The following is a 144,179-nucleotide window of genomic DNA, read 5'->3' as shown; positions in this document are numbered from 1 at the left end:
GTGGCCCAACAATTTTGTCTCTTTCGACGAGTTACCTGCACTGGAAAGGTTGCTTTGCCTGGATGCTTCTCGAGAGCGCATGTATTTGGCGTGATGTAGCTAAAAGTTGCTGTATTGGGGTGGGTGGAGACCAGCAGGGGACGTAAAGTTTTGAACGCGGCATCGTAGGCTGGAGACATAGGCGAGAGGTTCAGGCTTTCAGCGCTAAGCTGCGTTAAAAGTGCTGTGATACTTGCGAAATTGCGTATGAAGCAGCAAAAGCATGAGCTCAAGGCTATAAAATTGCGAACTTCGTTTAAGGAGGTCGGTTTGGTGCAGTGAGTGACAGTGCGAATTTTGCCAGGGTAAGGAAGAACGCCGTTCTTGGAGATGACATGACCAAATATTATCAGCATCATAGCACCAAAGGAACACTTTCAAGTCGAGTAGTAACCCAGCTTTAGTAACACACGTGATTACGTGCCGAAGGCGCTGTAGATAGGAAGGGAAAAGACGACATTGTCATCCAAGTAACATAGACACGGTTCCTATTTGAGCCCGTTTAGAATATTATCTATCATTCTCTTGAATGTGGCTGGGGCAATTTTTACCCAGAGCGGCATCACATTGGGTTCATACGATACGTGTGGGGTGAAGAAGGCGGTTTTCGGCCGGTCAGTGGCAGCCATCGGAACTTGCCAGTAGCCGGTGTGTAAGGGAAGGGAAGAAATATACTGCGCTTCCTGCAAGCAGTCTAGTGCATCATCGATTCGGGGTAGAGGAAAAACACCCTTGCGAGTGATCTAGTTGAGACGGCGGTAGTCTACGCAGGCTCCGATGGAGCCGCCTTTTTTTCGTCAGCAGGACAACAGAAAAGACAGAAGGGCAGTGAGAGGGCTGTATGATGCCGCTCTGAAGCATGTCGTCGACATTGCCACTGAGGACACAGCTCTCAGTGGGCGAGACGCGGTACGGCACAAGGGGGCAATGTGTACCGAAGTCACTTTCCCTCTCTTCTTTGAGCTGCTTGAACTGCTGCTGGTCGGTCCCATTACAATAGTAATTCTCTTTCGGGCAACCATCATGCCACAATACCTCACTGATAAAATGTGTGGAAATATAAACGAGTGTAAAATCCATGGAGCCATTGAGTTAAAAGAATGCAGAGTACCGGTAAATGAAGAATACTATCCATCACATGTCATGCAGTACTCTAATTACTTTCATTATATCTTTACACAGAACACAGACTCCTGTCCTAAATTGCTGAAATACATTGACCACCGCCACAGAGCTCAAAGCCTATCAGGTCTGCAAGCGGTGAAATCGATAGGGTATATATAGAACAGCGTCAACTTGTATATACGTTACACTGTCATTATATACAGAAAAGTCATCATGAATGCTAACATTGCTACTTCCGCTCGCGTTCTTTCCCGGGTTCTCTCATCCCGCGTTGTTTCGAGTGTGGTCGTTAAGAGGCCCTGGATGGTCAAGATACTTCCGCTGAGAAGAAATGCCATACAGGTACAACATGGAAGCTGGCTGAGCGAAGGACAAAACGCAAAATGGTAAAACCATTGTGTGTCTGAAATGATTGCCTAAAGAAGCTTAAAGGGAGACTGAAGCACTTTTTTTGAAAATCAGGCTGGCAGTGGCGTCCTATAGTTTTTCATGCTTTATACTGGAATATTGCATCCAAATAAGGCAAAAACAAGTGCGAATTGCCTTTTTTAGCAGAAATATGCGGCCTGTGCCGCGGGGCACACCATGCGGCGCGCTGCCGCCCGTGATTGGTCAAGAGAGGTCGTGACGTCACTTTGAGGACTGGAGAAGCTGCCGATGCGGATCCGGCGCTGCGTTGAGTGCAGATCGCAGCTTTCCGTGGTGTTGTAAAAGTGAATAGGGCGACTATTTTTTCCTTGACCTCCAAAGAAAGGGATACTACAGTTTGTTCATTACACGTATCACCTGAAACCAAAAAACACGGAAGCAAAAAATTCTACGCCTAGCACAAGCATACGCCAGCGTTAAACACTCATATGCAGTCCATGCGTAAAAAGTGCCAGCACAACCTCGGCTCGTATTCTCGGAAAGGAAGGGGTGCGAACAATGCTCAAGTGAATTACCACCACCGGACGCCTCCTGGCTCGCCCGAAAGAGCGTCATCCTAAAGAAAAGGCCCAAAGTGCTGTGTAGAAAAAATCCTCCTCTCAGTACCCGGCGTTGTAGGTTGGGCCAAGAAAGTATTTCAAGGAAGCGATGAAGCAGCACAAAGTTGATGTCAAAATAAGCGAAGCGTAGTGACCAAGCACTGCGAGGCATGTGACTACAGGATAGTGACGCAATCATTGTGCGGTGGAAACCAAGCCAAATACGCACACAAGGCTGCTGCTTCAGTCGTGGCGCGTTCAGCAGATGCCAGAAAATATTAACCGCTCCCTCGGAAACGTTCGCCCTTCCTAGATTTGCAGTTTAGGTTCAGTGTAGTAGTGGCCAAATATACGTGTGTTTAAAATGGCCAGGGTTCAGGCTAGTGGGTAGTCAACATGATGATCCATAGCGTACAAAATTGAAGGGACATAACACAAGCGCTTGTGTTGTCCCTTCAATTTTGTGCGCTATGGATCCTCGTGTGTTTAAAAGCCAAGCTAGCTGCAACTCATCCGCTGCCACAACTTGATGAAGTTACCGAATAAGGTTGCGAAATATGGTGTTTTTATGCAAAATCTTCGTTGGCTGTATTTCTTTCTTACATTTGCACCCAAAATCAGAACGTCGAACGCTGTCGAACATTTTCATTTTAATCGCTTAACTACGATTGAACGAGGTGCCGCATATGAAGAGCTTCGATGCTTGTTTGCTTTGCTTTATTGTGATGTGCTTTGCTTTGCTTGCTTGCTTGCTTGCTTGCTTTCTTGCTTGGACACGTCTTACCGAGTATAAAATCACTAACCGAGCCTTGCTGAGCACGCCTCAGGTGGTCTGGACGCACTTAAGCTGAGGAGAGCGACACATGTTTGAGCCTCTATAATGTTTCTGCAGGAGCTAAGTAAGCATGTTTCTACTTTTAGAAAAGGCGCTTCTTCGGAATGGTGACACGCCTCTCATGCGGGAGAAAATCTAAGGCACTGTGTCATGGTTCAGCCGCGCCTTTTCGACAGAAATCTCCAGAGATCTTATCAGAGACAAGCTCTGCACGTAGCCGCTCTTACGAAAGTGCTTCGAGCAGAGTACGCTTGCTTTGGTTGGCTTGAATTCTTCATCACAGCAGCGAGCGCTTGCGCTGTGAGCGTATGATCTTGCGGAAAACAGTGAAAGACAACACAGTCGTGGCCGTAGTTGTTCGTGTACACGAACGCGGAGTAGTACCTCGTGTTGAATCTGATTCTCAATGTCGGCTGACACGCTTTGTACGTCACAACGCATGCTGCATGAGAAACAACGCGTGCTGAAAGCCCGCCCGGGCGCGCCAAAGTTCTCCGGCTCCTCAACGCGATGTCACGTTGGCAGACATAGACGAGGTTTCTCTCTCCGCTGTTCTCCTCTCCTGCGCTCGCGCGGGCCGCGGGTGATTTAAACATCATGCTTTCAATTGGTGATTGCGCCACTGTTTTAGCCAAAATCGAAAAAATAATTTCACAGACGTGATCAGCTATGACACTACTTCTAAACCCTAAATAATTAGCTGATTCGAAAACCGCCTCAGTAGCCCTTTAAGAATTGATTATCAAGGAAGGCAGTGGTAAAAAGAGCGGAGATTGTCGCAAGCATCACGCGTTCTTGCCATCTCCGCCCATGTAGAAACGAGCACGTGACGGTGTTTTTGAAGCAACGCGAGCTGATTTTACATGAGCGCTGTTTATAAAGATTGCACTGCAGTTGACGATAGGATGTGAGAAATGAGGACGAAAATTTTTGTTTGCTTCATATATTACACACCTGCATCAACTTGGTAGCATTACTGTAGCGGGATACGATGCACGATCAGTGGGCGAGGAGTAAAATAGACAAAATAAAAAGAGAAAACAGCGGCGAAAACACGAAGTGAATAATCACTGAATGTGCAGAAAGTCCACTTTGATATAATTAAAATGGTTGTCGGGTGCAAAACAATTCATTTGTAGGATGATCGTGGTAGCAGGCTGCAAGACTGGCGCGTGATGACTCATAGGTACTGGTATTTTTCATGGCAGCTGCCCCATTGTCACGAGATCGTGGGCAGCACGATGTTTGGTTGGCACCGAAATTATAATTAATCGCGCCAACGTGCCCACCACTGCACTCTCCGTAAGTTTGCAGGGGGAGGAGCGACAAACTTCTCCACCCCGCGTGGAAAAAATGAGGTTCGACTGCTGACCGGCGATAGGGGCCGCGCCTGATTAGCCGTTGACCGGAGCCATAAGGCGTAGGCAAGTTTGTTAACAAACCCCTCTACTTCGGTAAAGAACAAATACGAAAGGTTACAAAAACAAAGCCCAACAAAATAGCGGCAGTACACAGATAACAAACACAATGAGAATACAATCAACTATTAACAACAAGAGGAAAACAGAAGGGCGAGAACTATACGACAATGTTATAATAACAAAGCAATACTATACAGAAAGTTTCGGACAAGAAGAGCGATAGGACAAAGAAAAGAGTAAAGCGAGTGGGGAGAAATGGTGGCTTAGCTTCGAGGTGGCAAGGTCCGGTCGCAGGGAGCGTAGGGCTGCGGAGGCGTGCGGGGCTAATGGGTGGTTGCGGATACGGGCGAACTTGGGCCACGTGTCTTCGGGGCCGCCGTCTCCGCGCTCTACGTGTCAGAGACCCGCCTAGACTTGCTTGCCGACCACTTCCCTGGCTGACCTCACACATGTTTGCACGCACCGAAATCTCCAAGCCAACAGCCCGGCTCACGGTTTCCCCGCTGGCGTGTTCTCGTGGCAAACCAACAAACAAAAACTCAAGGCACAGCGAACCAACTATTTACAGATGTCGAAAAGGGGGGAAATGAAACATGAAGAAACTGAGAAGGAAACCTAGAGAAAGCTACGGTGCTAAGGAGGAGCGAGGCTAACTTGCTTGCCAAGGTCGGGAAGGCTGGCGGTTCATTCAACTGACTGCTTCCTGTCCCACGCAAGCGCTCGCTACCCGGCGATAGTACTAGGATGGGGCGATCTGGCCTTGACCCTCCAGCGTCACAAGCGGTCAGCTGCCCCTGCGAAGGGTGCAAAATCGTCGCCGCCGCATTGCGACATGGCTACGAACCACCGGCGCCGTGGCCACCACCTCGCCCGCAAAAGGAAAAGAAATGTAAAGCATGCACGAACTTTGTGAAACCCATACTTGACAGCGAGGTTGTCCTGTGTGCTCAGTGGGTGGTAGGTATATAAGTCAGAAGAAAGCGCTGATAAAGGCTTTAGCCTTACTTGACCCATTGAGCGAAAACTCGTCTGAATGTGTGTTGACACTCTATGGTTGAAAAAGAAAGAGGTTGTCCGCATGCAACACGAAAGGCGCGGCTAAAATAATGATTGGTCGCGCGCGGTTACTCGAGTAGAGCAACCTGGATCGCACAAGTCCCTCCGGTGGCAGCACCTGCCAGCCCAGGGCAATTGCTCACCGCTTAACTGCTGCACTACAGTGTCAGCAGAGGTATGAGGACTTCCAGGCATCTATGAATTTTAAGCAGGTGAAGGCTAATTCTGTATATATGGGCATTAATCCATTAGCTATGTCGGAGCGTGGGCTGCGGTACAGCAGCGACTGCCCTAACGTTGTTAGCACACGTAAGCAGTCTGAAGTGTCTTAGGTGCAAACATAGCCGTCTCGTTGTCTCTGGTCGAGCATCACAATGGGCATACCAGCAGCAGCTCGACAGGATGGGGCAAAAGCGAGTTCAAGACAAAGAATTCCGGTGGCTGCGGGACAGCGGGTTTTTTCACGCTCAGCGCGCATCCAGGAGCAGCTGTAATCGATGCACGGTGACTGCAGTCATAAACTGGTCAGGTGGGCTTATGTCTTTTAGCTCTTCCGACTTCTTTATGTAGGCAGACTAAGTATAAAGGTAATCCTTTCGGCCTTAACCCACTCCAATAAACTCATCCGCCAGAACGCAGTTTTCAAAAACTGAGATTTCAATGAATGGGGAAATATTTTACATAGGTACTTTGACCAACAACCAATAAACCTTGTAAATGGGGTAATACAGTCATTAACATGTTTGTAGAGTCGATATAGATACTTTGTGAAGAAATTAATGCTGTATTCATGGCATCATTTCAAGAAAAAATGGCTGTGGCTCAAATTGGTTAAGCCCGGAAATTGCGAAAGCAATACAGGTGGCTACGCCCTCGCTCAGGTGACAGTCGTGCTGTTGTGGTGGTTGTGGTGAAACTTGTATACCTTGGTGCTGCTGTGGTGATCACTTGGCTATTCTATGTACAACTAGTAGTGAAGCTATAATTACTGTGGCTCCGAGGGTGTACTTGGTTGGTGGTGAGGTTAATGCAGAGTGTAGAACTGCTGCTCCTGCACCGGCTGCAATGGCATGCTTGGTACTCATGGTAAGTGGCCTGGCAAGATCCAAGGTAGATTTACTGCTTAATCGAGGGTTTCTTCCTACCATGGCCATCAATGCTGAACCCATTGTAGGAGCAGGAATAGTGTCTAGTTGATTCAGTTGTTTCTTTGCAACCGGGTTGTTCCTTGAAGGCACAGAGTTTCGTGACTATATAGACGTGTTCGGCTTGAGTTGAGCCTAATCTCTTCGGCGTAACGCCACAATTGCGCTCCTAGCGGAGAGCGCAGGAGTTAGGCGCCGGTGAAGGCACCGCCGTTTCCTCCGACGGCGCGAGATGGTCGCCCAGCTCTTCGGCGTGACGTCACAACATCTGTAGCGCTCCTAACAGAGAGCGTACGAGTTAGGCGCCGGTGAAGGCACCGCCGCTTCCTCCGACGGCGCGAGGTGGTCGCCCAGCTCGTCGGTGTGACGTCACGCAAGACGTCACACGGGGTTCATCTAAAGGTCATTGATGGCACCGCCGCGTCGCGGCAAAGGCTTGAAAGTGCGAGTAGTATTGCTTGTGCAATAAAAGCAGCTTTCAGATCAGTTATAAAGCCATATCCTCTTTTTGTTCAGCCGTTAACGCCTGACCAATATTTCCTCCAACACCACCAATTCATCTTTCCGCGTATCGATTCACAGGAAGATTGAAATTCCCATTTCTGGCATGGCTTGTATACAAACAGGTAGACCAAATACACATAGAAGTAGGAGGTATTTCGTCATTAAAATAGTTTTAATTACGACATGCACTTTGTAGTCGTGTAAAGATGCAAACGGTGCAACTTCACATGCAGCGAAGATGTTATTGCTAGAACTATATGAGCAGGAGAGTGCGTGGTTGCCATTTATATCTTAGTCTACCTTAGATATCTATATCTTAGTATACCTTAGATTTATATCTTAGTCAGTGCTGATAAAAATATTTTGTTGTTACCCTCCATGACTCACTGAAGTCAAAAGATATCTGCGACAATGGAAAAAAATTAATCGAAGAAGAATGCGTGGAAACCGCCACCTTGCCCCTGCCAAAGCAAAAAAAAAAAAACTTTAGCAACCTTTGTGCTGGCAACGTACACCTGCTGACAACAAATATAATCTCAAAGTATATGAGGGTAAATCATATAAGGGCATTATTTTCGAGAGAAATAGCACTAAATGAAGAATATTAAGGCTGTAATAACACGGGATAAACACAGTTTGAATAAAAGTAATATTTTTTTGTTAAACGTAAGTCGTTGTCGCAGATCATATCAAAGTACGTTGATGTTGAATACTTGTCACCTTTTTATCACTAATGTACACCAAAGTTTCAGAGCACTATGGTGCTTTCAGGAGGCAAAAAAATATGAGGTTTAAGAGGGAGGCTTGTGGCAGAGTAGATGTAATATTTTAGTATGCTTACTATAATTGCTTAAAAGCCATTTGCTGCTGTATTAATGACAGGCAAGTTCTAACGTACTAAACATCTCTATTACCTTTCTTGTTTTAGAATACAGAGAGAAAAGTGTCCAAGACCTTCATAATACCTATAAATGTGCCAGCTGCAATGCTGTGAATCTGAAGATCATATTGCAACGGATATTCACAGAAGACGATGAGAAGGAAGTGCCTGACTGGTGTGCGCGCGCTATTGTTCGGTGCCTCCTGTGTTGTTCGCTCTGCGCTCCGGTCGCCCTTGCTTGTGACTAGCCTTTCGGGCAACGTAACATCTTTGGTGGAGGTGCGGGGTATCGATCCCCGTACCACGGAGCTCCGAAGCGGTCGTCAAACCGGTGCTACTACCATCATGGCCCCACCCAGCGAGTCGCCGACCACTTCTGCTGCTCCTTTCGTGGTCATGGCTTCGTCCCGTGACCCCGGTACATTTTCGGGAAACGACGGCACCGATGTCGACGACTGGTTAAGCCTTTACGAAAGAGTAAGCGCATATAACCGGTGGGATCAAACGTTAATGCTTGCTAACGTAATTTTCTATCTGAATGGAACGGCGAGGGTGTGGTTTGAAACCAACGAAGAAGAACTTACCAGTTGGGATATATTCAAAGAGAAATTGCGAGCACTCTTCGGAAGACCTGACGATAGGCAGATCACTGCGAAAAAACAGCTTGCTTCTCGTGCGCAGTCGTCGACGGAAAGTTACGTGGCCTATATACAGGACGTATTGGCACTTTGCCACAAAGTCGATGCCACCATGAGCGAGTCCGACAAGGTGGGCCACGTGCTGAAAGGCATTGCTGACGAAGGCTTTTCATCTGCTCGTTTGCAAAGACTGCACAACTGTTGACAGCATTATCAAGGAATGTCGTCGCTTCGAACAAGTCAAAAGCCGTCGCATTTCTCAGCAGTTTTCCCGACTTCCAAACACAGCCGCTACATCTTCTTGCCAGGACCAACGACTTCAAACTCAAGTGCCCTCAGAGTCTCCTCCTGTCACCGACACTGTGACAAGAATTGTTCGCCGTGAACTCGAAGCCCTAGCCCCTGTGGTAACATCATCGACCACACCTAATGACACACTGCCTTCCGTGTCGCTTATTCAGGCTGTCGTGCGGCAAGAACTCGCCCATCTCAACCTCCCTCCGGCTTTGTGCGCAACCGGAAACTCGTCCCCACAGCCACCACCTCCAGTCCCTTTCCGTCCCACCTATTATTCACCACGGCGTTACCGCGATCCGAATGAGTGGCGCACGCCAGACGACCGCCCAATCTGTTTTCAATGATCTCGGGTCGGCCACATTGCCCGCCACTGCCGCAGCCCCTGGTCGTCACCCCCGCGAGACACCTCCTACTACCGTCCAAACTACACACGCCGCTTTTCACCCTGCCGCCCATCCGAGACGTCTGAGGCCGCCGATCAACCTCCACGACAGTCCTCCCGTTCACCTTCGCCGCTGGCCCGCCGCTCACGCTCACCGCAGTCGCCTCGTGTTTCGACTGCTGCGTCCTACTGCCCCTCTCATCGGGAAAACTAAGTGATGCAGCTCCCGGAGGTGACGCTGCATCAACGACCCGGACCTCAAACCCTCTACTGACGACTCGACCCAATCTGCTAGACGTTACAGTTGACGGTGTTCCTGTGCAAGCCCTTATTGACACCGGTGCCCATATTTCCGTGATGAGTGCTGCCCTCCGCCGTCGCCTACGCAAAGTCCTTACGCCTGCAACGTCCTGTGTGCGCGTCGCGGATGGTGCCATGCCTGCTGTCGAGGGACTGTGCACCGCTCGCGTGACAATCGGTGACCACTGTACGCCGGTTCAGTTCACCGTCCTTACCACATGCGCCCATGACCTCATTCTCGGTTTAGACTTTTTGTCGGATCATTCTGCCCTCATTGACTGCTCGCAGGGTGTCCTTCACCTTGAGCTTCCCCAACTCAATCCTGACCCCATCGACTCGTCGCTCCGGTTGACCTGCCCCGACTATGCCCACCTGCCCCCTCAAGCCTTATCTTTCGTTTCCCTCACACCTTCTCGCCCTGTTCCCGATGGTGACTACATAGTTGCGCCAGTCCTTGACCTCGCACTGACCCGCAGTGTTGTCCTGCCCCATACCATCGCCACCGTCACAGCCAACAACCTGTCTCTACCTTTCTTGAACTTCGGCTTCTCCTCACAGCTGCTTCCAGCCGGCATGTGCGTCGCTACGTTGTCCCCACTCGCCCAGTGCCATGTGGCTCCATTAGATGCCTCTCCTAATCGCGACCCACCAGACCCACCGCGGTCCACTCCGCTGTCCTCGGACGCATTCACGACCATGATGCCCACCGATCTCCGCCCCGCCCAAACTTCTCAGCTTCGTGACCTTCTCCAGTCGTTCTCCGACATTTTTGACGTCTACAACACCTCACTGGGCCAAACTCTCGCTGTGACGCACCGCATTGACACCGGCGATGCCCCTCCCATTCGCCGCAGGCCCTACCGTGTCTCCCACGCCGAGCGCAAGGTCATAAACAACGAGGTCTCAAAAATGCTTTCCAAGAACATAATCGAACCATCCCACAGTCCCTGGGCCTCTCCAGTGGTACTAGTGAAGAAAAAGGACGGCTCATGGCGGTTTTGCATAGATTATCGACATCTCAATAAGATCACTAAAAAATACGTCTACCCCCTGCCGCGTATTGACGACGCCCTTGACTGCCTACACGGAGCCAAATTCTTCTCCTCCATAGATCTTCGTTCCGGCTACTGGCAAATTGCCGTCGATGAGAAGGACCGTGAGAAAACCGCTTTTGTGACCCCTGATGGGCTATATCAGTTCAAAGTAATGCCTTTTGGCCTATGCAACGCGCCAGCCACATTTGAGCGCATGATGGACGCCCTTTTGCAGGGATTTAAGTGGACCACTTGTCTGTGTTATCTGGACGACGTCGTTGTATTTTCGCCTACATTTTCATCCCACCTAGAAGACCTTTCCCAGATTCTTTCCCTCTTTCGTCGTGCCGGCCTACAGCTTAACTCCTCGAAGTGCCGTTTCGCGAGACGTCAGATCACTATTTTGGGCCATATCGTTGATTTCCAGGGGGTTCACCCTGATCCCGATAAGATCCGGGCCGTGAAAGACTTTCCCCTTCCCCGATCTTGCAACGACGTCCGAAGCTTCTTGGGGCTCTGCTCGTACTTCCGTCGATTCATCCAGGGCTTCGCCGACCTCGCCCGTCCCCTTACCGACCTATTGAAGAAAGACGCCACCTTCGTCTGGGGACCTGACCAAGAACGAGCCTTCTCCACTTTGATCGCCAAGCTGACCACCACACCAGTTTTGGCGCACTTTGATGTTGCGGCCCCCACCGAAGTCCGTACTGACGCCAGTGGCTACGGCATCGGCGCTGTGCTCTCTCAGCGACAATCCGGTCAGGAGCGTGTCATCGCCTACGCCAGCCGCCTTCTTTCTGCGCCCGAGCGCAATTACTCCATAACAGAACGTGAGTGCTTAGCCCTTGTCTGGGCAGTTGGCAAATTCCGTCCTTATTTATACGGCCGCCCTTTTACGGTTAAAACCGACCACCATGCGCTATGCTGGCTCTCCTCTCTGAAGGACCCTACAGGGCGGCTTGGGAGATGGGCATTGCGTCTGCAAGAGTATGATTACACCGTGACTTACAAGTCTGGCAGGTTACACCAAGATGCCGACTGCCTCTCACGTTACCCCATTGGCCAGTGTGACTTGTTTGGCACTGCCACCGAAGCCGACCTGTTTTCTATCTCTGTCCTTGCCCACATGGGCGAAGAACAGCGCCGCGATGACGATTTGAGATCAATTATCGACCGCCTCAATTCCACCCCGTCTGATCCCTCGATGCGGCGCTTTGTGCTCTCTGACGGAATCTTGTATCGCCGCAGCCTCAATCCGGATGGCCCCAACCTTCTACTCGTTGTCCCCAAGCACCTTCGTCCTGCTATCCTTCTTGAACTCCATGATCTCCCCACTGCTGGCCACTTGGGTGTATCGCGTACATACGACCGTGCGCGACGTCGCTTCTTTTGGCCCGGCCTGTTCCGCTCCGTACGCCGCTATGTTGCAGCCTGCGATGAGTGTCAGCGCCGGAAACGCCCTGCTACTCTCCCAGCTGGCACACTTCAACCTATTGATGTGCCCCCAGAACCTTTTCATCGCGTCGGCTTGGATCTTCTGGGTCCGTTTCCAGAGTCCACCTCCGGCAACAGATGGGTTGCAGTTGCCACGGACTACGCCACCCGTTATGCGATCACGCGGGCACTGCCAACCAGTACAGCTACAGATGTTGCGGACTTTTTGCTATACGACCTCATATTGCCCCATGGTGCTCCCCGCCAGCTTCTTACCGACCGCGGCCGCTGCTTTCTGTCCAAGGTTGTCTACGACATTCTTCAATCCTGCTCTACTAAGCACAAGCTCACCACCGCCTATCACCCGCAGACAAACGGACTTACTGAGCGTCTCAACCGCACTCTGACCGATATGCTCGCTATGTACGTTTCCCCCGACCACCGCGACTGGGACCTCGCTCTCCCGCATGTTACCTTCGCATACAACTCCTCCCGCCATGATACAGCCGGTTACTCCCCTTTTTACCTTTTATACGGCCGCGAGCCCCAATTGCCTTTGGACACGCTGCTGCCTACTCCTGCTGCTCCGTCCTCTGAATACGCCCAAGACGCCATTGCCCGTGCTGACTACGCCCGTCAACTTGCACGCTCCCGACTTCTCGCCTCGCAGGCCTCCCAGCAGGAGTTCTACAACCGCCGTCACCGCACAGTCTCTTTCTCTCCTGGCTCCCTCGTCTTGCTTTGGTCCCCATCTCGCCGCGTCGGCCTCTCCGAAAAACTTCTGTCCCGTTATGTTGGCCCGTACCGTGTCCTGCGCCAGGTAACTGCTGTCACTTACGAGATCGCTCCAGCCTTCCAGCCCGCTTCCTCCCGCCACCTTCAACGTGATATCGTCCACGTCTCTCGCCTGAAACCCTACCTCTCGCCCTGCCGCTCGACGTCATCCAGTACACCGTGACGGTGTTTTTCCGGACGGGGGGCCATGCAACGGATATTCACAGAAGACGATGAGAAGGAAGTGCCTGACTGGTGTGCGCGCGCTATTGTTCGGTGCCTCCTGTGTTGTTCGCTCTGCGCTCCGGTCGCCCTTGCTTGTGACTAGCCTTTCGGGCAACGTAACAATATAAAACAAGCTCTCAAAGACTGAATACAGCCTTGAATGTCGGTCCTTAAAGACAGCGGCAGTGAGCTGAGGACAATAAGTTTGTAAGCATCTAGGAACACTTTAAGTTTGGGAGCAATCATTCTACAGCATGAGACGTAGAGTATTAAGCACGATTCGGTATGGTGTGTAACAGAACACTAATAATATCAGTGTTGTGTTAAATCACCTTGACCCGTGTCTTGCAAGAAAGCCCAACAAAAAATCTCTGCCTCTCCCGTAACCGAGAGTAGAGTAAGCATGAAATGTTTACGGGCCTAATGTCATCTCGGTGGACACCCGAACCGCACCGTAAAGGAAGCGAGGAACGCTACCACCCGTTCGGCGCGATGCCTTGCCCTTTGAACGCAGCGCTTATCCCCCGGGCCCCTGTGCACCTGCGCAGCTTTGCTTCGATGCGCGAAGCCCCTAAGAGATCACGTACGACAACGAAGTGTACGTGGCATTTGTGTGCTTTTTGCCGCGTTATTAGAAATCGGAAATTATAATTCCGTGCATTATCAAACGCACAGCGCGACTGATATCTTGATAAACACTGAGAAGGCACTGGCAGCAGTTATTTTTTGTGACTCGATTGGAGACCAACCGTTGCTTGCATGCCGGTCGCGTAGGAGGGCTTAGAGTCTCGTTAAATCTCGTTAAGTCTCGTACGGTGCCCGGATGTTCTCGTTTCAGAGCCCGGATGACTGGATTTCAGTGCCCGGATGACTCGATTTTAGTGCCCGGATGACTGGATTTCAGTGCCCGGATGACTCGATTTCAGTGCCCGGATGACTGGATTTCAGTGCCCGGATGACTGGAATTCAGTTCCCGGATGACTGGAATTCAGTGCCCGGATGACTGGAATTCAGTGCCCGGATGACTGGATTTCAGTGCCCGGATGAGGGGATTTCAGTGCCCGGATGATGGCTCTCGGTCTCGGCGTGACGTCACCACACTGCCGACAACGGGGGCTAAAAGCATTTCATGCTTAATACATCACCAAAGCATGTCCCTCAGTCCCTGTAAATTTCGCGGTCTATTTTAACGATGCGCAGGAGATAGTGACAAAAATGCACGTAATGATAGTATTCGGCCAAAATGAACTCCATCGTCCGCTGTTCGAAAAGATTTATGAATAAACAGGTTCGAGCTGTGAAGCATAAAAGGGTGGAACTTATTAGAATGACGGAATTCTTGCAATGTACGTGGAACTGTGCCACTATTTTGAATCAGCCATTATACCATTAAACATTCTGGCAAAAAAAATTGAAGGGAAGTCCAAATGTTCCAAAATTCAATTACAATGTGAATATCCTTCACTGTTCGATTCACCCCGCACTTTTACGGTTATTTTAACTCTAATTTCGTAAACAGTGATAAATTACGAAATATTATTTTCGAGAAATGCAGGCACTTTTTTGGACAGAAGTGCCACAGATCTGCAGCCGCTGACCTACATCAATCGCTGTGTCACCAGAACCACCTATTGGTCTGGGAATGGCGTCTCAATCTCGAGCACCAAAGGCTCGAAGCGTTAGCTCTGCCTGCTTTGGGTTTGGGGCGGGGAGGACCTCACGCGACGAGTCAAAAGTTTGACGAATGCTTCCGCCACAAACTTCGAGGCATATGCTGCTACTCTGTTAAGGCATCAGCAGCCGACCTTTGTTTTTGGATTTTACTGCAAGCTCGATGCTGCAGGCTGCCGTAGTGTTGCTTTACGTATCAAGCTAAAGCATTGGAACACCATTCTTGGGACAGTCTGAAACGGCCGCCTCTTTCTATCAGGAATGGACTCGGTGATACACAGTTACAGCGCCGCGGGTGGTAAATTGTTTGCTGACGCTCGCACATACTGGGCATTTCTATCCCGCATAGGACGTTAATGCGTTACACCAATGGCTTGACGGCCATCAGAACTCGTAGCGGTGAATTCGACCAACAAGCGCCAAACGAGCCATTAGTGCATCATGCCACGACGCACGCTAGACTGGCTGCAATGCGCAAGGGAAGAAACCGACGGTGGCACCAGAGTCTTGTCACGAACGGAGAAGGGGCTTCGAGAGGACAGAGCAAATTATGAAGAAGCTACCCGTGCATGCGTTGGTTTGCGGCGATCGCTTTTCACGCACATAATTTTCTCTTGTTAGAACAATAACCTACATATTTGAAGAGAAATACAGAGGCAAACTCATCTGAGTTAACGTCTGATGATCTGGCATAGCGTGGTTTGCATGCTGTCTCTCACAGCCTAGTTTCGCTTTCGCGTTTTTTGGTAGGAACAGTATATATGCCCTGCACAGGCATCGAAGTTTAGACACAAGCTGGATTCATTCCTCGGGGAACACTGCATTTGCTCTGGCATATACAGCGCTTTGCCTTCATGAAGGAGAGAAGGCTTGAAAGACTGTGCCCTGGTCGCATTGTAGCTCTTCGTCCGCTTTGTGGGCTGTCATACTGCGTTTTTTCTAGCAGTGCGATGCTCTGTGTCCCTCTGATAGCAACATTTGTTGTCACTTTGCCAATAAAGAGGTGTTTGGCCACCTTACATTCCTTCAAGAAAAGATTTAGTAAGTTTGGGTACTGTATGAGCAATAAACCAAACCACCATACTGTCATTTTTCAGACCGATGCATTTGTTATTGGTATAACTGTGACATGTTTTAAGACTTCAAAAGAGTTTATTGCTTTACTGCTGCTTAATTATTATTCTTCCTCTATTCTTCTTTCTAGGTCTTATGACAGGAATGAAACTTGGCCACTATGAGTGATGTAAAACTTATATCTTTTAAATGCTGGTTTTGTCAAGAAGTGCATGTTGTTAATTTACCGTCTCTGCGTTACTGTGTGAATTTATTTAAAAGTATACCATTCGCAACCAAATGTTTGATATAGGCACGCCCGTATGAATTACTAGTCCCAGGATTTATTTAAAGCCGCAGGCACAGCTGAATACTTCCCCGACGTATGCCAATGGACAAAGTGGCTTACCTCTCCATTCTCATTGGATATCCAACCGTACCTATCGCAGAAGGAGCGAACGGGAAGGTTTCTGCACGGTTTCCTGGGCGAACTCTACCAGAAGCTACACGTCATTCCGCGGTGCACCGTCAGCGGGGCCCGCCGACGGCTGCACTGGAGTGAGAAAAACTGCCTCGCCTTCGCCTCCTACCTGCTCGTAGCAATGACGGTAGGAGATGACGACCGGCAAGTGGAGCTCTGGGATGTGTCCTGTGCTCTCGGGGGGCTCCTCGCTTCGTGCTGCTCCATGATGCTGCCCGCATCCGAAGCGCACAGTGGCACCATGGTCAGTGCGACCAGAAGGTCTTTGCGATTATTATCCCAACTATCTTTACTATTATTCCAGGGCTTAGTGAGAAACACCTGCGTGACATAACATAGCGAGGGGTTAGTTATATCTAGCAATTATTTATTTTTTCCCCGTATAGGCAGGTATGCCAGTGGACCATCGGGAGACTAATCTCCCATCTTAGAACTTACCTAAGCAAGAACGGTATTCCTAATTCCAGCGTGATTCCTTGCTTGTTTTCTTTGCACGGTAGCGCAAAACATGCTACATATTTCCATTTCTGCCCTAAACATCGCCTATAGCGGAGGTCTGAAGCAGTCCTCACTAGGCTGGCCGCATTGGGCACAACTTAAGTTTCCCTAATGCTAGTCGCCTAATGACGGAGAGGAGATACTAGAGTCCAAGGTAAAAGGCAAAAAGCCAATAGAACTACCGGAGAATAATTCAGCAAGAAATAAAACCAATACGCATATTTGAAAACCACCGACGAAAACCAGCACTCGCCGGCTTAAACTTCCTTTGTTTTTTACAGAAGTGTTTTTGCGTGTTTTTTTCTTGTGTATATTTATATTTTTAGGTTGGAAGAGAACAAACAAGAAGCGATTAATCTGGAACAAAGTTTAAAATCCTCAGGACCAGCGGGCCACAAAGAAAAGCCCGGCTGGTCATGTGTTTTAACCCCTGCTATAGTGCTATTGATCATATTAGTTTTTTTGTTTGGCATCGCCAGTACATGCTTTGGACTCGTTCTTTACGTCAAGTGCATGTAGCGCTCTGTCATGTACAGATTCATCACCTGGGAAAATCATATGGCATCAGGGGCAACAGTGTTTGTAACACTAAGTAATGTACACAGCTAGTGCAGGAACGTAACTCAATAATATAAAACATGGTACAAAAAGCAAACATTTTTGGTTCTCTTTTACATAAAGTAAAGAAAACTTCAAACGCGCATGGCGAATTTCGCTGATTTCCCTAATTAGAGCTGCGCACATGAAACGCGCGCGAGTCAAGAAAATTTAGAGGTGATTGCACAGCTCAGGCTCATTTACAAGAGGCATGAGGTGGAACGTTAGGTGTAGCTAAGTGTAGCTGAGCGCGAATGGAATTAGGCCATTCTAGTTTTTGGTCGTAGGAGGAGAATGAGGATCCCAACTTAGAAATTCCTTCTTGAAGAGAGCAGAAACGCTGCCCTGGTGCTACTTTTCTCCAACTCTGGGCGCCCAGGCCCCATCGAATTCAAACTGCTGATAACGACAGCTTGTGAAATTCATCATATTTTAGACTACTGGACTTTAAGTAAGCAGGGCATCAACTGACGCAGTTAATCTGACTGCTGGAGTGGTTACAGACATTCTCTTTGAAATTTAAACTAGGCCTCCCAAACTCACAGCTTAAAACCGCTACTGTCCTCTACCATTGGTAATAAGGGCAGTAAGTCACCGCTGAAATGCCCAGTGGTCAGTGTCATCACAAACGCTGTTTCTTTCGCAGATGCAGTGCATCTACGAGACGCTACTGAGAGCAGGGAAGAGCATCTACCATGCGGCCCCTTTCTTCTTTGATGCGCTAAGAGCGCACTTTATGTTCAGGCTCCGTTACGAGCAAGGCGTGCCACAAGATGAGCAGAAGATGCTCCTGGAGCTCACAGAGCTAATGGGTGGGTGGCTGGGAGGCTAGTGGCTCTGTTTTCAAAGCTGCTATGTATAGTATGCGCACTGTCATACTTACACTGAGATGGGTCGGCTTCTGAAGAAGGCTGAGTGGGCGCGAGCGAAGCCGAGCACGCGCTATCCATCTTTATTTTCCTCTTTCTCGGGAACGCCGATCTCAGCGCCGGCACTTTATAGCGTCGCCGGGCGCTATACAGCCATGTGCGACCATTGTGCGACCCCAGTGACCACAGTGCAACCATGTGCAAGCATAGTGTGACCATGTGCTACCACAGTGCGATCATTGTGCGAAGAAAGCACAACCCTTGTTCAACCATGTGCAACCAATGTGCGACCATATGCGACTGCAGTGTGACCATGTGCAAACATAGTGTGACCATATGTGACAACTGTGCAAACATGTGTGAATCTAGTGTGACCAGAGTGCAACCATGAGCGAGCATAGAGCGAACATGTGCAACCATGTGCAACCACTGTGCGACCATGTGAGAACATAGTGCAGTGATGTGCAACCACAGGCCAACCATTTGCATGCAGTGGTAACATAGTGCAACTATCTGTGAATATTGTGTGACAATGTGCGAGCGAACATGTGCAACCATTGTGCAACCATGTGCAACCACTGTGCGACCATGTGCGAACATAGTGCAACGATGTGCGACCACAGGCCAACCATTTGCGTGCAATGGTAACATAGTGCAACTATCTGTGAATATTGTGTGACAATGTGCGACCACAGTGTGACCATGGGCGAGCATAGTGCGACCATGTGTGAGCACAGTGCGACCATGTGTGAATCTAGTGCGAGCATAGTGCAACCATGTGCATAGTGCGACCATGTGTGAGCACAGTGCGACCATGAGTGAATCTAGTGCGAGCATAGTGCAACCACAGTGCGACCATTGTGCGACCATGTGCGAACATATTTCAACCATGTGCGACCACAGGGCAACAACTTCTGCACAATGGTCACACATAGTGTAACTATGCGCTCACATATAGTGTAACTATGTGTAAGAATTGTGCTACCATGGACGAACATGTGCAAACATAGTACGACCATAGTGCAACCTTGTGTGAAAATAATGTGACCCTGTGCGACCACAGTGCAACTATGTGCGAACAGAGTGTGACCAGGAACGACCACAGTGCAACCATGTTCGAACCTTGTGTGACCATAGAGCAACCTTGTGTGACCATCATCATCATCATCAGCCTGACTACACCCACTGCAGGGCAAAGGCCTCTCCCATGTCTCTCCAATTAACCCAGTCCTTTGTCAGTTGCCGCCACTGTATCCCCGAAGACTTCTTAATCTCATCCGCCCACCTAACTTTCTGCCGTCCCCTGCTACGTTTGCTTTCTCTTGGAATCCACTCCGTTACCCTTAAGGACCAGCGGTTATCTTGCCTTCGCATTACATGCCCTGCCCAAGCCCATTTCTTCCTCTTGATTTCAACTAAGATGTCATTAACCCGCGTTTGTTCCCTCACCCACTCCTCCCTCTTCTGATCTCTGAACGTTACACCTATCATTTTCCTTTCCATAGCTCGCTGCGTTGTTCTTAACTTAAGCTGAACCCTCTTTGTTAGCCTCCACGTTTCTGCCCCATAGGTGAGTACCGGTAGGATACAGCTGTTGTATACTTTTCTCTTGAGGGATATTGGTAAGCTACCATTCATGATCTGAGAGAACCTGCCATATGCGCTCCACCCCATTCTTATTCTTCTAGTTATTTCCCTCTCATGATCCGGATCTGCGGTCACTACCTGTCCTAAGTAGACATATTCTCTTATTACTTCCAGCACCTCGCTACCAATTGCGAACTGCTGTTCCCTTGCTAGGCTGTTGAACATAACTTCGGTTTTCTGCATGTTAATTATTAGCCCCACCGCTCTGCTCTGCCTGTCGAACTGATTGATCATGCTTTGCAGTTCTTGTCCTGAGTGGCTTAGCAATGTTTTGTTTCTACCCCCCCCCCCCTTTAACTCTCTTTGTGTGTTCCCGTCACACCTGTCTCCACTTAGGCCATTCCCAGATGCAGTGCGTCGTTCTGCGAAAGTGGTCTTCAGGCACGCGCTCCCGTGCAACCTCCTAACAGGTGGAAACGATTCAACTCCTGGATTCCTGGTACCACCACTTCTGCCTAGCTGCCACGACGTGTCTTCCGGAGTTCCCCTTAAACGTCACCCAAGGCACCCAAGTATTGACCCTGCGACTTTGTGTGTGCATCTGTCAGGGTAACAATGACTCAAACGCCAGCTGCCCCCTGCGGAGACGAGCGTCTGCCAAGCGCCTGCCATTCAACCGGTCCTAGCTCTTTTGTCAACCGCGGGGTGACGCCGCGGCAGGTGTTCGCCTGCCAAGCGCCTGCCATTCAACCGGTCCTAGCTCTTTTGTCAACCGCGGGGTGACGCCGCGGCAGGTGTTCGCCTTTGGGGCATTTCCTTGAACAAAGATATGGAATCCGCCTGGCCGGAAACGACTAGCCCGTCAACACGCTCTTCTGGACATTTCCAAGTATCCAGGGGCCTCAGCCGAGGAAGACGACGAAGCGGTGAACGACCTTGGAGCACCCGGACGAAGTCCCTACTATTGGCTGAAAAAGGCGGGAAGATCTCGGGAGGGCCTATTTAAAGCACTCGAGCCGTTCATCGAGAAGCCATTCCCGGAGCGACTCCCTGAGCGATACGCTAAACGTTTCCTGAGTCTTCTCAGTTTTTACTTTGTTTGTCAGTTTTGTAATTAATCTTGTAGAAATGTAAATACAGTTTTTCCTTCACTTCCCCTACTCCCCGTCTCCGGCCCACGTTCCTTGCTCCTTCGGCACTGCGGCGGTGCTCCTGGACCCGATGCCTAGTGGGACACGCTACTAGTACGGCAAAACATATCAGCAAGGCAATGTCATCAGCGAATCGCAAATTACTCAGGTATTCTCCATTAACACTTATCCTCAACTCTTCCCATTCCAGTCCTCGGAATACCTCCTGTAAGCAGGCAGTGAAGATCATTGGCGAGATCGTGTCTCCCTGCCTGACACCTTTCCGTATTGGAATTTTATTGCTGACTTTATGGAGAACTATAGTAGCTGTGCAATCGTTATAAATATCTTCCAATATTTTCACATAACACTCTTCTACACCCTGATTCCGCAAGGCCTGCATGACAGCTGAGGTTTCCACTGAGTCAAATGCTTTCTCGTAATCAATGAAGGCTATATATAGGGGTTCATTATATTCTGCGCATTTCTCGATCACCTGATCGATAGTGTGAGTGTGGTCTATTGTCGAGTATCCTTTACGAAAGCCTGCCTGATCATTTGGTTGACTAAAGTCCAAGGTTGTCCTGATTCTATTAGCGATTACCTTAGTAAATACCTTGTAGGCAACGAAAAATAAGCTGATTGGTCTGAAATTCTTCAAGTCCTTGACGTCTCCTTTCTTATCAATTAAGATAATGTTAGCGTTCTTCCAAGCTTCTGGTACTGTCGAGGTCACAAGACATTGCGTATACAGGGTGGCTAGTTTTTGTAGCACAATCTCTCCTCCGTCCTTCAACAAATCTGCTGTTACCTGATCCTCACCAGCTGCTTTACCTCTTTGCATTGCTCCTAAGGCTTTCTTTACTTCTTTCGTTACTGGCAGGATGTCCCATTGCTGTGCTCGACTGCGTCCATTAGTAACTTGATGCTTACATTCGCTACTGTATAGATTTGTGTACAACTCTTCGGCTAATTCAACTATCTTATCCATATTCCTGATGACATTGCCCTCTTTGCCTTTTAGCGCATACATCTGGTTTTTACCTATGCCCCGTTTTATTCCTGATGACATTGCCCTCTTTGCCTTTTAGCGCATACATCTGGTTTTCACCTATGCCCCGTTTTCTCCTCACTGATTTTAGGCTACCTCCATTCCTTAGAGCATGCTCGATTTTCTCCATGTTAAATTTTCTTATGTCGGCTACCTTGCGCTTATTTATTAACTTCGATAGTTCTGCTAGTTCTATCCTGTCTGTTGAGTTAGACGTCATCATGCTTTGTCGTTTCTTAATCAGATCTTTAGTCTCCTGAGATAGCTTGCTGGTATCCTGTCGAAGCATCCTACCACCTATTTCTGCGGTGCACTCTGTAACGATAGCTGTAAGATTATCATTCATTGTTTCAACACTACGGTCGTCCTCTTCAGTTAAAGCGGAAAATCTGTTTTCCAGTGACATTCTGAATTCCTCTACCTTCCCTCTTAATGTTAACTCGTTAATAGCCTTTCGCTTCACCAGTTTCCTCCGTTCCCTCTTCAAATCTAAGCTAACACGAGACCTTACCATTCTGTGACCATGTGCGACCATAATATGCCCATGTGTGACCATAGTACAACCATGTGCGAACATAGTGTGACCATAGTGCAACCATGCGCGAGAATAGTGCCACCATGTGCACCACAGTGTGACCACAGTACGACCATGTGCGAGTACAGTGCAACTATCTGCGAGCCTAGCGCCAACATAGTGCAACCATGTGTGACCTTTGTGAGACCATTTGTGAATATAGTGCGACCATGTGCGAACTTAGTATGACCATAGTGCAACCAAGTGCGACCATAATGTAACCATGTGCGACCATAGTGCAACCAAGTGCATACAAAGTGCGAACATGTGCGACCACAGTGCGATCATTGTGGAAACAGTGCGACCATAGGGCAACCATGAGCGAACATATTACGACCATACTGCAATTATGTTCGAACATAGTGCGACCATGCGCGACCACAGTGTGTCAATAAACGAACATAGTGAGACCATAGTGCAACCATGTGCGAGACTACTGCGACCATGTGCATCCATAGGCCAACCATGTGTGTCGATTGTCCAACTTTTGCAATCACAGTGCAACCATGTGCGAGCATAGTGTGAAAATTTGCTGCCAGAGTGCGATCATTGTGCAAACAAAGTGCCTCCATTGTGCGACCATATGCGACTGCAGTGCGAACTTGTGCGAACATAGTGTGACCATTTCTGACCACATTGCGACCACGTGTAATCTGGTGCGAATATAGTGCAACCATGTGCAGCCATAGTGCAACCATGTGCGAGCATAGAGCAAACATGTGCAACCACAGTGCAAGCATTGTGCAACCATTGTGCGACCATGTACGAACATAGTGCAACCATGTGCGATCACAGGGCACCATTTTTGCACAATGGGCACACATAGTGCAACTATGTGTGAACTATGGTCACACATAGAGCACCTATGTGTGACCTTTGTGCGAACAAAGTGTCACCATGTGTGACCACAGTGCGACAATGTGCGAATCTAGTGCGACTATAGTGCAACCATGTGCGACCATAGTGCAACCATGTGCGAGCATACTCCAACCATGTGCGACCACAGTTAGTGCTTCTCCAAACCTAGTGAGACCATAGGGAAACAATATGAGACCATTGTACAACCATGTGTGAACATAGAGTGACCATGTGCGACCACAGTGCCGACCACAGCGTCGACCACAGTGCGCGATCTGCGAACCATGTGCGACCATAGTGCAACCATGTGACAACACATAGTGCACCTATGTGTGACCTTTGTGCGAACATAGTGTCACCATGTGTGACCACAGTGCGACCATGTGCGAATCTAGTGCGACTATAGTGCAACCATGTGCGACCATAGTGCAACCATGTGGGAGCATACTCCAACCATGTGCGACCACAGTTATTCCTTCTCCAAACCTAGTGAGACCATAAGGCAACAATGTGCGACCATTGTACAACCATGTGTGAACATAGAGTGACCATGTGCGACCACAGTGCCGACCACAGCGTCGACCACAGTGCGCGATCTGCGAACCATGTGCAACCATAGTGCAACCATATGACACCATAGTGCAATAATGTGCGAACATAGTGCGACAAAGGGGACCACTGTGCGACCGCGTGTGAACATAGTACAACCATAGTGCAACCATGTGCAACCAGAGAGTGACCATGTGTGAACATAGTACGACCATAGTGCAACCATGTGCGAAAATAGTGCGACCCTGTGCGACCACACTGCAACCATGTGCGAACAGTGTGACCATGTGCGACAATGTGCGAACATAGTGCAACCATGTGCAAGAATAGTCGACCATGTGCGACCATAGGGCGACCATTAGTGCACAATGGGCACACATAGCAGAACTGTGTGCGACCATATGCGACCACAGTGCGACCATGTGCGACCATAGTGCAACCATGTGTGACCACAGTGCGACCATGTGTGTATCTAGTGCTACCATAGTGCGACCATGTGCGAGCACAGTGCGACAATTTGCAACCACAGTGCGATTGTGCTTCCATGTGCAACCATTGTGCAACCACGTGCGAACATAGTGCAACCATGTGCTACTGCAGGTCAACCATTTGCCCAGAATGGTCACAAAGAGTGCAAACTGGTGTGACCAGTGTGCGACCATGGGCGAGCATACTGTGACCACAGTGCGACCATGTGCGAATCTAGTGCAACCCTGCTGTAACCATGTGCAACCATAGTGCAACGTGTGCTAGAATACTGCGACCATGTGCGACCACAGTGAAACCTTGTGCAAGCATGTGTCACCATAGTGCAACCATGTGTGTGCATAGTACGACCATGCGATACAATAGTTTGATCATTGTGCCGACAAAGTGCGACCATAGTACAACCATTTTGCGACCATATGCGACCGCAGTGTGACCATGTGTGAATCTAGTGCGACCATAGTGCAACCATGTGAGACCATAGTACAACGATGTGCGACCATATGAAACCATAGTGCGACCATTGTGCAACAATGTGCAACCATTGTGTGAACATATTGTAACTATGTGCGACCACAGCGCACCATTTGTGCACATTGGGCACAATTAGTGCAACTATGTGTAACCATTGTGCCACCATGTGTGACCACAGTGCGACCATGTGGGAGCATAGTAAGACCACAGTGAAACGATGTGCGAACAGTGAGACCAAGTGCGACCATAGTGCAACCATTTGCGAGCATAGTGTGACCATGTGCAACTACAGTGCGACCATTGTGCGACCATCTGCGAACATAGTGTGGCCACGTGTGACCACAGTGCGACCATAGTGCAACCACGTGCAGCCACAGTTCGACCATGTGCGAACCTTGTGTGATCATAGAGCAACCAAGTGTGACCATGTGGAACCATAATATGACCATGTGCGACCATAGTGCAACCATATGCGACCATAGTGCAACAAATGTGCGAACACAGTGCGAACATGCGCGACCCCAGTGTGACCATTGTGCAAATATAGTGCAACCGTAGTGCAACCATGTGCGACCATTGTGCAACCATGAGTGAACATAGTACGACCATAGTGCAATTATGTGTGAACATAGTGTGACCATGTGCGATGTAAGTGTGCTCATTCTAATGAGCAAACATAGTTCGTCTATAGTGCAACCATGTGCAGCCAATGTGGAACACATGCGCGACCACAGTGCGATCATGTGCGAACTAGTGATGCCGTAGTGCAACCATATGCGACCATTGTGCGACCTTGTGCAAACAGTGCAACCATGTAGCTACAGTGCGACCATGCGCGAACATAGTGCGACCACAGTGCAACCAGGTGCAAGCATAGTGTGCGCATGTGCAACCACAGTGCGATCATTGTGCGAAGAAAGCACAACCCTTATTCAACTATGTGCAACCATTGTGTGACGATGTGCGACTGCAGTGCGACCATGTGCAAAGATAGTGGGACCATATGTGACCACTGTGCGAACATGTGTGAATCTAGTGTGACCATAGTGCAGCCATGTGCGAGCATAGAGCGAATATGTGCAACCATGTGCAACCACTGTGCAACACTGTGCGAACATAGTGCAATGATGTGCGACCACAGGCCAACCATTTGCACACAATGGTCACATAGTGCAACTGTGTGTGACCATTGTGCGACAATGTGCGACCACAGTGTGACCATTGGCGAGCATAGTGTGACCATATGCTGCCACAGTGCGATCATTGTGCAAACAAAGTGCAACCATTGTGCGACCGTATGCGACTGCAGTGCGAACTTGTGCGAACATAATGTGACCATTTCTGACCACGTGCACGTTAAAGAACCCTAGGTGGTCGAAATTTCCAGAGCCCTCCACTACGGCGTCTCTCATAGCCTTAGTCGCTTTGCGACGTTGAACCCCATAAACCTAAACCAAACCAAACCATTTCTGACCACAGTGCGACCACGTGTAATCTAGTGCGAATATAGTGCAACCATTTGCAGCCATAGTGCAAACATGTGCGAGGATAGAGCAGATATGTGCAACCGCAGTGCAACCATTGTGCAACCATGTGCAACCATTGTGCGACCATATGCGAACATAGCGGAACCATGTGCGATCACAGGGCACCATTTATGCACAATGGTCACTATGGTCACACATAGTGCATCTATGTGTGACCAAATTGTGAACATAGTGTCACCATCTGTGACCACAGTGCGACCATGTGCGAATATAGTGCGACTATAGTGCAACCATGTGCGAGCATACTGCAACCATGTGCGACCACATTTAGTCCATCTCCAAACCTAGTGCGACCATAGGACAACAATGTGCGACCATTGTGCAACCATGTGCGAACATAGAGTCACCATGTACGACCACAGTGCCGACCACAGTGTCGACCACAGTGCGCGATCTGCGAACCATGTGCGACCATAGTGCAACCATGTGACACCATAGTGCAATAACGTGCGAACACAGTGCGACAAAGCGACCACAGTGCGATCGTGTGCAAACATAGTACAACCATAGTGCAACCATGTGCGACCATGTGCAACCAGAGAGTGACCATGTGCGAACATTGTGCGACCATAGTGGAACCATGTGCAAACGGAGTGCGACCATGTGCGACCACAGTGCGAGCTTATAATGACCATAGTGCAATCATGTGTGACAATAGTGCAACCATGTGCGATCATTGTGCGACCATGAGCAAACAGTGCAATTATGTGCAAACAGTGCGACCACAGTGCGACCATGTGCGAACATAGTGCGACCATAGTGCAACCACATGCGACCTTTTTGCGACCATGTGCGCATATAGTGCGACCATGTGCAACGAAAGTGTGGCCATCTGGGGTGGTATTCTCCCTATGTTGCCTTTTGCGACATGTCCACTTCTCTTCGCGTGACGGTGGCGTGACGACAAAGGACCCGCCTTTCTGCTGTGTCACCGTGACGTTGCCTCCATTTACTACGCTTTGTCGGACGACGGAATGCACTGAAGCGATTCCAGCAGGCGACGGGCTACGAAATTAATACTAGACGCCATGGATCCCACTCTCCTTGCCTGGTTTTTGAGCTGCAAAGACGAGTGCCGTGTCCGCGGATATCGCGACCCGTTTGCCTTGACCGATGAAGCTTTTCGGGGTATTACCCTCCGCCGAAGAGCACAGGAGTGTGGCTACTGCATGCTGAGCCAGGCTGCCACTTGCCATCCGAACTTACTTTGCAGCGTTGTAAACAGACGACGAAGCAGACGTTGCCCGCTGCGACGAGATGTATTTGGCAGCGTTTGTGCTAGCGGCTGCATGGCCCTTCACGGCATTTTAATGCGCGTTAGCGCCACGAAACAGTGTCCGCACGAGCCAAAGAGGATTTAAAGCAACGTGACAACTTTTAGAAACATACAACTGAATGTTAACACCTTCTTGTGGTCGTTCCCTTGTTTCAGACTACGAGATGAAAAGAGCCATTTTTTGCACGGCTTAAAACGCAGTCGCGTTCGTAAAAGGAATGACAAATTGAAATAAGTGCTATCAGCCTTGCAATGTAAATACTCATTATCAGTGGTACATACATTATGCTCTTTGAAATAAAAAACAAACATCTCTGCAATAATTAACTGCTAATCAAAGGTACGAAACTACTGCTGCTAGTGAATCAGCAGTGGTAAATTGTCACTTCTCGGAGTGAATGAAAGCACCGCCGACGAAAGTGCCGGCGGCGTTTTCTGTTTCTTCGAGCAGCTGTACGCACTTTTTTAGGCCCCGCCCTAATGCAACATGCACAAAAGGCGACACCGGGAGAATACCACCCTTTGAACCTAGTGCGACTATAGTCCGACCATTGTGTGACCATGTGTGGACATAGTCCGACCATGTGCGACCACAGTGCAACCATGTGCGATTATAGTACGGCTATAGTGCGACCATTGTGGGACCATGTGCGAACATAGTGCGACCATGTGCGACCACAGTCCGACCATGTGCGAACCTAGTACAATCACAGTGCATCCATGTGTGACCATTGTGCAACCATGTGCGAAAAGCGTGCTACCATGTGCGACCACAGTGTGATCATAGTGCAACCATGTGTGACCATGAGCAAACATAGTACGTCCATGTGCGACCACAGTGCGACCATGTGCGACATAGTGCGACGAAGTGCAACTGTAATGCGAAAGCCCTGAGGGTAAAATAAATGAAATAAATGAAACCATCTGCGACCGTAGTGCAACCATGTGCGAACGTAATGTCACCATGTGGGACCATTGTGCCACCTTAGTGCAGCCATGTGCGACCCCAGTGCAACCATGCACGAACATAATGCGACCATTTTTGCCACCTTGACCGCATCGTTTTGTACAATCACCACCAACTTTGCCACCATATTTTACGTTTGGATTTCCGATAGGGGCGGTAATATTTGCTTATTCGCGTATGACGTGAATGCTGTTGTACTGTTCGCAAGAGACCAGTATTTTGAGCTTCCAGACTCACTGTGCGCCTAGTCCATTCATTGTTCATGGAATGTTTTCTGAAGCATTGTGCTGTTGTTCAGTTAAAATCAGCTTTAACCAAGGATTACAACTTGATACCTACAGCTCCAGTCTGCAGTGAAGCTCAGCCCTGATTCCAAACCGCCGGACAGAATTCCTGCGAGGCAAACAGCAGATAGCGGTTAGTGCTCTTCTTGTCACCTATTCGCCATAAACAGCTATTTACCTAAACATCTATTCGGCGGCGCCCGCTGAAAAGTAGACGCGGCGGTTCGCTTACAAGTTGACGGTGCGTTTTCTGCCGGAGGAAACGTGCCCTCTGCAATGGATGAGTGATATATTTCTTAAAATGTTTCGATTTTGCACAGAAAATTATAAAATCTAAAAACTACCTTACAGAAACACGGATCGTAAGATAACGCGTTAAACCCTTGTTTTGCGATTTTCTCACGTTTTGGCATATGTTTTCCTGTACGTAGCAAACTTTTTCTAACCTCAAGCTTTTCTCAATGGCCAGTATTGCTTAACCGCAACAGGGAGCATTTTCACATATTTGTTTCCCTTCAATAACCACTCTCACAAGAAATGTTCCACTGCCCAACTTCAACGACGCCTAGGGCCAAATTCCTTCTTTCTTTTGCTGTCGATTGTTCTTTATAATCAATAGTGCGACGAAAATACATCTGGTCAGGCAATGAGTTTAAGTAATTGCCCACATCCCTACCAGCAAGCTCCGCATCCAGCTCGTGCACGTGAAAGATAGACTGCAGATTGGAGAGTTTCCAGGCGTCATATACCAGATACCATGTGCAGACTGCCCCCAGATGTACATTGGTGAGACGGGAAAGTTCACAAGACGGTTCAATGAACACAAAAATGACGTAAGAAGTAATAATCACGCCACAAACATCATTGCACAGCATGTGCATAACATGGTCACGTGATTGACTGGGACCACGCCACTGTCGTCGCGAAGGAAAGGAACGTGTCATCTCGGCCGCTGCTGGAAACCCTAATCATCCAATTGACACCAGCTACCATGAACCGGATGCAAGGAAATATGATCTACGCACGCTCGTTACGCCACGTGTTGCGTATATAAGTCGCGGCGCTTCCTGACCCGCTCAGTGATCAAGCAACCCGTACGACGTTCCGAAACGTCTAAAATTTCTCGGCTTGGTCAGGGACCGTATTTTTTCCTTGAATATGTTCTTTGCACAAAATTACGAGGAACTTGAGCGGCTAAAGTGGTGAAAGGCGAAAGCCTGAGTGCTGCATTCTGCTACGCGATTGTTCACTGCACATTTTGTTGGTGCATTAATTAACTGCCAATTAATGACGCTTAAGCTTCGCCTTTAGGAGTGGAAAGCGACAGCGTGGTGTAGCGCTGCTAGGCAGTCCACAGAACGCCACCACCCGTTCGGCGCGATGCCTTGCCCATTGAACGCAACGCTTTTTGAGGAAAGGAAATGGGGCTCGGTGGACACCTGAGCCGCACCGTACAGGAAGGGAGGAAGCGTGAGTGAAAGAAGAAAGAGGGGCCGTTATGAAGAAAATGAAAATTGTATTTGAGGAAAGGAAATTGCGCAGTAACTGTCTCACATATCTCAGTGGACACTAGTCGAAAATTGCATTTGAGGAAAGGAAGTTGCGCAGTAACTGCCTCACATATGTCGGTGGACACCCGTCAAAATTCGCGCGCGGTGACGTCACGACAATTTGTACCAATCCGAAACGCGGACAAATACGCCTTGCTCGTCATTAAATTGGTTTTTGAGGAAAGGAAATGTATCTGTCTCTCCTATCTCGGTGGACACCTAAACCTCGCGTAACGGGAAGGGAGAAAGATGAGAGTGAACGAAGACACCGTATTCACTAGACACACCTTTGTTCGTTCCAAACCATCGAGGTGGCATGGCGGAGTGGTAGCGTGCTCGCCTCGCACTCCGGAGACCGGGGTTCGAATTCCCAGGCTCGGCCAATTTCTTACTCGGTTTTATTTATTTATCTGGTCTGACTGTAAAGGTTAGTTAGACTAATTGGTTAAGTAAGCAACTCAGTCAAACTTACTTGGAGCATCACTATACGATCCCTTCAATTGGTTGCATGGTTATTAGCCAAAGTACAATTGGCCCCGTTCGAAATTCGCGCACTGTGACGTCCCGACCGTTTCGGCCAATTGAAAAGCCTGACATTTCTGTCGACAACTCCTACTTACAACGATGAGGCATTAAAGGCTTCCGCCTTAAAACGTATGTCATCTAGAGATGGGGGAGATACTCATTCGTCGATCTCAAGAGCAACGCCGTCGGCGAACAGCGCTTGACGACCAAAAAGAAAGAAAATCGAGCGCACACGCACACAGCCACAAAGAACGCCGGCCACTTATGCTTTCAGCGTGGCTAGCTATCCTCTTCGACAGGTTTTGGCCAATTGGTGATGCCACCGTTGCCATTTTTCTTTTACGCTACCCTTCTCTTCTGCAGTCACGAATAAAAATAAATTGTAAATATCTGCTGTTGAAATGTTTAAAGTTTAGTTTAGCGTGTACAACGACAAGGCATTTTTTTTGTTTAAATCAATACAGGATTCAATTCAATTCCAGCCAGAATCCAATATATCTAAACGAACATGATGGACCAAAATTGCTCAAGAGTACTAAGGCACTGTACCAAAATCAATCGTTCGCGTTGCTTGAGGCTCACTTCTTCTTTATGACGCAAATTCATCTTTTGGCATACATCATAAGGCTCGATGCTTAGGCGCATGTGCACACAGGCGTGCAACTGGCGGGCGTTTTTGGTAGGTAGCTGTGTCAGCGCCAATGTCAGTCACGCACTACGCCGGAGCAAGCTGCCAAAAAATGGCTAAGCATTGCCTCCGTGGCTGGAGAAGAAGTACAAGAAAAAACATTTCCTAAAATAATGCTTATTCATGTCGCTCACACGTTAGACGTCAGAAAACATCACAACGTCCACACTCAGCGACGCTGCATGTGAAGCCACTCATATGCAGTAAAACATTGCGCACTGTAACACATCAAGAGCTGAAGCGTGGCTCTAAACACGTACTTTTAAGAAAGTAGAGATCCGTGAGCTTAATGCCTTAATTCTGAGGAAAATTAACAGAAGCCGCTCTGTAACTTGCTTCATTGAAATCCAAGCACAGGACGGTCGAAAGGGAAACTATCGCGAACCATTCCAGCTTTCAGTTTATGCAACGATTTCGCAAAGAACTGCTTTCCTCAACAAAGAAGCAGTAAACCCGAGGCGTGCTGATATTTCCTGACTTTCTCTTTGCGCAGGAACACTCAGAGCTAGCGATCTGGCCTTCGATAAAATGTCCCGGACGGGGTGACGGTAGTGTGCGGTTCCGTTTGCACGGAGCACGTTTGCAGGCACAGGACGACAACCTAATTTGTCATCGGCCCTGTGTATTACACCGACTAATAGAAAGTTTTTAGCTAAAACTAGGGGCTAAGTAACCTTCAATGAAAAAAAAAGATGTGTATCAATTGTACAGCAAGGAAACTTGTTAATAAGTCCAGGAAGCATGATCTCCGACGGCGTACTCTTTATAGTTGAAATCTTGGTTCGACTGTGGCGTCGCTTATAGTTCGCGAAAATCGGCAATACCAAGAACAAACCTTTCATATTTTGCCATTAAAACTACAGTATATCAACAACCGAAACAATATCAGTGCTGCCGACGTCTTTAGAGATCATGCCAACTTTCAAGAGACTATGTAAATTCTCTGGTGTAGCTGTTTCATGGAAAGCACACGTAGATTTTCTTAGAAGTAAACTTGTGGAAGTGGTTGGTTTACTATACCCATATCTCTACCGTGCCACGTAATATTGCCACGTAGTGGTGACTGCAGTCCGGTGAACAGGAAAAGAGCGAGATTGGCTTCTAAAGAAACTCTTTATTTGGGCTGACGTGCGCCTGCAAAGAACTGAATTACTCGGCGGCGGCGTAGCAACATGCGTGCTCGGCGGTCCTCGAACAGGATGCCCACTGCTCGCTGCATCGCTCAAGCTAAAGCCGGCCAGGAAATTTCGAGATAACAGGTCACAAGTAACTACAGTAATCTGAAAAACGTAGATGCAGTTCTTCATGGCTGTGATCAATCGAGATCAGTCCGGTCGCTTCTCGTGTCACGAACAAATATGATAACGCCCCGTTCCTGCGGCCTTGAGCGCGAACGAACGGACACAATGATACGTGGCAATATTGCGTTCAAAATTCATAATTCTCAGCTTTCTTCGGGATTGAGGTACTGTGGCTTAAATTCAGGAGCAACAGAAAAGTGAAATTTGCAAATTTTTCATATCACAAAAGCAATTTTGTCGAATTACCAAAAAAACCCTCTTTTTTACCCCATAGTCTCTTTAAAAATATGTAGGGCAGCTTACAATTATCGTTTTTTTAAATAACTCTGGGTTTCTCAGTCGTTCGCTCAGCTAAGTGTGAATGTCACAAGTACTATATACGCTACGCTCAAGTGAAAACACTGGAAAGCGCATATATATAACAAATTTTCTCCAAATATTAACAATCTACTATTACCAACAATAAACGATGTAAGTGCGAAACATACAACGGGAAACAACCATTTTTAAGCAGCTTAGAAACCATTTCATGTTAATCTAATGCTGTGCATCTTTTTGCTAGTTTCAATCCGTATAATACGCTTGCCCCCCTGGCTAAGATTGTAATAACAATTTTTTGGTTCTATTTTTGTGCTTTTGCCAAGAACGTCATGTTGTTTCCTGCGAATTTGTTTGCATCTGGGCGGATTTTTTTGTGACTGTATTTATTTTGCATTGCGAATGTCAGGCGTCCGTTGGTATCGTTTGAGGGCCAGCCGCGTTGTGAAGGTCTTATGATGGCAGCTTTTTTTTCTTTTTGCTGCGATCTTACATCCTCTCCATGTAGTGAGAGTAAATAAGCATCATTAGTAAGGATATTTCATACTATTCGTATTCTTAACCTCTGTTTTCTGATTTACAGCTTTATAAACAGTTTGCTTTCATTCAGTGTGCACTCATGGCTATAACCAGTGTCCATATTCGTGCCAGCAGTTGTACAGCCATTACATGTTGTTCCCCGATGTAGCCGAGTCCAGTGATCCCAGCCTCTCCACTGGCTTTGGTAGGCCTGTTTTTCTATGCATTTGTTCGAAAAGTGAGAAGAAAGTTATTATTGCTAGTGTTATTACTATTATGATCTTTAAGCTAACAAAAAAGAATTGCTAACATTCTGTCAAAATCCCTTAAAAACTGGTGCAGCCGACATGCCTCTCTTTTTGCCGCAACCTTTCGTCTGGCTGTAAGCCAGCTGATTATGTCGACTCTTTAAAGTATCTCGGAGTAATCTTGGACTGTAAGTTGTCATGGCACTGGCGCAAGCCGCATGTATTCAGAAGAATGCGTAGAGAAGCATTGTTTTATAGACTTTACAAAGTCTGGCTTCACTACTAGTAAAAAAAAAGCAGTAATAGATGTACAGTCGCGAGCGAAAAATATTAGCACAGATCATTGGCGATCACAATTCGTATATCTCACCACGCGGCGCTGCGGTACGCAGACCTGCCAAACGGGCCATTTCCATGTTTGCAGCAGAGGGGGGGACGGCAGGAAGTAAGCTTTATCAAGCGTGCACCGCCCGAGCGTTCAAGTGCCGACCCTACATGACTGCGCTTGCGGCATTTATTTTGGCTCAGTTATCATGAGCAAAGATGGCTTCTTTTTATTACCGTTTTTTTATGTCCGCGATGGTTGGCAAAAGGAACTCGCGGGAACAATAGTTGATAGCGCTGCTTTTAGCCAGTAATTTTGGTGCCCGTGGCAGTCCGCTGAACCCCCCTAATACTGTAGAATGGGAACGGCCCGGCACTCTCGTTATCAGCCTCTTCGCCACCCGCAGCGCCACGCATTGTCATTCCGGCGCTCTGGTGTTCCGTCACGTGTGCTAATCTTTTTTACCCGCGACTGTACACGTCTGCACTGTACTGAGTTAAGCAATCGCGGTATTCTCCTTCTGTTCTTCATGATGGAACGAATATGTATATACAGGGTGTCCACGCTAACTTTAGCCACGCGTTAAAAAATAAAAATTTTAGCTAGGCCAGGGAAACCACTTACATACATCTACCAACCTGCCTGTGCATAATAGGCAATTTTTTGTTTTGCAATTAATTAATTAGCAATTCAGGTAATTCTTCTAAACGCGTAAATATTGACTTTAGAAAGAAAATGTGAATAGCAAAGTTTGAGAGCACCTTCAGAAACCCCCATTCCATTTATTTGCGGTAAAGAAAACCTCACGTGTACCATTTTTCCGAGCTCCAAAGAATGCCCGCGAAATACAAAAAAAATCACGTGGCTAGCGCATTCGCGCGCCACGATTGTGGTGCTCTCAACCGTGGCTTCAGCGAACGATATCGGCTGCTGGCAAGGCACGACGACCTCAATGCGCCGGCAGGCCGATATGTCAACGGTGGTTACAGCTTCCGCGCGAGCCATTCTGCAAGCGTGACGGTGCAAGTTGTCGCGAACGCGCCGGGCATTGTGAGTTATGAAATGGCCCAAGGTGACAAACACAAATGCGACGAGTTTTATTCGCCACTGAGAGGCAAAACTAGATAGGCAAGTATTTTACTTATATTCTTTTGCCCCTAAGTGGCGAATAAAACTCGTCGAATTTGTGTTTGTCCCCTTCGGCCTTCGCTGCAACTGGCACGCACGCACGCACGCACGCACGCACGCACGCACGCACGCACACACACACACACACACACACACACACACACACACACACACACACACACACACACACACACACACACACACACACACACACAAACACACACACACACACACACAGGAGAGCGGAACAGAGCGCTATTCAGAACTGTTTTTTTTTTCGGGAACCTCATACATGTATAGAGTCAGCCAGCACCTGCACAAGGAACAAATTTACGCAACAGGTCCTACATGATAAACATGGCTAAAAAAAACTTTTTTTTCTGCCTGACACAAAGATACAGATGTTTCGCTGACACAAAACTGCCTTTTTTGTTGACATTCAACGCTTAAATCTGTTCTCTGACTTTCATATTGCTGCTCCTGGCAAGGATCGCCAAGGCTGAAAAGCATGACTCACAAGAGCGTGTAGTGGAAGATCTAATATGATTGTGGTTTCTGCAGTGAGGTCGTGGAAAATAACTATATGGTTTCTGGAAAATAAACCAGTTGTGAGTGGCGCTTTGTACCGTTCTCATGTCTTGTGTATGTGTTTTCTGGCACCTTGACATTAGAATAGGAGGATCCCGCTGATTAGAGGGAGAGGGGGATTGCAGGGGGCGAGTGTGCATGCACAAAAGGATAACTCCTCTGAGGATATTGTTCTTCGCATGTCTACTGCTGCCCAGCTATTCCTTAATCCTCCTAACGGATAATACAAAAGTACCTCTATTCTAAATGACTCTGCTAACGACGAGTAACTAGGAGAGAAAATAACTGTGCAGAGCGTTTTATTCCCTTCACAAACTCAAGTCTTCATTTGACGGTTCAGGGGACCTTGCTTGACATCGTCTAGTGTACAGACGCGGCCTTAAGTAAACGGAGCACGCTATTGCGTTCGAAGTGCAATCGCGCTTTCTCCATTGGTAATGAAGAAGCGTTGTTTGTCCACACGAAAGGCCAGCAACCTCCGCTACCAGCATGCGTGCACAACTGCTGGAAATTTCAATTAGGTGACGCGTGAAAAATATTCGAAGACAGTTGCGTGCTCCATTTACTTTTGTCCGCGCCTGTGCTTATGCTCCTCGGCCGCCGTTGAATATTCTAGTCTTATTTATGACTTGTCTTTCATACCTTAAACTTTGTTCGCACGTATGCATGACGTGAATGAATTTTTTTGAATAGAATAAAAATAATCATCAAGAAAAAACATGAACTGGCACTACAGTTTCTCTAGCATGCTCAGCAAAAATCGCCTTGGCCTTCGCACCACGACGCAAAGAAACAGATTGAAAGCGGGCAGCCCCATTCTGAGCATCAATATAGACTTTTAGCAAGGCGGAGATGTAGTGGTGGGGACGTAGACGGGTTTATCGGAAGCCTCCTACGCACGCGCATTGGCAGAAGCGCGCAGCCGGCGCCGGGAAAGCGCGATACGTCCATGCTTGTAAGCCTTTATTATGCTAAAAGTCTGTGAAGATCCCAGAACCCCCCACTATGCGCGCTCTAACATATATTTGTTTTCGACAAAAAAGGGCCTAACGTGTCAAATCCCGAGAGAAATGCTCTGTGACACAATCAGTTTTGGCGCACGAGAGTTAATCGTGACCCTTTTTATAGGTAACCAGACGAACGTTTTCGCTGAGGCGAAGACGGCGAGTCGCTGCCCGGACCGGCATCTTCATGTTCATGACAGCTGCGGTATGGAAGGATGCAGTTTGAACGCATCAATGTTAAAGTACCGCTCTGTGGGTTTTTAACTTAAGTAAGTGAGGTGCCGTCAGGATTTCAACTTATACAGGCATGTCGCGCGAGAGGCCGTCGCAGAGGATTGTTGAAGTTAGCTAAGCACTAAGTGGCGCCATTGTGGTTTCGCGAACAAGAAACGGCCATCCAGGCAGTTGTATTTGAAGTCAGCCAATCGTTAAAAACCTTCCATGTCTTCCAGAACTAAATCTGGAACACTTAATTCGGGGGCCGTTTGGAATAAAGTGAATTATGTCTATACCCTGGTGAGTTATACAGCTAGTAAAATTAAAAATCTTCATGTATACACTCCAAGGGTAACAAAGAATTTTCAGTAACTAAGTGACGCAAGAAGCCGCAACGGGCCTAAAATTTTCAACTCCATCATTATTGTCAGTCTTTTCTACTCAGAAAAAGTCGGTAAAATCTTCATGCTCTAATATGAGTCCTATATCTCATGGTCATAAAAGAATACTCAGACTCCCTTTTGGCATCGAGCACCCACGCTCCCGTACTGCTAAATGCGTTGCATAAAGGACCTCATAATGTGTTTTAATGTCTCAGTGTGAGAATCTAAGTAAAGCGTAGTATACTCTAGCCAAGCCTGATTTGGAACGTACGACGCAATCAAGTGCGTCGATTTTTATTAGATGTTTAAAAATTATACGAGAATCTAAATGACTTGTAAAATACAGTCATGGACATATCTTTGCGGGACGCGGGTTCAGGAAAAAAAGCATTTGTTCGCGACAACCAAACCTGGTCAGTGGAAACCATGTATTAACGAAGAACATACCTGCTTTATTCGTTCAAACGAATACCAGCTAACGGCTGATAAGAACACTGAATAATTGTTTCCTGCAGATCCACATCTTGCAAATTTCTTTACCGCGAATAAACGAAGGATTATAAATAATTTTAAATCCCCGTGAATTTTTACATTGGCTGATACCAAGAGGCTCTAGAATAATTTCGTACTACGTACACATTCCCTTGACATCAACCAAAGACATGGCCGCTGGAGTCGTCGTTAGTGCATTTCGGCATGCACACGCTGTTTAACATTACGTTTCGCAGAATTCGGGACTAATAGTTTGCCCAGCGAGTTTCAGGGAACCTGTGAAGGTGGAGTAGATTTGTAATAAGGACGGAATTGCCTCCAGGCATTCCCCGAAGCGCAGACATGTGGGTACAGAGAAAAGCGATACAGTTTCCTTCGAAACTTCACGCTTGAACAACAATTCGCCCTGCTCTGGGGATGGTACCCAGGTCCGCCTATTGTGCGGGCCATTCACTGTGCCTACTGAGCTAAACAGGGCGGCTAGCAGGCGCTAGACCGGCGCCGAATTCATCACTTCTAATTGTTCGACTCTTGAAGCAGGGCGAGCATTTCTTCGACTCCAGAGTTTCCAATTAAGCTGCATAGCTTTTCTCTATGACCGTACGGCAGCGCTTTGGTGGATGCTTATAATTGTTACTCCCTCATAATCCCCAATAGTTTCCATGCTGTAAGTGAACCTTTTTTTTAAATGAAAAATAAGGCCACGTCATGATGGCTACACTTTGCCACAGACTGCATTCCGGTATTACGGTGGCGCCGATATTGCGCTGAGCATCCGTGAGATCCCAAGGCTGCGCCGTCATTTTCCTTCCACATGCATACAATTCTCTCTCTGCTTCGTACGGAAGATCGTCGTTCACTGACACTCGGCCTAGAAAAACTTCTCCGCAACGGGTCCATTCTCATTAACACAGCTTAAGATGCTGGACCATGGGGCGGACGAAAAGAAATCAGTGCAGTGTACTATACATCACAGAGACATTCTTGAGGATTATTACACACATTTACTGGAAAGAAATATTGAAACGAGCATTATGCTTTCAAAAATCGGCCCACCGCAGGGCGAGCTGTTGCTGCGGCCTGGGCACGAGCTCTTGCACGCGCAGGTCGGTGCAGGCCATGCTGGTGAGGATCACACGTCAATGCACCGCCATATGCGCACGCAAGCAGGGGTTCTAGAGCGCAAGGCGCCCCACACGCTGAGGAATCCAATGCGCCAGGTGCCCAAAAGAATATCGCCAGGCGGCGCCGGCTGTCACGTGTCGCGCCCGCGGCGGATCACCAGCTGCTTGGCGCAGCCGCCAGTCCCGCAGGCAAGGGAAGACGCTGGCTCTGCGTGCGACTAAGTTGCTGTGAACAGCAGGCGGGCTGTTGATTAGGACCGATAAAAGTTTTCAGAAGACATTTAATTGAACAAATGGGGGGAAACAAGTGGCAATACTGAACTTCACTTTTCCTCGCCGATTGAGGCAAGGACCGATTACAAAACTAGTGATCTTATGCAAATATCTAGAGAATCCCTGACAGAGGCAGGTTCAAGATACAAATATTTAGCATTGTTCATCTACGCTACCATCGCGCAGCTAAGGAAGAATTATCACGTAGGCAGGTGAGTTAATGGGGGAACAAGGAATGAGGGTAAAAACTCGAATGACGAAGGCACAACACTCGAGGTAAGAAGCTGTAGACATTGCGCCAAGTAAAAGTCAAGTGCCTATTGATATTCGTGTTGTGACAGAAAACAGATGCAACAAGCCTCGTGTTGGGCTATAGTCGGTCCATGACATCGAGGAAGAACAGCGCTGCCGCGGGAAAAACAAGGAAACCAGTACTAAGAGCTCCCCGTTTGTAGAAATTTTAATTCAGGTTAAGGGAGCATGCATGTACGTCGGAACGCCCTCCGAGAATAAACTTGTGCGCGCATTTTGCTATTTGCGCATGTATTTGCCGGCGTTGGACAAGTGCAAGGCGCTACGAAAAATAAAGACCACCGGGCGAGAGAAATCATTGAGGCGGCCTTAAACCCCAAAAATGCGTCATTGAGTTGGAACTCGATCGATGACATTATTCGACCCTAGAAATTCGCTACCGCAAAGCCCAGCAGCCTATTTGCACGAGCTATTTACCTTGATCACAAGCAGCGACAGCTAAGAGCTCAACGTAAAGTCATACAGGCTTCTTTCTGCTATTTCTCGTCATTATCGTGTTTTATTTCGATTTTTAATTATGTGCATTAGATTTTAGACTTTGCTCGCTATCAGGACTTTTTATACAGCGTCTTAAAATTTTCCACGCACTCATTATCGTATAATTTTTCCATTCGTTTGATTTTTGATCACTATGGCTGTGCAATAGGCTTTTCTGTTTTAATATCTGGTATCGCCCCCCAAGCCATTATGATATCGGCAACGAAAATGTTCGGCACGAACACGCCGATACATCGCAAGGTTTGCAGGGAAATAATTTCAATTATTCGGTGCTTCCTCCTGCCTCATTCTTGCTGCACGGCCCTGGGCAGCCTTCTATTGATACCAGCAAGAATGAGCGCCATCGTGAGCAGTCTTTGCTCGCATGATAGCCTTACTACGAGCCGGCGCTTTAATTGCTGCTTCGTAAGCGAAACTTCGCCGTCAGTGCAAAGACGTGTCTATAGATCTTCCAAGTTATTTTGACGTAGCTTCACGTAAAGCTACGAAGGTTCAGGGATGGACACGATTGGGTATACGATGAAACGTCAGGCGTGGCCGTGAACACTTTTGTTCGCTTCGCGGGATGCTTGTTTCGACTGTTTCTCCATTGCTGTTAAGGTATTCTCTTGGCCCTTTTGGTGTGCCGCACTTATCGCATGCGGGGCGCAAAACAGCCGAAGCTGGAGGCCAGAGCGAGACGACAGTGCTTACCTTAAGAAGAGATACGAGGCTACATAACAGGGCTGTTAAAGGGGTCGTGAAATGTTTTCCGAAAATTTTGAACGACGTGTGTATTTGGAATTCTGACCCTTCATTCTATAGTATACCTTGGTTCGTTTCATCGTCTGGGTTGATTGAATAGCGAAAAAAACTAAATTTCGGTTTCCCAGCGCGCGTCCCCCTCAGCTCACAGCAAACGTCATTTTAAGAAGCCAATCAGAGGCTTCTGTCGTCAACACAACATGGCGGCTTAGCGAGGCCTGTTTAGCCATAGTTGATCGAGGTTACAGCACGCATATTGACTCGAATGTGGCACCGTCGTCTGCTCAGAATGGAGCTTGCTAGCTGTCAAGCTGACACATGTGCGAAAACTTGGCCGGCGCGCCGCTCCAGTCGCCGCTTGCGAACTGCCGCCTACTGCAAGCAGGGACACGGAGCGGCAAGCATCTTTGCGCCGCTAGACTCATGCCCGGCCCACATCCGGTGTAACACTTTGCCACCGCACACCAGCGCCTGCGCGCTGCTTGGCTACTGAAGTTCGCACCAGAAAAGACAAAATAGCGATGTTATCGGAAAGACTGCCGGCTGTACTCGGGAGGCGAAAAAGCATGCCTGCCCACGTAGCGCACTTTCGGAAACGGCGCTGTACGCGGGCGCGCCGGGCGACGAACTGCATGCACTGCTCTCTGGCTGCCCTGATCGTCGCTAGGCCTGTTTCGCATCGACGCCGCGGTGGACAGCGCTTCGGAAGTAGCCTGGGTTATAATAAAATGCCTGCTTTTGGCATCGCTTTACTGTCAACAGCATCGTCTCACAACAAAAAAATATGGTCATTGTTGCGGTGCGCTCGGCAGCAGAGCTATATAGCGGACGCCAGGCGCGCAAGCCGGACCGCAACGGCCGGGCAGCGGCAGCTGAGCGGCGGTTGTGGCAAGAAATTTGCTCGTATTACAGTTGCTGCTTCTACCAGCAACTCGGCATTGTTCAACGATCCTCAAAAATGGTCTATTTTCTACATTTCTTGCTCCCACAGTTTATTATATACGTGAAGAAAAATCTTTAGCTCATTTTTACCCGGTCAAAAAAACCAATGGGTCCAATTGGAAATTTTTCCATTGAAACCAATTGGTCAACCAGTTGTGTTTTCGCCACCCATTTTGCACCAACCACTTGAAATGAATTGGTTCTCCAAATGAAATGAAATGGTGCACCAGTTGGTTTTAATTGGTTGCCCAAACAGACCAAATGGTACACCAGCTGGTTTTAATTGGTTGCCCAAGCAGACAAAACGGTACACCCGTTAGTTTTAATTGGCTGCCCAAGCAGACCAAATGGTACACCAGGTGGCTTTAATTGGTTGTCCATGGTGACCAATTGGTAGACCAGTTGGTTTCAATTGTTTTCCCAATCAAACCAAAGGGTACACCAGTTGGTTTCAAGTGGTCATCCAACTGGACCTACATAGTAGTCGAATTAGTCTAACCATGCCACCAAACCAAATTTATTTATATTGACTAACGACCCAATAGATTTGTAGGGTCACACAGCCTGATGCAAAACTAGCGCAGACTTCACTAGTTCGAGTGATATGGCTCGACAGGCAGATTTTCATATCAACCACTTGCGATACGCACAGAAGACTCCATTCCAATAATTTTGTAGAAATGTTGGCCACTAAGAGGGTGCACAATCATATTTATTGCACTGCCAATCCTTTCCCACCAACATCAGCCTCCACGTCATCTGTGTCCACTCAGTGGTCATGGTTATCCTTTGATGCCCTGAACAATTATTAAAGTGAAAAAAGTGCAATGTTCAAGGATCTCAAACTACCCAAAAAATAGAATATACTTAAGCAATAATCCGTGCATCATAGCTGACTGTTGAAGTTATTTGATTTCGAAATCTGCAGTCGCTGCATGCTTTAAAGGTGCAATGAAGAGGATTCTGAACTCGTCTTTTTGCCGCTGGGCACTCGATCCACACATTGCGAGCATTCTTAGAAACTGCGACTTATCGCCCTGTGTGGCCGATTTCCCTAATTAAATTGAATTAACATCCGGCTCCCGCCTTTATTTTTTTTATTCTCCCCGTATGGTGGGCGGAGTCGACCGACGCGTGGGAGTGCCTTTCAGCCAGCTCAGTGGCGGCTTTGCTTTCCCTTTATTTTGTTTGTTAGGTTTCAATGAATAAATAGTTTCATCGCAGGTAATACAGCCACAAAATAAGCCCGCAGAAATAAAAATACGCGCGGTCTATTTGCTACTTCGGATTACTACGTATTACTCCGCCGATGGCAGAGTGGCAAGCCGCCACGGGACTGGGTGAAAGGCACTCCACGCATTGGTCGACTGGGAGAATTAAAAAAAGGCGGGATCCGGACGTTAATTCAATTTAATTAGGGAAATCTACCACACAGGGCAATATATCGAAGCTTCTAAGAATGCTTGGAACGTGCAGATTGAGTTCCTGCGGCTGAAAGACGAGTTCAGATTCCTCTTCACTGCACCTTTAAGTAAATGTACTCCCTGCCGACGCCCTTTCGGGGCAGAATCATAAGAGTAAACAGAATCACAATTTTAATGACCGACTATACTAGTCAAACCAGACGACTCAAAACTCTGAAGCTAATATGTACACCTTGTTATTAGGTCCTTGTTTCAGTAAAAACAATAGAGTATGGCTTTGTCGTAGGGGTGTGTGGCGAGACTAAATGTAGGTGGGGCTTCACTGCAAATTCATGCTGTAAAGTAGCAGCTTACCTCTTGACTCCCTTATCAATATCTGCCAGCTTCTCCACAATAAAGTGGTTGAGGTCCTTTGTGGCAGCTGGCAACAGCCCTGCCGGTACATTCTGCCTTGTCAGCCGTGCCTTGTAGCATTCTGAAATCAAGTTCCCCACCAAAAAGCTTCATGTAGGGGACGTTTTACATCAAAAGACAAATCCCCCCCCCCCCAAAAAAAAAATAAGGAATACCAGCCAAACAGTTCCTTTGTCCTTATTTACCCCTCAGTGCTATGACAAGCTGCACTATTTTGCATCATGTGCTACATCATTTAACTCTTACCTCGCATGACGTCAACTTTCCAGGGGGACAGTTGGCTCTTTAGTGCCTTGCCTGGATATCGCCGAAATTTTTTGCCTGCCTACAAACAAAACAACGATTGAAGCTTTCAGTTATCTACAAGGATGAGGAATAGCAGTAATGATTTAGAAATAAGATACAATGCATGCTAATTTACCTTGCAGCGACCTATTGACTAAGTCCTCCTTTTTCCATATAGCCATCATCAACTCCTTTACTAATTATAGAGCCTTTCTGTTGGCCCTGAATATATTTCCAGGCCTCTCGTTGTATGCAGAGCCCTTGGCCAATGTCCACCTAGAGAAAACAAAAATCTCTTGACATGTACATGGAACGTTTTTCAGCCTTTTGTCAAGACGGATCAGCATGCAGTCGATTAAAATGCATTTTAACCTATCATGTCGTCACCTTGAAGTGAACTCTCTGTTGATGATTCTGCTGCACTACAGGATGCATGCTGCGGCAGGGATCTGCCACTGCTGCTATCCGATGTGGTTGCTCCAGCCCGAGTGACAGGAGGGGTGACCAAGATGCCTACATTGGGTATTAGCACATGCATAAACACACTGAAAAATTTGACAAATTCAGTTATTCTGCAACTGCAGTATGCAGGCTAGGCACCGGATAGAAAGCTGCCAAGTACAGCACAACTGGATCCTACAAAAAGTAAAAGCAGTCCAAATGTTCTACCACCTACTTCATAACTCGTGAACGTTCCTGAGGCTACCTTTTATCTTATATCCAACTGTTTTTTAAAGAATTTCAGGCAGAAAATTTGCAGATGACTGTGTAGTGTTTGCCAAAAATTTATAATTAAATTTCTTGCTTTAAGCTTCTGAAGCTTCAACATGTGATCGATGGTAAGGCATGCTAAGACCATGTCGGTGCTTCACCATTTTAATTTTTAGCAATCAGAACAACCTGTTTCAAAACCCAGACTAAATAAAAGAGCAGCTAGGCATGCTGATGTGAGTTACGCATTGTTAAAAGCGAGATAACCAAAATTTCGCACTTACAATATCTCCGTTTGAACGCTGACTCTGGTCTCATAGCAGTTTTGTGTGTGTGTGTAGTGAAGTTTGAAAGACTTCATTAATGGAAACAGTTATGTACTTGACATTTAGGCCTGCAACCAGCCTTTGTGAATGGAAACTCGAAAGAGTACATGAAGCACTTATATTAATGACATGCTTCAAACTTCGTTATATACATGTCATATATATAGCATCTAACATGCCAGTACTAACTGCTTTAGATTAGTGCCAAAAGCTTTCAGCCACATACCTTCCCCAACATCAATCCTGGCCAATATTTTTTCTTGCAGGCCCACATTTAGCCTGCGCAGCTGCAGGATTTCCTGTTCTTGCAGTTGCAATTTTGATTTCAGATTCCTGATTTCTTCAGCTTTTTTTTACTTCTTCTTTCAACATTTTATTCTCTTGGTAGGCTGTGCGACTATGTTCAGGCCTACTTTTTTTTATGCAAGTTTTCGTCATCCACTGCATGCCTAAGCTGCCTTTTTAGCGTCAAGAATTTCCAGAAGATGCTGTCTACGCCCATCCTTCTTCTTTTTTTGCAGGAGGAGGCTGTGCAGGAAAAAATCACTTTGTTATGTCTCAACTCCCCGAAAGAAAACATATTACATATTAAGAAAGCATGATTACTTTGTCGCACCAAACGTTGTTCCCACCCCTTATGTAATGCCCCTGAAAAGGGGTCTTTAAGGAAATAAAATTGATTGATTGATTGATAAGTCACAGGCACCAGACAGAACACATGCAACCAGGTACTTACCTCTTGGAGCACGTCATCGTCACTGTCACTCGAGTCCAGCAATCCATTTATTCTTACTCTGCTGCGGGCAACCTTTGAGGCCACATCATCTTCTGACTCTGAAAATTATGTCAATCCAGGATAAAAAAGAAGTTGTAACATATAGCAAACTTACATGAATGATGTAATATGCATATGATGTAATGAATAACAATGAAACTCGTCAGAACAAGTTTCCCCATGGCCTATTTTTCGCTGATCAGTTCACCTCTGAGCTATAATAGCATCGCTAAAAAAAGATTAAAACAGAGCAAAATAAGCTTTGTCAATCTTCTCATCTAGGTTAACAAGCAACGAAAGATACGGGGAGAACGAAGACAATGAAGAGTGCCGACTACTAATTACATTTCGTGGGAACCCACTTATTATACAGCACTGTATATACAAGAGATGGCGACTGACAGCAAAATATGCAGTCAAGAAAAAATCGTGCAACTAATTAAAAAAAAAAACCCTGCGACGTGGGAGCCGGCTTCATTCTCGTTGTTTTCCTTCCGTTCTTAGACTGTATATTAGCACGCCATGTTTACTCCATGTGATAATGAACCAAATGGCCTTCAAAAGCTACTTCTGCAAATATCTGATTTAATGTGATCGTATATATGCACCTTGCATTGAGATCGTCAAAGAGAAATAATCGATTGAGGCTACAAGTGCGTGTGAAGTAAAACGTGCTCGCGAAGCTGATCGATGCACTAGCTGATTGACAAGTGACGCTAACAGCACTTTTTTTTCTGGGGAACAATACGGCTCTGCCGTCATGCAAGGCACCATAAAATAAGTCTATACATATTCAACAAGCCAGCTGAAATGAACTTACCGCCCAAGATTAAAACGCGCGAGCGGTAAAAATCGGAACTGCCGTCCGCCGCTGTCCACTTCACGGCATAATGCGCCCTTGGAGAAAAGTCTTTTTTATTGCGAGGTTGGAAGTCTTGAATGTCATCAATGGAGACGATGGCATATTTTTTGTCGTCTTCATAGCGCACGTAAGCGTGGCTGACCATCATTAAGAAACAGCAAGGAGCAACTAGTACAACCAGGCTGCGAGCCACAAGAGACAGAGATGACTGAAAACACGTGGCCTGCACAGCTTTTGTTTACGCTGCATATCAGCATTCAGGATTTAGCAATCAGTTTCCCACTTTACAAGTAATAAAGTAACAAACTTACTTTAACACAGCAAAAGCTTGTTCTTCGTGTGTTTTAATGTTATAAAAATAACATTTTATTCATCCATTTTTTTTGTGGAGAAAGAAACGCATATCGAAGATACAAACACTTCTACAATGAATACGAAGCGGAGCAATAACATCGACTGGATCAGCTAGACAATTATTTTCAAGATGGCAGCTGTCAGCTCTCTTTGTGTGCTGCTGTCAAAGACAGTTTAGAATGCAGTAGATAAAGTTTTCATGCGTTCTGGTCGCCACTAAATTTGACAACAGAAATGCATTCTTCGCGAAAACGAAGAACGCGAGGACCTTACAAAGCCTACTTGAGCCCGGCTGCCGATTTTCAACTTCCTCGGTCTACCGCGCGCGCCCGCCACCAACGTGATGTAAGCTCACTCTGTACGTCTTTAGACAATATTTAGGAGACAGCGTACACGCGCGACTTCAACATATGCTTTTATTGTCGCAGGGAATTTCAGACGCAGCCTTGTCATCTGAAGATGACCCCTGGCCTTGGGAAGAAGACTCCGCTCTATGTGGTGTTCCCGCAGGTCTGGCTAGCAGCGACAGTAGCGGGACTGAAGAAACAGATTCCGATGCTGCCGATTATGACGCAGCAACACAAATGTGGGGTGAACCTGCATCCCTTGATGGCAGTAGATGTGCAGAAACTCCACAAGAACAGGATACGAGTGGATCTTCGTCAGTGTACGACAGCGAGGTTAGTAGCTTTCGAATAAACCGTGGGCACGATCGCTCAGTGGAAGCGCACCCGCTTCCATCCAGAGGCCGTGACATAGGGGCTAGAGTTTCCTTTTTAGAGCTCCGGAAGGGATCATATCAATTTTTGGGGATCTGTCTGAAAAAATTAACGCTGCTGCCACTGTCAGTAAGTAGCTCTTAAAGGTTGGAAATCACTTGAAGTAGACAGTTGTACTGTTTAGGCATTGTTAGCTGTTCATGTTATTTCACCTGTTGTTAACTTTTGCCGGCTTTTTCGGGTGAAATGTAGTTAAAAGGTGTAGTTCTTTTTATCTTGTTTGAGCAGGCACCATTTAAGCATCGCCACCGGTGCTTGTTCAGACCTTCTAAATCATAATTTTCATTTCAGGAGTCGCTACCTGAACAACCTGACAAGGAACCTGGGCCTGGCAAAAACTCTTTGTTTAGCCATCTTTTTGAAGAGCTCATCAATGAAAAAGTAGCTGTAACAAAGGGGGATGCTCTTCTTATGGTGCTGAAATATGCCTTAAAAATAAGCTATCCCTAACAGGGCTCACAAGCTTTATAGAAATGATCAACAGTTTCTTTGAGCGCCCAATCTTGCCTCACTCCCAGTACAGGCTTATCAAACTGCTTGAGCAGTCTGGGACATCAATGATTTTTCACTTTTTTTGTCCTAATTGCTTTGCACATATAAGCAACATTGATACAAATTCATCTTTTGAGTGCCCAGAATGCAGCAATGTAATCAATGTTTCCAAACTTGGACATACCATTCTTTGTACTCTTAGATATTGAGTCTCAGCTGCAGAAGTTACTGAACAATTGTGAATTATTAGACTTGACAGAATCGCTGCCCCAAAATAGCACTCTTTCAGATATATGGGATGGACAGCTGTACCGCGATTTTGCTACAAAAACTACAGAAGTTGGACCGAGGATTAGTTTTTCATTAAATGCAGATGGCGCACCGCTTTTTAAATTAAGTGGTACTTCTATTTGGCCAATTCAGCTAATTGTCAATGAAGTACCACTTGAGCAAAGGATGGCGAAGCTTGTTCTAGCCGCCTTGTGGTTTGGGAAACAAAAGCCAGACATGGCATTACTCCAAGGTGCATTTGTTGATGCCATGAATCATTTAAGTAATGAGGGTTTCACCCTAGAGCGTCAACAAAAAACTAAGAAATTCAAGGCTTTCTGTGTGTGCTGTGCTGTCGATTCTGTTGCGCGGGCACCAATGCAAGGAGTTACCCAATTCAATGGGTATTAAGGCGGAAGCCTTTAATGCCTCATCGTTGTAAGCAGGAGCTGTCGACAGAAATGTCACGCTTTTCAGTTGGTCGAAACGGTCGTGACGTCACAGTGCGCGAATTTCAAACGGGGCCAATTGTACTTTGGCTACTAACCATGCAACCAATTAAAGGGATCACATAGTGATGCTCCAAGAAAGTTTGACTGAGTTTAGTTAATTGCTTACTCAAACAATTAGTCGAAATAACCTTTCTAGTCAGACTACATAAAAAATTAGGAGTCACTTTGGCGACTAAAGTGGTGCAAGGCGAAAGCCTGAGTACAGCATTCTGCCACGAATGTGGTTGTGAATGATGATTCAAGTGCTACCAGCGAATGACGCGTCCATTGGCTCTCTGCGTGTGTTACTGATGTGTGGTTAACATGTTAAGCTTCGCCTGTAAGAGTGGAACGCGACAGCGTCTTGCAATGCTGCCAGGGAGTCCACAGAACGCCATCGCCAATTCGGCTGTACGCCTTGCTGGACGGTAAATTTATTTTTTGAGGAAAGGAAATGTATCTCTCTCGCATATCTGGGTGGACACCTGCACCTCGCCGTAAGGGAAACGGGGAAGATGGGAGTGAACGAAGACGCCGTATTAGCTAGACGCGCCTTTGTTCACTCCAAACCATTCAGCTGGCATTACGGAGCGGCTAGCGTGCTCGTATCGCACTCCGGAGACCCTGGTTCGATTCCCCAACTCGACCAATTTCGTTCTCGGTTTTATTGATTTATGCGGTCTAACTAGAAAGGTTAATTAGGCTATTTCATATTTATATCATTGTATTTCTATCTATAATGTTCTGTCATTCACCTGTCAAATGTTGGAACTGTCTAGGATGTTCGACAAACGTATATGAAACGAGCAACGTCGAACTGAGTGGGGAAGTGCGTGGTGGTGGAGCGAACGCGGCTTTGTACTTATCTGTTTTTTCAGCAGCGTCTCCTTCCGCGGACGCTGTTGTCGCTGCGGCGCGCGTCTTTTCCTCTGTCTTCTGACCTCTTCATTTTCCTCTATCCTAATTAGGCTAATTGATTATTTGAGTAATTAACTAAACTCAGTTCCACTTAGTTGGAGCATCACTATGCGATCCCTTTGATTGGTTTCATGGTTACTAGCCAAAGTACAATTGGCCCCATTTGAAATTCGCGCACTGTGACGTCACGAGCATTTCGACCAATTGAAAAGCGTGACATTTTCTGTCGACAACTCCTGCTTACAACGATGAGGCATTAAAGGCTTCCGCCTTAATAAATTAAACCAAGTAAGAAATTGGCCGAGCTTGGGAATCGAACCCCGGTCTCCGGAGTGCGAGTCGAGCACGCTACCCCTGCGCCATGCCAGCTCGATGGTTTGGAATGGACAAAGGTGAGTCTAGTGAATACGATGTCTTCGTTCACTCCCATCTTCCTCCCTTCCCGTTACGGCGAGGTTTAGGTGTCCATCGAGATATGACAGACGGATACATTTCATTTCCTCAAAAACCAATTTACCAACGAGTAAGGCGTATTTGTCCGCGTTTCAGATTGGTCCAAATTGTCGTGACGTCACCGCGCGCTAATTTTGACGGGTGTCCACCGAAATATGTGAGACAGTTACTGCGCAACTTCCTTTCCTCAAATACAATTTTCGACTATTGTCTACTGAGATATGTGAGACAGTTAATGCGTAATTTCCTTTCCTCAAATACAATTTTCGCTTTCTTCATTACGGCCCCTCTTTCTTCTTTCACTCACACTTCCTTCCTTCCTGTACGGTGCGGCTCAGGTGTCCACTGAGATGACAGAGAATTACAGTCCCATTTCCTTTCCTCAAAAAGCGTTGCGTTCAAAGGGCAACGCATCGCGCCGAACGGGTGGCGGCGTTCCTTGGACTCCGTGGCAGCGCTACAACACGCTGTCGCGTTCCACTCCTAAAGGCGAAGCTTAAGCGTCATTAATTGGCAGTTAATTAATGCACCAACAAAATGTGCAGTGAACAATCGCGTAGCAGAATGCAACTCTCAGGCTTGCGCCTTTCACCACTTTAGCCGCTAAAGTTCTCATAATTTTTTTGGTTGCAGTTGGTGTCTCCAAGAAGGGGAATGGGCTGGGGGCTCAATGCGGTACCCTGTACTTAGTGTCGATCCTATTGATCGCACTGAAAAGCAAATGCTAATCCACATGGAGGCTGCAGAAAAAGAAAATAAGCCCATCCATGGCGTAAAAACTATATCGCCTTTGATTGCTCTGCCATACTTTGACATAGTGTCAAGTTTTGTTCCAGACTATATGCACTGCATTCTGCTCGGAATCGGCCGTCAGTTTTTAGATATATGGCTTCAGTCATCCAATTGCCAGCATTCAATCAGCCATGAGCAAGAGAGAATTCACCAAAGGTTAATGGCCATACAGCCTCCGAAAATAGTCTGCAGAGACCGACCAAAGAGCGCAGATGGTGAAAAGCCAAAGAACTTGAAAACTGGATACTATTCTGCAGCATCCCAGTGCTTGATGGCATTCTGTCAAAAACATATCTACAACACTGGGCATGCTTAGTCGAAGCCCTCGATATTATGTTAAAATGCAACATTGAGGCGTCTGAAATTGATATGGCAGCGGAGCTTCTCATGGAGTTCCACATACGTGCGGAAATTCTATATGGGAAACAATTTATGACTTACAATATGCATCAGCTCACACACATTGTGAAGACTGTTCGCCACTGGGGGCCACTGTGGGCTCATTCAGTCTTCCCTTTTGAGTCGGGGAATGGAAGCCTAAAGGAGGTTGTGAAGGCAGCAAATGGAATCCCTCATCAAGTGTGTCGTCATTTGCAAATGGAGGATGTAGCTCAACAGCTAACCCAGCTTGCTGTTGACCAACGGGTAGTGCAGTTTGGCACCTCTCTTGACGCAGCACTTACCAAAAAGAGTGTTTGCTCCAGTGACGGCATCCGCTTCTTCGGAAATGGGACTGAATACAAACAACCAGGCCGTCAAGTTGGAGCTGAATTCAGTATACCTGCAAAATCTAATCAGTATGCTAGCTCATGAAAGGATCAGTTTTTACTTTCAGGCGGTATGCGCTGAATAAGCGAACAAATAATTCTGTTGTTCAATTGACTGATGGCTCATTTGCCATACTTGAAAAACAGGTTTGTGGTGGTGATTCCAAAACTTACATCCTCCTCAAGAAACTCAAGTGTAGTCCAGTAAAAATATTCGATGGTAACTATGAGGCATCTTCTGAAGGTTGTGGCAGAAGAGCGGGACGCGCTTGTTCTGCCAGCATCAAATATTGAGAGAGTCTGTGTACTCATGGAACTTCATAACACATATGTAGCTGCAGTTCCAAGCTCATTCACGTTTTGAGAAAATTTTAAATGTTTTTGCAGAAAAAACAAATTCTATGCCAACATTGCCTCATTGTTCCACCTATGAGCATTAGCTACAGCAGCTTCAAGTGTTTACATCGGTGTGCTCAGTAAACGAGGAAAAGGCGAAATCCAAAATCCATGGATGTTTTCTCTCTGGAACCGTCTTTTCTAAAACCCAAGCAGCACCATCTACCCGATGGATTTTGCACTACTGTGCAGCTTCCAGTTGCCTTAGCTGTATCTGGTATATTTCCTCGTTATATTAGTTCATTAATTTTACAAACGTGTACATCACAAAACGTCGAATTGTTTGACACTTTCTGGAACCCCCTGTGACAAACGGTTCGGCCGTTATGGCCGTCTGAAGGTAGCCAGAATGCACGGTTTGGGGGAGAAGGGTCGTCGGTGTGAATCCCGCACATTTTGAGCTTCATCTTTTAGTAATTTTATCCTCGGGAACATGCCAAGTCATTTGACACCACTTGGAACATTCTGCGTCAAATGGGTGGCCCCCAAATTTTCTGCAAATGGTGCTGCCAGGGAGTTCCATATCGGTGGCCACTATGCTGGCACATATATAACGGATCGAAAGTATAGTTATCAAATGAGGCGCCGCTACGCGCCCGCTTTTGCTATGTGACATAGTGTGGTCACATGATAACTGTTTTGATCAATTTGATCATTACAGACAGACGCATTCTTGGCAAACGTAAGTAGTAAGAGCTAATGCTCTTAAAACCAAATTATGGAACATCCCAAAGAGACTAAGGCTATGAGAGACATTGCAGTTAAGGGCTCTGGATAAATTTGGACCGCTTGGGGTTCTCCATTTGCAGACGACGACATGCTTCATGGATGGGTCCACCTGCAGCCTTAACGTGCGCTGACATCACACAGGGGCATTCTGTATGTTTCCTTAACCTAAATGTGGCCAAATTCATCATTATTAGCCTGACTATACCCACTGCAGGGCAAAGGCCTCTCCCATGTCTCTCCAATTAACCCTGTCATGTGACCATAAACTGGCACTGTAAAGTTGTGGAACTCTTTTATTGGCACTGTCACTAGTCAACTCACAAATATCTGTAAGTGAACTCTTAGATGTTTTTTTAGAGTGCTTGATGTGTCCTATGTTGTGCACGTTCAGTGAATTAAGACTACCTGTGGTTGACAAAAGAATGTAAGGCAATCTCATGCATTGTCAACTTGCTAGCAATCTAGCAGTGGTGAGCTGCTTTTCCAAGTGGCAAATCCTGGTACATGCTGCTACAAAATCAATTTTGGGCTCTATTTTTGTGCCACAACTGCACAAGTATCATTAAAAACATTAGCATAATCAAAATCAGGCATCATTTTTAACTTGTACAAACTGTTTCCATTACAGCGTTGGGGAAAGTAGAAGTGCAGAAATATTAAAAATTTTTAACAGTTCAATAGAATGTATTGTTCAGTTTGAATCTTACCACACATTTTCAATTCAGAGTAATGAGGCAGTGTTTGCAAAGTGACATTTTTTTGTGTTCTTTTGAACTCGCAGCTGAAATTGTGACATTTCTAAACAGTGCTAACTATCTTGCACAATTGTGCACTGCTCACATAAATTGACCTCTGCCTTCTTGATATGTCAGATCACCGGACAGCGGCAAAAGCACATGCATGGGAGTGCTAGACCCTGATGAAAGGAATTAGCGACCAGGAAGAGCCTCCATGGGTTGCTCTGCACTTGTGGTTCAGGAAACTTAAGCTAAGGGCTGTGCAGCGCATCATTGCATGATAGTACGATAGCTTGTGATCTCTATGGTGCTCGGTACACACAGAATAATTGGCAAGGAACAATGGAGTGAGCGAAGTTGTAGCGCGCATATAGTCTAGCAGAGTGGACTGTGGTCCTTTAGGTGATATGGGACAAGAAAAAGTTTGGTTTAGTTTGGTTTATGGGGTTTAACGTCCCAAAAAGACTCAGGCTATGAGAGACGCCGTTGTGAAGGGCTCCGGAAATTTCGACCACCTGGGGTTCTTTAACGCGCACTGACATTGCACAGTACACGGGCCTCTAGCATTTCGCCTCCATTGAAATTCGACTGCCGCGGCCGGGATCGAACCCGCGTCTTTCGGGTCAGCAGCCAAGCATCATAACCACTGAGCCACTACGGCGGATGGGACAAGAAAAGGAAAGGACAAGCAAAAGTCTTTAAGCCATCCTTTGCTAACAGTGCATTTCATAGAGTGCTGCCTGTGCACTTTCTTTTGCAGCATAGTTTCATTTTCGCGTGATCTTTTGTGTGCAGTCATCTCACTGCACCGATCCTTTCTGCTACAAAACCTGAAATTTTTGCAACAAATTGTCATTGCTTCTGATACAGAAGTTGTTTGAAGAAATTCACTCACCGGTTACACCGTTTGTCTGGCCATAAATTGTGTTCATCTTGTATTGCAAACTGGATGGGACAGATTTCTTGTTAAACAAATTGATTTCTATTTGACTGAAGCCTCTTTGTAAATATCTTTCAATCTGAGTGCTGTTACTATGTTAGTAGTTTTCGCTTTTGCATGATTTATTGCCGAATGTTTATATGCTATTGTTTCACTTTCATGTTTTCAGTTTGACATTCTTTGATATCAAATTTATGATCTTGTGAACACATTATTCTTTGGATCCACATTATATGCTACGTAAATAAATGCAATCGTGTGCTGGCTATTTGTGTCTAATATTCTTGACCACCTGCCTGATTTGAAATGCTGCCTAGAGAGATGGGTGACCCATTGGGAATGACAAAACAAATTGGACCAACGGGCTGCCCAATTGGTTTCATTGGGCGCCCAATTGGACCCACTGAGCTCCCAATTGGACCCATTGACCTCTCAATTGGCAACATTTCATTCTAATTGGTTTCCCAATTGGGCCCATTGATTTTTTTGACTGGACGCAAGCGGACGGGATCGAGGTTTGCCGGCCGGCCTGCAGACTCGCTGTATTTCACATTCGCACCAGAAAAGACAAAACAGCCATGCTATCAGAAAGGCTGCCTGTTATATTCGAGCAGTGCAGCTTGCCGAGCTTTCGGCAACGACGCCACCTGCGGACGCGCCGGGCGATGAACTGCGAGGCTTGCCGGCGGCCCTGGTCGTCGCTAAGCCTACCTGGTTTTGCACTGATACTATCGATACCGCAGCTGAGGGAGCTTCGGAACTGTTCAGCGCTGTAAAAGGTACTACTCTCGTCACCCCTTTAACTGTGAACCTGTCCCATAATAAAATAAAGATATGCTTGATTTCCGCGACGCCAGCGGAGCTACCAAATGCCAGCTATGCGAGCGGCGACCAGGCAGTAAATAAAGCGTTCATGGGATGAAATTTGCTTGTATCGCCTAATTAAATACTGCCAGCAACTCGGCATCAGCCAACGATCCTCAAAAATGATTCATTTTTGGCATTCATCTATTCCAGTGCTTGTTATGAGCGTGAACAAATAATACTAGCGTGTTTTTCTGACGCCGGCGGCCGGCATCCAGGCTGACAGGCCGGCCCCGAGAAACGCGCCCCGACGTCATTATGACGCTGGCGCTCTGCGCGCTCGCATGCATGCCCCTTGTCAGTGCGACGCGCCGCGTGCGGCCTGTCATTGGCATCGGTTGGGCACAGGCGGCGAGCTGCTGTCAGTCGTTGTTACGCCGCTCGCAACGGCATGTCGCGCGCCCGGCAAGTAGCAGTCATGCCGAGAGCCCGCGACACCTCTGCCTGCGGGAGCCCCGGCCGTGAACCTCCGAACCCGGTCGTGGACTCGAGTCTTCATCTCTATCGCAAGGAGTGGGTTGACTCGCAGCCTCATCTGCAAATTATGCCTAACCCTCTTCACGCTTCTGGAATATATTTTTCTGGAGCAAAGAACAGAAGCTCGGAGCCGATGCGCGCCGCGATAGCTGACTCGGTTCGTATCGAGTTCATGTAAACAGAGAGTCGTCGAGATGGGCTGGCCTTGCTCAGCTCGATTCTCTGACTCAAACCATCGCTGTCAAGGAACACCACCAAGATAGGGTCACGTAAGCAAGGCTATGTCGAGCCGCTGATACTGAGGCCAAGGAGGATGGAGAAGCAGAACGGAAACCGAAACTGCTCCCAGGTCAGTGATTGATTTATGACCACGCGCTGCAGTTTAACAGAGTGCAATTACGCGTGCAAATAATTGGAAAACCTTGTTTCACTTTCTGAATTTCTCATAAAGCTATTATTTTAGGGCAGACGAAAGCTGAAGATATCTGTACGTTTCTGAAGATCTTAAAATGACGTAGTCGAGTAGTGCGTGTGCCAGCCGACGGCGGCGCATGGTCGTTTCATGAGCACAAAAAGGCAGCGATTTCAAACGGGCTTTATTAAATGCAGACTCAATATTGAGTCGAAATATTTCGGAATCAGCATGTCTAATGTTTATGGAAGCAGTAAAAATTAAAACCAGGCAGCTTCATTTTCTTTTCACAACCCCTTTAATAACGCTTTCCAAGGCGGCCTTGACGTAGGCCGCCTGTAATGCGCCATGTCTTGGTGTAAAAGTGCGCTCCCAGCAACGCAAACAATGGGCGTGCGTAAAAAGCTCTAGTCACTAATTTATTGTGGCGTTCACTTGAATTTGCCAGCAAAAATGTACTTTAGTATTAGCCATGAATGCGTGCGCAGTATAATTACTAAGATCTGCTGACCGTTAATAAATAGCTGCTTGTAATAAATATTTTACCGAGGCCTACTAAGCCATGTATCGCTGCATTAGTTGTATGCTTCCTGCTGTGCTTGTGGTCGAAGCTAAGTCGTCCACGCTGTTACAGTGCTGCCGCTCAAACATAATTCCTGGGAGTTTTTGATCGATACTGAAAACGACGCTGTTGTAAGATGCGAATCGTCTTTCGTGGACATCGGCTGAATGTGCATTAAGTGAGCCCGTATAACCGTAGTATACTGCGCAAGAAAACGAGAAGGCAGTTGCGTTTCTTTTGCCGGCTACTGCGTTAATCGCTGGCATACGCAATAAACCGCGTTGCCAAGCACAAACTCTTAGAAAAACAAGCACTTGTAGATTACTCTTTCCGTTCAGAAACCTGCCCAAAAGTGCGAAGGCAAAAACCACTCAGAGCGCGTTATGAATTCCTCCCCTCAAAATAGTAAGGGTCACTTGAGCTGCGCCTTAAGGGTAGGACGCGACAGAGTTAATGGGCGATGCCAACGTAAGCAGAACTGGTAATTCTCTACTCGATATTCATAGATGGCCTCGTACCACTCCTGGCGTAGTGGTGTAGCGCTAGACGATGCGCCACTGCCCTGCGATAGGAGGCGCTGCTGCCACTGGGAGGGGGGGGGGGGGGGCTTGTGCGACTCAGGTGGAATTAATTTAAATGCCACCTTCCGCGGTGGACAGCGCAAACACACTTTGGCAGGTTCCGATGGCGCCACGAGGTCACGTGACCTAGGAAGACCACCAGCTACATATGTGGCCCACCCTCCTGGGCTGCATCTCTGGGGAGGTTTCGTTGATTTTAACGCGACTGCGCTAAAGGCCCCGTTCGCCAGAAGACCCGGTGTCAGCACTGTCGCCGTCCGCTTTGTGAGCGAAAAATCAGCAGCGTGCATCTGGAAGGTGGTCCCCAGAAAGCAGCCTAGGAGGCAGCCGGGTAACCTATGTCACGTGACCTCGTGCCCTCATGACAACCTGCCCAGCGGATAGTGAGCAAGCTGCCCACCATTCCATAGTGATTGGTTGCTCGGGAAAAGCAAACTGAGTCGCCCACCGCTGGGAGCACGCAGTGGTGCATTGCCTAACCGCTGCATCACTGCGCCATTAGCTGTATCAGTACTCCCAAGTTTCTATGAGCGCAAAGTAGACAGTGACCTCCTGCATATAGGGGAATTAATCTAGTATGCTGATGGATCATACACAGAAGCTGAAGCTTAAGTGGGCCCTCCAGTATTTTTCGCTCACGGTGAACGATGCCAAAGATGCTGCCGGCTTTCCTGCGACAGGGGCTCCTTAACGCTATTATGTTAATAGGTGCTCTCCACCAGTTAAAAGCGTTCAGTGAGCTTGAGAGAACAAAATAAAATTTATTTCGCACTTTCAACTGGGAGCTAGTAGAGACAGCTGAGAGCGACAAGAAGTGCGTGCCGCGCGAGGAAGCGCATTGCTTACCTCCCTGACGACGTCCCAGCGGGGGATGGTCCCCAGTGTGGCGAAGACGAGGACCGGCGAAGACACCGAGAAGGGCGTCGACAGCGTCTCGTCCAGCTGCAGGATGGACGGCGGCGCGAGGAAGAAGCAGCAGCGGGACTCCTGCGCACACCGACAGCGGCCCATTCAAGCCGTTGGGATGTTTTTTTTTAATGACAACCATCAGCATTGCGCTCGACGTAACATACAGGAGGAGCGGGACGGGATAAGATATATTAATTATGCTGCTCGTGTCTGCGGGAGAATTGCACTGAAACATGCGGATCGCCTTTCAAACCAAAAGTCAGACTGGTTTGCAGCGTGTGCCCACGGCGCATGCATGCGCATCCGCTGTTAAAAATGGCTCAACTGAAAGTTTTCTCTGCTGGCGTGCTCCGTTCTACTTATGGGACAGCTGCAGTTTGCACAAACATCACAAGCGGACGTACACTAGATTTCTTATATAAAAGATGAGCACGTAACTGACTTAACATGGTCAACACGAGCATCAGGACTAGGAAACTATACGGACAGTCTTGTCTGCGTGCATATCTGAGGCTCAGCGAGCAGTGATGGCGTGACTGATCGCCCTCCTACATGAAGGCATGCGGCTCATCTGAAACCCCTCAATAATGTAAAAGCATCGCCATCCCTTTCTTATTTCCTGCGCCGCCGCTCCCTCTACACTTTCGACCCTGGCTCCCCCTACGCGGTGCCGAACCAGCGGACACTCTCGAGAGCGATCATGGTAGGTATCGCTGTGGTGCTTGCATCTCCCACTGGCCTTCTTTGGCACGTACCAGCAGAGCGGAGAAAGGAAGAAAACAAGCAAGAAAAAAAGCGTGAGAAAATGCGCGACGGCGTTCGGCCAGAGGGAAGGTTGAAGGTCGAGGGAATGGACAGAGATGGAGGCGGGCGGAATCCCTCAGAGGTTGGCGTTAGTTTTTTTGCGCGGATCTTGTACACACGCACGTGGCGACGAACCTTGGTGACCAACGTCCGAGCTTAGCGCACTGTGCCATGGCGCTCTCGCTGGTCACTACTCATGAAACTGAAATCCGTCACAATAACTTATTTGCATTCATGACTTGCATTATTCATGACTTGCATGCCAACCTAGATCTTAACCTGCAAACTGATGCTATATTTCTTGATGTTAAAAAACCTTTCGATAAAGTTCCCCACAAACGTCTGTTGTACAAGTTATCTAACCTTAATATCGATCCTAATGCTGTTGAATGGATTAAAGAATTCCTAACTAACCGCACTCCGTCCGTCTTTGTAAATAAACACACTTCCAGCTTCCTTCCTGCAGCATCTGGCGTCCCTCAAGGTTCCGTACTAGGTCCCCTTTTGTTTTTAATATACATAAATGATTTGCCCTCGCATGTGTCCTGTAAAATTCGCATGTTTGCTGACGATTGTGTTCTTTATGAAGCAGTTAATAACAATTCTGAACAATTATCTCTCCAGAACAACCTTAACAATGTTCAGGATTGGTGTAAAATTTGTCTAATTGAGCTTGACTCTCACAAATGCAACGTACTCGCTTTTCATCACCGCCGTAACCCGCTCGTGCCCTTCTATCATATCGACTCCGTTCCCGTGCTGCCAATCGAATCATACAAATATTTAGGCGTAACCTTGTGCGCTGACCTCTCCTGGAAAATGCATATAACTAACATCATTTCTTCAGCTAACAAATCCCTTGGTTTTCTAAAACGTCATCTTCGGGAAGCGCCCATGCATGTTAAGGTATTAGCTTACGAAGCACTTGTGAAATCGAAATTAGAATATATATCACCCATTTGGCACCCAAATCAAGCTTATCTCACCAACGCATTAGAAGTTTTGCAAAACCGCGCTGTCAGATTTATTCATTCTTTATACCATTACAGGACGAGCATTACGTATCTGAAATCGCTTTCAGGCATACAGTCACTCGAGCTGTGTCGCCGCACAGCCAGTCTTTTATTATTTCACAAGTTATTTTACAGCCATCTACGACCTGCACCCGACATGGTCCATTCGGCACGCATATCTCACCGCAGTCGCCATCAACTCCAGATCAGCCGTCCACGTGCACGCACCGTCACCTTCGCAGCTTCATTTTTTTCTCGCACCGCCGCGGACTGGAATGGCCTTCCCGCTCACATTGCAACAATAACCTGTCCCGCGAACTTCGCGCGCAGAGCATACAGCTTTTTGTCATCATCATAAAGCATGATTACTTTGTCACACCAAACGTTGTACCCCCCCCCCCCTTATGTAATGCCCCTGAAAAGGGGTCTTTAAGGAAATAAAACTGATTGATTGATTGATTGATTGATTATCGATGTGACCGTGGAGACAGAATAGGAGGCGGTGTTCTGATAGCGGTCACTGATCATCTGCATTCTTCACGCGTGTCACTTGTTTCTTCACTAGAAACTGTATGCGCGTCTATACGCATTAATCATCGAGACGTAATCTTCTGCGCATGCTATCGCCCTCCAAATGCTCCATCGTCTTTATGTGGTGAACTTCATGATCTGTTCAATCGCATTTTAGTTAGATTTCCTTCTTCGCCAATCTTTTTACTTGGCGATTTCAATATGCCAAGAATAAATTGGTCTGGCGCGTTTCCTTCCACTCTGGATTCGTCACCTGACACGATTGGCTTCACAAATCTGTGCACTGACTTCGATTTTTCTCAGCTGGTTACCCAGCCAACCCGTACCACCACTTTTAGCGCTAACATTCTTGGTCTCGTTCTAACTACGCTTCCTGAGCTAGATCATTCATTGGCATTTCTACCAGGCCTCAGGGACCACCACTTCATCCAGTTTGAGCTTAAAGACACTAACACCCGTGTACGACCTAATCCCAAACATATAAGAGATTATTCAAAGGCAAAGTTTCCGTCGATCAACGCAGAACTCGAAATCTTCTTAGGTGAGTGCGTGCCAAACTTTTATAACCGTACTGTGGAAACGAACTGGCGCCTTTTTAAAGAAAAGGTTCATTTTCTCGTCCAAAAATACAGATCTTTACGGGTCACATCAGGCAAGCAACGTTCCCCGTGGCTCACTGCCGCATTAAAACGCCTTGTAAGTAAAAAAAAGAAAAACGAGTTTATCGCAGAGCGAAAACCACCGTTTGCCCTGATCACTGGGATGTGTATCGCGCCATAACATCTGATTATCGAAAAGCCTTAAGAAACGCCAAGCAGGTTTTTTTTTCATAGTACGCTTCCGTTTTTGTTGATTGATAATGCCAAAAATTTTGGAACATCAATTCTGGTCCCAAGCATAAAGCAATAGCTCTAAACGATAGAAGCGGCGCAGCATTCCTTCGTCAGAGTGCCCTCAAGTGCTCAACGACGCCTTCTCTAATGCTTTTTTACAGCAATCATCTGTTTCTCTGCCCTCTTTTCAGCCTGTGCAGAATCCATTAATGGACCCAATTGTGTTTAACAGTCTTGGTATAGAAAGTCTAATTAATAATTTCAAAACTTCTTGGTCTTCGGGAATCGACGACATAAATTCTAAATTTTTAAAGAATACAAGTGTTTATTCTTCCATTTACTTGTGTGCACTGTTTTCGCCATCTTTGAATTCAGGACAGCTGCCCGGGGACTGGAAGGTCTGTAAAGTGGCACCAATATTCACGTCTGGCGATGCTCCTTGTGCTCGTAATAACAGACCCATATCATTAACGAGTGTCCCGTGTAAACTGTTCGAACGTGTCATTTATTCTAATCTGGTTAAATTTCTAGAAAATCATTCGTTTTTTTCCCTCATCAGCATGGCTTTCGTCAATTGTTTTCTTGTGAAACGCGGCTCATTTCCTTCACCCATGATTTATTTGATGCATTAGACAAGGGACGTTTCATTGACGGTGTATTTATAGATTTTCAGACAGCATTTGATCTTGTTAATCACCAAATACTTTGCTTTAAGCTAGGTAAACTAAACATCGACCCAAACATTCTTTCATAGATCGAGAGTTTCTTGCGTAACAGAACTCAATTCGTCAGTGCAAATAACGCTGACTCCTCACCATGCTATGTTACCTCCGGCGTGCCTCAAGGTTCCGTGCTCGGGCAGCTATTGTTTCTAATATACATTAACGACCTGCCAATTTATAATAACTCCACAATCAGGCTTTTCGCGGATGATTGCGTTATTTATCGAGTAATCAATGCCGCTTCAGACTCATCCTTACTTAAAAGTGACCTAGTTGGTGTAACATTTGGCTCATGAGACTGATAACTAACAAGTGTAACGTCATGCGTATTTCACACTGGTCTGCTAACGAAAATCTTATTCCCTACAATATTTCAGATTCTCTCCTTGAGCAAGTTACCACATATAAATATTTAGGGGTTCATATAACTGCTAACCTTTCGTGGCAGGCACATGTCGATTACATTGTTAACAATGCTAACCGCATGCTTGGCTACTTGCGTCGTAAATTTTCCATGGATTCATCTTCTTTAAAGCTGCTACTCTATAAAACCTTAGTTAGATAGAAATTATAATATGCGTGCTCTGTGTGGGACCCGGGACGTGAAACTCTTACTAATCAGTTAGAGTCAGTACAGAATCGTAGCGCCCGATTTATTTTGTCTAACTTTTCCCGCACTGCTAGTGTAACTGCAATGAAATATACTTTGAAGCTTCCTAGCCTTTTCCTTCGTAGAAAACCCGCGCGAATGCTAACTTTTCACAAGATTTACTACCACAATCATCAGCTAAAACGGGATCTTCTGTCTGAACCATCATTCATATCACCTCGCACGAATCATCGCCACAAAGTACGCATTCCACACTGCTGAAGCAATGCATACTTTAACTCGCTTATACCCAAGACGGCGAGCGATTGGCACCATCTGCCCACCTTGATTGGCGACATTTCTGACACCTGTTTATTTAAAAATGCCGCGGAAGATTATGTGTTTGACTAGGCTGTTTTCTTACGTAACCTGGTTTGTATTTTGTTCAAGCTTACGTTTTTTCATTCCTTGCTGTATTACATTACATTTTCCATTTACTTTTTGTTTTCATTTTGCTGCATTGTCTTTACTTTTTTATCCACTAACTTCTGTAACGCCCCAATGGGGCCCTGAAGGTATTGCAATAAATAAATAAATAAATAAATAAATAAATAAATAACTGGCACAGAGTTCTTGTCTCTTGAAGAATCAACTCACTCTTAACTTCAGCTTAATGATTATTCACTGAAGAAATAACAATGAAATACGCGTATTTCGAACGAGTATTTCTCTACGTGCGCCTCGCGTAGTTTGGATTGGTTCTGGCAAATAATATAAACTCTAGTAAGACTTGGCACAAAAAAAGTTTGTCTTTGCGTGTGACCACTGGAAACCTCGCGTACTGCATTCCGAAAATAAACAAGGTCGTCGCTGCAGGCACTCCGGTACTGAGTTTGCGGCGCATAATAATATTAAGAAACGAAAGGTGTATTTCGTCAGTATGTACAGAAATCACTTTCTGTAAGAATAAGCGGGTACAGCGTATTTTCGCCTTGCATTTCCTTTTTGAATAAACAGTATGACCACAGCGGCGCATTATTCAACCCTGCGTTGTAAGCGTTAAATTTACGCATCGAAAGATTCGAAAGAGAAGACATCATGATAAGCAAGGCTACCGATCAAGATATCGAGATGTCAACTCATCCTCTCTCGCACCTGCGCCGGAACGTCCGGTTAAACTGCCCTCTATATGACGCAATTTCACTATCCGCACATGTAACACGAATCCTTGTGGCGCGGCTTTTCTGCGATACCCATTGTAGACACTCCATTTTAAACTTTTGCAAGTCTCCGTAAGTCAGGTTTCCTTCATACAAACGCCCCTTGGAACCACGGCAGGTCAAAGGGGCAGACGTTATGTGCTGCTCAGACTACTGCTCCTTGCAATGCGTTGCACCCTTCCTTCGCGTTTGCAAGGAGGGTAGGTTGAACCGCTCCTGCAAACCAATGGCTTGGCAAATATCCGCTCAATACCTTTATCGCCATAACAACCAAGGCGGAAGCCTCTAAATGGTCGCACTGCATTATTCTGAGAATAGATATCAGTCGAGCGCACTTACAACGGCGGCAATTGTAAAAAAAGATAGCTTATTACGAAAGAGGGTGGGGCTATCGAGAAAAAAAATGTATTAGTGCAATTACATAGCACCTCGGATGGAACGAACAACTGTGGCCGCAGACTCATTTAATCTTTATCTTGCAGGTGAAGAGAGCGAAGATTGTCTCCACATTACCGTACCCGTCCCCGCCCCCTCCCCCAAAACATATTTTGGAGCAAAAAAATCTGACCACCCCAAAAACCGAAAACAATTACAAGATGTATGGTATGATGACAAAACATAATGCTCGATGTGGCCGTACAAAACGCGTGCCTTGAAATGCGACGCCTAGCGCTGGTGGAAAGTGCAGTGAGCTTCTGGTTACTGTCCTCTTGTGCGAGGACATGGAAGGCAGCGACTGACGGCCGCTGTTCATCATCGGGAAGACCCACAAAAGAGCAATGCTTTGGGAACTACGTTCTCGAACTCTACAGGCACCATACAGAGGCTTGGATGATGTTCCGTCTCGTGTTCCACCAGGAAAAAATGTAGAGGGGCATGAGGATGATAACTGACTTGTCCGACTGGCTTGAAAATAATTGAGAGGTCCTATTCATGCGGCAAACAATGGGCGCCCACACGGCGCACCGTTTGCGGCAGACTGAGTGGCACACGATATTCCGCCATCTCCTTGCTGCTTTTACCGCGCTCTTCTGCCACCGAAGGCGACAAGCAAGACGAACCAGTTGACATGGGCATAATTCACGTGCTCAAGCTCTCCTATCGGGGCGCGTCACCAGTGTAGAAAGATAGCAGTGACTGACCATGGGCCGACGTCCCAATGCCGACCTCTCCGTTCTCCGCCATGAGACGATAAGGACGCGTGCATGACACTGACTGCGAAATCTATCAAGAATTGCTTCCGTAGGGCACATTTTATACGCTCCGGAACAATGAAGGATGGTGTCGAACGCTCATGTTATCGAACACACGTCCATCTGTGGCAACGTGTCGTCGATGCCCAGCTTGGCCTACCATATTTATTTATTTATTTATTTATTTATTTATTTATTTATTTATTTATTTATTTATTTATTTATCGTACCCGCAGGGCCCGAAGGCATCACAGAGGGGAGTGGGAATACATAAAAATTCAGCCTAAACAGCAACAACAAGGAGAGAAAACAAAAATAAACCAGGAATACATAAAAAGTGAAAACACAGGAAGATAATAAGATTAGAATGCAGTGGGGATATATTAAAACAGTGTGTAGACAGTAAAAGGCAATTTTATACAGTAATAAACGACACATACTCAGAAAGAAACATTAAGGTTTGGTTTGGTTTGCTTTATTAGGGTTTAACGTCCCGAAGCAACTAAGGCTATGAGGGACGCCGTAGTGACGGTCTCCGGAAATTTCGACCACCTGGGGTTCTTTAACGTGCACTGACATCGCACAGCACACGGGCCTCTATAGTAGGATACAACTTATAAAAACAGCAGTTGCTAACACTGGGCCGCGGTCCGCGGCGTCTTGTATTACTCCGCTGGCGAATCGCAACTGTAAACGAAATGAATTTTTTAATGTTTGACTATATCAAACAATCCGCGTATCAAAACTGTAGAGCTCGTAACTTTTTTCTTATGCTAAGCTTCTTGTTTACGTAACAAGAAACGTTTCAGCTACAGACTACTTTTTCGTCGTGGAGGAATTCTGCGCGCGGAGGCTGAATGTGGGCGGAGCTTCACTGCAGACGTAAGTTGTATCCGACTATAGAATTTCGCCTCCATCGAAATTCAGCCGCCGCGGCCGGGATCGAACCCGCGTCTTTCGGGTCAGCAGCGGAGCGCCGTAACCACTGAGCCACCGCGGCGGCTTCAATAAGGAAGGGTGTCAAGCAGGGAGACACGATAAAGCCATTGCTAATCACCGCCTGTTTACAGGAGGTATTAACATTAAGGACTTTACGAAATGCATTGTTATCGGAAATACCTGCGATGTCGTGGGGAAGGTGATTCCAGCTGACACAAGTTCGGGGTATGAATGAGTCATGAAAACATTTGATGTGACAAGATGGGATTCCAACTTTATGACGGTGATCAACGCGTGCTGATATGTAACATGGTCTAGAAAGTAACTTAGGATTGAGAAAGCTGTTGTGGTAAATTTTATGAAAAAGACACAATGAGGCTATTGATCTGCTGTGGGAAAGAAGTGGTAGGGACAAACTTGATTTCATGGCGGTTACACTGCTTGTTCGGTGATAATTAGAAAGAATGAAACGGCATGCGCGGTTCTGCACAGCTTCCAAATCTGAAACGAGTGAATCGATGCCAGGGCTCCAGACAGATGCAGCATATTCTAACTTGGACCGTACCAATATTTTATAAAGTAATAATTTTATTGAATTAGATGAACGTGAGAAATTTCTGCGAAGGTACCCAAGCATGCGATCCGCGTTATTTATTATGTATTCAGCGTGAGTTTTCCAAGACAGGTTACAAGAAACGTAAACACCCAGATATTTATAACATGACACGCTTTCGAGAGACACGTTGTTAATGTGATAAGAAGAAGGGGCATTAGAGAGACGAGAAATGCGTACATGTTTACACTTATTAATGTTTAGTTGCATGCTCCAAGTAAAACACCAGTCAATAACCTTGTTAATATCGGATTGAAGACAAGAGACATCATTACCATCTTTAATTTCGCGGTAAATAACCCAATCATCGGCAAAAAGATTAATTGAAGAAGAAATGTTAGCCGGTAAGTCATTTATATAGATGAGAAAAAGGAGGGGCCCAAGAACTGACCCCTGAGGCACGCCGGAACGGAGAGGCAAAGAATGAGAGTTTATATTGTTCACTCTTACGAATTGTGAACGGTTAGAAAGAAAGCATTGTAGCCATGCAAGGACATTAGGGTCTATGTTAAGATTGCTTAATTTAAGAAAGAGAACCTCATGTGAAACAGTGTCAAACGCTTTCGAGAAGTCCAAAAATATGCAATCTGCCTGAGACCCGTGGTCAAGGATGCAATGAAGGTGATGTGTGAAACATATTAGCTGAGTTTGGCATGAAAAATACTTACGAAAACCATGCTGGGCAATGCTGAAAAAGGAGTTAGATTCTAAAAAAAAGATGAGATGAGAATATATGACGTGTTCCATGATCTTGCACGGAATACTAGTGAGCGATATAGGTCTAAAGTTATCAGGAGAATGTTTACTTCCGGACTTATGCAGTGGAATCACCTTCCCAATTTTCCAATCATTGGGAATACAACCTGTTACAAGAGACTGTTCAAACAATTTAGTAAGAATTATAGAACAATAGTACTTTGTATTATTAAAAACTTCGAATGAATGTTGTCAACACCGCAGGAAGAGGAAACCTTAAGATTTTCTACGATGCACTGGATGCCTGACGCGTCGAATATAACTGGATCCATAGGAAGCGCATCAAAAACAGGGCCCACGCGATGAACAAGAGAAACATTGGTAGAAAATGCCGCAGCAAATATATTGTTTAGAACAGAAGCACATTCGTATGGAGGAAAGGCAACACCATCAGAAGAAGTAAGTAGTATTGTGGCAGGGTCTTTCTTGTTAACTACATTCCAAAATTGTTTCGGATTATTGACCAGCATAGCAGGCAGTGTGTGGTTAAAAAATGTGTCCTTTGCGTTTTTTAGGGCACCTTTGTACTCAGCAGCTGCGGAAAAGTAGGCCTCCCATCGTTGTTTAGAATTCAACAACTTCGCAGAGCGGAACAAGCGCTTCTTTTTATTGGAGAGTCTTTTTAAAACATTATTAAACCAAGGTGATTCCCGATCGCACTTCAAAGATCTTAATGGCACAAAAGTGTTAATGAGATGTTCAACGATATGCTTGAACAAATCCCAGTTAGCGTAAAGAGAACGCTGTGAAAAGCCTGGTAAGTAATCATCCAAAAAACCAGCTAGTTCACAGTTAATAGCATTAAAGTCAGCCCGTTTATAATCTCTAATGTGTTTAGTCTGACTAACTCGGATAGACACAGGAATTTGTACATCAAAATGCAGCAAAGAATGATCACTGAGACCAGGTAGGTAAAAAATCGAAGGGATATGATCAGGCACGTTAGTTAGAACAAGATCTAAAACATTCGATGAGGATAAAGTAGTTCGAGTAGGTTTAGAGACTAACTGCGAAAGATTGAAATCCATACAAGTTGACAAAAACTTTTTACTCTGTAGAAAAAGAGCCGAGATAAGGTGATGTACTAGTCAACACGATACTAGGGTAGTTAAAGTCACCAGCTAAGACAGTAGGTGTACTCGGAAATCGTACAGTGATCAAGTTAACGGAATCATGCAATTCATCAACGAATGTATGGCTCGAGGACGGGGGACGGTAACATATACCCAAAATCATTCTCTTAAAACGTACACTAAGTTCCACCCAAACCAGTTCCAGGCTAGTTGGTATATTAATAGGCAACGCTACAAAATTGTCCGCGACAGCTATTAAAACACCTTCTCCAGATCTCTCACATCTGTCAGATCTAAACAGGTTATAGCGTTTTTTGCAGTCAAATAGTTCAATGTCCGCTATCTTGGAAGAAAGCCATGTTTCGGTTAGTAAGACGACATCAGCATAACACGAATCAATGATAGGATTAAGTTCATCGCGCTTGGGTAGTAAGCTTCGTATGTTGGAAAAAAGAAAAGAAAGCGAGTTGCCAGTATCGGACACCGGCCCACTGCCCCTCGCGCAGCCCTACGGCGCGTAGGTCGAGCCAGAGGTACCGTGATTTGACTGCTGATTGTGGACTGGCGAAGGAGACAATCGATCAGTCGGCTCAGCATGTGATGAAGCAGCGATACCGTGACTTGAGTTACTATCAAGAGAAGTTGCTGATGCCCGAAGACTAGACTCCATGAAAACGCAGTCGCGAGCAGGGTTATAACTGTAGCATTTGTTCTTAATATACAGTTTGTTGTACCTAAGCTTGTAAAATGAGTCCTGACCCTTAGCGAATTGAAGCAGCTTTTTCCTGGCCTGACGCGTTTCCAACGAGTAATCTTCACTTACGGTGATACTGGGATAGAATTTGTTGCTTTGTTTTAAAGGAGCAGAACTTCACGATGACCGGGCGACATTTATCATCCGTAAATGTACCAATCCTATGGGTACGTTCAAGCGCATTCTTCATAAGTGCCGGACTGAAGCAGTTAGAGATAACGCTGAAAAGCTTGTCTTCCGTTCCTTCCCATGTTTCTGTTGGACTGTCACGTAAGCCAAAAAACGATAGATTGTCTCTTCGCTGCCTGTCTTCAAGCTGTGACTGACTAAGGCGCAATTTGGCATTCTCGCTACTCAGGTTATCAGCGAGTTCGCGCAGGGTCAGCAGCTCTTGTTGAGCTTCGTCAGAAGCAGAAGCTTGAAGTTCAATTGCCGACAGCCTCGCATCGATATCGGAGATATTCTTTTTCATAGATTCCTGATTTTCTTTTATTTCAGATATGGAAGCAATTAAGCGTAACTGTTCGGTTTCTATTCTAGCAGTGCGTGAGTTAACGTTCTGTAATAAAGTTAACACGTCATTAAGCTTTTCCTGTACAGAGTCATCTGTTTCACTGTTCTTAGAACGCGTACCAGGGCCAGTGTTACGTTCGACATCACCCGACTGCGGACCCAGCTGAGCACACACATCAAATGACTGCACAAGCAAACCTAATAGCACTTGTGGGCGTGGGAACAGCACAAGACAAACATTGCTAGATTTCTTTGCAAACATAGGAACGTCATTACAAACCTGCATGAACAAACGCATGCTGTCAAGCAACCGTGCCACGATGCTGTTCACACGCCCACTGGAAGGCGCGGGCCGCTGGCGTTCGTTTATATCCAGAGGAAATGGTGATGTCGTAGGCGATGAGCTGAACTTCTGAGAAGGAGCCACGGTCCAAGATGGTTGCCAGGAGGGGTCATATGAAGCCAGGTCAGCATAACAGCAATAAGGTGCAGGTGCAATCCATGCGGTGTCTGTTGGAGCGGTCGATGCCACGTAGATCTGAGATATCCCGCTATCTTCATGAACAAACGCATGCTGTCAAGCAACCGTGCCACGATGCTGTTCACACGCCCACTTATGCTTATGCGAGGTTCTAGGAACCTCGCATAAGTATATTATCTTTTCAGGAGGACACAGGGACGCGATGGGGGGCGCGGGCGTGGAGGTAGACAGGGACAAGCCCTTGTCCCTGTCTGCTTCTATGTCCGTGTCTTTTGTTGCGCCCCTGTGTCCTCCTGAAAAGTTATGAACCAACACGCCCAAATACAAGTACTTCTGAGTATACTGTCGCTCTTTGCATCCTTCCCACGTCATATCTTCCACCGCATTTCCGGCCTTCTCACCCTGTCCCTTTGTTCACCCTTTTTTTTTCTCCTAAACCCCTACTGTCAGTTCTCGGAAACCATGACATTCCTGTTACCCCCTCTGCCCCCACCTTTTGGCTTTCTCTGAACTCGAGCCATTCCCCCCCCCCTGCCTTGTCCTTCCTTGGATATGTCCCTCCTTTCCTTCTCCTTCCACTGCCAGCCTATTTTGTTTGCCTTGTTCTCATTTCCCTGTACCAGCCTGACTAATCCTCTTATCTGAGTTTTTCAGGTCCACCCAGCGCATGCCCCCCGTCGCAGGCCCTTCAAAGCCTTTGTTCATTACACACCCCCTGGATATAAGTTTTTCCACTATTGCAGCTTAACGAATCAAGATTCACCTCCCTCCCCTTCCTGACACGCATCCCCTCTCACACCACTTTCCTTCCCCACCCCCGGGCCTTCCTCCTCGGAGCGAAGGCCCTATTTAATCCCTGCCAATGATGAACGCTTTGCCCAGACGAAGACAAGTCCCCTTGTCGAAACGTTGGCTCAAGCAACCTGAGGTTTTCCCCTCCCTTGTTCATTTTGTGATTGCCTTCGTATTACATGTCTTGCCCAACAACATTTCTTCTTGCTTTCGACTAGGATGTCAATAACTTACTCTGCCCACTTCCGGTCTCTTAACGTTCCACATATCGTTTTTCTTTCCATAACTAGCATTGTTGTCCTTAACTTAAGCTTAACCCTTTTTGCTAGCCTCCACGTTTCTGCCCCATAGTTGAGTACCGGTAAGATACAGCTGTAGTATATTTTTCTTTTGAGGGATATTGGTAAACTGATATTCATGATCTGAGACAACCTCCGGTATGAGCTCCACCTCGTACTTAATTTAATTATTTCCCTCTCATGATCATGATCAGCGATTACTACCTGCACTAAGTAGACGTATTGTGTTACCACTTCCTGCAGCTGTCTACCAAATGTCAACAACGCTTTCCTTGCAAGGCCGTTGAACTTTGGTTTTAAGGCAGAAGCCTTTAATACCTCATCATTGTGAGCAGAAGTTGTCAACAGAAGTGTCACGCTTTTCAATTGGTTGAAATGGTGGGGACGTCACAGTGCGCGAATTTCAAGCGGGGCCAATTGTAACCATGCAACCAATTAAAGAAATGGTATAGTGATTCTCCAAGCTAAATAAATAAAACCCAGTAGGAAATTGGTCGAGTTGCGAAATGGAACCAGGGTCTCCGGAGTGCGACACGAGCACGCTATTCCCTTCGCCATACCAGCTAAATGGTTTGCAATAAACAAAGGCGCGCCTAGTGAATACGGTGTCTTCGTTCACTCCCCTCATTCTCCCTTCCGTGACGAAAAAATAAAAAAACAACAAAAACTAAAAAGAAAGAAATAAAACGAAAAATTAATAAAAAAGGAAACAGTTAAAAACAAGAAAAAAGAAAAAAAGAAATTAATGTAAACCTGTGCGCAAGGCTTTTTCGCTTTCTGAACTTTAGAGCGCCAAAGTGCCCCCTGAATTTTTGTGCATGTTATTTTTAGATCCCGCTTTCTGCCTTGCCTGTGTAACTAACTGATCGCCCTTTGCTGTTCATCTCCCGAGTTACTCAGCGAGGCAATGTCATAAGCAAATTGCAATATACTTAGGTATTTTCCATGAACACTTGTCCCTAACTGTTCCCAATCCATGCCTCGGAACACCTCCTCTAACCAGATGGTGAATAGCATTGACCAGATCGTATCTCCCTGCCTGACACCTTCCCTTTTGGAAATTTTATTGCTGACTTTATTTAGTACTATGACAGCGGTGCAATCGTTGAGATATCTTCCAGGAGTTTCGCATCAGGCTATTTTTCTTCCTTATTCCGCAATGCCTTCATGATTGCTGGAGTTGCAACTGAGCCAAACGCTTTATCGCAAAATTCAGGGGGCACTTTGACTGTCTAAAGTGGGTAGAGGCGGAAGCGTTTTCCGCACCAGCTTCGCTGTTTCTGTGGCACTGGTGGCGTCACATATAATTGAGTACTAATTACTAAGTGATGACAAATCAAAATTAATGGTTAATTACTGATTAATGTCTGAATACTAATTAACTGCTAATTAATTACGCTTAAGCTTCGCCTTTAGGAGTGGAACGCGACAGCGCACTGTAGCGCTGCCAGGGAGTCCTCGGAACGCCACCACCCGTTCGGCGCGATGCCTTGCCCTTTGAACACAACGCTTTTTGAGGAAAGGAAATTACGCAGTAACTGTCTCACAAATTCAGGGGGGCACTTTTTTGACCTAAAGTGTGGTCACTGATGTGTGGTTAAGATGTTAAGCTTCCCCCTAAGAGTGGAACGCGACAGCGTCTTGCAACGCTGCCAAGGAGTCCATAGAACGCCATCGCCCATTCGGTTCTACGCCTCGCTCGTCGGTAAATTGGTTTTTGAGGAAAGGAAATGTATCTGTCCCTCATTTGTCGGTGGACACCCAAACCTCGCCGGAAGGGAATGGAGGAGGATGAGAGTGAGTGAAGACACCGTATTCACTAGATGCGCCTTTGTTCATTCCAAACCATCGAGCTGGCATGGCCGGAGTGGATAGCATGCTCGTCTCTCACGCCGAAGACCGGGGTTCGATTCCTGAGCTCGACCAATTTCTTAATCGGTTTTATTTATTTATATGGCCTGACTAGTAAAGCTAATTAGGCTAATTGGGTAATTAAGCAATTAACTAAGCCCACTTACTTGGAGCATCACTATATGATCCCTTCAATTGGTTGCATGGTTACTAGCCAAAGTACAATTGGCCCCGTTTGAAATTCGCGCACTGTGACGTCACGACCGTTTCCACCAATTGAAAAGCGTGACATTTTCTGTCGACAACTCTTGCTTACAACGATGAGACATTAAAGGCTTCCGCCTTAATAATGAAGGCTGTATATAGGGCTTGCGCATTTCTGCGCATTTCTCTATCACCTAACTGATAGTGTGAAGATGGTCTATAGTGGAGTATCCGATACGAAAGCCTGCGTGATAATTTCGTTGTTTGAAGTATAAGGTTGTCCTGCTTCTATTAACGATTACCTTAGCAAATACCTTGTATTCAACAGATATTAAGCTCCTCGACCTTTGATTTTTGAAGTCCTTCACGCCTCCTGTTAAAATAAAATTGGTGTTCTAAGCTTCTTGCACCCCCGAGGTCATAAGGGATTTTGTATACAGGGTGGCTAGCTAGTTTTTCCGGCACAATTCCCCCCCCCCCCCGGCCTTCAGCACACCTGATCTTCACCAGCTGTTTTCTCCCTTTTATGCGAAGCGTACTACTTTAGCTACCACTTCAGCCCTTCACCATGGTTATGCGCCTCCAAATCACGTGATACATGACGTCACACCACGTGACACGATGACGTCACGACAGTAGAGAAACGGGGGCCCACCTCGCGCCGTCGCTGTGGTTGTGCGCCTCCAAATCACGTGATACATGACGTCACACCACGTGACACGATGACGTCACGACAGTGGAGAAACGGGGGCCCACCTCGCGCCGTCGCTGTGGTTGTGCGCCTCCAAATCCCGTGATACATGACGTCGCACCACGTGACACGATGACGACACGACAGTGGAGAAACGGGGGCCCACCTCGCGCCGTCGCTGTGGTTGTGCGCCTCCAAATCACGTGACACGATGATGCCACACCACGTGACACGATGACGTCACGGCAGTGGAGAAACTGGGGCCCACCTCGCGCCGTCGCTGTGGTTCTGCGCCTCCAAATTACGCGACACGATGATGCTTCGCATTCTCCAGGCTTAACCAAGTTAAGCCACAGCCATTTTTTAAATTCTCCTTGTCGCTTTTTTTCATTCCTCTTTCGTTACTGGCGGGATGTGCCACCGCTGTGCGCTACTGCCTCTCTAACTAACTTTCTGATTGAATCGGATGTTGTATAGATTTGTGTAGAACTCTTCGGCTACTTTACCTGTGTTAACCATATATAGGTAATGACATTGCTCTCTTTGTCTCAACGCATAGATCTGGTTTTTACCTAAGCCTAGTTTCTTCACTGATTTTAGGCTACCTGAGTTCTTTAGATTAAGCTTCATTTTGTGCATATTAAACTTCCTAACGTCTGTTACCTTGCACATTATTAACTTTGATCGCTCTTCAAGTTCTGAGGGGTTGAACCCTTTCATTCTTTAGTGTTTCATTACAAGTATTTCGCCTCCTGAGATCGCTTGCCGGCATCTTGTTAAACCATCCTACCACGCACTACTACTGGTCACTCCGTAACTATAGCTGTGATATCACCGTTGAGTGTTTGAACAGTAGGATCGTCTTCCTGAGTTAAAGCCGAATATCTGCTCTGCAGCTATATACTGAATTACACTACCTTCCCTCTTCCCGCCAACTCGTCAACGGGCTTCCGCTTTACTAGTCTCGTCCGTTGCGTCTTCAAGTCTAAGCTAATTCTTGAGCTCACCATTCTGTGGTCGCCACAGCGCGCCTTCCCGAGGACCAGCACATCCCTCACGCTAGCAGGGTGAGCGCATAGTATGAGTCGCTTTAGATTGTAATCCTGCCATTGCGGCTTTTCCGCGTCCACTGCCACTTCTCTCGTTTCCAGATAGAAGTACTCTTGACCTTTAAGTTATTTCTCTCTGAGAACTCTACTTACAACTCCCCCTTGATATTCCTGGAGTCTACGCCATAGTCGCTACCGCCTGCTCTGATGCCCGCTTCTTGCCTACCTTCGCAGTGAAGTCGCCCATTGGCACAGTGTACTGTGATTTACTTTGTTCACTGCCGATTTCGCGACATCATTGAACCTTTGAACGGTTTAGTCATCATGGCTGGATGTAGGCGCGTGGGCCTGCACGACCTTCAGCTTGAACATTTTATTAAGCCTAATTACGATAGCTCCCACCCTGGCTTTAGTACTACAGAAATCCTCTATTTGGCAGCTATATCCTGATTGATGAGGAATACGACTCCTAGTTATTGTCTTTCAGCTAATCTATGATAGCACCATATGTTCCTGCCCCTTAATAATGTATACGCCTCATCTTTCCTAAGCTAGGTAATCCCTGTGTCATGCCGTTTAATACCCGCTACTTCCTGGAACAGCACTGCTAGGCTAGCCTCACTGGACAAGGTTGTTGGGCTAACCGTCGCCTGGTTCCATTTCCAGTGGTGGCCTGTACGGTGCCAGAGATTCTTATCCCCCGCTGCGTCAAAGGTCTGACACCCGTCTTAGTCAGTTGCTCAGCAGCTGTTGGGGACTGATGGCAGAGGGGTAATTGATTTCTTCATAGAAAGTTGTGGTCAAGTACTTCACCAGGGTGGACAAATCTTGCTCTGGTGGGGGAGTTCGTTGTCGCTTTCGGTCACGGAGATGAGGCCACAAGCCTGGCCCGGATAAGCAATTTCTCCGACATGCGGAGTGTTTTTTTTCAAAGCCGGTGGTGAATTCTCGGAACCAGGATCCGAACCCGGGTCATCTAGCAAGCGAGGTGGATGCCCAACCCCGACGCCATCGCCAGGGCCTACTGCCGTCACCGCAGGCGAACTTCCGGCGCTCTGAGCGAGGCGACATAGTGAGACACAGATAACTAACTGTGGAGACACCTCACCGGCGGGGCCGGAAATACCTCGCAGGTGGGGTGTGGTGCTGCGGCCCGTTTCTGCATAGGCAGCAGCGCCCCTTCTGCACCCTTGATGTTGTCCCCATTGCCCCTGCAGTAGCTCTCCGTCGCCCCAGAATAGAGTGGTCAGGTACGCAGAGGGAATAACTTAGGGGCTTTCTGTACGATCTCTGCCCACCCTCGTCTGGAAATTACAGACACACGCATACGAGTTGTGCTTGCTACAGCGTCCTCTGATTGCACATCCGAGAGGACGAACAGGAAGGAGTACAGCAAGTCAGATGAGGAGTGAACGGTCACTGCTCTCTGAGAGCGCTATAAGACGAGATTATATTTGGAAAAAGTTGTTTTTTTTTGACGAAAGGAAATGGCAGAGTAATAGTCTGACATCGCGGTGGACATAAGATCCGCAACGTAATGAAAGAGAGGAAGGTAGAAGTGAAAGGCGAAAGAGAGAGGTGCCATAGTAGAGGGCTCCCGAATACTTTCGACCACCTGAGGATCTTTAACGTGCACTCACATCGCACATCATACGGCTACCTTTTGAATTACGCCTCAATCGAAACGCGGCCGCCTCGGCCTGATTCGAACCCGTGAACTGCGACTCAGTACCCGAGAGCTCTTACCACTGATCCACTACTGCTGATGCTTCCCCACTAATCTCTGTGTGTGCTAGGCGTTTCAAATGCTTTCGAACTGTGTGTCATAGATCTCGCCTCCCAAACTTGCGAGCAAGTTTTTTCAACTGCATTCGATTCAGATGACATTTGAGTAAAAGGAGCACTGCAGAGGTATTCGAGAGTTTTGAATGCCTTCGAAACGCCAACAGAGCCCTCTCCGACCCATAGCCGTCACCATCGCCTTTCGGGCTCAAGAAGAGAACCCCGCGATTAGCACGATGTGGTTAATGCCAGTGGAGAAACCGGTGGTTCAAGCATTCAGTTGTCAGCCTAGGCTTCGTTGTTCGGTTTTCATAGAGAGAAATGGGAGGGAAAGCAATACTTGCTTATTTGCCGGACTACTTGGCGCAGTGACACTACCACAGTGGCATGGCACGGGGACAAATGCCTGTATTCTTCCATTTCTTGCCTTTCCTTAGAGGGAGTACAGCAGAAAGTTGAAGGCCAGATTGAAATACGCACCTGGCTTTCTTTGAAAAGAAGCGCGCAGAGAACGGGCGGGTAGCTGACGTCCAGAAACGCTACGGAGGCGGAGGAGACCACGCCAGCCAGCAGCTGCTTCGCGCGGTCGCGGCGCGCTGGGCTTACATCCCTGCGCAGTGGTAACTGTCAGTGCGGACACCTGCAAAGTGTATTTCTAATGCTCTGACGCCATGGGTCCCACCGCTCTTACCTGATGTGTCGAGGAGTGCGCATAGCGAGCCGGAGCTTCCTCTGCGCAATTCTTGTGGGACGTGCTCGGACCGTAGGGTCAAGGAAAAGCGGCGGGTGGGCCGAGAGTGTCCGCCGCCTTTCAGAAGAGAACCCAATGGATGGCTGACCTGTTGTTGTTGTTGTAGCCTTTGACAGAATGGCACATACCCACACTGGGGGATCGGCCAAGAATCGGTAGGTAAAGGTTGGTATTCACCTGTACGTAGTAAAGGCAAAAGGAAAGCACACGGGAGAGGAACACCGGGGGAGTCTACCACAAGAAGGGCATGAAGAGAATGACCTTGAGACACCGGGACTTCTTCTTTGTCTCCTTTTGGTTGGTGTTGATGTTGTTTTTAGCTGCTGTTGGAAAGGCACATACCCACAGCGGGGATTGGCCAGGGTGCCTCACACGAGATAAATGGCATAAACCAGCTGTGGGACAATGACCGCGTGTACTAGCTTGAGTAAAATGTTGCTTATTTTCTCCTTTTTTGTCACCCTTGTCCAGAAATATCCCTGCACACTCCGCCGGATCTACGGTCATCCTAATGCTTTTCAACAACGTCATGCTGATCAGATAATAGGATTTATCGCGGCTCTTTTTCACCAGTCATTCCCGCTTATAATGAACCTGCATCCGGGGTTGAAGAGGAGGAATTGGACATAATGACGAGGATGAGCAGGCCATTGAACAGACAAACAATACAAAGAGAAGAAAGTTGCTTGAAAGACGAAATCGAAGGACACAATGAATGATCTTCAGAGCTGGAAGGCCTTCTGGGTCCTCATATTTGGGGCAGCTGAGATTTATAACCTCAAGATGTGGGTGAAGCTGCCCTATGGACTGCAATACGGCCACTCGATCATTGTGGTCTCTCGAGCGGACGGCGAAGACTTCCTGGTTATACCACAGGTGTTGACATAGCACGTTTCATCGACGCTGTCGTGGTCAAAGTGAAGGTTCCGTAGGTTGACGAAATCAACTATGGCACCGTGAAGATTAACATGAAATTGACAACACTAATTCAGAATTCATGTCATGAGAAGACGAAACGTTAAGCAAGATGGGCTACACTGTTTCTACTGCGGCGTCCATTGATTCAGGGCATTTAAGGGGGACGTTTATACGAATAAATAATATTGACAAATCTAATGAAGTCCGGAAGCGACCTATGGTTTGGTTTGGTTTATGGGGTTTAACGTCCCAAAGCGACTAAGGCTATGAAAGACGCCGTAGTGGAGGGCCCCGGAAATTTCGACCACCTGGGGTTCTTTAACGTGCACTGACACCGCACAGTAGACGGGCCTCTGGGATTTCTCCCAAAAAGAAATTCAACCGCCGCGGCCGGGATCGAACCCGCGTCTTTCAGGACAGCAGCCGAGCAGCATAACCCCTGAGCCACCGCGGCGGCGGAAGCGACCTATGATGCGGTCCCTTCGTCCAGCATCATAAAAGTCAATACCATCCGGCGAGGGACACGCTGCAACCGGGTGCCGGACTCTCGTCGGTTTTGAATGCTGGGCAGACTACCGGCAGGTGGCGGCTGCACAATAGGCTCAAAGGATAGGCACAAAGCACACCCGGGGCGGAGAAACAAGCCTCTCAAGTGAAGCAATTTTCGAGTAACGGCAGGACTGAAGCCAAATGACCCGGATCCTCCGAAGCGCAACTTCCTCTGCACGTGCGCGGTGCTCGCTCCCTTGCTAGTCTAAAGGGGGTTGGCTTTTTTAAACAAATATTGGCTGGATATCTTTTTCTTTGCAACGGCGCCTAAAATATAAGCATAAGTAGGTCAACATATGAAATTCGCCCCACTTTGGTAACTAATGCATAACTGAATTTATTTTGTCATATTATTTTCGTTTCAGGATCAAAGGATGAACGGTGGGCGTAAGGTCAATGTTTGGTGCAGGCTGTTTTAGGCAATAAAAAATTTGGATATAACCACCCAATTGTCTTTTTAATTTGCACAACTCTCACATTGGCCCGCCCCGAGAGCTGCAATAAAGGACAAATGGAGAACAATTTATGATATTGCTGTTTTTACGTGACCTAAGCGAAGCTTGACGCCGCATAACTAGGGCTCCAAATCTTTTTATGGCGACAGATACGCTTGTCCTCACGCCGTCTAAAAGTGGCGACTTCCATGGATCCCACAGGGTACCACTGCACAGCTTAGAAGATATGCTCGTGGACTCCTCATTTTTGACAAAGGCCGTACAGTAACCACCCACTGTAGCACATTACACATTACTTGAAGATGCACTAGTCCAGTGAAGACTGCGTCGCACATGGAGATTTTACTAATCACCAGGATGTCAGTACGTTACAGGCTCAAGCTGAAGCCATTTGTGATTCCTCTCATGAGCCTTTCGAATTTCGCTGCTCTGAATACGGAGTTCTACGTGCATCGCGAACAGGGAGAAGACCAGCTACCCGCCATCTTATTAACAGTATCCTTGGCCTCGTAATATCTTACCGCTACCGTAGACTGACGATTAGGCCGTTCCTTATCCGGTCGCTTTATATAATCCGCATAACCAGCAACACGAAGAAGAATGCTCGGATACATGCGATATAACTTCTTTTCCGCTTCCATATCCCCAGAAACGCTCGATTACGGACATCAGTCGGTGCGAGTAACCTGAGCATATATCTCACGTATGGGCCACGAACTATGTGAAGCCAATTCACTCCGACTTGTACAAAACAATTCTACTCTTTCTTTAACAACTGCATCTACACAACCAGCATTTCCGCTTTGAAACAGAACTCAAACTTACAACATTTGCATCTCGCCGTTAATTTGTGCGAAACAATAGTACACGGGGTCAAAACGAACAAAGAATCTTGTGGCGTCCCTGACCTCGAGAATGAAGAAATGAAATCAATATTGCTGCGACTGGGCTTCGAACCCACGGCGGCGTGAATAGATCGGCTTCGCTGCCCACAGCACGACAGCTATGTGCTATCGCCGCAGCCGATTACGCCTCGGGTTAAACTGCAACAATCTCGCGCTGCACATTGCACATCGTCTTCATCAACTTCCTTCTACGGCATGAACAGATCAGATCATGTTAACCTTGATCAAAGATTAACCAGGGCCTGATATCGTCGCCAGACGTGGCAACAAGCCAGCAAAGCAAAACCATGAGCCATCCAGGCTAAACACATGCTTCCGCACATTTACTCGGTTTAACTGCGCTAAAGTTCTACCACTTATTTCTTGCTTTTGCTTCTTAAATATGTGTCCACAACATCCACCGTAACAACAAACCAACCTCTAATCCATTGTGTCATTCACCGTTACATAATATGTCGCAAGGTGAGGAACTTATCTACCGGCACTAATTCTTGTTCTAAAAGTTTTCTTCCACGCATATCAGGCGACAGGACCAGCCTTCGTAGACTCATTGCAGCAATTTTGTACCACCAGAACTTTCAAAATGCGTCGGCTAGACTAGCAAATTTAGTGCCCTAAAAGCTCGCATGCGCGTTTTTCTGCTCCTTTTCCTGCAGTTACCAAAATACATATTAAGATTCCTCTCACTAACGCCTACTGGTCTCGAAGCTAATTTTAAATCAAGTAAAATAGAATAACTGCAGGTAGACAACCATTATGGAGTAGGAGGTGGTCGTACGTGGTCGAGACTTGGATAAGGTCTGTGTAAGGAAAAAAATTCAGATGCGTGGTGTAGTGCAAATTTTCCAGACATAAAGACGAGAGCTGTCTCAATCAAACCGGGCCAGACTGAAAAAAGACCAGGGCGAAGAATGTCTGCACGACTCAGTCACCTTTGAGCAGGGCGCGATCCTCTGCAGGAGAACAGAAACGTGCTCAGAAGAATGTAATTGACCTACTATTAAGTTATCTTATCAGCTTAGTACAAAACCACATTTTAAGAAAGTTTCAAAAAGGAAGAAAAGCCTTTTTGGACCATTACACAATACAGTTTCTATCACTCCAGTATAATACCACCGTGAGAAAGGCTGGGAAGGAAATGAGCAGCCTCGACCATTGTAAAGGGGTTTGCCAACGAAACGATAACCTGAAACGCCATAATCATGAAGCCAAATCAAATAAAAATGATCTGTAGAAAACAGCAAAAGCATCGCATCTTATGGAAATCGAAATAAAGATTTTCAGCGGCCTCATCTGTGTATCACAGACGTTAGATTGCTCTGCACCAGACATGGGCACTCTCACGAGTGCAGGCCATCTTGTGGACGCCCTTACCCCCATCTCATAAGGGGTTCATTTTGGGAGGTGCGAGAGGATTGGCGCAGAAAAATTTGTGAGGGCGAGAGTGAGGGAGGGCACGATGCACGGCTTGAGGGTGAGGGTGTATCAGGAAATTGGTTCCTGCCCCGGCCGTTTCTTAAGTTCCCCGTCTGTGCTGCAGCCGATTCTAGAACACACGTGGATGACGACTAAAGCAAAATCAGAAAATAAGAGGTATCTAAAGTCGAGCTTGGGGACGAATGCCTTTGTTGAACACATCTGCCACCCCGCTGCATGCATCCTTCGCAGCTGCACTCCCGAGCATAAGTGGAACCTGGTGTGGGTACCCGCCCACACGGGAAACTATGGAAACGAACCGGTCGACCGAGCAGCCCGAGGACTAACCAACCGAGTGGCCGGCCCCACGGACCCCGACGGGCTTGCTGAAGATCCCCAGACCATTGCCGAAATCACCAACTTCCACAGACAGATGAAACGCCGATACTCGCCTCCCCACTCCGGCTTAAATAGAGCGCAAGCCGCCTTGCTCCGCAGGTTGCAGGGTTCACGAAAGGACTAGAAAAAAAAACATAAAAGGAGCCCGAAAGAAATTGAGCACAGCGCAAGGCTTCTCGCCAAGCGCTATGCGGGCTTGAGGTCTTGCTGGTTTTTTAACTGTCGAAGCACGCGCGGAATTTGTTCGGCCGCAGAAGTTTCTTACATATATAACATAGACCGTGATTTCCGAAGGTAACTCCGAAGTTTAGGAAGGTAACTCTGCATTTCGCATCGATGCAAGCGCATAGCACAGGCGCCAGGAAAGACGTAATTACACGACAGCCGCACTTACAGCCAGCGCGACTCGGTCTTCCTTGCCCGCCTGAGAGCAAGGGAGCCTTTCATTCTCACCCTCTGCACCCTCGCACCAAGCGCGCTTGGAAGACGGGCACGCCACCACTCGGGCCTGGAGCCGCTCTGCGACCGTGCGCGGTGGCCTGCATATTTTTGACAGGGGCTGTACATGGTTGAGCTGAGTAACGAAATTTCAAATATCTTCGTTGAAAGAGATAACCAGGAGGGGCCGTTTCTTCTGCCTGCACATCTGAACGAGGGCAGCCCTACACCACTCCATGATCTCGTCGTTCCCTCCTCCTTCGGGCTATTTTTTCTTTACACGTAACCGTAGCAACATCCACGACCGACCCTACATGAGGGATGTAACTCTGGTCTTTTGTAATGCATACGAACCGATTTAAGAGGTCTGAAACAAAAAAAAATCAGACTAAAAAAATCTCGCCAGAAGTTTTCTGTACAGCAGTGACAAGTATAGCCAATTTAACTGAGCCTTGGTGGAGAACTGGGAGTTATCGTTGGTGGTTCGAAGGATGCTTCTTAGCGAATGCATTTCTTCTGAAGTCAGTAATGATACGGGGCATGAGGTCGTCACCCTCAGAAACAACGGTTAGTCGAACGATGGCCTTCCTTTCCGGTGAATTTTCCGCTAAAAGACATGACGGAGATGAGGCGGACGTTTTTCACATTAAGGAACTGGCCTCCCTTAGTGCTGTGAAAAAAGCGCAGTGGTAAAGATGCACTAGAATGTCCCATCTGGCGTGGCGTTCTCCTATATTTTCTTGGAAAATTAAACACAGACTGCTTGTGCCAGCCTAGTCCGCAGCTTGGCATGCAGTTCTCACGCAAATAAAAAAAAATGGGTGATTTAAGGCATGAGCGCTGGCTCATGGTTTCACACATTTTCCCTGTTATGCATTTTTGGGGTGACGATCCCGCAGCAGCGCATTGCTGGTTTGTCACTTATGTCGGGCAGCAATCATTATTGGTTTGGATTTAGGCTAAGTAGCGACCTCTTGCTGCAGAGAAGAATTTCCTTTGCCACGACTTTAAAAAAAGAAAAGCAGCTCTTTTCGCAATTGTACGCCACCTGTACTAAAACAAATATGTAGCAAAAAAGAGGCGAAGGTAGGTATACGAACTTAAAAAAGTAAATCAACCATAAGAAACGTTTGTATGAAACGCAAGCACCTACCGGGCAGCATAGCATGAGGACCGTCTCAGCTTTCACGATGCCCAGAAGTCAATTAGTACGCCACGGCTTTCATGCCGTGGAAATCAGAGCTTAACTTATCCCTTCAAATGAACGCGTAGCGCATGGAGAACATTGAGCGTGATAAATAAAGACAGTTGGCAGTAAGCCTCTGAGGTCGGACCAAGATATCACGGTCCTGCGGAAAAGCCAGGATTCGCATCGAGATTTCTTTTGAAGTGGTACCTGCTTAAAAGTCGACGGGTCGCAGATGTTTGCCACGCAGCCATCGTAGCAGTCCGGGAAAGTGTCTGCGTGCTTGTTACGGAATCGGGCGTAGGAACCGCGGTGACCCCCTTTGTGGAAAAGGAAGTCTAGGTGGCAGTGAGTATCCACGAGGCCCAATTGGGACGACAACTTGTATGGCCACTGTTTGAGTGGCGCTTGTTGGACTTTTGGGGGAAAGCCCCTCAATGAAACAAAAGTAGCGAAAAGCTTTGAACTTTCCGACACTCCTCCTCTCCTAGCGCGCCGCCGGGTAATCGAGCCTCTCATTGGCTGAGGCGCCATGGTCACGTGTTAGCGCGCGCTTTTTGGCTTCGCAGGAGACGCCGGCGCCATTGCCGGAACTTCATTTCGTTTTGGCGCAACACAGTTTTGGTGGGAGCGTTTCTCCAGCTTTGATGGTGTGTACGCGCTGCGGTGACGCCCAGCTTTTGTTGCTCTTGCGGGTGCAACCACCGAGGAAGCAGTGGGAAAGGGTTTTTCGTCATTCCGCCCGCAAAAAGTAATGCGGCTTGCCGAAAGGTTTAGCTGCGCAGGGTCGGCCGAGAAAGCATGGATAATGAGCTGGATCCCCGTCTTTACGGTGCGAGTGCCGCTCTTGAGTTGTCAGTCGCGTTTTTTTTTTCGGAGGATTTGGTGTGAAGCGCGAGCGACTGCAGTCTTTCTTCGCAGTTAATGCCGTCTGGCGTAGTTGTAGATGGATTCGTTTGCTCCCGGGCTACGAAAGCCTTGCTTTTCGCTGTCTTAGCCCTGCCTTTCACCCTGCTGGCTCTGCTAGGCTCTTCAGGCGTAGCTTTGATGTAGCGCGCGTTACGTGGTGTATTCGTGGTTGAAGTCGGACTCGTTTGCGGGCTAGACTCAAAACTTGCGCTTCGTGTTTGAAGTCTGCTTTTTAAGCTGCTCGCGGTACAGGTCTCGCTTTCATGTTGCGCGCATCGCTGGACGTATTTGTTTTGTTGCAGTTGGACTCCTTCGTTCACGAACTCGATACCAGAGGGGCGGTTCTCGCTCTTGAAGGCCCCGCTGTTCGTGCTGCTCGTGGTGCAGGACTTGCATTCATGCTGCGCGCGCTGCTGACCATATTTGTTCTGGCACGGTTCATACCAAAATCGGTCGTTACTGTGCCCAGGCATTGTAGCCAAACTATCGCTTGAATACTCGATATCTGCGTGGATAATACTTGAGAACGCATGCGAAGACCACCGTCAAACATAGTTGCGTACATTTTTTGTGTGTTTTCAATTTTTGCTTGCAGAAACTTCCTAAATGAACAACGTTTTGCTTCGAACGGGACTGAGTGAATAAGAGTTTTTGTCTTTCAGCTGGAATTTTTTTCGCGCTGCTTCGACCGAAAGCGATTAATGAACTGCGGCAGTCCAGACTGCTGCGCATTATGCATGTTTATTATACGATTGAAGACAATGTCCTCTTATAAGCCATTACTGCGTATACTTACCGAAGATGACAATCACTTAAAAAAACGGCATTCTAGTGAGTCGGGCAGCGCTGTAGCTGCGCGCGATGCAACGGTTAAAAGACTTTTTTGATTGCTGGTACTCAACCCCAAAATTAACCCTACATCAAAATTCTTCTGGTCACAACCGTATTACAGTGCGCAACTGGGGCATCGTATTCACCTAGGTATTTACAAACAGTAAGAGACTACCGTCAGTCGGTTCCTTTTAACGTTAGCCTGCGAGGTGTCCGAAATATATGGTAACTCCGAAATAACCGCCATGCTTTCCTGCACTTATAAAAAATTAAAACTGAGGTGATTAGGAACCTACGCAGAACCGATTGCACGAGAAATGCGCTTCTGAGCGAAGAATATATTATGCCAGCATTACACCTCCATCTATTCATATAAAGCCTAGGCCGCAAGTCTATTCTTATCTCGTACCACTTCCTATTGACGGAGTTAATTTTTGATTAAGATTGGGAAAAAGACGCCAGTCGAAAAACAATATTCCGATGATGTTCACTGCTGTGCCGCGAGCTAGCTCGCGCATGCTATTTCCAACGTGTGCACCGCAATCGAAGCGATCGCAGTACGAAAAGTTCCGATAAAGCAGTGCAGCATAGGTCGGGGCAGTTGTTTCAGTATACCTATAATTTTTTTAATCTCCCATAATATGATCGCATTGTGGCTGAATCGGAGGCAGAAAATGCAAGCAATTGATTCGAGCGCGCGGTCCGCTGCGCGACAAAAGCGCCAACAATGAGAAACAACACTCGGAGGATATTCTCGGCCACGCACGCCACCTCGACCGCTTGCACCGAATCAAATCGATCGCAGTACAAAAAGTTTCGATAAATTAATTCAACGCTGATGGGGGCAGCTATTGGAGTAACTAATGTTTTCATCTCCCATGCCATAATCTCATTTCAAACGAAGCCAAGGCAGAACACGCACGCGCGGTCTACTGTGCGTGAAAGGGAGAGCGTTGGGAGCGTCTGCTATCGCTTCACCCGGCCCAGGTGCCGCCACCGTCGGCTCCCGGGAAGACCAGAGAGAAGGAGCAGCGGCATAGGAGGAGGAAGGACGAGATGTCGTTACTTTTAGTTTATTGCGGGGCTTTATTTTGTGGTTGTTGTGCGCGCAGCCCCTGTGGATACGGCTGCTGCCTCCTTGCTGAGGAGGGTGCAGGGCGCCTCTGAGGAAGAGCTGGATGATCGCGTGACTCGTCTGCGCCGGAATGCGATTTCTGCCGGCTCCTCGGGCTGACAAGAGGCTAGCAGCAGGGCACGGGCGTCTGCTTCATCGTCCTGTGAAGGGAAAAATGTAGGGGTGTGCGAATATCAAATTTCATTGCGAAAGCAAAAAATTCAGGGGGCACTTAGACTGTCTAAAGTGGGAAGAGGCGGAAGCGTTTTCCGCACCACCTTCGCTGTTTCTGTGGCACCGGTGGCGTCACATATAATTGAGTACTAATTACTAAGTGATGACAAATCACTAATTAATGGTGAATTACTGATTAATGCCTGAATACTAATTAACTGCTAATTAATGAGGCTTAAGCTTCGCCTTTAGGAGTGGAACGCGACAACGCGTTGTAGCGCTGCCAGGGAGTCCACGGAACACCACCCGTTCAGCGCGATGCCTTGCCCTTTGAACGCAACGCTTTTTGAGGAAAGGAAATGGCGCAGTAATTCTCTGTCATCTCGGTGGACACTGAACCGCACCGTAGAGGAAGGGAGGAAGTGGGAGTGAAAGAAGATAGATAAAGAGGAGCCGTAATGAAGAAAATGAAAATTGCATTTGAGGAAAGGAAATTACGCAGTAACTGTCTCACAAAATTCAGGGGGGGCACTTTTTCGACCTAAAGTGTGGTCACTGATGCCCCTTAGAGTGGAACGCGACAGCGTCTTGCAACGCTGCCAAGGAGTCCATAGAACGCCATCGCCCATTCGGTTCTACGCCTCGCTCGTCAGTAAATTGGTTTTTGAGGAAAGGAAATGTATCTGTCTCTCATTTGTCGGTGGACACCTAAACCTCGCGGGAAGGGAATGGAGGAGATTGAGAGTGAGTGAAGACACCGTATTCACTAGACGCGCCTTTGTTCATTCCAAACCATAGAGCAGGCATGGTGGAGTGGGTAGCATGCTAGTCTCTCACGCCGAAGACCGGGGTTCGATTCCTGAGCTCGACCAATTTCTTAATCGGTTTGATTTATTTATATGGCCTGACAAGTAAAGCTAATTAGGCTAATTGGGTAATTAAGCAATTAACTAAGCTCAGTCCCACTTACTTGGAGCATCCCTATACGATCCCTTCAATTGGTTGCATGGTTACTAGCCAAAGTACAATTGGCCCGGTTTGAAATTCGCGCACTGTGACGTCACGACCGTTTCGACCAATTGAAAAGCGTGACATTTTCTGTCGACAACTGCTGCTTACAACGATGAGACATTAAAGGCTTCCGCCTTAATACTACGTTCGCTTTCAGCTCCTCGCGTGGCGAAGCCGCGGTAGCTACCATCGACCTTTAGCTTGACCTCTGCTATGACGGCATACAATCTGCCGCAAAAACCAGGCGCCCAACTTGTGCCGTCGCGAGGCGAGGCCGCGCTTGGTAGCTGCTGCCTAACTCCTGCGCCCGCCGCGCGCTGCGCGCCTAGCGGTGTGACGTCACAGCTGCAAGCGGAGGGCTCCAACTTGTGCCGTGCTAATGTGTCTAGCCGTGCTTGGTAGCTGCTGTGGATTGTATTGCATTAGATTGGATTCTATAACCGATGCATCACCACAAGTCTAACCACAAGCACCACCACCAGCTACACTACCAGCTGAATCATGGCGTAGCTACGGATATTGCTTTCGCAAATACCGGGCTTAACCAAGCTAAGCCACAGCCATTTTTTTCAAATACGAATCGAATACGAATACTCTAGGACAGGCACATTTAACCGCTCCAAAACATTATTTGAGTACCGAAGAACATCACAGTTCTACTATCAGTGATGAAATGAACACAAAAGGTTTGTGTGGCTGCACAAAAAAGTGTCAGTCTCGAACATTATTCTTAGAATCGTGGAAATATCAGAGAAGATGGCTAGTATATAGCATTGATTAGGGCTTGCTTGCCATAAGCACAAAAGCGCGTTGCTGGGGTGAACATAAACGGTTGTCGCGATGGAAAACCGGCTGCTCCACATGGTCAGGCAGAAGTAGTTCCCTTCTAGCCACAGAAAATGCCCTCTTACTAGGCACGTAACTGGCACGTATTGCGAAGTACTTCGTGCACAGCTCTGACTATACCAGCTTCGCAGGTACAGCTACAAAGAAGCTCACCAGCCAAGTCAGCTACTGCATGGCCCAACGTTACGCATTGCTCTGGGCGCCGCCATGTTGTTATGTCTCTGTCGATAGGACTTGCGGACCAAAATGAACGCCGGTGCTCGCAATAGAATATTCGGCTAGATAAGAATATTCGCGTCGGGTCGAATATTTGAAACAAAACGAATACCTGAATTTCGAATAGAACACGAATACTAAAAATATAATATTCGAATTAAATTCGAAAATTTAGAATATTCGCACACCCCTAGAAAAATGGCTAATGCAGACACTGAGATAGAAACCTAATGCAACTACTATCAGTAAAGTGACTCAACCAATTACGCATGTAGAGAGACATCCGCCGTAATATACGCAGAACAGTCGCCAGTAGAAATGATTAGCTGAGTGACTACAGTGAAGCGGTGAAAATCGCGCTGTGCGAATGGCGCGGAGCCGTGCTTTCCCAACCCACCTAGCGCTTTTGTTATAGGCGTGTTCGCAACCGCAGCGCCGAGCGTTGCTATCTGCCGCTCCTGTGGCACGTAACTAGTGCTAACCGTTTTTATCCGCGACTGTACCTGTTAAAGGTGCAGTGAAGAGCAATCTGAACTCGTCTTTTTGCCGCGGGAACTCGACCTGCACGTTCCGAGCATTCTTAGAAACCTCGACTTATTGCCCTGTGTGGCCGATTTCCCTAATTAAAACAGATTAACGTCCGGCTCCCGCCTTTTCTTTTTTTATTTCTCCCCGTAGGGTGGGCGGAGTTGACCTAAGCGTGGAGTGCCTTTCAGCCAGCTCCATGGAGGCTTTGCGATCGCTTTATTTTGTTTTTTAAGTTTTCGTGAATAAATAGTTTCATTCGCAGATAACATAGCCGCAAAACAAGCCCGCAGAAATAAAAATACGCGCGTACTATTTGCTTTCGCATATTACTACGTCTTACTCCGCCGATGGCAGAGCGGCAAGCCTCCACGGAGCTCGCTGATAAGCACTCCTCCCCTTTTTTGGACTCCGCTAACCTTAAGGGGAGCATTAAAAAAAAAAGACGGGAGCCAAACGTCAATCCGATTTAATTAGGGAAATCGGCCACACAGGGCAATAAGTCGAAGTTTCTAGGAATGCTCAGAACGTGTAGATTGAGTTCCCGCGGCAAAAAGACGAGTTCAGATTCCTCTTCACTGCACCTTTAACCATTCTGCAGAGTGCAGGGACAGTGATAAAAACAAAGTCAAGGCTGCCGTGATGATTACCATTGTGAGATTGGCAAATGAACTATTATTTGTCCTCAAGACCGTCGCCTCAGCAGGAGAAAGAGATGTAATCCAGCATGCTTATATCAACTGTTGAAAGAATGCGTACTAATTGAAAACAAACGTGCCAAAGGGCTGGTATTACTTTTGAGGAAGGCAGTAGGGAATGACAACTGTGACATGAAAGGGCCCCTAGATTTATTTATTACATACTGTTGGCCTCTCCTTGAGGCCGTAACAGGATTGGGTGCACATATGCATGAAAAAGTACACAATAAAAGACTGCAGAGAAGGGAACTTTTCACTCTCATAGAAAGAAACATGGTAAATGACACATGGTGACAATGTTAACAGTTTTGAAAGTGGTTTGCTACCTTCGACACGAATGCTTCAGGAGTGAGCTGGCTTACAATTTCAGAAGGCAACATATTCCATTCACGGATTACATGCGGGAAGTATGAAAATTTGAATGCATCACTGTGGTATCTATATTCAGATAGATGTTTTTCATGTTTTGTTCTTGTGACACGTGTATTAGGCGTAAGCAGGTATCTAGTTTTATCAAGTTTTGTGTCGTTATTCAAGAGGAGGAACAAGAATTTAAGCCGCAACAGTCTAGCTCGTGTGTGAATTGTAGATAGGCCGGCTTTTTGTAAAAGCAGTGAGGGAGAGTCATGGCGACTGTATTTGTTATAAATGAAGCGGACAGCTTTTCGCTGAACACTTTCTAATCTATCAATATATTGTTTAGTGTAGGGCAACCAGGCAATAATACTGTATTCTATAACTGAGCGGACAAGTGAAATGTAGGCTAACAGTTTTGTTTCAGGTGAAGCAAGTCGAAGGGAACGTCTTACGGTATAAAGCGCGGAATGTGCCTTTGTGGCAATGTGTGTCACGTGCTTGTTCCAACGTAGATCGGAGCTAATAATCACACCAAGATACTTGAATTGCTCTACTTTTGTAAGGGACTTCTGTTCAATTCCATAAGTGAAGTTTAATGGTTGTTTCTTTCTTGTGACGGTCATGCAGACGGTTTTCTCCAGGTTGAGGGCCATCTGCCAGTTGTCGCACCATTCCGATATGTACAGCAGGGATTTGTTAAGCAGTATTTGGTCGGCAGAGCTATTGATTTCTTTGTAAAGATGTTCGCGGTAAAGAAGTAGTAGAGAGCTAAGTACCTTGTCTGCTTGCAAACAGTGCGCCATGTACGTGCTTGGACCGTGCCACACGAGTGCGCTTCTGAGCATGTGAATCTGGTAGCCGGGTGGTTTCTCGCATGGGTGTTCCCCGAAAGAAGAGGCAGGCTTTTGACGCTCGGGGGACTCGTCGTCGGTCGGATGTAGTGTGGAAGCTCCAAGTTGTCGGACGAAACGGCTTCCGCACTCATGCCATGACCATGGTTGTCGATCAGACGGGAGAATGAGGTCAGGAAGTTGAAGATCCTCTTGACAAGTGCAACGGCTAAGCAATGATCCTGGCATAACGCACCGGGAGGCGCACCCACGAGTAGTGCCGACCAAGCTTTCTCTCGGTGGCGGCAAACTACCGCGTGGCGCACCAACTGGCACTGCCGACCAAGCCGTCTCTCCATGTGGCGGTGCACTACAGGGCGGCGCACCCAGGGGCAGTACCGACCAGGCCGCCTCTCTCTGCGGTCGCGTACTACCGGGCGGCGCACCCACCTGCAGTGCCGACCAAGTCGTCTTCTTCCTTGGTGGCACACTACCTGGTGTCGCACCAGCGGGTAGTGCCGAGAGAGTCGTCTTCCTTGATGGCGGCACATTACCGGGCGGTGCACCCACAGCCAGAGCCGACCAAGCCGTTTCCCTCTTTAGCGGCCCACTGCCGGGTGGCGCGCCAACGGGCAGTAACCCGCCAGCAGTCTCTCTTGGTGGCTGAGCACTACGGGGCGGTGCAACCACGGGCAGCACAGGGCAAGCCGTTTTCATCGTTGGCGGCACACTACCGGCTGGTGCACCAACGGGCAGTGCCCCGCGAGCAGTCTCTGTTGGTGGCTGGGCACTACGGGGCGGTGCAACCACGGGCAGTACAGGGCAAGTCGTTTTCATCGTTGGCGGCACACTACCGGGCGGCGCAACCGCGGACAGTACCGAGCACGCCGTCTCTCTCGTTGGCGGCACACTACCGGCTGGCACACCAGCGGGCAGTACCCCGCGAACAGTCTCTCTCGTTGGCTGAGCACTACGGGGTGGTGCGTCTACTGGTAGTGCCGAGCAAGCCGTCTCCCTCGTTGGCGGCACACTACCGGCTGGCGCACCAACGGGCAGCGCCCCGCGAGCAGTCTCTCTCGTTGGCTGAGCACTATGGGGCGGCGCATCTACTGGTAGTGCTGAGCAAGCCGTTTTCATCGTCGGCGCCATATTACCGATCGGTGCACCCACGCGCTGTGCCGAGCAAGCCGTGTCCCTCGTTGACGGCACACTACCGGGTGGTGCACCAACGGGCTGTACCCAGGGAGCAATCTCTGTCGGTTGCTGAGCAGTGCGGCGAGCCACCGTGGCGGCGCAGTACTGGGTTGTTCACCAACGGCAGTGCCGAGCAAGCCGTGCTGTGCAGGAAGCCGTGGAGAAAGCAGTTCCGAGTGGCAACCGAGCCGTCTCCCGTGATGGCGGCACACTACCGGACAGCGCACCCACGAGCTGAGCCGACCAAGCCATCTCTCTAGTTAGTGGCACACCACCAAGCGGCGCTTCCATGGGCATTGCCGAGAAAGCAAAGCCCCTTTCATTTAGAACTGTCATGAAATAAATTAATATTAAATGTGAGAGAAAGCCTTCACCCAACAAGAGGTTTTCGCAGGCGAACAAATCAAAAATAAAATAAAACGGGTCAACGCCCAAAAGAAAATTTTAGAAAAACCACGTAGAAGAGAAAAAAAAGGAGAAATGATGAGTGGACAAAAGCGATTTTTTATTGCAAGACACCCCTGAAGATTGAAGAATTATGAAGGCTATATGCTCAATTATATATTTGAATGGGTCATGCGTGCCGAAAATCCTCAAACATGTTATCAGCCGGCTTGGACGAGGGAAGGTGCGGGTATCTGTAGGAAGGGAGAAGAGGCAAGAAAAGAAAGCAAGGAAAAAAAACATTAGATAATGAGTTTCAGAAAACAGATGTGGTACATAAAAAAGGATAAAGAGAAAACTGAATTAAGATAAATAACAAAAGTCAGGTACAGAAGCAAAAAAAAGAATGAGCGAAATTAAGATCAACTAAGAAGTAAAAAATAAAAAATATAGCAGCTAGAAGTAAAAAAGAAAAAATACGACACAAATCACAAACGAAGAAAAATAATAAATTTGCACATGAAAAGATATGCGAAGCAAAGAAAACAAAGATTGCGTGCGCACGTAAGGCGAGTAATGGCAATATCCACATGCCATCCACAAGGCCGTGAGGAAGGGGCAGGGCCATGGCCCACCACAATTGGCCATATGGTGCCTCCGGCCACCTGAGACATGGGGAAGTGCAGAAATGGCAGGGAGGCCTGCGAGCGATTCGGGCGAGAATAAACACGAGAGACAGGTGAAAGAAAGGAAGAAACGCAAAGGATTCGCGGAATAAGCAAAGCAGGAGACCGAGGGGACACTAACAAAGAAGGGAAGTCATGATGGGAAAGAAAGTGCGGATAGCCGGGGAGCCGTGCCGCTATGTCTATGGTGAGAGGGTAGGCACTCAATTAAGAGAAACCATGCCCCATAGCTGCCCCACATGGGCAAGAAGGCGAAGGAAGGAGTGTAAAGCGATGGAAGTACGAGAAAAAACGACGGTCGCCAGTTAGAAGACGGACAAGAGACGGGGGTGGAGGGAAAGAGAGCGGTAGACGGTTAATGGAGGTGACAAAAACAGCCAGGAAGGAGGGTGTCAGAATATTCCGCGGTCCAGGTCTGGGACTAGAGCCTGGGTACAGTGGCACGCATGCGGGTGCACACTCACAAAGGCGACAGCCACGATGTCCGGAAGTGGCCGCGTGCCGACGCCATAAGGCGGCCTAGTCGCAAGCTCGTTGTGCCAGACACCACAATGGGCGGGGACGTGATACAGGAAGACAGGACGATGAAGAAAAATGGCGGGGAGGGTGACGCGCTTGGTGTCTCGGACGCGTAAGTCATTCGTTGAAGGAGAGGGAAGAGCCTGAAGGAGAGAAAGGCAATCAGAGTAGAGCTGCAAGTGTGAAGGAGAAGGGCTCGCCGGGCATAACAACAAGCCTCCTGAAACGCTACAGCCTCTGCGTGAAGGCACTAGAGGCTGTCTCCAGTTGAAACCGGCCTACGTTCCGCAATGCGCCGGAAGACGAGAATCCGATGTAAGGAGCACCCGCAGAGTGGGACGTATAAGAACAGTCCATGAATACATGAAGACCGGGAAGGGTGGACTGAGAGGGAAAGTAAGACGGGAGAAGACGGGCGAAGGAGAACGAGGGATCCAGAGAGAAATGATCGCACCAAGGATCAAAGCGGGGCAAGATATCAGAAGGTAGATAAGTGTGACCTCCAAAGGTGACGGGATCTACACCGTTTAAAAGGTTCTACTCTACACAGAGGCGATCCAGTTCCAAGGGAAGAGGGGGTACCCGGAGGAGTACCTGAAGCACAGTCGTGCGCGTTGTGCCTGATGCCCCCGTGATAGCGAGAACTGAGACGCCCTGCGCAGAAACAACCTCCTCCCGAAGGTGGGAATTGACGCTGCGAGGCCACCAAGCGGGCGCGGCGAAAGTAAGAGGGGGTGTATTACCTGCAATAAAGCTTACGTAGAGAACAGGGAGGGAGGGAACAGTGGAACGATAGAAGTGAGACAAGACGCGAGGTGAGGATCTCTGCCTTGTCGCGGAGGAAGTGTTAATGAGGCAGAAAATTGAAGTAGCCTTCGATGACAACGCCTAAAATGTTGATGGTTGGTTGGTTTATGGGGTTTAACGTCCCAAAGCGACTAAGGCTATGAGAGACACCGTAGTGGAGGGCTCCGGAAATTTCGACCACCTGGGGTTCTTTAACGTGCACTGACATCGCACAGTAAACGGGCCTCGAATTTCTCCTCCAAAGAAATTCAGCCGCTGCGGCCGGGATCGAAACCACGTCTTTCGGGCCAGCAGCCGAGCACCATAGCCACTGAGCCACCGCGGCGGCCTAAAATGTTGAGTTCCTGTTTGAATCTTGAGGGGAGGCCCGAGAAGCGTATGGTGGGATTACGCTTTTCCACTGCGCCTACGCCATGGAAAAACAGCATACAAAATGTTTTTGTCCGCGATAACGTTACCTACGAATAGGAGACCCAACATGCTATTCTGTCAAGGACGCCCGCACACAACTGCTCAAGGTTGTGGCGCGTGCGGGCCGGAATCGGCACAACGGTATCGTCGGCATTCGCCTGTATTGTTGCGCCAGGAGGCATTGGACACTAGAGAAGGTCTGCGATTGTTATGTTCTACAAAAGGGGGGAAACAAGGCATTCATGAGGGCTGCTGAGAGTAGGCTTGCCAGACACCTCCTCACCAGTGCGCGTACGGTAGACTACCGTGTGTTGGGAAAGAAAGGAGCGCAATAGTTGATGGAGGTTGGAAGAGAGACCGCGGCAGCAAAAGAAGCGATGGGTGAGGGGGTGTCATGCGCTATCAAATGCACCCTGAAAATCCAGTGATATGAGAACCACGGGCGTGCGGGATACGCGGAAATTGTCCAGAGCCGTTGGCAGCGATGCCAGGGCTTGCATTTCGTTGCGCGATAGGGTAAACCCAAACTGGTTGGGGTGGATATGGCTCCTGGCGTGCAAGAAATAGTAAAGGCGACCGTGAAGAAGGTGTTCTAATAGTTTACCAAGGACTGAGTTCATCACTATTGCCGGTAGGAAGCAGGGAGGGAAGAGGGACGGTTTGGCTTAGGAAAGAAGATGATGCGCGCCCTGCGCCAACCGGAGAGAAGGTGGCGAGACGGAGGGCACCATTGATGCATGGATACACGCGTGTAATAGCGAATCTATGAAAGAGTTGTCAAAGGCGAACTGTGTCCGGAGCAAAAGTGCCGCCGATTCGACGACACAAACAGTCAGAATGCCGCCTCCTGTGTCCAGAGGTTTTAAGAATATGAAGGCGCGCAGTTTGGCGAATGCCTTCTGAAAGGTTGTGATGAAAAGGTTCTTCCGAGTCGCATCGTGACAGGCCAGGCGCTACACCGAGTCCTTCGCCGCCCTGATGCTGCGACGATAACAGGCCAGTGCCGCCTGAAGCGCGGTACTGAAGAAGAGGCGCTGCGATGGGTCTGAGCAACGCTGCAAGCGCCGGCGCTATGCTCGAACTCGGCGCCGCTCGATGGCGAGCTCAGGGAACCACATTGGCTTCGATGCAGGAGAACTCACAACCGTGCACTTGTGGTGCTCAGTCAGCGTGGTAACTCGATCGTGGAACCGGTTGACCATGGTCTCCAGTGCGTCGGAGGAGCGCAGGTCTGTGCAAGCAACCCGGGAAACCATGTGTTCCTTGCGAGGCACTGAGGCAGACGAGCCTGAGATGCAACCGTTAGGCGGTGGTGCTATGGAGAAGGAGGATCAATCGACACCTCAATATAAGAGTGCTCGGACAGAGACGGACCGAGACGGTCAATGTGTACCCGGAGCTGAGCAGGGACGGGGAAGCGAGCGTGACGTCAATCTACGACTCCGCGTAATAGTTATCATATGTGGGGGTGGAAGTACGATCATTTAATACTGTCAATTGGTCAGCCAAGACGAAGTGAGCCAGTTTCGATCCATGCGAGTCGCAAGGTGCGGGGCCTCACATTCATGCTTGGTGTTGAAGTCACCGGCCAGGATTACGGGGCGGCCGGCCACGAAAGCGGCCACTTCGTGCAGTTCATCTAACGAAGAGTGAGATAGGGCGCGCGGCGGGAAGTAAAGCGAGACCAAGAGAAAGTAAGCAGACTAGCAGGTGGAGAGCAGCGCGACAATGAATGGGGAGGCGTAAATCGGGAACACCTCAAAAGGAGGATCCCGCGCAAGGACCAGCAAGCGCGGATGAGAATGCGCAGAGAAGTAACCAGAAGACCGGAGACCGCGCTACCGACCAGGTAAGGTTACGCCACCGCTGCCACAGAAAACGGAGAAGAGAGGAAATGACTCGAGAGGGCAGCCGTCGCACGGAGGGTATGGCTAAGATTGATCTGGAGCAAACTAAAACAAGCCATTGCAATGTAAGGAGGCATAGGAACAGCGATAAATGAAGCAGAAAACGATCATATATATATGTACGACACCTGCAGCAGAAAGAAAAGTATGAGAAGCGAATAAAAGGAACAGGATCCTGCGGACGTGGCGCGGTGCTGTGGCGACGAGCACACGAAGAAGCGTTAGTGTACTGAGTCATGAGCCGGGGGTGAAGAAAGGACAAAAAAGGAGTAATCATTCTATACAGCGGACCCATAGTAGATGGAACATTGGGGAAGCGACTGAAAAGAGGAGTAAAAACGATAGAATGATTAATAGATTGTGGCAGTGGTGGAAGCAGCGGGGCCTTGGTCCAGTTACGAGGCAAGTAATACAGAGCAGCAAAAAAAAAGAATACGAAAGAATAATTAGTGGAGAAAGCCGTAGGTGTAACCAGAGTCACACCGTTGCGGTTCGCGGGAGAAGGACGCCGGGCGACCGCGGTCCTAAGGGCCACAAGCGGTCCTGGCGCGAACGCGAGCAGTGCGCTCCTGCAATATTGAGCAGGAGGCATGCTCGGCTAGATAATTAGAAGGGCGCCCAACCGCGTCGCACGGGGTGCACTTGGCATTAGGGTACTGTATAGTGCGGAGGCACTGTGGGGGAGAGTGCGGCCCCGCGCATCACGTGCAGCAGGCCTTAGAGGGGTCCGTTGCATGCGGGCACGCCTTAAGAGCATGACCGTATTGGGCACAGAACGTACACAGCGGGACGTGGAGGTCCTCCTGGATGTCAACGGAGGTAGAGCCAACGATGACGCGACGGGCCTCATGAAGCCGGGGAAAAGCGGGAGGGTCGACCTCTAGGACATGAACGCGTCGCCCAGAGTGCTGTGTAAAGGATAATCTGAGCTTATATTTCTTCGGATCGAGAGCGAGTGGCCGATTCCGCCAGTTGAGGGCATTCACGAGGTCCTGAGGACGGATATCAGGATCAACCTTGGACAGGCGGATATGGGATTGCGTCGCTGAGGCATACGGACATTCATACAAGCCCGGGTGGCCTCGATGCGGGCGATGATAACCTGCTGGCGCTCTAGGTTTCCAAGGTCCTGGGATGTAACGACCACGACGCGTCGGGTGGGCCGCAGTGTGAGGGCTCCTATTCCGTCAGACTCCGGGTCGATGGCCGACTTGACGAGGGTGTCGACCTCGTGACCCACATTGTCGAAAGAACTTGCAGGCGCTAAAACATTTGATGGGGCTCCTCGGCCGGAGGACAGTCCCCGAGCTCGACGGGCCCTGGGTGTGCTTGGGGCGTCTCCACTGCACCTGGACCATCGCCGAAAGGTAGAAGAGGGCCGGCACCGCCGCGCGGGCCCGCCGCAAAGGTCCTAGTAATGGCCGGTCCGGCCCGCAGAAGACAAAGTTCCGGCTCGGTCTCTGAAACCCTGGCGGACACATCGGCATTCCGGGCCCTTAGGACCTTCAGCTCACGATCCCACGTGATAACTTGGCCGCACAAAGCGCGGACGAGCTCCCTGTCACGGATGGCGCAGCCAAAGAAGTGCTGCGCATTAGAGTTCACGGTAGAGACCAGAGACGCAAGGGTGGCCCGGACCCCCGCTGTGATTTTTTTTCCCCTCGATAATGATGGACAGCAGTTCCTCGTGCGCCACTGAAAGTGAAGTGGCCAGCTCACAGATTGCTCCTCTGTGCCCAGCTCTAGGTTTTCGGTGGCAGGAGTGTCCGGGAAAGCGGCAGTTGGCGAGGAGAGGCCCGGCACGCCCTTTAAGGGAGTCAAATCTCAGCCCGAAAGGGATCGGGGTTCACCACCTGAAGCGGCACCATGGTCAGGTAGACGATAGCCATCTGGGATGACCGTGTCGTCGGGGTGGTCAATGGTGGGGTCCCTGTCGAGGTCAGAGGTGACATCAGGAGATGGGGGATCCGCGCATACTTCAGGTGTCAGGGCCAGGCCAGCAGCAATTGAGCGGTCAGTCATGGCCGAGCCAACAGCCGCCAGGCTTAACCAGGCAGCTTCCTGGGTGCAGAAAGAATGAATATCGATATCTTGACTTCCGAAGGGGAGGATGCTCAGGGGGTCCCCGAGGACGTCAAGAGGACGTCAAAATCCGACGTCAAGAGGATCAAGGATATGTGAGGTAAGCTTTTCCTTTGATCAACTTTTGGAAGTACTGTTGGTATTAAGTAAACGACAGATGGAACTGTCGTAATCGCTCAACTGCTCAGGTTTTTTATTATACGCGGTGCTTATCAAAGGAGTAATGCTATACGCTGGACGTCGTGCATCGGTGACTGAACTCCTGTGAGCGCGACGCTGCTCTATCGTTACGTTGCTATCGGGTGCGTGTCAGTCGCAGTCTAAAACTCTGGAGGCAAGTCATGTAGGCGAGCAAGCCGATCGAACTAATAAAGTGTATTATCCACGGGCCGCAAACTGCCGCGACGGCCTCGGTAGTTTGGGTACGTGATACTAAAAGAGATCGTGTATGGTACGTGAAACCGCGCCGCACGGAGTAGCAAGGACACTACGGCCGCCTGTTACCGGTGGCCCGCGGGAACACAGCGATCGCAGTCGAGCCCTACTCCTGATAAGAATTTTCGATCGAGATCAAGAATACTCGCTGCTATGCAGTTGAGCAGCCCGACTGGACTCACTGGAGCTCACTCAGCATGATGGTGCAGACGAAGCAGCGATCGACTGAACCCGGATCGATTAAAATCGCAATCAGCACGCGATCCGCATAGAAGTGCGATTCGTATCGACCACGGTACGAAGTGCCCGTGTGACATGAATGAAACTTACCCTAACTCTACCGAGGCCCTCGCCCGTTTGGGCCCTTGATGACGGCTTCTATGGCTTTCAGAGGCGTGGGCAATTTGTAGCTTTTTTTGTTGTACGCGGCGTGGTTTCAGGTAGCATACACGTGAGTCTTTCGTCTTGCACACCTGTGCGTCGTGTTATGACTTCAGTGTCAGATGCACGGCGCCTTGAACATAATTTTTAAACTGAAAGTTCAACGCACATGACGCCGTTGATATGGCGTTACTCGAATCAAAACCCTCGTGAGTGTGTATTCACAATATAAGATATGTTAAACGTTCATGCAGTTTTGGTTACCACATTGCGTGCCTCGATAAAAACCTGAGAACTGTTGCTGACAGAGTTGTGACCTGATATGTTAGAGCCGATTATACATTATCCTCTTTTTTTTGCAGTACTGCTGCATGTGCTCTCTTTTGTTTGTGTTTGTAGCAGCTGAGTGCATGAATTATTCAACACTGTATAAAAACTAGGTTTCTAGTACTTAATTGGTTTATAATAGTACTCATTATCACCATTTGCAATTTCCAGATGTTGTGATTTGTCCTTCGCTATTATTGTTCTCTTGCATGCAGGATCACTTCACACCTGATCAGTTCCTTGAAAAAGAGGTGAATGGGAAAAAACGACTGAAATCAGATGCTGTCCCAAGCATATTTTCCTGTAAGTCACAGCAGAGCATAATGCTTATCGTGTTAGAAAGGGACTGCCGTACATTGAGTGAATATTAACCAATAACATTCAATTATTGTGCCTGTAGACTCACCTTTGCAAGTCACCCCTGGTGGAGCACTTCATGATGCCACCGCAACAAGATCAGGTGAGTTCAGTATGAAACCAGACATTCTCAGCACCAGCAATCTAGATGATTCTGGTTCAAGCAACATTTGCTCTCTGGTTTCCTGATGTCTGCATCATGCAGATTGCTCGGTGCTGGAAGTATCGCAAGACACCTTTGACACCTACCAAACTGCTTCGGCACCTTTAGGTGAGATAATGCTCTTCCTGAATGGCTTGATCACTTTCCGAAGCCTGCGCAACAGTCGTCATGAGTGTAGACAAATTTTTACTGGCGTTAAATTGCGTGCCGAATGACCAATGCACCAGTCATTAGAGTGCCACCAATGTTGCTGTTTCTAGTGCAAGTGACACTTTCTTTTTTTTCCTTATGCACGCTTCTTTATCAGGCAGATTGCATAGCACTGGAAGTGCCGCAAGAGGAGGTCCCTGGCACCATCCAAGCTGTTTCGGCGCCCTTAGGTGAGATAATGCACTTGGTCAACACCTCGTAGGTCATGGGTAGGTGTCACTTTCCGAAGCCTGCGCTCCAGTCGTCATGAGTGTAGACAAATTTTTACTAGCGTTAAATTGCGTGCCGAATGACCAATGCACCAGCCATTGTGAGTGCCACCAATGTTGCTGTTTCTAGTGCAAGTGACACTTTCTTTTTTTTCCTTATGCATGATTCTTTATCACGCCGATTGCACAGCACTGGAAGTGCCGCAAGAGGAGGTCCCTGGCACCATCCAAGCTGTTTCGGCACCCTTAGGTGAGATAATGCACTTGGTCAACACCTCGTAGGTCATGGGCAGGTGTCACTTTCCGAAGCCTGCGCTCCAGTCGTCATGAGTGTAGACAAATTTTTACTAGCGTTAAATTGCGTGCCGAATGACCAATGCACCAGCCATTGTGAGTGCCACCAATGTTGCTGTTTCTAGTGCAAGTGACACTTTTTCTCTTTTTTCCTTATGCACGCTTCTTTATCACGCAGATTGCACAGCACTGGAAGTGCCGCAAGAGGAGGTCCCTGGCACCATCCAAGCTGTTTCGGCACCCTTAGGTGAGATAATGCACTTGGTCGACACCTTGCACGTCGCATGCAGGTCTCGTCACTTTCCGAAGCCTGCGCTGCAGTTGCCCTGAATGAAGACAAATTTTTGCTAGTGTTGAAATGCTTAGAAAATGATGAAAGGAGCAGGCATTGCAAGTACCGTCAATGTAGCTTTTTCTTGTTCAACTGACGCTTGCTGTCTGTTTTTTTCCTGAAGTATGTTTATTTGTTATGCAAACTACTCAATGTGCTGTGTGCCACAAGATACATCTGTTTCCTCCAGCACTGCCTCGGCACTATGAGGCGAGTGTGAATGTATTTATACTGGTGAAGGATCGACATCTGATCTAGGTGGTAGAGGATCACAAAAAAGTTCAGCGCACTCACGACGAACGACAAGGTAGACAAGACAACACCAGCGCTTCAAGCGTTTGTCTTGTCTTGTCTACCTTGTTGTTTCGCCATGAGTGCACTAAACTTTTTCATAATGTATTTGTATTTGAATGTATTTACAACAGGCCACATGCAAATTCAGTTTATTGCATAATGAAAAAGCTGAATTGTACTTATTATGGCATGCATGGGTACCCCCATTCTGAAACTGCGTGAATCTATTCCTTGTGTGAAGCCACATTTATCACCAAGGAACACAATTAAGTCTTCCTAATGATTGATTCTGCTTGCAGGGCAGTCAAAAGAAAAACTTTCAGAGATTGGTGTTCCTGGGAGAGACTTGCTTTCAACACCCCGACGTAAGTTGCCAAACGAGAGATCAGTCTTCTTCGTAAAAATCTGTATTGATGCAAGCAGTGAGCTTATTGGTTTTTGTCTGTCCCTAGGATACAAAATGTCTGCAAAACCTCAGAGAGAGATAGTGCTGGAGCGACGTCTCAACCTAGCGTACAGGCGACGGCGTCAGGCAGAAAGAGAGAGAGACCAACTGCGTGAATCTTTGTCAAGAGTCCTTTCCACCGACCAAATTCGTGTTCTGGAGAAGGGTACAATGCCGGGCAGCTCGCGGTCACCAGAGATGCTGCAGAAAGCTCTGCAATTAAAAGTTGCATGTGGCAGCAAAGGCTACGACTTCGTGAAAGAAAATGTTGTGCCTCTACCAGCGAAAAGGACGCTCCAACAGCAAACAGAGCACATCAAATTCAGGCCAGGTAAACATAATAGATTACCTTAAGAGAGCATTGTTATGTTGCTTAGCATTGATGTAACATGTACGTTTTTAAAGGAATCTTGGATGAGGTTTTTGCGGCACTAAGACAGAGGTCGTCATCAATGCAACCAGAAGAGCGCCATGCCTGCTTGCTTATGGACAAAATGCAGCTAAATCCAGGCCTGGACTACGATGCTTCAACTGGAAGCATTATTGGTAGGTAAAACTGTCCGCTAGTACAGTTACGCGACGTTTCAACAGAAAGAAACACACCCGGCAACAGGGGATACTCCTTGTACCTTGAAATTAGTAAGCTTGCAAGCCATTAATCTGTCATCACTATGGGCAGGATCTTTATGCACTAAAGCTCGTTTTACATGCCAGAAGATTTGCTTGAAGTTGAAGATTATGCTTGATAGGGACTAAAATGAGCACAGTAAACTTCGCAACCCACATTCAGTTTACACAGCACTTAAACGTGTTTGGGTTATGCTGTTGGTAAGAAAATTAAGAGAAGGCTTGCTTGTGAGGTTTAAAAGGCAGCAGTGTATTATGCTGTATTCTGTAAAAACTTTTACTATGCTTGGCTTGGGGCAATAACGGCTGCTGTGTGGTCTGTAAGTGTGTTGTAGATATGGTTTTTTCATACGAATACTCTGGACCAGTGAGCAGGTAATGTGCATTCAAAAGCTGTACTTTTGGGTCTACTATGACACATCAAGTGGATCACTCAGGGAAGTGCTTAATCCTTACAAGAAAACTTGAAGCCTAAATATACGCCCATCGCAGATACAAAATAGGGAAAAAACAACTAAGGCAAAAAAAATTGATGGTATGTGTCTACAGATCTGTATAAATGTTGTCAAAGGAGCAGCACGTGGCATTCATCTCGCTACTTTTAGCCTGTGGGTTATACTTCTCACTGCGAATAGCCCTGTAAACAGAAAACGAATGCTCAACCCGAACAGACATCTGTGGAGCAAACTTGTATTCTGGTACGTTGGGTGGCCTCACACCGTCTGTATTCTTTGAGGTATTACTGGTGGGAACACCCATGATCTAGCAAGTCCATGATATGACCTCTTCAAAACTGCTAATGATGAGTGGCAGTGACAAGGGTGAAGGCTGTGTGAGTCCATAGTATTCTCCATGGACAATGGTAGCTTCCAATTAATGCATGCATGTGACAAATATGCATCTTAGTGAAGTCTTCACACAGTTGCATCATTGAGGAATCCACCAATTTGTGTTTGGCGTCACTAACACCACAACCACTTTGTGTATTGCTTTTGCGATGAAAGTGTTCTCAGTGCAGTAGCCTATTGAAATGATGAATTCGCATTTCAGGGCATCCCACAATTAGGCCTTCCAATCCTTCTGTGAGGGATGAGCTGGCAACACATGCTCTCGTGTTTATGCTGGCTGGGCTGACCACACGATGGAAGCAGGCAGTTGCCTACCATTTTACATGTAAGCATGTCATTTCTTTTAGTGTTTTTGTTATAGCTTTTCTGTTGATAGTGCATTAATTTAAATCTATTTCTCAGCATAGATGCCATGAAAGCTAAAAAGAAGTCTTAACACTAATGCTGTGGGCTAAATGTGGAACAGAGTACATAAGTTATGGGATTGCATTTTGGTTCAACTTATCGTTGTCGTTGTGTTTTGTGAGTTACAATGTCTGCCTTTTCTTTAACAGCTTCTTCTTTTGATGCACAACAAGTAAGAGAGTGCATCTTTGAAGTCATAAAGAAAGCAGAGGCTGCAGGCATCACCGTCAACGCTGTGGCCACTGTCATGGGCCCAGGAAACACGGCGATTTGGAGGCTCTGTGGCATTCATGCTACTAAATATGGCAAGCCCCAGACGTCATGTCCCCACCCCTGTGGCAGTGGGCGAAAGCTGCATTTTTTAGCAGATTCGCCTCACCTGCTGAAGAATTTGAGAGGCCATCTTGTTAGGGGCCAGGAGATCATCCTGGATAAATTGACTGTGGCTAAACATAGACTACCCAGCAACAAGGTCAGTCTGCAGAGTGCATGTTAGGTGTTTAACTGAAAGCATGCCACTGTGAGGGATTGTCGCGGCTTCAGATTACTGCAACATGCTTGCGTGCTTCTGTGTATCCTTAGGTACCTAGTGCAGGTCTTTAAATGTTTCTTGAGCTACAAACTTTTTTTTCCATTCTTGCAGGTCTCTCTTGAACATGTACGGCTGGCCTGTGCTATAGACGATAAGCATAAACTAAAATTAATGCCCCACCTAAAGACACGTGATTTGGACCCGAACCATTTCGAGAAGATGAACGTTGCCTCTGCCCATGCACTGTTGCATCATAGCACTGATGCAGCCTTAAGGTATTTGGTGTACAAAGCGCTGCTGCCAGATTCGGCTCTCACTACAGCATTTTTCATCGATAAAGTGTTCTTCTGGTTCACGATTATGACATCGAGGACTAGAAAGACCGCTCTGAGTGACCTTTGTCCCTAAAAAGCTGATGACGCAAAGCAGTTCCTACTAGACTTCATTGCTTTGTTCTCGGGGCTTGCGATTGTAGACAAGGTTGGCAAAGGAGCTTGGAAACCAGTGCAAACTGGTGCTGTTTTGTCTAGTTTCAGCATTAGCTTTGAGGCAGTGCTACATTGCCGAGCTAGGCTTTAAGTTTTTGATGTTGAGCAGATTAAGCCAAGATGCACTGGAGAATTTGTTCAGCTCCATCAGGTTTAAGACACCTGTGCCCCGTGCCAGAGAGTTTAAATCAACATTTAGGGTTATTGTGCTGGCCCAGTTCTCCCAACCCAGTAAGTATGGCTCTTACAGTACTGACGACGCTCAAGATCTTTTGTTATTTCTTAGAGGTAAAGGTCTCAACGCTGAGCTTAAAGAAAATGCTGACGAAGTTGTTGATGCTGATGATGACATATTCGAGCTCTGTCAGGAGGAGCAGGAATATTTCTCTGGCTATGTTGCATATGCCGTGATACACAAACACAAGTTGTGCCGAGTGTGTCAGTTGAGCGTTATTGATGCAACTAGGGAAATTCCAGAGCTGGTAGCATTGAAATGTTATGCCCAACAGGGCCGAAATCCCCTGAAAGTGCCATCTCAGCCTCTAGTGAGGTTATTGCAAGCTGGTGAGAATTTGTTTAGAGCAAATGAAGCCAATCTGCTAAACTCACGGTGCAATATCCAAAGCCTCAAGGAAGCTGTTTCGGGGAGAGCTGATCTTCTCCAAGAATTTCCTACATGCCACAGCGTTGCGAAAAAAGCTTTGTCACATTTTTTTCTTTGTCGACTAAGGTTCGCTTTGAAACAAAGGAATGCGCACCTTCTGTCTACACTTCGACAGTCTGGGAAGGGTGGCTCAAAGAGCATCGGCATGCGTGTACTGAGTCAAAATGTTGCCTTGTGTAACACTGCTAAGGTACTTGATGTATTTTAGGTCAAGGTTTACGAGACAAGGGTCACAATGCTTCAGAAAACTCTTCCAGTTTCTGAGGCGGTAATGATCATTTTTGTATTATTTATCTAAGTCATGAGCAGAAAATATTTGAAGCACACTTAAAGGGACACCTCATCCTTACATATAATCTTTGATGTTGATGATGGATTTTTATGGCGCAAGGGCATCTGTGGCCAAAGAGCGCCATGGCACAGGGCATTTTTGTCTTCTCAAGGTGGGGTCAAAGACCCATTTCCCAAGCATTTCACCCTGAATAAGCCAAGCACCAGGCAGGGAAAGCTTGTACCCATTGTGTCACCGGTGGGCACCCGGCGGCACTGGGGATCGAACCCCTTATCCCCCGCATGCGAGGTGGATGCTCAAACGACTAGGCCGTTGCTGCGGTTCACATGTAATATTTGGTTTTCCATGTGTTTGCCGGAGCGTTTTTTGTCCTTTGCACTTTGCAGTTTAGAGGTATTAGTTCACTCCAGTTCTATTACATTTGTGATGTGATCAAAATTGCCAATGACTTTGTCTTGTGTACCCTTTATAGCATATGTCTCGTTACAGCTGATATCCAATATTTTGTTGCTGTCTGCATGCTGCTCCGCACTTCACTGTTGTCTCAGTTGTTTCTATGCTGTACTTTTTGTTGTCATTTACCTTGCATTTGTTTATCAGCTTTGCCATTTCAGAGAGCTGTGCTTCATCTGTTGGATTGGAAACCTTCATATTCTGATTGTGCTAGATCATCGTCATCATCACAATCATCATCATCAGCCTGACTACGCCCACTGCAGGGCAAAGGCCTCTCCCATGTCTCTCTCCAATGAACCCTGTCCTTCGCCAGCCACGGCCACCATATTCCTGCAAATTTCTTAATCTCATCCGCCCACCTAACTTTCTGCCGCCCCTTGCTACGTTTGCCTTCTCTTGGAATCCACTTCGTTACCCGTAAGGACCAGCGGTTATCTTGCCTTCGCATTACATGCCCTGCTCAAGCCCACTTCTTCATCTTGATTTTGACTAGGATGTCATTAACCAGTGTTTGTTCCCTCACCCACTCCGCCCTCTTCCGTTCTCTTAACGCTACACCTATCATTTTTCTTTCCATAGGTTGCGGTGTTGTCCTTAACTTAAGCAGAACTCTCTTTGCTAGCCTCCACGTTTATGCCCCATAGGTGATCAGTGGTAGGATACAGCTGTTGTATCCTTTTCTCTTGGGGGGTATTGGTAAACTGCCATTCATGATCAGAGAGAACCTGCCATATGCGCTCCACCTCATTCTTATTCTTCAAGTTATTTCCCTCTCATGATCCGGATCTGTGTTCACTACCTGCCCTAAGTAGACATATTATCTCACTACTTCCAGTACCTTGCCACCAATTGCTAACTGCTGTTCTCTTGCTAGACTGATGCGCTAGGTAAGGTCTCTCATCTCTTGTGAGAGTTTACTGAGAGTCCTTCTCAGGTTCTTTGCCCTCTGCTTCTAATATGGATTGTCTAATTCTGGTGAAGTTCTCATTCATTGTCTCTATGTTATCTTCGATGCTTACATCTAGCTCAGCAGACTTGTTACTAAATAACAGTCTGAACTCCTGCTCTTTCTTGCTATGGCCGGGTTTTTAGGAACATGTTGATGGACTGTACTCTGTCCTTTCTCGTATCGCGCTGCGTGCAGTGAAGGCTTACAAACTGATCAGGCTTTGTGACAGCTTATAGTGGCTATTTCGGCCTTCATCACGGCTAAACTGGAACATCTTATTGTAGCACTTGCCTCAGCTGTGGTGTGCCACAAAAAATTACAGTGGAGCGCTAGCAGCCACCTCAAGGCATAGATACGCTAAATTGCTCCCAACCCACTTACACGCAGTAGGAGGCGGCCCTGTGCAGCTCATAGCCCCAGGGCTGGCGTGAGCGGCGGCGGTTGCCATTAAGGCACTAGACTAAGGGCTCCTACCTGATTTATTCACAAATGAAAATTGGGTCACTGACCAAGTCGAAAGATGAAAAATGACGTTTCGGGTCCCATACGGGGCCCTTGTTCACAATAAGGCTGTCACAGAAGAAGGGATGGTTATATACGCTTCAGAATCTTCTGCAATCTTTTCACGTAAATATGATGTAGCGTGCCCTGATTCTTGTTTAGCGTGTTGGCCGTTGTCTGGATGATTATGGATTCTAGATGAAGTCTTGCAGATAGGTTTCTTTCCGTCGCCAAGATTTCCACCTCATCCCAGCCTATCTCGTGGCCAGTGGACAGCACGTGCTCTGCAACTGCATTTTTTGCTGCGCGCTTGTTTCTGACGTCGCCCTGGTGCTCCTTCATGCGCCGCTGGAAGTTCCCGGTTTCCTCAATGTAGACGGAGGGGCAGTCGCTGCAAGGGATCCTATAAACAACGCCAGGGAACTTGGCACGTGGTAGCGGGTCCTTCACGTTGACCACATCGGCTCGCAGTTTGCTGGTTGGCACGTGTGCAATGTGCACTCCGTGTTTACGGAAAATCCTAGAAAGGGCCTCGCTGATCTGACGCACGTAGGGAATCGCAGGACGTTTTATCTTTTTTGTCAGCTGTTGTGCTCCTCGTGTGTAGGTGGCTTTCTTGGTTTCTTTGCTGGTAAAATTTCTAGGGTAGCCGTTTCGCTCAAGATCGTGCTGTATAAGCTTCATCTCGTTGCCAAGGCTGACCGGGCCGGAACAGATGTTTTTAGCACGGTTTACAAGTGACGCAACCACTGAACGCTTGTGAGCCGTAGGATGAGCGGAATGAAAATCCAGGTATCTCCCCGTGTGCGTTGCTTTTCGGAAGACGCTGAAGGCTAACCGATGCGCATCACGTTTGACGAGCACATCCAAGAACGGGATCATGCCGTTCGCTTCCTCTTCCAAAGTGAAATTTATGGATGGCTCTACGGCATTTAGGTGTTCAAGGAAGCTGTGAATATGCTGCTTGTTTAAAATGCAAAAGCAGTCATCAACATACCTCAGAAACACCTTTGGACGATGTGTGAACGAGTTCAGGGCTTTCTGTTCAATAGACTCCATTGTCAGGTTTGCAGCCGTGACTGAAATTGACGCTCCCATTGCGGTTCCGAAGATCTGCTGTTCCGAAGATCTGTGTTGTCAGGCTCCTACCTGACAACACAAAAAGAAAAAAAAGTTTTCTCTTTCTCCTTGCACCTTTAAGCGCCTTTATCTAGATGAATAAGTGCACTATTTACTGCCTAAAAATTCAGTCTCTAGTACTTGTGACAATTTTGTTGATGATTTGCCAAGTAACGTCTGCTTGGGGAGTTAAGCCAGCTCAAATTTCGACGGGCATTTTCCAAAAAGATTGCAGCAGTTTTGAAACAGCTGGTGTATACTTCTCTGTGTGGCCTGCTCCAGTGTGTCCTACTTCTGTCTTTTCTGAATGCTTGGTTGCCATGCGGCATAGCGTCATAAATAAATCTAAGCATACTTCTGCAGTGCCTGTTTTGTGAATTATCTTGTCTGCAATAAACATGAGATGCTGTGATGTTCTCATTCGGCTAATAGGCCTGTGTGTTGTGTTATTTTGGTATTAAACTATGCAGTCTTTAAACATGCAACACCTTACAGCAGTAACTGTTGTTCTTTGTACCATTACGGAAGGGTCTGTAGGTAAGAATACTTGAACAGACATCAATTTTCACTCAACTGCCCATTACATCAAATATGGTTCAGGTGGAATTGCTTGACTCACAGCAAGGTGCTTTTGTTGGCTGTGCCTTCACGGGTGGAAGTTAAAAGGCTACTGCAAGTTTCCTGAATTTTCGCAGAAGAGTGCAAGCTGTTAAATTTATGCAAATGTCACTGGAATTGCCAGTTTTTTGCATGGAATGCATCACACTGCCTTTGCACAAAGTTTTATAGAAAAGAAAGTTGATATTCTTTTCCAAATAATGCACCACTTGGGATGTCGACACATTGCAGATCACCACTAGGTAAGGATATTTAAACGAGTATTGCTTTTGTGAAGCATACAGTAGAGTAGGTAAATGTGCCATGATGTAAAATATAAGAATTTTACTGTATTTTGCTTTATTACATAGGGCAGCTATAAATCCTTTTTGAGAAATGAACCGCAGTTTGCTACCCTCTCGAAGGTTACATTTCGAATCACCACAGTTGAAAGGCACCCAAAAAAATAACATTCTTGAAAGTGTGGCTGTGATACCCTGTGCCTGCTGGAAGGTCGATGCAAGGTACGTGTCTGCAGGAAATCTGAAGGTGTACCTGAGTTTACTTACCATTGGCAGTTGGTCATTGATTCATAAGTGATATGATCTCGAAGAACCGAGATGTTGAGAGCTGGTGCACATAATTAGGTGTAGACCTCATGTTTAGTACAGTTTTCTGTGTGAAAGAGAGCATTAACTAGGTACAGCTCACTAGATCAAAAATCTAGTTATATTGCGCTGTGAGCATGTTTTGTCAAAGTACCCGCACTTTATTAACATTTTTTTTTGCTAAAAGTTGCATCAAGATTTCTTTACCAAAAACAGGCTGTACTTGCGGCTCTGCACTTCATCGTTTACACTGTTTAAGCGCTAAAATAGAGCTCTGCGCTGCTCTGCGTATTTATCTAGAGTTACTGTATATGCTACCAAATTTATCCTTGGCATAAAACTTGAAAGGCAAACAATTTTCAAGCTACGGAAAACATGTTTAGGCATCCAATTGTTTACTTCAGATGCTAACATTCATCCAGTTTCGAGTAAACTATATTCTTGATTTTATACTGTCTTTTTATAGTTCGGGCTCGTAACTTTTTGTAGGAGCTTCAGATTAAATAAAGGCGACAATAAACAGGTTTTTTTAACGCATGTCCGGCGATTAAACGTTGCCGCAAAGGTGAATGAATGCTGCATTTGTACGGCGTATCTAAAATACTGAGTCTGCGCTTTAGTTATCACGTAAAAAGTTCGGGGAACGAGTCTGTGTGAATCGCCTGCTACTGCACCTCACGCCGCGCGCTAGAAAGAGCAGCGCTTCTTCTAACAGATTCTTTAACGCAGATCCGGCGATTAAACGTTGCCGCAAAGATGAATGAATGCTGAATTTGTACGGCGTATCTAATGTACTGAGTCTTCTCTTTAGTTATCGCCTAAAAAGTTCGGGGAAGGAGGCTGTGTGCATCGCCTGCTACAGCAGCTCACGAAGCGCGCTAGAAAGAGCAGCGCTTCTTACAGGTTTTTTAACGCAGATCCGGCGATTAAATGTTGCCGCAAAGATGAATGAATGCTGCATTTGTACGGCGCATCTAAAATACTGAGTCTCCCCTAAATTGTCACGTAAAAAATTCGGGGAAGGATACTAGGATACTATGCATCGCCTGCTACTGGACCTCACGCCGCGCGTTAGAAAGAGCGGCGCTTCTTCTTTTCTTTACTATAATTCTTAATTGTGTTAAACAGACAGCTGTTTCGATGCTCTTTGTTTGCGATCAAGCGAAAAAGTGACTTACAAACTTTGGAAAAGCGCCCACGGTCGATCGGTGATGCGCTAGGCATGTCGCCTGCGGAAACGGAGTGCGGCTTCGCCGCATAACATCGGTTGCTTGACAGGCAAGATGGCGGACCTACGCGCAACTCTGCTACCTTTGGTAGCATATACAGTAACTCTACACCCACGCAGTGGCTGCTGCTGTTAAAAGCACAAATCGCGGTAAGGAAGCATGAAGATGACCGAGGCGAAACATCTGAAGTGCATGAGAGCCAACAATTAACACGCCTCTCATGCACTTCAGATGTTTCGCCTCGGTCATCTTCATACTTCCTTACCGCGATTTGTGCTTTTAACACTTTTAAAAACGATTTCTGCCCACTGCTTGTTACGCAGAAAAAAGGGCAAGTGAAATAATTTCTTCTCGCTGCTTCTTGTAATCTTTTTTCTTTTTTGCGGTCCTGGTCACCTGTCTACTGTATGCTTAACTCGAACATTTTTTCTTGCTTGTGGCTTGACGCGTGCTGTTATTTTAGTTTTACCTTAGTGGGCGGTTCCTTGAGGGTATTTATGTAGAGGTTGGCGCCTTTCTCATATAAAGTTGCTGTTCAGCGCTCGTGTGTGTGTTTCCTCGTCTTGTGTCCTTGTCTAGCATGCGCTGTTGAAATTATTATGAATGACCAACTAGCCCGTGAGCTCACCCTGGATGAAAGAACAGATAAAATGAAAGCTATTAAAGGGCTATTAAGCGGGAAGGTAGAGGAATTCAGAATGTCGCTGCAAAACAGATTTTCCGCTTTAACTGAAGAAGACGACCGTAGTGTTGAAACAATGAATGATAATCTTACAGCTATCGTTACAGAGTACGCCGCAGAAGTAGGTGGTAGGATTGTTCGACAGGATACCAGGAAGCTATCTCAGGAGACTAAACATCTGATTAAGAAACGTCAAAGCCTGAGGACGTCTAACTCCACAGACAGGATAGAACTAGCAGAGCTATCGAAGTTAATAAATAAGCGCAAGGTAGCCGACATAAGAAAGTTTAACATGGAGAAAATCGAGCATGCTCTACGGAACGGAGGTAGCCTAAAATCAGTGAGGAGAAAACTGGGCATAGGTAAAAACCAGATGTATGCGCTGAAAGACAAACAGGGCAATGTCATCAGCAATATGGATAAGATAGTTGAATTAGCCAAAGAGTTCTACAAAACTCTATACAGTAGCGAATCTAATCATCAAGTTACTGAGGGAGGCAGTCGAGCACAGCAATGGGACATCCTGCCAGTAACGAAGGAGGAAGTAAAGAAAGCCTTAGGAGCAATGCAAAGAGGGAAAGCAGCTGGTGAGGATCAGGTAACAGCAGATTTGTTGAAGGACGGAGGAGAGATTGTGCTACAAAAACTAGCCACCCTGTATACGCAATGCCTTGTGACCTCGAGAGTACCAGAAACTTGGAAGAACGCTAACATTATCTTAATTCATAAGAAAGGAGACGTCAACGACTTGAAGAATTACAGACCAATCAGCTTATTGTCCGTTGCCTACAAGGTATTTACTAAGGTAATCGCTAATAGAGTCAGGACAACCTTGGACTTTAGTGAACCAAATGATCAGGCAGGCTTTCGTAAAGGATACTCGACAATAGATCACATTCACACTATCAATCAGGTGATAGAGAAATGCGCAGAATATAACCAACCCCTATATATAGCCTTCATTGATTACGAGAAAGCATTTGACTCAGTGGAAACCTCAGCTGTCATGCAGGCATTGCGGAATCAGAGTGTAGAAGAGTGCTATGTGAAAATATTGGAAGATATTTATAACGATTGCAGAGCTACTATAGTTCTCCATAAAGTCAGGAATAAAATTCCAATACGGGAAAGTGTCAGGCAGGGAGACACGATCTCGCCAATGCTCTTCACTGCCTGCTTACAGGAGGTATTCCGGGGACTGGAATGGGAACAGTTGGGGATAAGAGTTAATCGAGAATACCTGAGTAATTTGCGATTCGCTGATGACATTGCCTTGCTAAGCCACTCAGGACAAGAACTGCAAAGCATGATCAATCAGTTAGACAGGCAGAGCAGAACGGTGGGGCTAAGAATTAACATGCAGAAAACCAAAGTAATGTTCAACAGCCTAGCAAGGGAACAGCAGTTCGCCATTGCTAGCCAGGTACTGGAAGTAGTAAGAGAATATGTCTACTTAGGGCGGTAGTGACTGCAGATCCGGATCATGAGAGGGAAATAACTAGAAGAATAAGAATGGGGTGGAGCGCATATGGCAGGTTCTCTCAGATCATGAATGGTAGCTTACCAATATCCCGGAAGAGAAAAGTATACAACAGCTGTATCCTGCCGTTACTCACCTATGGCGCAGAAACGTGGAGGCTAACAAAGAGGGTTCAGCTTAAGTTAAGAACAACGCAGCGAGGTATGGAAAGGAAAATGATAGGTGTAACGTTAAGAGATCGAAAGCGGGCGGAGTGGGTGAGGGAACAAACGCGGGTTAATGACATCTTAGTTGAAATCAAGAGGAAGAAATGGGCTTGGGCAGGGCATGTAATGCGAAGGCAAAATAACCGCCGGTCCTTAAGGGTAACGGAGTGGATTCCAAGAGAAAGCAAACGTAGCAGGGGGCGGCAGAAAGTTAGGTGGGCGGATGATATTAAGAAGTTTGCGGGGATACAGTGGCGGCAACTGACAAAGGACAGGGTTAATTGGAGAGACATGGGAGAGGCCTTTGCCCTGCAGTGGGTGTAGTCAGGCTGATGATGATGATGATGATTAATTTGCGCCAGTTATTTTCCTTTCAATGCGAAACCTGAGAACAACCTTCCCACCACACCCTTGCCAGCATTCCCCCCCCCCCCCCCCCCCCACCGCCTACTTCCGCTCTACGCAGTGCCACCACCCACAAGAAGAGCACTAAACAGCGGAACCAAAAAGCGGCGGCGAAGTCCAATTCAAAGAGGCAGTTCAAAAGCCACTTGCCCTCCAGTGGCACCAGCCACCTCTCCATTTCACCCCATCTAGCTAGAAGCTTGACATCCCCGACATATTCCCGCCACCTGCACATTCCTGAAGCACCACCCGCCTTCTCCCAAGAAAAATCCTGTCGCGTCTGTGATGCCTTGAGTAGAACTGTAAAAGCATCAAAGCAGCCACAGGGGGTACACCCAACTGTTATCGCCGCTTCCCTGCTTCAGGTTCATGATCGGCCCGTCAATTTTTCCTCTCGTGCTTCTTCCCATTTGCGCCGTTTTCTACCGCTATCATTAATCTACATCACCTGGTCTGAAGGTATGCGTTGCAAAGCTCTGTGTGAATTTGACGGCTCGCTTCTCAGCAAATCTGGCATCAGCCGTAATCGAAGCCACCAGATCATAAAACCACTTTCCTCTCCCAGGATTATACAAGCATTGGCAGAATTGCACGTGAGAAAGCAGCACTTGAGACGCTGCTCTGAGAGTTCACGTGCAGTCCAGACGCGACAGAAGTGAAGGGAACAAAACATTGTTTGCGAGCAGTCCTGTCGCTGGTAATATGACACGTATGCGCGTCCTGATCAATAACAGTCGCTTAATTTTGGCTCAGGTGCGCATTAATATGCCTCCGACCAGAGCTGTATAGAGAGCTACACGTAAATGTTTACTCACACCTTATGTCACAATTACAATTTTAAAAAAGATTTTTTTTTGTTGTTCGAGCAAGAGATTTCGGGTGTTAATCATTTTAGGGTTTTTTAATCGTCCGTAAATAATGTCACGTAGTGGTGACTGCAGTACGGCGAACAGGAAAACAGCGAGAACGTCTTCGAAACGAAACTCTTTATTCGGGCTGACTTGCGCTCGCAAAGAACTGAATAACTCGGCGGCGGCGTAGCAACAAGCCTGCTCGGCGGTCGTCGAACAGAACGCCCGCCGCTGTCGGCCGTGCTCTTTTTAAAGCTGATAGGGAACATTCGAGATAAACCTTGGGAAGTTACTAGAACATTCTTGCACAAAGTAGAATCGGCTCCGCCTGGATGCGATCAGTCGAGATAATTCTAGGCGCGTCTTGCGCCACAAACGAAGCCATAAAGCGGCGTGCCGGCAGCCTTGAAGCATCAACAAATAAACACAACAAAAAACGCTATAAAGATTCGCGGCATTACTCCCCTCTCAAAGAAGCATCGACGCGATGCTTTAGAACATAATGCGGCTATAAACAATTAAAAACGGATTGTGCAAAAATAAACACCGAATGTGGAAACACGGCGTCCTTTAGCGTGCATGATTGGGCTTTAGGCGTACCACATGGACTACTACTGATCGTACGCGGCGTCGCTCGGATGCAGTCATTTGGTCCGGGACAATTTCATAGTCCAATTCACCTAGCCGTCGAAGAACCTGGTACGGGCCGAAATAGCGGAGCAAAAGCTTTTTACTCAATCCTCGGCGGCGAATGGGCGTCCAAACCCAGACTCGGTCTCCTGGCTTGTATTCCGCGTTGCGTCTTCGTAGGTTGTAGCGTGTGGCGTCGGACCGCTGCTGGTCTTTGATCCTTAATTGGGACAAGTCTTCGGGCTTCTTCTCCGCGTTGTAGGTATAGCGGCGACGTCGACGTTATCTTCCTCGGTAACGTTCGGCATCATGGCGTCTAGCGTGGTCGTGGCCTCTCTGCCATGGACGAGTCTAAAAGGCGTCATCTGGGTGGTCTTCTGCACTGCGGTGTTGTAGGCGAAAAGGCAAGATGACGTCCCAGGTCTTGTGTTCGGCATCGACATACATGGCGAGCATATCGGCGATGGTTTTTTTTGAGGCGCTCGGTCAGTCCGTTGTTCTGCGGGTGGTATGCAGTTGTTCTCCGGTGGCTGGTTTGGCTGTAATCGGGGATGGCTTGCGTCAGTTCCGCCGTGAATGCTGTTCCTCTGTCAGTGATGAGCACATCGGGGGCGCCGTGTCGCAGAAGAATGTTCTCCACGAAAAATGTGGCGACTTCTGCTGCTGTTCCGTTCGGTAGGGCTTTTGCCTCGGTGTAGCGGGTCAGGTAGTCGGCCGCTATAATGACCCACTTATTTCCAGATGTTGATTTCGGGAAAGGGCCAAGAAGTACATGCTGATCTGCTGAAGGGGTCTTGATGGGGTTCAATGGGCTCAGAAATCCTGCTGGTCGGGTTGGAGGGGTCTTTCGTCGCTGACAATCTCGGCAGGTTTTCACATAATGTGCGACATCGGCAGACAGTCGGGGCCAGTATTACTTGTCTCGAATGCGGCGGAGGGTGCGAGAAGACCCGAGGTGTCTAGGTGTCGCCTCGTCGTGTGAGGCCTGAAGAACTTCTCCGCGCAGACTTACAGCTACAACAAGAAGGTAGGCTGTCTTGTTCGCTGCAAAGTTTTTCTACACGAGAACATCGTTCTGTAAACAGAACGAAGACCATTCTCGCTTGAAAGAGGCGGGGGGTGAAAAAACCTTGCCTTCCAAGTATTCGATGAGGCATTTTATGTTGGGGTCCGAGCGCTGCTGTTGTACAAAAGAGCTGGAGCAGATGGGTAACAGGAACGCGTCCTCATCGTCGTCCGGCGGCGGTGCATCTACAGGGCCTCCTGACAGGCAGTCGGCGTCAGAGTGCTTGCGTCCGGACTTGTAAACGACGGTTACATCAAGCTCCTGGATCCGCAGGCTCTATCGAGCGAGGCGGCCAGAGGGGTCCTTCAATCTGGCGAGCCAGCACAGTGCGTGGTGATCGCTGACCACCTTGAAGGGTCGGCCGTAAAGGTAGGGACGGAATTTCGAAGTAGCAAAAATGATGGCAAGGCACTCCTTCTCAGTTGTCGAATAATTAGCTTAGGCTTTGGACAGGGAACGGCTAGCGTACGCGATGACCTTCTCTACTCCGTCAATTTTGTGAACGAGAACAGCGCCTAGGCCCACACAACTTGCGTCGGTATGAATTTTAGTCTCGGCGTTTTCATCGAAGTGCGCGAGGTTCGGTTGGGACTGTAAACGAGGCTGAAGTTCCTTGAAGGCTTCCACTTGCGGCGCTTCCCATTTAAATGGCACGTCTGCCTTTTTCAGGTGGGCCAGTGGCTCGGCGATGCGCGAAAAATCTTCACAAACCGCCGGTAGTACTCGCACAGTCCGAGGAATCTGCGCACAGCTTTCTTATCGGCCGGTGGTGGAAACATTGCGATAGCAGCGTTTTTCTGCGGGTCTGGTTGTACTCCCTCCTTGCTAACGATGTGGCCTAGAAACAGCAGCTCTTCATTCGCAAAGTGGCACTTCTCTGCTTTTAAAGTTAGGCCGAACGATTTGATTGCGTCTAGTACTGTTCGAAGCCTTTTTAGGTGTTCCTCAAAGTTCGAGGCGAAGACAACCAGGTCATCTAAATATACCACACAAGTCTGCCACTTCACGGCTTCCAGCACTGTGTCCATTACTCTCTGAAATGTGGCTGGTGTGGAACAGAGACCAAATGGCATCACCTTGAACTCGAAGAGGCCATCTGGAGTGATGAATGCGGTCTTCTCGCGATCTCTTTCATCGACCTCAATTTACCAGTAGCCACTCTTGAGGTCCATCGATGAGAAATACCTGGCGTTGCAGAGCCGGTCCAGCGTGTCGTCGATGCGAGGGAGGGGGTAGACGTCCTTCTTTGTGATTTTGTTCAAGCGCCGGTAATCAACGCAGAATCGAAGTGCACCGTGTTTCTTTCTCACTAGAACAACAGGTGCCGCCCAGGGGCTCTTTGAAGGCTGAATAACGTCGTCGCGCAGCATTTCTTCCACTTGGTCCCTGGTGGCTTGTCGTTCTCGCGGCGACACTCGGTAGGGGCTCTGGCAGAGAGGTCGGGCGTGCTGGTCGGTTATAATGCGATGCTTGGCAATCGGCGTTTGTCGGACCTTCGGCGATGACAAGAAGCACTCGCTGTAGCTTCGAATGAGATTGCGGTTCTGGTCTTGTCTGTTCCGGGGCAGGGCTCGGTTTATGTCGAAAGTGGGCGAATTCTCTTGGTCAGGCGAATCTTCTACGGATGGGACGGAGAGCGCGAAGAAGTCTCGTACGTCGGATATTTCGTCGAGGAATGCAATCGTGGTTCCTCTGTTAACGTGCCGGTATTCTTCGCTGAAGTTAGTCAGCAGTACTTCGGCTTGTTCTTTGCAGAAATTTGCGATGCCTCTTGCGATGCCGATTCCTCGGTCGAGAAGCAACTGCATGTTCCCCTTGATAATGGCTTCAGTGTTATTCGCTTCCGTGGCAGCGACGCTGATGATGACGCTTGAGCCGGGTGGGACACTCACTTGGTCCTCCAGGACACTAAGCGCAACGTGATGTTCCGGAGTTCTCATCGACGGGATGCCCTCGTCCGTGGATAGTGTGATCATCTTGGATCGCAGGTCGATGATCGCTTGATGCTCATTAAGGAAATTCATGCCCAAGATCACTTCGCGGGAACATTGCCGTAGCACTACGAAGGTCGCGGGATAGGTATGTCCCATGAGAGTCACTCCTGCTGTGCATCTTCCTGATGGCGTAATGAGGTGGCCCCCTGCGTTGCGAATTTGTGGGCCGTCCGAAGCGGTCGTTACTTTTCTCAGCTGCGCAACGAATGCTCCGCTCATCACCGAATAATCGGCTCCCGTGTCGACTAGAGCGGTGACTTTCCGGCCGTCGATAACCGCTTCTAAGTCGGATGTCCTGGTTCTGGAGTTGCACGTCGTCCTCGGTGTCGGGTTACGGCTTCGTCGGGTATGTGAATCGGCGATGGGGCGTTTGGTCGAAGCTTTTCTTGATGGCGGCGTCGTTTTGAAGGTGGTTCGCGTCGTGGTCGAGGTTGTCGTTGTATACGGCGTCGGTGTAGTGGGTGCGTCGTCTTCATGCGGCGTGGTAGCTGGAGGATCTTCGTCGTTTCCTCGGCAAGCAACATGACCTACACACGTTGCTTCATTTAGTTTTCCCTACGAGGGTTAGGGGACCTTCATCGGACAGCCGCGGCGTAGCTTCGGCCCGATGATGCAAATCGTACAGTGGACGGCGACGAGGAGCGGGAAAAACGGCTTGAAGACACGTACTCCCCTCTACGCAGGTAGTCGTCAATTTCCCGTGGTCGCTGGCCGGGGAGCGGTCGTGGGGCGTCGATGGCAAAACCTCGCAGGCCGATGCGCCTGTAAGGGCAGTGGCTAAGTATGTGAGGTCTCGTCGGGGCGCAGGACTGCGTAGTGCGGCGGCATGGGTGATGGCTTCAGCTGCCGATGATGTCGTTGGTGACGGGGAGCAAGTGCATGATGTGCTTCTTCACGGATGACGTCTGTGAGCGACGCCACCTGTGTCGGCTGTGTTGGGGATGGCAGCAGTCGGCCCAGTTCTTCGTGAACATTTTCGCGTATTATATCTCGAAGGTTATCCTCTCTTGTAGGGGTGTCTTCTGGCAGGCTTGCCGACAGCACGTCAAGTCGTTGGTTGTAGTGACGGGTCCGGGCTTCCAGGGACTTTTCGATGGTTGAAGCTTCGGCTTCAAACTTGGCGACGGTTTGTGGAGCATCGCGGATCAGGCCGGCGAAAAGTTGCTCCTTCACGCCACGCATCAGGAAGGGCAGTTTCTTTTCTTCAATCATGTCGGGGTTGGCGCGCCTGAGGAGGTGTTTCATGCCTTCCACATACGCAGTCACGGTCTCGTTTGGGCGTTGAATTCTTGACTGCAGCAAGATCTCCGCTCTTTCCTTACGTACGACGCTAGTGAAGGTAGCCAGTAGTTGCTTCTTGAATGTCACGCAGGTCGTGAGGGAAGATTCGTGGTTTTGAAATCATGTTCTGGCAGGGCCGTCCAATGCAAAATAAACGTTGCGAAGCTTAGCGCTGTCGTCCCAGGTGTTCTGCGCTGCCAAACGGTCGTACAAGTCCAGCCAGTCTTCTACATCCTCGTGTGGTTCTCCACGGAAAGACGGAGGCTCACGCGGCTGGCGAAGCACGACGGGCGTTGGCTGTTCACCAGGTTCCATCGTGAGGGGCATAGCTGGATAGCCTGTCAGCACCTCCACCAGATGTCACCTAGTGGTGACTGCAGTACGGCGAACAGGAAAACAGCGAGAACGTCTTCGAAACGAGACTCTTTATTCGGGCTGACTTGCGCCCTCAAAGAACTGAATCACTCGGCGGCGGCGTAGCAATAAGCGTGCTCGGCGGTCGTCGAACAGAATGCCCGCCGCTGTCGGCCGTGCTCTTTTGAAAGCTGATAGCGAACATTCGAGATAAAGCTTGGGAAGTTACTAGAACATTCTGGCACAAAGTAGAATCGGCTCCGCCTGGATGCGATCAATCGAGATAATTCTAGGCGGGTCTTGCGTCACAAACGAAGCGATAAAGCGGCGCGCCGGCACCCTTGAAGCATGAACAAATAAACACTACAAAAAACGCTACAACTATTCGCGGCAATATCCTAAGAGTTAAAGTGTTTGCCGATCGTAAGGGGAATGCTCGATTAAGGTTAGTCATTTGAATTTGAGATATATAATCGAGACAAAAACCTTGCCTGAAAAAATGCGTTGTTCTATGTTTTGCACAATGCATCGCCCGATTTCACTGCCAAACATGACAGTAAATGATTTTTTTTTCTTTTTGTCCTTTAGGTTCAAAGGCTAGCTCGGCCACACAGACTTCCTTTTTGTAAATATTGTTTTAATTATAAGCGATATAAAACTTCGTCTGGGCCTCTTAACTGCCTTCTTGATCATCCTTTTCACGTTCAGCACAAACTGCAATGCCCGGCCGACTGTCGTGCCCAAGTGGAACTCTGTGCATTGTCACTATTTACCTGTGTATCATTGTCGGCGGTGACAGACGTACACGCGTACAGCAAAGAAACTTGTTCGTGACAATAGGGGGAAGACAGGAAGGCATGAAAGTGTCGAGACGCGATTAGCTAGAAACCTGAACACAGCACAGAGTAGCAGAAAGCCAATGCGAATCGCTGCCAGCCATGACAGAACCAATTATTTCACTCGATACGCAAGGTCACAACCTTTCTGCCGCAGAAAGCAGTTTTAGGTTTCCACATCTAGTAACATATGTAACCTGTCAGGATGCACGCAAACTTGCGGATGCAAAGTTATGTAATACACGTAATCAACTCCATAAATCCTGCCCCCACATTTTGGGATGATTAGACGCTAATAACCAAGGTAGAGAGCGCAGAATTCATGAGCACTTCCGGAATTCTTTTGCTTCACATGCAGTTCGCTCCGAGATGCTTCATTCCGCTGCATGGTCTTTCTCTTGCAATACCGGCTGGCCGACCGGTGCTCATAAACAGTGCCGCTGAAATCGAAAGCAACAGAGGGGTGCTCTTTCACGAGCTACTCAGTTTAGATGCTTCTTTTGCTCTGTCCAACATTCAATCGAATATCAGGTCTCACTATTTCGACACGTATCTTCTAGCTGCTGGTGCTTTTATGCACGTCGTATTAACGTAAGTCCGTTATACCTCTTCATAGGTTGTATATATAGTGCATTTCAAATGTATACACCGTGAGTGTTCGAAGGTTGAGGGGAACATTTGTATTTTGGTGCAACGAAATTTTCTTTTTTTGGTAGGATATGATAAGCGAACCATCCCGCAAACGAAAATATTTTACACTATAGTCCATGCTTTACAGGTAAAATGCCAGGAACAAGATTTACTTTGCAACATATGAAATTATCGCTCCTTATGTTAACTGCACTGCTCTTGCTGGTATTCATTTAACTTTGAGCAACTCTGCTCAGAGAAGTCCTGGTCGACTTCGAATTCTTCGTAGACACTCCTCGGCACATACTCATGCCACCTAAATGCACCTACTAGCCTGGTCACTTAGACACACCATCCTCCTTTGGAAAAACAAACAGGCTAGTTCATAGCAAGAGAGCAGCAATTGTGAGGCCTTGTCTTAAAAACGAAACGAGAATTCCGTGCCCAACTGGAGAGCATGTTGCACATTTTATTGGCCAGGGCACGGTCTCTCTCTTCTTGTGAGGCCGACTTCGCGCTTCCAGAGAGAGAAAAAGGGAATCAGCTCCAAGAGTGCTTGGAATGCGGCGGCGGGCCCCAATTCAATATTTATTTCACTAAGCTACAAGGAAATAGAAAATACATCACGGCATGCTACAGGAAGGGGAAAACCAGCGCCATGGCTTCCTCGCTATCGCGAACACCAATCCAGAGCGTGGAAGCTAGGTCACGCGGCTGACTGTACGACACCTGACGCTGACTAGAGCAAGCGCCGGAGTCCAGGTGGGATTGAGCCTGCAACGAAGTGTGTATAGATACGTCCGACGGACCCAGTCGTTTCTCATTAAAGTAACCGCGGACGTCGCTGTAGGCTTTTGGCTATAGTCACGTCCAAAGTATGCCGGTCAAGTTGTGTGCTATGCGCACTTTCCGGCAGCGCTATAGTCGCTACTTTCGAGGAGCTGCAAAAATAACTTTGATCGCTCATTCGTACGTCTCCGCACTCCCACAAATTACAAAAATTCGCGTCTTCACGCCCTGCTGAGCGCGGTGATCACTACTGCTCGTTGCATGCAAGTGACAGAGGCGGCTCTGGCGACGCGACGTACGCTCGGTGCCTTCCCTTCTCACTCAATAAACTGTGTCACAGTCTCTCACCCCCATCTGCTGGTAAACGAACCAAATGACAAGGTACCGCGCTACCTGCGGTTCTGCACCTAACTCTGAAGCGCAGATATAGGGGATCGAGCACTCGTACCCCTCAGAGCACGCATCTGCCCGTGCAGAATTAAACCCTGTCCGAACGTAATCGTTAAGAAATGTTATACCAGGTCTTCAATACCCGCTAGCAGAGCAAATACCATGTTCATCATTAAAATATTTTTTCGACCTCACACCGGTGACAACACCATGTCGGAAGTAATACACAGCGCAAAAAACAGCGACAGCAGAGAAGACACAAACAACAGGACTGGCCTTCTCTTCTGTCCCTCTTTTTTGCGCTATATATTACTTTCCTTAAGATGAGCCACCGGCGAGCCCATGCCGAAATTTTGATCTATTTGTGGCCTACGCTGATACGGCGGCGACGACCATGCTAGCGAGCCTGCCAAGGAGAATATGTGGTCCGTCGCAGTTTACGAGAGACCAAACGGAAAGGCAGAGGCGTGCATGATCCGCATCCGGGTCGATGATGCTCATAGGAGACGAGGTGTGCTCCGAGCCCGCAGCTACGTCTCCTCGCGGAAGCTAACGAACTAGAGTTTCATGAAACGCTCATGGAGCGGAACCATCGAGGCTACGTCTGAACGGCACCCGCTCAGCCGTCGCCACGCAAGAACTGAGGTGTGGCGTGCTCTAGACTTGCACCGGAGAAAACGACTCGCCGAGAGGGAAGCCTAAACGTTCCTGCACTGGACTTCGGCAGACGGCAGAATATCCCATTTGTCCCTTACGTTGCCATGGAAATAGATTTTGCAGTTCGCATGCGGCAGCCCAACCGAAAGACATGGTGTTTGTCATTCGCGTAGCAGCACAAGCTGTTCGCCCTTGTTTGTGAAACATTTGGAAGATGTCCGGCACATAAGCGACTTTCGACGAGCTGCAATTGGTGGAGTTCGACTATCTCGTGCCTTCGCTCAGTGATGCTGCTATGACGAAATTACGTCGTCCGCTCGTTCCTTGCTACGAAAACCAGCGCGTATTGCTATTATATCCAAGCGTAGTGAAACATCCCTTGCGCTCCCAAAGAGGTCGGCGCATTCGTACGTACACCAGGTAGTGCGCGGCGAGTTCCGCAGACACTGGCTCATGCGAACAGCAGCGGCGGCAGCTCGCGACGCCACCAGGGATGTGTATTCGCTCGGTGCCTTATCTGCCACCTCATTCTGGTCGTAATTTAAGCAAGCTGACAGGAGCGGTGAGGTGTCGCGGCGGTAGCAGCCAGTAGCGGCATGGTAGCGGCATCGGCGGCGCTCCTCGGAAAGCGCGGCGACCCATCCGTTGTGTTCTGGCCACTTCCAATGAAATTTTAGTTTTTTGCTCGTATCGCAGTGGTCGCACTCCATGTAGTCAGCGTTCACAAGTAACGTAACAAGAAACCCGCGGCAAATATTTCCACACACTCGTCCTGGCATGTCGCTTACGCAGCATGATTTGAGTCTCACGCAGTGGAGGCGAAATTCTGGTGGCCCGTGTACTCTGCGATGTCAGCGCACGTTAAAGAACCCCAGGTGGTCGAAATTTCTGGAGCCCTTCGCCGCGGCGTCTCTCATAGCCTGACTCGCTATGGGACCTTAAACCCCAGAAACCAAACCAGTTTTGCTGCAAACAGTGGTAAACTTGAGGCAGGCTCAACGATAAAGTGAAAACAAAACATTTGAACTTGGTGTATGCTTAACTTCCCTATAATTTCAGCACTTTTCGGGATATGGGCTTCCGCTCAAGAAACTTGACAACGGCATTCCTGTCGGTAGCGCTGGCTGCATAGTTGGTGAACAGCGGCTTCATGAACTTTTGTACATTGAGTTCCAGGACAACCTTGCGATGGTCGCTGTCTGTGTTGCGACAGCTTAGAACAGTAAGTTCCATGAGCGCTGCCACACTTCTTTCGACGCAAACCTTCAAAGGCTTTGTGAAATGCTTTCTCTGCGGAAGCACGTAGTCTACAAGATTCCGGAGACCAATCAGCAGTTTTACGAGCTCCTGACTAGGGTAATAGAGCCCGCCCCGATCTTGGTGGGCAATAAGGCCAAGGACAGGTGCGGTGCCTTTCTGACCCTGCAGCAGTGCGACGCAGTTCGAGCAAGCTAAGTTTTCACTTGCAGCCATCACAATGAAACCTGCAACCATAGCGACGCTGGCTTCGTCCGGACCTGTTATGCGCGGTGTCGTTGTTGTGCAGTGATTTTTTAGGTCATTCACTGCCTGGTCGAGTAACTTGTTACCAGTGGCAGGCATGGTGGGGCTCTATTGAGTTGGAAGCAGCTGCCTTGCGACGAATGATGTCGAGCTTTGAACGTTGCTCTGGTCGGAGGCAGCAACGATGCCGGTCTTTAGCATTTTTTCACCTCCGGATATCGCGTTCTTTAAATCAAGGATGTCCTTAGTACCGGAACCTCGGCGCAAGAAGCCAAACATAGGCTCTATCGGGTCACCCGACATTTTGCGTGTGAGCCCGAAGCGGAACTCCACGGTCAGTAAGTGACGAATTCACCTCACATTTGACGTAGTCGCAAAGACAAGAGCGTGGTAAGTTTCCTTGTTTAAAAAGCTTCCAGCCGGGCTTTCGTTCCTCAGGTCTTCTATGTAAGCAAGGAAAGAAACCTCAAGCCATTCTAATCCTGGGTCTTCTGCGTTCGTTAACTGACGGGCGTCAGCGTTATTGCAGTCGATGTGTTGTTGGCAATTGCTGACGTCCATTAGTGTCAACCACTTCTGTATAATTTGCATCAATTCAATTGTCAGCTGAAGCAAAGTCCAGATCACAGGTATGGCCGGCCTGATGTTTGAGGTAGCTAAGCGCGGCAGTTACAGGAACTGAAAAGAACTGAATCGCTGATCCCACGTTCATTTTTTCTATGTTAGATAGATACACGTGCTTGCGGGTTAAGAACCTAACTGGCTTCACTGTCGAGTTTTTCTGCATTTTGTAGAGACTTCTGACATACCTTGATGTGATCTGTTTTGTTTTGCCGAAGTCCTTCGCCTGGAAGTGTGACCTCACATTTTTATGATGTGACTTCGGTCAAAAGAAAGAAAAAGCTCCGCAGAGGGATCGCCAGGGTGCGATGTCTGTATGTTCGCCTTGCCTCCGCCCCAGAATATCCACTGCCGCGACATTCACCTTGTGGTTGTCAGTCACCAGCCGGACGATGTCGAATCCTACATCGGCCGTCTTCTGGAGCACGTGGCGTTTAATTACGGCCAGTTGTTATCCTGTGCAGCCTCTCGTAGAAAAAAATAGCCCACGGGAATCTTAAACCTTGCGTGAAGGCCACACAGCAAAAAACACAAAAGGGAGTCCGCTAGGACCTCGTCTTCTCAGCTGGGACAAATATCTTGAACTTCGAGGCCCATGTCGACATCTCCTACAAATGCATCTCTTTGCCTGTTGTAGATCAGCTTCTCCCCAATCCTCATCTCGTCTACTTCTGAGGCGTGTCCAGATTTGCTAGTTCTCCTTCCAGGCGGCAACGACGAGGCTGTTAAACCCAACTTCTCCAGCGACTGTTCCAATATATTTCTGTAGAGTGCTTCGACGACATGGTAGTCGGAGGAGTCCCTCGGACCTGATATGTTCGTAAGTCTTGCCGATAGGTGTCGAATAGCGATACAGTGTCTGATTGTGGTTTCAGGCCACTGCAGGTTTCTTCTTTTTATAATTCTTCACTTGGCCTCGAAGTAGCACTGCTTTGGCACTACCGTCTTCTGCATCGGCGACAACTTCAAAAAATGCACTGACCAAGCAGCTTTCCTTAGTTTCTGAAGGTCTTGCTTGTATGCGTCCAATGTTCTGCTCAGTCTGTCAATTTTCGCTTTCAGGCCGCGGTCTTTTTGTCGCCACCGTTTGCGCTGGAAGAAAAAAACTTGAAGAAGAGGGTGTTGGCGCTGTTTGTGTTTTAAATGACCTTTTAGCATGGGCTTTGGTTCTTCATTTCTTGTTCCTCACAGCTGTGAACGTTTCTTCGCCATGTAGCGGAGGTTCATGCGATGCGCCACTCGGTGCATTCACGTCACGTTCAATGTGATGTGCGCTGCTTCTACCATCTGTATATTGCCCGTTGGTTGGCCCAGCAGCATTTGATGATGTCGATAGCTCACCGGGTAGTTCAACTGGAGGGGCTGCCTTGTGTTCTGCAATCGTATTGTTGCCTTGCTCATCTTCACGCTCACCTAACACGCAATGCACACTTGGCGAAGGCTCGCTCTTACGTTTTTCTGCTCCTCCACCTGGTTTTTCTGGAACGGTGGACTTCTCCGGGTGCGGTGTTCTAGCAATGAATACACTAGGCCCTGCACCTGGCTTCAGTAGACGTCGCTTGCAGTCGTCTCGGAAATCAGGTGGTTGGAAGGGCAGGCTGCACACAACAGTGTAATCAGATGTTGGCACCCAATCCTTTCGTGCTATTACTCCTATCCATTGCTCCCGCGTAGCGCTGTCGGATGGTAGCTCATGTAGTGAGACTCCGAGCTCCTTCATTGGTTCGCTTGAGGTGCAGCGTGGGACGCAACAATAGCGCATCGCGCTTACAATACCGAACTCTTTTCAAAACGCACAATGCACAAAACTGCTTCTGAAGTGCCAAAAGACAGAAACAGGTGCGAGCAGCGAGCGGCAGCAGTCATCAGACGTATTAAAGAGTTCTTCTGCTAATAAGTCTGCCGCCGTAGTTTTCACAAAAGATTCAAATGTCGTTCAAAGAGTGCTTAAATAACCTATGAGAGAACAAAATAAATTTATTTGCGACTTTTTTCCTTCGCCTCTGCATGGTTATGTTCTCGTCTGCGTAAACAGTCGAAAACGTGCGGAAGGTGGCATCTGCCGCAGACACGTCGTCTGTTACAGCAACGGCACGCGCGCGCCGCGACTGCGCGGCAGTGTGCGCATGCGCGCGTTTGTTGCAAGCGGCCGCCGAGAGGAACGCTAGCTATCACCTCAAGTGGAAAGGAGGAATAAGAGAAAGGTAAGGGCAGCAGGTTTTTGTCGCACACGGCAGGCATCTTTCTAGAGGAGGCAGTGTTAGAACCTTCACGTACGTAAACGTCAGCAGTCAGCGTAGCGTACGCTCGTGTCGCTTCGTACAGTTTCAGCTACACGTACGGTACGCAAACTGTGTACCGTATATACTCGCATAATGCTCGCACTCACATAATGCTCGCACCCCCCACATTGCCTATCGAAAATTGGAATTTTTTTATCGCCTGGTTAACCTCCCTGCCTTTCCGTCCTTTTCTATCTCTCTCTCTCTCTTTTTCCTCGCATAATCATCGCATCCCCAACATCACTCGACAGAACTAAGGAAAAGTGCATGCACTATCAAAATATAGCATTACCAAACTAATGATAAAAGGACTAACAGATACAAGGGAGCGGATGACCCAGCTACAGCCTAAGACAACTACAGCTCAGATAGGAAAGAAAATGATTGCTTCAAAGCAAAGCGGAATCTTTGGGCTACATAAAAACATTCAAGAGAGCGAGAAGGCGAGAAGGTGTTTCGTCAGTTTTGTTCCGCTGGTACCGCCGCACGTTCTCCCGAGTTCCGCGCATAGTTCTGCCATTTTGCGAAGACTTTCGTAGGCCTCGCTCAGTGCGTGCTACTTTTGTCACCGTGCTCTCGGTGCCGCTTCGCCATGGGGCGATACGCAAGCTACACCGCTGCCTTTAAGCTAAAAGCTGTCGAGTACGCTTTGGAGCACGGCAACCGCGCTGCCAGCAGACACTTCGGAGTCAACGAGTTTTGTGTCCGCTACTGGAGACGGCAGCACGACAAGCTCAAGGCAACCAGCAAGACTCGGCGTGCCTTCCGTGGTCCGAAGACGGGAAAGTTTCCTGGGGTTGAAACTGCACTCCTGGACTACATTAAGGCTCTACGGGCGGATGGTTGCGCCGTGTCAATAGAGCTGATGCGGAACCAGGCGCGCGTAATTGCAAGGAAAGAAGGCATCTCGGCGCAAGATTTCCGGGCAAGTAACGGGTGGGCCACGCGGTTCATGCGGCGCAATGGACTTTCGCTCAGGAGGCGGACGACGCTTTGCCAGCGGCTACCTGCAGCCTATGAAGACAAGATTGTGGACTTCCATCGCTTCGTGATACGAATTCGGCAGGAAAAAAACTTCTTGCTCTCCCATATCGGAAACGCGGACCAAACGCCCCTCAATTTTGATATGCCGAGCAGCACTACAGTGGAGCAGACAGGTGCGCGGTCTGTGCACATAAGGACGACTGGTGCCGAAAAACAACGATGCACGGTCATGCTAGGCGTGACTGCGGACGGGCGGAAGCTGCCACCATATGTGATTTTTAAGCGGAAAACCCTGCCAAAAGGAAAGCTGCCCTTTGGAATACACGTGCGGGTGCAAGAGAAAGGTTGGATGACGGCAGAATTGATGATCGACTGGTTGAAAACGGTGTGGGCACGGCGACCGGGAGCAATTCTTCGTCCGTCGCTTCTCGTTCTTGATAGCTTCCGCGGTCACCTCATGGACTCTGTTCGCGCGAAGTTGACGGAATTGCATACGGACATCGCAGTAATACCAGGTGGCCTCACATCGATGCTGCAGCCTCTGGAAGTGTCTTTGAACAAGCCGTTCAAAGATAACGTTCGGAGGCTGTATGCAGAATGGATGGCCGAAGGCCAACACGCTCTTACGCCGGGTGGCAAGATAAAGAGGCCATCTGTGGAGCTGCTGTGCAGCTGGGTAGCAGATGCATGGAGCATGATTGGCGCTGACGTGGTCGGGAAGAGTTTCAAGAAAACTGGCATTTCCAACGCCCTGGACGCGACAGAAGACCACTTGGTGTGGGACGAAGATGAAGAGGGTGAAGCTGAGGAAGCCGACGAAGCAGCGACCAGCGATAGCGATGGCAATGTCGACGTGGACTCCGCGGACTCTGAGTGATGGTGATGTTGCGGGCGGCCACCCTTCGCAAATAAAGTGTTTCTGCAGCTAGTGTTTGTCGACTCTGTGGTTTTATTACAAACGTAAGTCCTGCTTGCAATTGAAGTTTTGGTTAAATTTACAATAGCTGGCTTGAGAACCCCGGTTCACAGCCTATTTACATTTGCTTTCAGCACTCCAAAGCATTGTTCAAAAATTTTCCCCGCGTAATTATCGCACCCCCTAACTTCGCACCGATTTTCAGCGAAAAAAAGTGCGAGCATTATGCGAGTAAATACGGTATATCTGCCTAGAACTACAAAATGCGCTAGCATGTTATGCCGCGTCGCCTAGTAGAGATAAACAAAACTAATTTTCTTTAGTCGAGCTGCTTGGAGCCGAGCCAAGTCAATCCACAGCGCGCTTGTAGCAAGACTTGTGGTCGCGTACAGTGTAGGCGGTAAATACTTTCCCCCTTTATTCTGACAAACGTCGAGCGATTTAAATCCACCGCCCTGCATGTTATCTTCAAAGGGATTGAATTCCCTCTCGTCCCGCAGCATATCTAAATCATCGCTTTTCGAGAAGCGAAGGCGCGCTGGTGTCCCACTCGTGTTGACAACGTGTGTGTACGGAGCGAAAACGTGCAACGTTTTGCTTTGACTGTGCCGAGGGTCTCGCGATATCCCGCGAGGTTTCGAGCCTCGCGTGGTCTCGCGAGACCCTCAGCCTCCGTTGCTATGATGACTAGAAAACACTTCTCCGTCAGTCTTAGGAGCTGCTGAAACGGGCTTCTATCTGGAAAAAAAAGCTAGTACTCACCTAAAACTTCATGCAAGAGAAAGAACGGGCCAACTGAAGGCAAATACAACAGTTGACAGCACGATACCACGTTGAGGGATTAGCGACAAAGCTGTATTCACTCTGAAGCGGTCGGGCAGGGCGCCGCCATCTTCCCTACGCCACGTACGCAACCAACGTGAAGACCGCAAAGCAAAGATCCGAATCTCACGTACGTCCGTGAGACCCACGCTGACGCTTCACGTTATGCGCATGCGCACTGGTGACTCGTAAGCGCTCTACGTCAGGGGGGGGGGGGGGGGGGCACTTCGTTGACCTAAAGTGCGGTGAGTCGAAAGCCTTAAGCGCGGTGTTGCTGCTTGTGTCACTGATGTGTGGATAAGATGTTAAGCTTCGCCTCTAAAGAGCAGAACGCGGCAACGTCTTGCAACGCTGCCAGAGAGTCCACAGAACGCCATCGCCCGTTCGGCTGTACGCCTTGCTCGTCGGTAAACTGGTTTTTGAGGAAGGGAAATGTATCTGTCTCGCATATGTCGGTGGACACCTGAACCTCGCCGAAAGGGAAGGGAGGAAGATGGGAGTGAACGAAGACATCGTATTCCCTAGACGCACCTTTATTCATTCCAAACCATCGTGCTGGCATGGCGGAGAGGTTAGCGTGCTCGACTCCCACTCCGGATACCGTGGTTCGATTCCCCAACTCGACCGATTTCCTACTCGGTTTTATTTATCTTTCTGGTCTGACTAGAAAGGGTAAATAGGTTACCTGGTTAATTGACTAATTAAGTAAACTCAATCCCACTTACTTGGAGCATCACTACACCATCCCTTTAATTTGTTACATGATTACTAGCCAAAGAACAATTGGCCCCGTTTGAAATTCGCGCACTGTGATGTTACGACAATTTTGACCAATTGAAAATCGTGACATTTCTGTCGACAACTCCTGCTTACAACGATGAGGCATTAAAGGCTTCCGCCTTAAAACTGTCTATTAAAAAGCTCATTTCGTCTACTTTTGCGATTGGCCAGCGGACTAATACAGAACGCCGCGGACCGCAGCCCAGTGTGAGCAACTGCTTTTTTTTAACTTGTATTATACTGTAGTAATAACCATAAATAGTATTAAACATAACACTGGCAACATGTAATGCATCACTGGGGAAATTCTGGCTAATTATGTAAAACCAATTAGACATATTAATAACAGTAATTATATTAATAACAGTAATAACAGTAACAGTAACAGTAACAGTAACAGTAATTAACAGTAACAGTAACAGTAATTAATAACAGACATATTAATAACAGTAATTGAGTTACCGAACTTTCAGTCGGAGTTCGTGGTGCATTTGAGGTGTCCAGTGACAAAATGAACCAGCTATGCGCCTTTCCTTTCTTCAAAACCGAGAGAGCTTTTAGACCGCGAATAAGATTAGACTGGAAATAAGCCGGTCTTATTTGTTTCGTGCAAGCCGGCCCTGGTAAAAGAAGAAGTTCCAAAGAATACAGGAAGAAAACGAAGCCAGCGCGAGACTTTTCGAGTCTTCTCTCTTAGCTCCGAGGCCCAAGGATGTCTTGCATGGAGCACGGTGGTGGCGGTCGAGGTCGAGGCCGAGGTCGTGGCCGGGCGTCAGGAACAACAGCGCCCGTCTTCGGTGTGCAACCGCTCGGCCAGAAGCTGGGGCCACTGTCAGCGCAAGATTCTGCGGCTGCGACAGCACCCCCGGTAAGCCAATCATCAGTCGAAACACTAAGCAAAGAAGGTTATTGCCGAGCTTTTTGAAGCAGTTTCATGGACAGAATTTTACAGTCACTTTCTGTACTGCAGCTGTATATGACGCTGCTGAATTGTAGAATTTGTAAAGCAGGGAAAGGACCAATGCATGATTTTACTTTGTCAGAAAATACGGCGGTGAGGCGGAACCAGTGGATTTCGGAAGTTAGGCTCTACTTGGCGTTACCCAGAGATGTCGGACCAACGTTACTAGCACCAACTAAGTTTCACAGCTCTGCCCGGAGAGCTCTCCCAAGTGGCGGTCGCGTGAACTAGTGGCGCTGCGAATGAGTCTTGCTTCCTCGACGCCGCTCGGTGCGGCTCGCTGGCCCTGCTGCGCCCTTTTTAAAGAGCGCTCGCGAAAGCCGTTTTGTGTTGTCTTTAGTTAATTTTAAGGAGAAGCCTTTAATGCCTCATACTGTCGTTAGCAGCCGTGTCGATAGATGTGTCCGCGTGTCGGCGTCACTACTTAAAAAAAGACCTGTCGAGGCTTAGAATCGAACCATGGCCTTTGGCATTCATTGTGAAAAATCCAGGCTCTAACAAAAAACAAAATGCCTTCGGCATTTGAATTCACTAACTACTCATTTGGCATTTCAACTAATCATTAACAACTCTTGACTAGTTAGTCATAACCGGTTAGTCATGACTAGTTATTCATTAACCAGTCATTACTTGTCATGACTGGTTAGTCGTTAGTCATGGTTAGTCATGACTGGTTAGCCATGGCTAATGACACATTAGTCATGACTGGTTAGTCATTAAGCAGTCGACAAGTTCGTCATTAACCAGTCATGGCTAGTTATGACTGATTAGTCATGATTACTCATGGCTGGTTAGTCATGACTGTTTTGTCATGAGTGGTTTGTCATGACCAACGTTACTAGAACCAAGTTCTAGTAATGTTGGTCATGACTGGCTAGTCATTAGCCAGACATGACTAGTTCGTCAGTAACCAATCATGACTAGTTGGTCATTAACCAGTCATGAATTAACTAGTGATGACTAGTTAGTCAATCACCAATCATGACTAGTAAGTCAGTAACAAATCATGACTAGTAAGTCATGGGTCATGCGTCGTGATTGGTTAGTCATGACCCAATTAGTCATGATTGGTTAGTCATGACTAGTTAGTCATTAAGCAGTCATGACTGGTTAGCCATTAGTCATGGTTAGCCATGACTGGTTAGTCATGACTAACCATGACTAATGACTGATTAGTCATGACTGGTTAGTCATTAAGCATTCGTGACTAGTTAGTCATTAACCAGTCATGACTAGTTACGACTGGTTAATGATTGATTAGTCATGACTAGTCATGACTGGTCTGTCATCGTTGGTTAGTCATGACTAGCTAGTCATTAACCAGACATGACAAGTTCGTCATTAACCAATCATGACTGGTTTGTCATCGCTGGTCAGCCATGACTAGCTAGTCATTAACCAGACATGACTAGTTAGTTAATAACCAATCATTACTATTAAGTCATAGGTCAAGTTATGATCCAATTAGTCATCAATGGTTAGTCATGACTAGTTAGTAATTAACCAGTCATGGCTAGTCATGACTGGTTAGCTGTTAGTCATGGTTAGTCATGACTGGCTAATCATGACTGGTTTGTTATTAAGGAATCGTGACTAGTTAGTCATTAACCAGTCATGACTAGTTACGACTGGTTAATGACTGATTAGTCATCACTGGTTAGTCATGACTGGTTTGTCATCACTGGTTAGTCATGACTGGGTAGTCATTAGCCAGACATAACTAGTTCGTCATTAACCAATCATGACTGGTTTGTCATCACTGGTTAGTCATGACTAGCTAGCTAGTCATTAACCAGATTTAACTAGTTAGTTAATAACCAATCATGACTAGTAAGTCATGGGGCAGGTCATGACTGGTTAGTCATGACTGACCATGACCAATGACTGATTAGTCATTACTGGTTAGTCATTAAGAAATCGTGACTAGTTAGTCATTAACCAGTCATGACTAGTTACGACTGGTTAATGACTGATTAGTCATGACTAGTCAAGACTGGTTTGTCATCGCTGGTTAGTCGTGACTAGCTAGTCATTAACCAGACATGACTAGTTCGTCATTAATCAATGGTGACTGGTTTCTCATCGCTGGTTTGTCATGGATAGCTAGTCATTAACTAGACATGACTAGTTCGTTTATAACCAGACACGACTAGTTAGTTTATAACTAATCATGACTAGTAAGTCATGGGTCAGGTCATGACCCAATTAGTCATGACTAGTTAGTAATTAACCAGTCATGGCTACTCATGACTGGTTAGCCGTTAGTCATGGTTAGTCATGACTGGTTAATCATGACTAACCGTGAATAATGACTGTCTAATCATGACTGGTTAGTTATTAAGGAATCGTGACTAGTTAGTCATTTAGGTGGCGGTCCCACTCTGACAATGAGCGGGAACCATTTTTGGTGATATTTGTACGTCGACTGTACCTCGCTCGTTCGCTTCATAAATATGGTTCAGATATCTTCTAAAAGCTAGTTTTCTGTGCTTTCAAAAGATGCATTTGGTTTAACCGTAGCTGCCAATTTGTTTCAACTGTAAAAGAAAACGCAAAGATGAAAACTGGCAGTTGAGCTCAACTTGTCTCAGGAAATCCAAATTGTGAAAAACCTCTTGCACCTAGAGAAATATCTTTCGAGATACTTTGAGATCTGATGATAGTGAGCATATTTAAGCATTTAGAAGTACGTGTATAGCTTAGTTTATTAGCCACGCATGTTTGAATAGCATAGAAAACAGAACAATGTAATCTGCAAAAACTTTTGGGATATGCATTGCACTACGGCGACTTTTTGTACAGTTTGAGATCGTCTAATCCCTCTTCCATTATGAAAATTTCATCCATCTGCCTTGTTTAGTTTAAAAGTTATTCCTGATCAAAGTTAGCGTTTTTTTCTAAATAGTTAGAAACGGAATGCAATACTGTTCAGGTAACCAGCGCGTGGCAGTTCTGAGATTTTGCGTAAAGAAACTTAGTAGTTCGCTCTACGCGGTTAAGCATCGCGTTTAATGTACGGCTTTTGGGGAATGCGCAATGTCTAGTGGGTTTTAGCTACCTTTTTTGTTCTCCTTATGAAGGGCACAAGCTCTTGAAACGTTCCGCGGCTTCTTTTTTTTTGAAAAATATACTCTCAAAAGTCGGTCTCTCATTCTTTTAATCAACTTGTAACAATTGCCAACAACAAAGTCCACAGAATACCAACAATAATAGCAATAACGCAGCGACATGCGATAAATGTAGATAAATGTAGTAAGTAGCGCCATCTACACACATGCACGTGTACTAAATAATCACAGTTCAAAAAAATAACGAGTGTGGCGCTGCTAAACATTTGCAATGAGGAGGTGTTCACGAGAGGGAACGATATCTTTACGATGTTTGCACGTTTCCCTCGATTTTGTCCTATGTAGTGTGTGTCGAACTTCCAAGCAGATTTCCGCCATATTGCTTTGCTGGATTGTTTTGTAGCGCAAAGCTAGTAAAGCCACACTACCCGGGTCAGAGCCGAGTTTTGCGCGACTGTGCGCCGCCTGTTATGCGCATGCGCGAGAACCGCGTGACGTCACGAGAGGCGCAGGTGCGTGGCCTCCTCGCCACAGCCGGTGCTGCCGGCGCCGGCGACGTGCGCTCTTCTCCGACGCGTGACCTCGTGTTTACGACAGTTGCGCCGCGCGCCACTGCGCATGCGCGAGGAGGGTGCGCGGAGAAATGACGGTCGCGCTCAACATGTAAGCTCTGCTAAGCTAAGGAGAGTCGAGCCGCTGCCGAACGGCGCAGAAGACTGGAAAATGTAAATTCTGCCGATCCCGAGGTTGTCGCCTGGCAGTTCGCCGTCGAGCAGCCAAGGCAAAATGTGCGGCCGAAACACCGGAGCGCTTTACGCTACGTATATCCAGGCATAGTAGAGCTAAGCCACTGCCAAATTTTTTCACCTGACCCTACGAAACGTATTCTGGGCGTCGTATTATTTTTCGAGGACAGCTTTGGCATTGCTAAAGCGACAGGAAAAATAAGAGACAGGCTTTCGCTTCGTGCTGCCGGTTGTTCGTTGTTCCGGCTAGCGCTGTAGAGGGAAAGTTGGAGAGCGCTCGATTCGCCTGCACTCAATGCACCAGTTCGGCAAACTTCTGCGGCGGCGGCGTTGCGGCGGGTGTGTACCACTAGTTCCGGCACTTTGAGCGCAGTTTGGCACTGTCTGCTTCCAAAACGGATGGTCGACTGCAGGCCTGGTCGTCGCTAGCCTTTGCGATGCCAATGAATTGCAGCCAGCTGTTTACAGCCTACATCAGCGACAGCCAACATCTCGTATCTCATGAAGAAATGTGTAAACAGCACATCACAATAACATGTTGCCACGAACCAGCGTCGATCCGTTTCTTTGGAGAACTCGAGCAGCGTTCTAGCTTGCCGACGAGTGAAAGTTACTTGAGTCTCCGCCGTTTATCACAACCCGCAAACCATCACCTGCTTCCATGGCGGCTGCAGCTGCACTATTTCAGCACTAACCATGGAGCAGGTGCAGTTTTCTTGAACTAGACTCGCACTTCTTTCAAACGAATGCCGTGGTTCAGAGGGCGCCATGTTCCAACGCTGAAATGAATCCATGTGGTATATAAGTCGGGTAAAACTCAAGAACGAAGCAGCACATGCCCATCAAAGGAGACCGCCCAGCCAAGCGCGTCGACCGAACAGTTTTCTGTTCGGTCTCCACAAGTGGGCCGCGACAGCACCGGTGGAGACTGAGGGCGCCACGACCGTCTGTTGCCGAATATGACCCCACCTGTAACATTCAGCGCTTTTGCGCAAAAGACGCTCTCGCGCGGACATATGCGAAAGGTGAGCACCCCAGCCCTCTCCCCCCCCCCTCCTTCCCCCTTTAGTGGCCAGTGCAGCTGAGACAATAAACGGGGGCACCACACCTACTAGTACCTTCGCCTTTCTCCCTGTCTTTTCCCCTGCTCCAACTCAGGTGCTCCTAGAGACGATGGCGGATGCCGGGGCTGCAAAATCTTTTCCTTTCTTTTTGAGTTATTATTCTTTTAGCCTTATCCCGAACAAAGGACATCCACCCTCAGCGACACGGAGACAAAGGGCCAACTCCTTCGCTCTCTTTCGCAGGCTTGGTTGCATGCACAGCCACACAAATCGACGTGATTGGCTGGAGAGCTCCCTCGGAGTTGCGTGTGCCGCTTCGTTCTTTAGTTGTAACCGACTATAGTGCTGAGAAGTCCCCTTTTCGGACACTGGCACAAAGGTCCGCCCCCTCCCCTTGCTGCGCGCCCCTCCTGCAGGCGGGGTAGACTAGCGCCGCAGGAAAAGGAATTCTTGGAAAATGATTACAAGCACGTTATAAGCGGTGTTTACATGACTGGTTGAGTTGAGGATTTGAGCTGAGAACCGGTTACTGGGTTCATGTAAACACCTAAGAGTCGGGTCCGGGAGTCGAGGGAGCGAGTCCAGTCAACTCCGCTGCAGGGGGTGGGTTGACTCACTCGATCCCAACAGCAGATAGCACGTAAACCGGTCTGAGTCGGGTTAGTGGAAGGGGAGGTGATAAATGCGAACCTGTTATTCGCTTGCGCCGTAGCGCCTCCGAGGCAGCCGTGCATGCCGCAATCTTCCCGGCTGCCATGGCCTTTCCCGCTGCGCCGCTCGACGCTTGGTGCCGCTGCTATTGAACCGGTCGCGACTCGCTAAAATCAAGTTCATGTAAGCATGCAGTCAATTTGGGCTGACCTTCCTCATCTCGATCTCCTGGTTCAACCCGCCGAAGTCGGGTTCATGTAAACGAGGCTATAGTTGCCTGACAATAGACTGTGTGAAAATAGCAGCTGTTCCTTCAGTTTCCGGGTACGCGCGTGTGGACACGCACGCATACACACACACATACGCGGGCACACTTTTTTAATCCTTGATCCAACCAAATCGAGGCAAATCGAGGCAAGGCAAGAAAGATATACCTTTCAGCACGCGATGGAAAATTCTGGAGGGAATAAGCAACCTAATGATGCAAACTGGATGCAAGAAAGACGTACGTCTAAAATCACGCCGTAAGTCATGGTTAGTAATGACTGGTTAATCATGACTAACCATGACTAACGGCTAATCAGTCGTCACTAGCCATGAGTGGTGAATTACGAACTAGTCATGACTAACCATTCATGACTAGTTAGTACATGTTGACCTGCTTTGCACCGGGATGCAATGGCGGTTATCCCAACGTTGGACTCCACGGACAGTCATTTCTTCGGGCCACCGAAAGACAGCTGAGCCACCACCGCTGCCACGTGCAGAAAGAAGAGAGTTGAAAGATATGACAGCAATACATGGTAAATGGAAGGAAAAAGATTGTTACTAGCTTCGGCATCTGCCATCGCTGCTGAAAGCACCTGAGCTGAGGCAGCAGAAATGAAGGATAGCAGGTAGCGTGTATGAGTGAAAACAAAGAGTTGAGGGGATAGTAGAAAGGACAGGGGGAGAGGTACACTGGTAATAAAACTATTTACATATTAACATAACAGCAAGAGAGAAAGAAAAGACGCGCGTCGCAGTAACCGCGTCCGCCGAAGCGGAGACGCTGGTTGCTGGCCCTTCTGCGCCCTTGAAAAGACGCTCGTCGCAGTAACCAAAGTTACTAGTTTGTTCTAGTAACGTTGGCAGTAACCGCGTCCGCCGAAGCGGAGACGCTGGTTGCCGGCCCTTCTGCGCCCTTGAAAAGACGCGCGTCGCAGGAACCAACGTTACTAGTTTGTTCAAGTAACGTTGGCAGTAACCGCGTCCGCCGAAGCGGAGACGCTGGTTGCCAGCCCTTCTGCGCCCTTCAAAAGACGCTCGTCCCAGTAACCAACGTTACTAGTTTGTTCTAGTAACGTTGGCAGTAACCGCGTCCGCCGAAGCGGCGACGCTGGTTGCCGGTCCTTCTGCGCCCTTGAGAAGACGCGCGTCGCAGGAACCAACGTTACTAGTTTGTTCTAGTAACGTTGGCAGTAACCGCGTCCGCCGAAGCGGAGACACTGGTTGCCAGCCCTTCTGCGCCCTTGAAAAGACGCTCGTCGCAGTAACCAACGTTACTAGTTTGTTCTAGTAACGTTGGCAGTAACCGCGTCAGCCGAAGCAGAGACGCTGGTTGCCGGCCCTTCTGCGCCCTTGAAAAGACGCTCGTCGCAGTAACCAACGTTACTAGTTTGTTCTAGTAATGTTTGCAGTAACTGCGTCTGCCGAAGCGGAGACGTTGGTTGCCGGCCCTTCTGCGCCCTTGAAAAGACGCTCGTCGCAGTAATCAACGTTACTAGTTTGTTCTAGTAACGTTGTCAGTAACCGCGTCCGCCGAAGCGGAGACGCTGGTTGCCAGCCCTTCTGCGCCCTTGAAAAGACGCTCGTCGCAGTAACCAACGTTACTAGTTTGTTCTAGTAACGTTGGCAGTAACCGCGTCCGCCGAAGCGGAGACGCTGGTCGCCGACTCTTCTGCGCCCTTGAAAAGACGCGCGTCGCAGGAACCAACGTTACTAGTTTGTTCTAGTAATAGACAGTTTTAGTATAGCGTACGCAAAACCTTTGCGTACGCAATAAAATAGCGGATGTAGAATGCGCATGCGCAGAACGCTAAAAGAAGCTTAGCGTTTAGCGTACGCACGCAATTTTCTGGAAATAGCGTAGCGTCTTTGCGGGGCTTGCGGAGACAACATGGCGGCGCCCTGTTTGCCCGCTTCGGTTCTAAAATACCTCGTCATTGAGTTATTCGGGCGCTCAACTGGCAATAAATGGTGGTATTCGCTTCCGCTTTCTGTCGTTTCACTGGGGCGCAATGCTATGTGCGATAACTTGCCGGTACTTTTGAGATAGCGGTCCGTTTTCAAGCCCGTAAGCCTAAGGACAGGTTGTGTACACTGTCGTCATGGCAACGGCCATTTTTAGCACTTCTCAGAAGTTTTAGTTTCGTTTTCGTACACGTGACAACCATGGCCGCTAGCCGCGCGCGCTTTTCGGTGGCGGATGACATAGAGCTTTTGCGCGAGGTTCGCGAATGCAACCCATTCGCAAACCCGCTCAAGTGGGCCGAAATCGCAAGAACTCTTGGCGAGTATTCGGCAAAGGCGTTCACAGCTCGCGCTGTGCGCGAACGTGCCGAGCTGCTGCTGAGCCAGTACGCGGCCAACGATCGTGTGAACCTGCGCAAGTAAGTTGTTTTGATTGCATGAAAAGATAGTCGAAACGTGAAGAGTGCCAAAGTTTCAAGCTGTTCCCGTACACGCAGGTCTGGAACTGAAGAACAGTACAGCGAAAGGGAACAGTTATTGCAAGAGATAATAGATATAGTGAGGGAGGGCGGGCATAAAATTAGAGCGCCTCGGCGAGCAAGGCCTGAACCCCCAGTGCCAGCAAAGCGCATCCCTGGAGCACGGGCTCGGGATTTTGCTGCGGATGGCGTCGTATTGGATGTCACTGATGACAGCCTGTTGCAACCGAGTAAGTATGCGGCCACCTGCAGATCTAGTCATTAAATTTACATGACATCGCTGATTAATGTGTTTGGATTTTTGCGCTCCACTTCAGGCAGCCAAGATGACTCGGGCGCGTCACGGGTTCAGCTCTTCGTAATCGACGAAGATGGCAATATGAATCTGCAGCAGCTAGAGGGGCCCTTGGAGCAGTTTTCCCCCCGCGCCAGCCTACCGGACGCTGACGGGAGCAGTGATCGGGAGCCTGCTGCAGCAGCTTCTGAGAGCCAGTCTTCGTGCGAAGCCACTACTTCCTCCCGGCCAGCTGCCCGAAGTGAGCTGCAGCGAGGTAAGCGGGGTCTACACATTTAATTCTTTTGCAAGACGTGTTCTTATAGAAATAAACAGCCCTGCAAAAAGATGATGCACCTTTTCAACGCGAGGCATTGTGGTGCATCAGTTGCACAGAAATTATTAGTACAAGCTGGTTGCACCTATAAATATTTCCACGAACCAAAACTCCAAAGAGTTACATTATTGCAACTTATAACAAAATAACCACTTCACAATGAACTTCACAAGAAGAATAGATTTTATCTATTCTATTCTATTCTTATCTATTCTTCTATTCACAAGAAGAATAGAAGAATAGATAGCAGATTTTCTTGAACAAAACAATTTTCTAACTAATGCACAGCATGGCTTCAGACGAGGATTTTCCACTGCCACTCAGCTAGTACAAACTATACATGATTTTGCGCAGGCAATAAATGAAGGAAAGCAGACTGACGCTATATTTATGGACTTTAAAAAGCATTTGATAAAGTTTCGCATAACAAGCTTCTTCACAAATTAGGTAATGTACTAAAAAATGACAAATTCCTCGCATGGATTACAGCCTACTTAAGAAACCGTCGTCAGTTTGTAGTAGTAAATAATTCCCCTTCTCCTCCAGTTCCTGTTGATTCCGGCGTTCCCCAAGGATCTGTTCTTGGGCCACTCCTCTTCTTGATTTTTATTAATGACATTGTCGATAACATCTCAGTTTCTGTTAGATTGTATGCTGACGATTGTGTGTTATATGAAAAGATTACTACTACTGAGGACCAAGTACGGTTAAATGACTATTTCACTAAGATAATAACATGGTGTGACCAATGGCAAATGTGCGTTAATTATGATAAAACAGTGTTCATGCGTATAACCCAGAAAAAGAAGCCTCTTTTGTTTAACTATACTGCTAAAAACAAAGTTCTCTCTCAAGTGAATACTTACAAATACCTAGGTCTGCGGATCTGCAATAACCTCTCCTGGACAGAGCACGTTGACAACGTTACAGCTAATGCCCTACGCAAACTATTTTTCCTCCGACGTGCTCTGAAGCTCGGCCCCGCCAGTGTACGTTCACTTTCATATAACACTATTATTCGCCCTATGTTAGAATATGCCGTCATAATCTGGGATCCTTTCACTAAATCTAACATTGCTAAATTAGACAGAGTCCAAAAGAAAGCAGCACGGTTTATTTACAATTCATATAACCGCACATCTTAATCAAAGTGGTTTGCTTCCAGTCTCTCACAGAAATCGCATCTGTCGTCTAAAATTTTTATTTCAGTTAATCAATGGTCAGTACAATATTGACACATCCGATATTATATCGTTCTCCTCAGGGTACAACACAAGACAACGCCATGATTTTACAGTAACACCATTAAACGCACGAATT

At 47.7% G+C, this 144,179-nt stretch overlaps 1 pseudogene; it reads left to right on the top strand.

Moving 5' to 3' along the window:
- Window positions 1-47,797: 47,797 nt before the first annotated feature.
- Window positions 47,798-93,591, top strand: LOC149356639 (uncharacterized; annotated as a pseudogene).
- The last annotated feature ends 50,588 nt before the right edge of the window (window positions 93,592-144,179 follow it).

This window comes from Amblyomma mixtum, chromosome 3 (genome assembly GCF_055824585.1).
Source record: "Amblyomma mixtum isolate Tamu chromosome 3, ASM5582458v1, whole genome shotgun sequence".
Lineage (NCBI taxonomy): Eukaryota > Metazoa > Arthropoda > Arachnida > Ixodida > Ixodidae > Amblyomma > Amblyomma mixtum.
Note: the sequence above shows the minus strand (reverse complement) of the source record. Positions and strands in the feature narration are given on the sequence as shown.